The 144179-nt window shown below is 33.9% G+C and overlaps 3 protein-coding genes, 1 long non-coding RNA gene and 2 other non-coding genes across 6 annotated transcripts; 4 read left to right on the top strand and 2 right to left on the bottom strand.

The window, feature by feature from the left end:
* The first annotated feature begins 49744 nt into the window (after window positions 1–49744).
* Window positions 49745–50784, top strand: LOC114925099 (uncharacterized). The gene is made up of 3 exons (XR_003813281.2): window positions 49745–49823; window positions 50007–50113; window positions 50693–50784. It is a non-coding gene; the product is annotated as an uncharacterized lncRNA (long non-coding RNA).
* Window positions 50785–52439: 1655 nt separating this feature from the next.
* LOC112740374 (phosphomevalonate kinase, peroxisomal-like) lies at window positions 52440–53059 on the top strand. Its single transcript, XM_025789114.3, has 2 exons — window positions 52440–52641; window positions 52759–53059. Exons 1-2 carry the CDS (start codon window positions 52495–52497, stop codon window positions 52996–52998), a joined length of 387 nt encoding a protein of 128 aa, XP_025644899.1. The 5' UTR covers window positions 52440–52494; the 3' UTR covers window positions 52999–53059.
* A 10203-nt stretch (window positions 53060–63262) lies between these two features.
* LOC112742549 (uncharacterized) lies at window positions 63263–64776 on the top strand. Its single transcript, XM_025791788.1, has 2 exons — window positions 63263–63867; window positions 63951–64776. The coding sequence occupies exons 1-2, from the start codon at window positions 63263–63265 to the stop codon at window positions 64774–64776; spliced, it is 1431 nt and encodes a 476-aa protein (XP_025647573.1).
* A 12113-nt stretch (window positions 64777–76889) lies between these two features.
* On the bottom strand, window positions 76890–83823 carry LOC112742011 (homeobox-leucine zipper protein HOX3). The gene is made up of 4 exons (XM_025791222.3): window positions 83415–83823; window positions 82469–82644; window positions 81912–81991; window positions 76890–77439 (listed from the first exon to the last, which is right to left on the bottom strand). Exons 1-4 carry the CDS (start codon window positions 83506–83508, stop codon window positions 77175–77177), a joined length of 615 nt encoding a protein of 204 aa, XP_025647007.1. The 5' UTR covers window positions 83509–83823; the 3' UTR covers window positions 76890–77174.
* Window positions 83824–95500: 11677 nt separating this feature from the next.
* LOC112746353 (small nucleolar RNA R71) lies at window positions 95501–95609 on the top strand. The gene has a single exon (XR_003174242.1). It is a non-coding gene; the product is annotated as a small nucleolar RNA R71 (small nucleolar RNA).
* Window positions 95610–104368: 8759 nt separating this feature from the next.
* On the bottom strand, window positions 104369–104476 carry LOC112745806 (small nucleolar RNA R71). The gene has a single exon (XR_003173717.1). It is a non-coding gene; the product is annotated as a small nucleolar RNA R71 (small nucleolar RNA).
* Between the last annotated feature and the right edge of the window lie 39703 nt (window positions 104477–144179).

The following is a 144179-nucleotide window of genomic DNA, read 5'->3' as shown; positions in this document are numbered from 1 at the left end:
GGGTGAGATTAAGAGTGCTCGAGCTGTTAGAAGACTTTGTTTAATTTTTTAGTTACTTTCACCTTGTGAATTTAATATGTTTTCTTTTTTATTAAGCCGACACTATTTCTCTGAGATCAATTGGAGTTCGCTTCTTCCATATTCTGTGCATCCATGTTCTAGGTAGGTTTTCTATTTCTAAATATTATCTTGGACTTACTTTTCCTAGGATAATGTTTTAGACAAAAGTGGGATTAGGTTGCATAGAGGCGCCTTCTCAAAATCCTTGTTTGCTAAAAAATTGTGGAGTTATAAGGGGTTGCGCACTAGAACGGTTAGGATTTGATGTGTTATTGAATTCGTGTTTGTTCTAATTTATGCCTGCATCTATTTTCTCTATGAAAACTCTTAAATTTATTTGGTGGATATCTCTAAATTAAGAAAAATTTATGCTGCAATTTTGTTTAAATTGTTTAAAATATGTTTGGTTTGTGAAAAAATAATAATCATATTTGGTTGGAGATTTTAATTATAGGAAACACACTACTGAAATTTCTAAAAATTTTAATAAGTTGTGTTGTTGGATGAATTCTATGGTGTTTATTGCAAGATGATTCCAAGTAATTGTCTGTGGATGTATGATAAAGACAATAATGGACAAAGGGTTTAAAACCTGAATTGTTTGAGGTGGTTGATGCATTTGTTCCGTATGTCTTCAACATGGAACCGTTTAGGTCTCAATGGGTATCTAAGTGTCCGTGCTATAAGTATTTGCTGACTAAGTGATTAGGACCTTTGGATATAATACTTCACCTCTACCGTAATGGGTTCAAGGATGGGGATTATATGTGGATGAAACATGGAGAAGCGGATGAGAATGGAATTAACTAGTCTTCCTTGAATTTCAATATAGCTAGTGGTCAATCGACAAGGGTTCGGGTGGTTAGAGAACCAAACATGGAAGAAATGAGTTGGGAGGTTACCCAAGAGAGATACAACGAGATGGTGTTTGATGCAATATGTGTTACTGATACGGAAGATGCTGAACAAAAGCCTAACCCGAAGGCAAAGAGCTTTTATCTTCTGTTAGAATCTATCGTGAAACCCTTGTACGAAGAGTTTGTTCATTCAAAATTGTCTGCATGTGTTAGAATGATGAGTATTAGTCTAAGTCAAATTATACCCAAGAGTCTTTTGATAAGTGGGCTACCCTTTGCAATGACTTAGTACTTGTCGGGACTAGTAGCATCCCCTGGAGCCACTATGAAGTAAAGAAGTTATTTTCAAAATTAGTTCTAAATTCGGTAAAAATTGATCATTGTTTGAATAGTTGTATGCTGTATTACAAGGAGGACGTAGATCTAACTGCTTGTAGATTTTGTGATGCACCGATATTTTAAGTCGAGAGAGAACGAATTGGTAAACGTCGGTTAAAGAGAATTCCAAACAAACGAATGCACTGCTTGCCCTTATTCCCTAGGCTAAATCGGTTGTATGCATCGATGAGTTTGTTCTCTCATATGACCTGTCATAGTAACAACAAGAGAGATGGTGGTTTTATAATGCACCCGTCACATGGAGATGCTTGGAAGCACTTTCATAAGGTCCATCCTACATTTGTGGGCGAGCCCAAAAATATTAGATTAGCTTTGTGCTCTGACGGGTTTGCACCAAATTCTAATTTCGGTAACACGTCCTCTTGTTGACCTGTAGTGGTGACTCCTTATAACATCCCTCTTGAAATGTGCATGAAGGACCCATACATGTTCCTAACTTGTATCATACCCGGTCCAAACAATTCAAAGGCCAAAATAGATGTCTTTTTGCAAACCTTGATGGATGATTTGATAGAGCTGTGGGTTAATAATATAGAAACGTATGATATTTCAATTAAGATAAACTTTCAACTGCATGCTGTGTTGATGTGGACTATTAACGACTTTTCTACGTACAGAATCTTATCAGGTTGGTCTACTTAGGACAGAATGTTGTGTCCCATTTGTATAGAAGATACAAAGGAATTTTAGCTGACTAATGAGGATAAGAATTCATGGTTTGATTGTTATCAAATGTTCCTCAATATTGATCATACTTTTTGGTGCAACAAAGACTCATTTAGAAAGAATAGAACTAAACAAGAAGAGACACCCGTGAGATTGAGTGGTTTGCAAGTTTGGTATCATGTCAGTAGAATCCCAAGGATCGTCGATAACGGGACAAGTGTGAGACCTCTGGGATATGGTAAGGAGTATAATTGGACCAAGTAGAGTATATTTTGGGACTTGCCTTATTGGAAAGATAATTTGGTTTGACATTGTCTTGACGTGATGCACATTGAAAAGAACGTGTTTGACAATATCATGCACACGATAATGAACGATGAGAGGACAAAGGATAATGATAAGGTAAGATCAGACTTGATAGCTATTTGCAGACGACCAACTTTAAATTTAACGAGACTTGATAAAGGCCGGTGGGCTAAACTAAAGGTGGTGTTCACTCTAACGAATGACCAAAGGCAAAATATTTGTAGATGGATTAGAGGAATGAGGTTTTCTGATGGTTAGGCCTCTAACTTAGGTAGGTGTGAAGATCTCTCACAAGGTAGGCTTGCTGAGTTGAAGAGTCATTATTGTCATGTCTTTATGGAGTCATTGCTTCCTGTTGCGTTCTGAGAACTTTCTACCAACATCTGAAAATTCCTTACCGAAATAAGCGAGTTTTTTAGGGATTTATGTACTATGAAACTTAACATAAATGATCTTACAGTCGTGGAGAAGAACATTCTGATCATACTTTGTAAGTTAGAGAGGATATTCCCTTCCATATTTTTTGACGTCATAGAACACTTAGCGATCCACCTACCATACGAAGAAAGAGTATATGGGCTAGTCCAATTTAGGTGGATGTACCCATTTCAGAGGGTGATTGGATCTTTTAAGCGCATTGTCAAGAATAGAGCTCAGATCGAGGGTAGTATCTGTGATGCATTCCTAGCTAAAGAGACATCTGTATTTTGCTCGTAGAACAAGAGTTGGAAGGAATAATGAAAGGGGAGAATCCTTGTCAAGAGGACCAATGTATCCAATATTTGTTCTGAAAAGAGTTGCAATGGGAGCGGATGGTGAATATTGGTTAGAGAAAAAGAAAATCAATACCGCACATCTGCATGTCTTGCTTAACTGTGACCAGGTTTCACCCTACCTGGTGTGAGTTTTTAAGCCTTTGTAACTAGTGTATTTAGTAAGATACTATCTTCATTATCGAAAAAAACTTCATTACATTGAAATTTTTTTATTTATCCTATTGTATCATAAGTTATTCCTAGAAACAAATCTTGATATATCATTGAATAATTTTCCCAATTGGTTCAGAGAATACTTCAGAGTGCATCTAGCTGACACAATAGATTCATAACTAGTTGCACTTAGTTGGAGTCCAATAAATAAAGACACAAGCTATTCGATATATAATGTTAATGGATATCAGTTTCATTCTTTATGATGGTTGGTTGAAAAGAAAATAGATAACATTGGAGTTTGGATTCGGGGAGATTCAGGTGGTGGTCATTCTGATTGGTATGGTGTGTTACACAATATAATTCAATTAGAGTATTTTGGTCACACTACATACAAGGTGTTCATGTTTAAATGTCAAAGGTATGATCCAAGTTCGTGACAAGGAACACGAAAGCACAAGGACTACAATATCACTAAAGTAAATGTGACTATGAAATATAGACACTACGATCTTTTTATTCTACTTTAAAATACACGATATGTATACTATTTGCCTTATCCGGAGTCATACAAGTCTAGTTAGGTGGTTGTGGATAAGACTAAGTCAAGAAGTCACATTGAGTTTAATAGGACAGAGGGTCAGGAACATTTTCAAATTTATGACCTAACTCCTTCGAAAATGGTGGCTGATACTGGTGATCTGATCACCCTTTGGTTGGCTATTACGGATGATGACATCATTAACCTTAGGGTAGATGACGATACACTAACACTAGATGATGACGATCTTTAAGAAGAAGACGGAGTTTATGGAGATGAAGAAGAAGAATACGAGTTCGATGATTAGGAAATTACCTCAGTAGAGGAGAATGATGAACCAGAGGAAGAAGATGATGAATCTAAATAAGATTAATGTCAATATAGTTCTATATTATGTATTTCGTTATCAAACTTTTGTTTCATGTTTACATTCTGTATATTTGATATTTTACATCATATATAAATCACTATTTTCAGATAAAATACTAATTTATTCGATGTTAATTGAGAGTTGACTATCAATTGTTAACTATTGGGATACGGCAGCGACCATTCATATTTTTTTTTGAAAAAATATAAATTATTTTTTATCGGATTTACCGTTGGATTTTTCCAACGATATAGTGGCGCGAAGGCTCAACTTATGGCACCAACAATATCGTCGGATTTTTTTCGCCGGTAATGTTCATTAGATTTTTTGCCCATAAATTTGCTGCAAGTTACCCGCAGACATCAAAATCTGACAGTAAATATTTACCGGCGAGATTTATACCGTCAGATTTAATTAGACTAAAAATACATTGGTAAAAATAGTACTGGCAGATTTTTTTCGTTTTTTCGTCGGTAAATCTAATGGTACTCAATGTTTTTCATACAGTAAAAATTTTTTATAGAACTTATAAGAATGTATGGGATAAAAGAGAAATTTTTGGGTTAATATGGGCTTGAAAGAAGATGAACTTGTTTGTGAGTTGTCAAGTGGATCGATTAATTCTATCACTATCCACCTGGATTTAGGCCATGTACATAAGAAAATCATGTACACAATTTGGTAGAGGTAGAAATAAGAAAGCAAGGGTTGATGTTTGTGAAACTGATGATGAGGTAGAAATTGAGAGTGTTACTAATACACAACTATGGAGGGTGAGCAGATGACGCTCGGCTGTGGAGGGTAATGGAGGAAAAGCGGCGTTAATTCATCCTGCAAGTACAGAAACGAAGAAGTCTGACACGCCTTTTGTTGCAGAGGGGTCGTCAGGGAGGCAATTTTAGATGTAGAGATAGTTCGCAAGACTCTCGAGGAGTATGATCATGTAGACCCAGTGACCTTATCTAATAATGATGATGTAAACAACGAGGATGAGGTCAAGAAACTTGTGGAGGAGGGGGATGATATAGCTGAAGTTGTGCGAGATAAGAAAAAAGAGATGACAGAAAATAGAATGCTTTGGGATATTGTTGTTGAGTTTGGGGCAGTGGTTTATAATGATGAAGAAGATATTATGGATACTTTACAATAGTAAAATGAGGCTCAAGTATTGAGAAAAAGACAAGTGAAAGAAAAAGAGAAAGCACGTAGGAATAAACCGAGAGAAACAAAATAAGGGTACAATAAAATGGGAGCGATGAGCCGCTGATTATTGGCACTTGAAATGTAAAGAGATCAAGAAGAGTGGGGGCAAAATGCATGAACGAGCACTTTAAAGTGGAGAAAAGAAGGAAACTGTTACAAAGTTTGATGTGAAAGGGTTACGGGGATATGATAGTGTTTGTTAAGAGTTTGGTGGATGCGTAAGAGCATTGGGAGAAATGATTCTTATATGGGAAGAGTCTATGTATTTAAGAAGATTATTGATACAAAAGAATGTAATGATCGTGTCTGCATGATATCTAGAAAAAGTGAATTCTAAGGAGAGACAGTTGAGTTGTGCTTGATAGTATAGATAATGTTTATGTATTGTCTAATAAGGAGATTAATTGTGGAATACTAATTTGTTGATTGTGAAAGATAATGACAAACTCAGACAACAGGAGTAAAACTATTTAAGATAGAGTATGTATGAGTACACTGTGAGTTCGTGTTTTAGTTTTTAGTTTTATTATGTCATTATTTTGTGATTTGTTTTATTTGTTTTGTATTTTTCTTTTTTAATTTGTATTTTTATTTTTTGTTGTTTGTAACATGTTTTATATTATTGTGTTGAGTTCTCTCTTAAAAAAACAAAAGTATTTGTTAGTCCAAAATAATTCAAAGTTGATAAAGAGCATATTAACGTATTTTTTTGGGTCTCTATTGAAAAGATTTTTGAGGTCATTGAGAGAAGGTCATCGATGAACAAGGCAAGTTGATCGACGATGCATATTGAATTTATGGTGTCGTGATCGAAATAATGAAAAAGATCAGTATTTGAAGCAGTTGAAGGCGGTTACTTTATTATTAATATAGTGAAAATAGTTACGCTTATATTTTCCTACATTAGAAGCACGTGATGGAATTGGACTGGGTGAAAAAGGCTTATGTTATAAATAAACGAAGTCTGAAAGCATTAGGGGTTGGAATTTGTCTTTAGAAAAAAAACTCTCGCAATTTCACATCTCAAAGACTTTCTGATCTTGCTCAAAGTTTATATTTTTCGGTAGGGTTCCTTCCACTGCTTTACATTCCTTTTATTTTTTTCCTTGCAAATTTACTTTCTTTGCAAAGTTTTTCCTTTTTTAATTTCTTTTATGTTTACGTATTGTATTTGAATTCAAAACTCTCTGATCATGTCAAAAGTATTTTATTGATTTAAGTCATTTTTATTTCGTTATCTTTTGTTTCTTTTGAATTCCCTTTCATTTTAATCTTTTCAATTTTTTCTTTTCCATTTTAAGGTCTTTCTTTTTATTATTTCAAATTAGAATCTTTAGTGCACAATTCGAAACTGATACTCATAAAGAACAGTAGGTTTTGTTCTCAGACTACTAGATATCGAACCAACCCAGATTTGCTAAAAATCTACATAACAAAATGGCACGCCTAGTGGGACAATTTTAAAAATTAGGTGTGTCAATTATTGATATTATTGATATTGATGTTGAACCTTGGAAGCTATATTTCGATCGGTCGAAACATGAGGACGGAGTTGGTACTAGTTCTCCTTGGAGGTTAAGTCATTTCCTGCATACAAACCTTTCGATAAAAGGGATGCACTTTTTCTTTATATATATATGATAAAAGAAAGCACAAATACCTTGGTAGCTTCAGAATCCGCTAAGTTGTAAGAACTAGAAGAGATATCTTCAAGGTCAGCCTCGAAACCTTCATTGTTCGACGAAGAAGTTATAGTACTTGGATTTTCTAAAAAGGATTCAACAGACTTGCTAGTGTGTCGTTGTTTAGCCTAAAAAAACTTCAGACAACCTCAAAATATAAGTATAGAAATTAATAGAAATATTATTTGCTTCGATACCTCTGCCAAATTCGATGCGGTAGAAGAAGCTTTCGAGGCTTTCAATTTTTTCCCTGGAGCTTTTGAGGATTCTGCTTTTCTCTTTGAGACAGCAATAGTGGCAGGCTTTTCACCCATGCTTGGGAAAACCCTCAACATACCTTCGAGAATTTCTTCAAGGATGCGATTATATTGAGAATAGTATTTTTGCCACCAAACAAGAAAAGAATTGGTCATATCGACTCGGGACAAATTCGATTGCTTTGTACTCAGATCGACAATCATTGTTGTATTTTAGTTCCCGAGTTATAAGCGACATGGAGTTGTAAATTTTTTGGCCCAGTTGACATGATAATTTCGAACCAAATGGTGTTGGCAAAGCTTGAGAAAATCTCATTTGTTAAGTCACAAAATAGGGAGTGTGTAAAGTGACTCGATATTGGTCTTTCTTGTACATAGGGATGCTAGTAGTGAAAACTTGGATGGTAGTATAATTGCCCCAGTTTCTGTTATTTAAGCGTTGCACCTTCTCATTATTTTCCTTTGAAATTCTTGGAGCTCAAAATCAAGTAGGACCAAATTTTCGGTCGACAAAAGGTGCAAAGTTAAGCTCCACCCTTTGAAAGATTTTTGCATGATAGAATTTGGTGAAGACTACCCAAAAAGGATCTCTGATTTTGGAACCAGAAAAAGTTAGTTTCAAAGATGCAAGACGGATGCCTTCGATGCTGAAATCAAAACACTATCAATTTCCATGACCTTTTCAAAAACTGCATTCAGTCATAATTGAAGAAGCCAGAGCGGTCCGCCTGCACTGAGAGAAGATCGATTCTCAAGGCTTGTTACCAGTTGGCCAAGCTCATCATACAAGTTACCAAGAAGAAGTTTGGAGAGACATAAAGGTGATGTGCTTTCATGGATTAGGGCAACAAGAGGTTGATAAAGCCTTTGTATGGTGACACTTCAAGAACAAAAAACTACAGCATTTAACCAAAAATATAAAAAGGCTACATGCTCATCATCAGAAACAGGATCTTTTCATTGATCCATGTTTTTTTATGAAGTCCCATAGGAAGAACTCTCCCAATTGATTTTATATTTCTTTTCTGGTTCCATGTTTGGAGAAATATCGATTCGAAAAGGATTTAACCCAGTAATACCTGCTACATCGAAAAAAGTAGGGCCAACCATCCCACATGGCAAATGGAAGTTATTAGTCGACCGACTCCAGAAGTAGCTACCGATCACCTAATGGTGAGTAGTAAGTTAGTATTGGGATAATCGAAGCAGATCATATATGCCACGCCAGGCCCAAAAGTCTTTCTTCTCTGATTTAATCCTTTTGAACCAAGCTATATAGTTCACACTCTTCGAAGAAGTCTTAAGGTTGTTTAGAAATAGTTTTGTATGGTCATCGAAGGGAGCCATGTATATGTCCTTTTTTATTAACAGTTCTTGACTGGAGAGAGAAGGGAAAAGAGGAAGGACTTGGTCAATTTCAAAGGGAGAACGTTAGGGGCCTAGAAAATAATACATTTGATCATCAACAGCAAAAGAAAATAAAGGATTTTTTGTGTGTTTTCAGCGTCAACAGAGTCTTCAATAATAATATCATGGTCCTGAGCTATAATCTAGAGGTTTATACATGGGGTTTCCTTCATAACTTCTTTTCCTTTTGTGGAATTAAAAGGGTTACTGCTAGTGTCCATAGTAATGGGATGGATGAAATAAGATCACTTTGTAATAAACAGATATATTTAATTGATGGTTCAAAAGTATGTGCCGAGTATACAAAAAATACCTTGAAGAATGGAGTTTGCTGAAGCTGAGTTTCACGAATAGTGAAAATTTGAAAACCTTGAAGAAAGAGAGAGTTGATGAAGCTGAATTCCACAAACAATGAGAATTTTGAAAAGGAAAAGGTTATTGCTTACAAATGAAGAACAAGGTAATTAAAATGATACTACACTAGGAAAGGAAAGGTGTGTAATGAAGATATTTCTGAAAGATTCAAAAGTTTAGTGAAGTGAAGTATTTATAAAAGAAAATGAAAGGATTTAATAAAGGAGAAGTTAAACGTCTAAAGTTAATGGGAAAATATGCATGATACGACGCGCATTTAATGGGTGTGATGAGTGGAGTAGTTTTCCAGGTTTGATGTCAGTTATATATTTTAAACGTTTGATTTTAAAATTTGTTTTCTTTATAATAAGTTCTATTTAAAAAAAAAGGAAGAAAGAGAATTGATTGAATCGACGGTCTTTTGTCTTGAAAATTAGAAGTTGTCAATTCAAGGGGGCAATTTGTTGGTCCAAAATAATTCAAAGTTGATAAAGAACATATCGAAGTGTTTTCGTTGGGTCTCTGTCGAAAAGATTCTCGAGGTCATTGAGAGAAGGTCATCGAAGAACAAAGCAAGTTGATCGAAGATGCACATTGAATATATGGTGTCCTGATCGAAGTAAGAAAAAGGCAAGTATTTAAAGCAATTGAAGGCGATTACTTTTTTATTATATAGTTGAAATAGTTACGCATATGTTTTCCTGCATAAGAAGCATGTGATGGAATTGGACTGGGTGAAGAAGGCTTATAAATAAACAAAGTCTGAAAGGATTAGGGGTTGAAATTTGTCTTCAGAAAAATTACTCTCGCAATTTCACATCCCAGATACTTTCTGATTTTGCTCAGGATTTACAGTTTTCTATAGAATTCCTTCCACTGCTTTACATTCTTTTTATTTTTTTCCTTGAAAATTTACTTTCTTTGCAAAGCTTTTCCTTTCTTTACTTTCTTTTACATTTACGCATTGTATTTGTTTAAAGCCCTTTGATCATGTCAGAGGCATTTTATTGATTTAAGTCAGTCTTATTTCGTTATCTTTGGTTTCTTTTGAGTTCCTTTTTATTTCAGTCTTTTCAATTTTTTTCTTTTCCATTTCAAGTTCTTTCTTTTTATCAGTTCAAATTAGAATTTTTGGTGCACAAGTCGAAACTGGTACTCATAAAGAGGAGTACGTTTTGCTCCTAAAATCTAGATATCGAACCAACCCAGATTTGTCGAAAATCTGTATAACAAATTGGCATGCCCAGTGGAATAGTTTTGAAAATTAAGTATATTAAAAGGTTTGGTAATGATTTAGTTTATGCAATTTGGGAGGGAAAAAGTCGTATGTATGGCAGATAAAATTTCTAATGCTAATGTTGGATCATCTACGAATGACCATATTCCTGTTGTAGTCGCTCAAGCTTCTGCAGAATTGGCGTCACATTGATAAATCTATATTTGATTATGAATTTTGGCTTGAAATGAGTGGATTTCATCATATAATCTCACATGTATTCATTGAAATAGCATGTATTTGTGATTTCCTTCCATTCGATGCCTTGATATATTTGTTAAGTGATTTCAGGTCTTAGAAATCAAGGTTAGACTGGAGGAGATGGAAAAAGGAGCAAGCAAGAGTAGGAAATCATGAAGAAAGGAAGATATTGGATTTCTGCATCTGTGCGTACGCATCATTGCAGCGTGCGTACGCACCCTTCATTTTCTCCTCGCCCGCGTATGCGGACCACACTGCCACGTACGCAAGAATGCTGTCATGTACCTCATTAGTGAAAACATGCTGGGGGCGATTTCTGAGCTATTTTTGGCTAGTTTGAAGCCCAATTCGAAGATTAGAGGCTAGGGTTGAAGCAAGCTTGAGAACATACATTCCATTAGCTTAGTTTTAAGATAGTTTTGAGTTTTAGAGAGAGAAACTCCTCCTTCTCTCTAGGTTTTAGTATTTTTTGTTCATTTTTCCTTCAATCCATGAACTAGACTCTTGTCAATTTCAGTTTTTATTACTTTAATTATTGTTTCTCTTATCTAATTTTACTTAGCACTCTTACAATTTTAGTTATTTTGGGTTATGATTTTGGATCTTGTTGGATTTTAATTTTATTAATGCATTGAAGTTTTTCATGTTCCAATTGTGTTATTTGAGTTGTTATTGTTGATTATTGCTAGTGGGTACCTTTAATTTGGATGATTTTCTCAATTTTATGATGTTTTTTACCATGGCTCACTAATTGTTTGAAGAAATGTTACTTATGACTATGGAGTAGATTTTCTTTCTTGGCCTTGGGGTGGAATAATTAGAGACTCTTGAATTACAAGAATTTAGTGTTAATTGGTAATTGAAGATTGCTTGTTAGGTTGAATTCCACTAAATCTAGTCTTTCACTAGGATTTGACTAGGACTTGTGGATTAGAGTTAATGTTGCTCACTTGATTTTTCTTCAATTGTTAGAGGATAAGTGGGAGCAATAAGCATTTACCATCATATTTGAGGAATGCCATGAGGATATAAATTCTAAATTCCACCCCTAGCCAAGGTTTCTTATATTGATTGATTGACTTTTCTCTTGTTGACTTTGATTCCTTAGTTTTCTTAGCTTAGTTACTTGCATTTAGTTATATGTTATTGTTATTGCTATCTTTCTATTGCACGCTTGATAGTTAATTAACTGTTGATTGCTAGTCTTAGTTGCTTCAATTTACTTGTTAGTTGCTCATTACTTTAAATTCTAGTCAATTTACTTTCCCATATTCAACTCAAAACCCCCCAAAAAAATTCCTAACCAATGATGTACATCATGATGCAATTCTTAAGGAAGACAACCTGGGATTCTACTCCCGGTATTTGATTTGATAGTTGTAACATTATTCTAAACTTTGACCTAGGATATTTTGTCGATTGGGACTATACTTTGCGACATTAAATTGAAAAATCTTATGATAATTTCTTAACCGATATTTATGTCGCGTCACACATACAAAAAGTAGCATTCAAAACCTAGGAGTTTGGTCTGGAGAAAATGTGGCGGTTATTAATCCATCTTTGGAAAATAATGGGTGCAATCAACACCCACAAACTTTTCAAACACAAACACAACTGCCTGTAATTGCTGGGTGGCCTCATTTTGATCTTTCTTATGGTTACACTCCACCCATGAGTAGTTATGTGCCTCCAATTAGATTTGGAAATGCACAGGGAGTGGTTAATAGTCAACCATCAATACACTATCCTGAATTCTCATGTGATTATCAAGTAGGGTCGACATCGAATAGTCTTGGTTCGATGACAGTAATTCGACAATATGTCAATGAGAGTCATCATGTTTTTGTCAACTTGTCGACTCAACAGATGACTATTATCTTGAACCCAATGATGGCTGATCATGAAATAAAATTCTAGCATTTGGCTAGACAAGTAGAACGAATTGCTCGAATAGTTGATTATGATGAAGGTGATCCTTGAAATGGAAAAGTAGATCCAGAATATTTGGGGAATAATCTTAGGAATAGATATGATAATATGGATCTTGGTCGAGATGTGAATCATGTAGTTTGACGTGGTCAAAATGCGGATGAAGTGTTAATTAGGATGCATATTAATCAACGAGATGAACGTTATCAGGTGACAATAATAGTTGAAGATATTCTTAATAAGGTCAGAATCAATGTGGGATTTATGAATCAATCCTATTTTGTTTCTACTTTTCTTGCTGTAGTGTAGATGGCAGAAGTACTTAGGGGTGTTAAGAATCCTAAGATAATAACAAAGTTTGCAAGAAAAGTGGGTGAATCGACTACTGAGCATGTTGCTCAATATATGATCAAATTAGGCAACTTGGCAAATGATGAGAATTTAAAAATAAAATTCTTTCCTTCTTCATTAACAAAGAATACTTTTACTTGGTTTTCAAATTTGAGACCTAATTTGATTGTAACTTGGGCACAGTTAGAAAGTACTTTTCATTCTCAATTTTATAGAGGCGAGTTGAATGTAATAATCACAGATTTAGTTGGTTTAAAACGTGTTGATAGAGAGTCAATTGATGATTTTACAATTCAATTTAAGAATGTCCGAAATCGTTGCTATGTTTCACTTCCTGAAAGTGAATTGGTGAAGATAGCCATCATGGGATTAGGATTTTATATGTATCAAAACTTGCTCAATGTACATGTACCCAATTTAGCTCATTTGGCTGAAAGGGTTCATCAAGTAGAAATTCTTTAGAACGAAAAAGAAAAACGTAGAAATGAGAAAAATTATAATAGTAAATTTCTTGCTCAGAAAGAAAAGGTGTCATATGTGGAAATGGGTTCTTCGAGTGAAGAGTCTGATGTTGAATTTTCTGAAGTTGATTTGGCTGAATTAAAGAAAGATCCACCTTATGTTTGTTCTTTGCTTAAGAAAATTGCAAATGTTGAAAAATCTATAGATTTGAATTATAAGAGTGGAAAAAAGTATAGTTTTGATATTTCGAAATCGGAATAAATATTTGAGGTGTTACTTAAAGATAAACAATTGGTTTTTCCAAAAGGCAAGACATTGCTTTCGATAAAAGATTTGAAAAGAAAGCCTTATTGTAAATTTCATCAAACAACTAGTCATTCAACTAATAATTGTGTCTGTTGCAGGGACCTGACTCAAGAAACAATTATGGAAGGAAGATTGAAGTTTGATGATGGTAAAAAAGATATGAAGGTTGACACTAATCCCATCGGTGCTGGAGCAAACTTTGCTGAGACTCACTTCATGGGGGTTAATATGGGTGGCTTTACCTCCTATGAGTTCAATTATGCTTTAGGAAATTTTGAAACCAATGTGCGTGTAGTATATCCTGGTGTCAGTGAAGGATTGCTAGAATTCTAGATGCAGCAGAAATTAAAAGATCAAGATGTTTCTCTATATCCTCGATGTAATGTTATTTTCGATGCTGAAGCTGCAATAAATTTTTAGAAGGAAAGAATAATGAAAGAATTGGCTCATAAGTAAGAACAAGTTTGTCAAGGCATCCTTCTCAAAGACAAAAAGGTCAAAGTTCTCAAAATCCTCAAGGGAACTTTCCTCCTTCCCTGAGTCACTCACAAGTCTTGGAAGTTCAATAGATTAAAAATTGTCTAGAATTTTGCAGTCGAGATGTGCAAATATAGGCATCAACCTCAAAGAAGCCATCAAGGCTTTAATCGAGGCTGTTACCTTTATTATCCAGGAAAGGCCAGAGGAAATCGAAGTGGAAGATTTGCACGTCAAATGGTGTCAGGAAGACCATCGACTTCAACAGACAAAGGGACAATGATAAACTGCCATTTTACGATTTATTTTGTATTGAATTGAGCGAATTTTATCCATTATTCTCACACTTATGCATATAATTTGCATGTTTTACATTTTCCTTCCTAATATTGTGCTATGATTGAAAACATGCTTCTTTGGCCTTAAATTTGCTAATTTTTAATTCTCTCTTATTACCATTCGATGCCGTGATACATGTGTTAAGTGTTTTTAGGTTTTATAGGGCAGGAATGGCTTAGAGGATGGAAAGGAAGCATGCAAAAGTGGAAGGAACACAAGAAATTAGAGTTTTGAGAAGCTGGCAGCGACGCATACGCGTGGATGATGCGCACGTGTGACTGGAGCAGAAAATACACGACGTGCACGCGTGGCTGATGCCTACGCATGGTCAGGTGAAAATTCCATCGACGCGTACGCGTGACGAACGTCACGTGCTGCAATTTACAGAAAACGCTGGAGGCGATTTCTGGGCTGCTTTGGACCCAGTTTCAGGCCCAAAAATACTGATTAGAGACTGCAGAGTGGAGCTGGAAGGGGGAATCAATCATTCACACATTCATTCATACAATTTTAGATTTACATGTAGTTTTCTAGAGAGAGAGGCTCTCTCCTCCCTCTCTCTCCTCTCTCTAGGTTTTAGGATTTTTTAAGGTTTAGCTTTTCTCGATTTCAGATTTCTATCTTGCTTTTATTTAGTTTTCTTCTACTTTCATTTGTTTTAGTACTTTGGTTTGTCTACTTCTATCATTGATTCCCTTATGTTGCCAATTTAGTTTATGAAATCTTATGTTTCCTTTAATCCATATTAATGCAATTTATGTTTCTATATTTATGATTGCTTTCTTCAATTTGTGTTATTGATGCTTGCAATTGGTTGTTTAAATTTAATATTCCGTGTTACTTTTCTATACTTTTATGTTATGTATTCCAAGTGTTTGATAAAATGTTTAGTTGGATTTTAAATTAGATTTTTATATTCTTAGCTTGGATTGATCAATTAGAGACTCTTGAGTTATCAAAATTCCTTTGTTGATTGGTGATTGAGACTTGCTAGTTGGCTTAGACTTCACTAAATCTAGTCTTTGATTAGGACTTGTGAACTTAACTTGATTTTGCTCACTTGACTTTTCTTCATTGTTAGAGGTTGACTAAGTGAAAGCAAAAGGCAATTACCATCACAATTGATGATGATAATGAGGATATGAATTCTAATTCTCAATCCTTGCTAGGATTTTTCTTAGTTGTTATTTTATTTTCTTGTTATTTACATTACTTGTTCCTTATTTCAAAACCCAAAAATATACTTTCCCATAACCAATAATAACTATACTTCCCTGCAATTTCTTGAGAGACGACCCGAGGTTTAAATACTTCGGTTAATTTTATTAGGTTTGCTTAAGTGACAAACAATTTAAATATTGATTGAGGTTTAATTGTTGGTTTAGACTATACTTGCAACGCGATATTTTTGTGAAAATATTTACCGACATTTTTCTTCCGTTAGGCAACTCCCTCTATTCCTACCAGTATAGTTTTTCGTCTGATGGGGAAACTTATCCTAAAAGAATTCTTTCTCTAGCTAAAATAGAGAAGGGCAAGTCTGTTGTGTTCATCTCGGATGAAGTTAAGGGAAAAGATGCTGAGCTTGATGCAGAATATTTTGACACAGGAGATGAAGATATGGTGGGCACTATCTCTATCATACCAACAGAGTATTTGGGAGAATATGAAAGAGATTTGTGAAGATTATGATGTGGAAGATGTAACACCCTACCACATAGAGCTTTACGCTTAAGTCGTAAAATAGAGATGGTGTGGTATTACGACCTTTAAAATAAAATGTATATAGGTATAATAATTGAAAGAAAGTGATATATAAGGAGCCTTGAAGGAATAGTTAAAGAGAATTCATACAAATTAAAAGCGTAACGCTAAAAAATAACGTTACTTGCATATGAAGAAAGTATAGGAACACAAACAAAATATATAAACAAGGAGAGTAGAGAGTCAAGGTATAAAATATTCAAGCCTGTCGAGCTCAGCCTGCGAAGATAAGGCTGGCTAGAGGATATTCACATACGTATATATAAAACCCATAACCCAAAATACACAAAAGAAATCCTAGTTCTCCGTAAACCTGTATGAGGTGCGAACACAGTCTTTTTAAACCTATATATTCACACACACACAGTCTTTTTAATTTTTTTTTCCATTTCATGTTTTTTCTTTTTATAAGTTTAAATTAGAATTTTTGGTGCACAATTTGAAACTGATACTTATAAAGAGGAGTAGGTTTCTCTCTCAAACCACTAGAAATTTATTAAAAATCTGCATAACAATATTTAAAAGAAAATTTTAAATATTAACCAAGTTAGAGACTTCATTTTCTGTCTATAGAAAAAAAAAGGACTATACTACTAATTAATAAAGTTTCAAACACAAGCACATTTTAGTTACATTAATTATTTTCACTACTTATATATAAAGCACAACTTCAGTTAAGTCATGTTCAACTATTTGAGTCTTCACTACTTAATTATGGACTGAAGGGATTTTCGGTACATAAAGTCATAGTTATAGTTTCGTGAAAGAAAAGCTTATATTTGAGTCTTCACCATATCTAATCATTTTTTTTTTCTGGTCTAAATTGAATACTTTGACCTGCTTATGATGAAACCATTCTTGTTGATTTTACTATTTATAGTATTGATTATAAATTAACCACTAGCGTGAGCATGGGTGCTTTCTTTATATGATGAGTATAATTAGGATGATGATCATAGATTGGTCGAAATTAAAGTTGAAACAAAACGGGATTATGTAGTCACTGTTTACATCAACCCTGTTCATAAATTCTATTTTGGTCTCAATTATTATGTCCAATCAATAGGATAAAAGTATGATGACTTTAATTAAATAATAAATAAATAATCTAGTTTATCATTCGGTTGAACTAATTGTGTATCAGACTTTTTTTAGTTCAAGTATATTATTTTCTTGTTCATTTAAAAAATCTTTGACAAAAACATATTTGACTGACCACCATTTCAAATATGCATTGTATAGTTGCTGAACCCTAATCTGCCAACTTTTATTCAATTTTTTTAGTTAATATCTGTTAATTTTTTTAAAATTATTTTTATTTAAAATTTAAATTCTAAATTCTAAATTTTTAAAAAATAGAATTAAAAATTAAGTTTACAAATAAAAAAATTATTGACCAATTAAAAATTAATTTCCTAGACTTGTTCTATTAAAAATTCACCATTTGATATGATCTCAACTAATGTCCTTACTATCTAAGATAAGATTTAAATTTTGCTAATATAATAATAATAATATTATATGAAGTTCAAAAGGCTAAAGTGCATGGAGATTGTGTTTGTAATTATATATTTTTTGATGATTAATGATGTTCAACGAAGATTATTGCTGACTAAACATGCATGTTGGCGCAAAGAATGCAAATGATTATTTGCATAATAATCAAAGAAAGAAAAGCAATAAGGGCAGATAGCGGAGTTAAATTCTTGAATGCAACACATTGGTCATATTCATGCACCTAAATTATCAGTGTGATTGGTCCCATACACATGATTTCAAAAGGCATTATCTTATCGCACAAAAGAAAGAACCTTTTTGACATTGAAACTTACCCACTCTATATATATGCATGGAATTTCATTTTTCATCATACTAACATATACACAATTCAATTTATCGCTTTAAAGAAAGTATTTTACATGCATGCTTTTAGAGGAACATTAATTAGGGTTTAGGGTCTCTATTTAATTTGTGAAAACATTTAAGGTTTTTTCTGTTTTTTAAAAGAAAAATAAATAAGATAATGAGAACAGGAAAACATCTTTTATAATTTTTTCTTCAACTTACAAAAGAACACTAAAAAAGAAAAATTACATAAGTGCAAAAATTAAGAAAAAAATTACAATAAGAATAAATCAAAATTAGAACATAATAATATATTAGTATATATGCTCAATCGGCAAACGCCGCTGAGACATGTAATCAAAGCTTTTTTTAGGTCACTGCACACGTGCGGGTATCCATTTCACCAACTTATATATATATATATATGTATATATACTTGCATGACTTGAGGAATATATTTATTATTTAATTAAATTTAATATGTACGTCTAAATACACGGCATATGCCTTGAAAGCTACTTATACAACCCATAATGCCTTCTATATATATATATATATATTACAAACTACTATTTACAAAACTTTTATTAGAAATGATGGATTGACCAATATGCGGCTTGCCAAAGGTCTTATCTTACAGTTGGTCTAGTTTGGTCTGATATGTTATAAAATAGATTCAGCTCTATATTATTTTAAAAATTTAAATTAGTTAATAGATCATATTTAAATTTATAAATTAATATAATTGATTTGTTAGTCTCTATTTAAATTTGTTAAAATATAAATATATAAATATTTTTTATGATTAAAAATTTATTAGATTTATTATTATACTTTATTATAAATATTTTTTCTATTTAAAATACTTTTAAAATTTAGATATTAATATAAATATTAAATTTAATATATTACATAAGTAATATTTAAACTTTTAATTTAAAAAAAAGGATGTTATGCTTTTTAATCGACTTCAAATCAAAGCAGACTCCATCGTGATCAAGGTGTTGGATAAGTATTATGGCTACACGGCTCTCATGCATAAGCTCCGGATAGTATGGCGCATCAAAGGAGGGTTTGATTTGTTGGATGTGGGATTTGGATATTTTTTGGTTAAATTTAATATTGCTGGGGATCGTGAGAAAGTCATTCTTGGTGGCCCGTGGTTGATAGACGGTCACTATGTTGCAGTAAAGCCATGGGATGTGGATTTTAGGCCATGCGAAAAATCCTTTGGATCAACGCTGGTATGGATTCGAGTCTCGGGACTTCCAATTTGGTGCTACCAGGAACAAGCAATGCTGCGAATTGCTTCTGCAATTGGGATTCCGGTGAAAGTAGATTTGGCTACTAAGCTCGCAGAAAGAGGAAAATATGCCCGAGCTTGTGTTCAAATTAATCTTGAGTTGCCTGTAATCAAACATATTATAGTGGAGGGTGTGACTTATGAAGTGGAGTACGAGAGTTTACAGTTGATTTGTGCTACTTGTGCACGGTATGGGCATGATAAATCGTTGTGCATGGAGAAGGAGTCCTTGGAAGGAAACATAAATTCCTTTGGTGATGGAAAAAATAATGAAGCCCCAACACTAGTGCCACACAACAATCATGAGATTCAAAAAGAAGCTGAATCAGAAGCTCGTGATTTTGGTGAGAAATTAGGAGTTGTTAAAGGGAAGGATGTGGTTACGGAATCATTGGCTCCTCACGTGCCTGATGGTCTTGTTAATGAGGCATGCATGGATGATAGAGAGGGCTGGCAACAAGTGCTGCGTAAGAAAAAATTTACAATGGGCCAGTCATCAGGTTTGAAGGACCAAGATGGAAAGCAGCACAAGTTTGGTTCGAGAAGGGTTCCAAGGCCCAATTTGCATGGTGATGGAGGCAAATCAACTGGCATTAGGATGGGGAAGCAAGAAAAACATGAAATTGCGCCATCTCCATCGCGCAGAACTCCTGCACGTCGTGGAATTTCTCTACGGAAGCGTCCTCGGCCTTCCTCCTTGCAGAACTCGCCAGTTGATAAAAATGGTGGCACAACGGAGGAAACCTTAGTAGATGGAAGCATGGCAAGTGCAGTGTCAGGGGGTCCAAAAGTGGCAATTATTGAGGATCAGAGTGTGCCAGTACCGCAGGACAAACCACCTATTGAGGTTGGTGATTCTGTTTAGAGTTTATGTTCTTATTTATTCTGTCCCTATTATTTATGGATAGTTTAAATATGATTGTTTGGAATATTAGGGGTGCTTCTAATAAGTTAGCCCGGGTGCATTGTAAGGAACTTGTTAGGAAATTTAGACCTGTTTTCTTTATTGTGGTTGAAACTCACTCCCCTTTTCAGCATTTAAAATTATTTTGGGAAAGGTTGGGGTATCACTCTGTTGGTATAGTAGAGGCACAGGGGCATAAGGGAGGTATTTGGTTTCTATCCTCTATGAAGGGTGTTTGTTGTAAGTTCATTGATGCTTTTGATCAGGGTGTTACTGTTGAGGTTCACTTTGATAATTTAATTTGGAGGTGTAGTGGTATTTATGGCAGTCCTCAATTTAATAAAAGGGTTCTCCTTTGGGATTATCTTGTTGCACAATCCATGGTTTTTCAAGGACCTTGGATTGTTCTTGGTGATTTTAATGAAGTCAAATTTTCTCATGAATCTAAGGGCTGTCAATTTTCTCATCAAAGAGCAGACATGTTTGCTACTTCATTAGGGGATAGTGGTTTGTTTGATCTGAAGACTATCGGGAGGCAGTTTTCTTGGTACAGGAGGGTGAAAAATTATGTTGACGTGGCAAAAAAGCTTGATCGAGTCTGTATAAATAGTAGTTGGTTATCTATCTTTCCAGAGGCTTATGCAGAAGTTTTAAATAGGCTTCAGTCTGATCATTGCCCTATTCTGGTGCGTTGTAAAGGTCGTCCTCAGCCTAAAGGGAATCGACCTTTCCGATTTGTTGCTGCTTGGGCTACTCATCCTGGGTATAAAGATATTGTGAACCAGTCATGGTGGTCTGGTAATAGAGGAATTCATGGCAAGCTTTCAAAAGTACAGAAGAATTCACTAGAGTTTAACTCGAAGGTATTTGGTAACATTTTTGTTAAGAAATGTGAATTAGAGCAGCAGATTAATTATTTACAAAAGCGTTTGGAAGTGGTGGATAGTATTTATTTGCGTCAGAAAGAGCAACAGTTGCTTGATGATTATAATAATACTCTAGTGCAAGAAGAGCTCCTATGGTTCCAAAAGTCCAGAGAGCAGTGGGTAAGGTTCGGGGATAGGAATACAAGATTCTTTCATATTCAAACTCTTGCGCGAAGGAAGCATAATAAGATTCATGGCCTTTTTCTCAAGGATGGAGTGTGGGAAACTGATCCAGAAGTTCTGAGTCAAGAAGCAGAGTCTTTCTATAAAAGCTTATTCTGTCATTTGGATGATGTTGATTTGGGTTGCCTTGGTGATGTGCCTCTTCCTTCTCTGAATGAGGAAGCTTGCAATAATCTTACGGCACCAGTTACTATGGAGGAAGTCAAAACAGCTGTTTTTCACATGAACTCTTTTAAAGCTCCAGGTCCGGATGGGTTTCAAGCTTTCTTCTTCAAAGAATATTGGGAGATCATTGGTCTTGATGTTTGGAAGATGGTTAAGCAGGCATTCTCCGGTGTTACTCTTGATCCGAGAATGTTGGAGACTTTACTGGTTCTCATTCCAAAGGTTGAATCACCGGTATCTATGAAAGATTTCAGGCCGATTAGTCTCTGCAATGTAGTTTACAAGATCATCACGAAGGTCCTTGTTAATAGGCTTCGTCCTCATCTTGCGGAGATTGTTGGCCCGCTTCAAGGAGGATTTATTCCGGGACGAGGAACTCCTGACAACATCATTATTGCTCAAGAAGTCCTCCACTTTATGAAGAAGACTAAATCAAAGAAAGGCACACTGGCCTTTAAGATTGATCTGGAGAAAGCTTATGACAGAGTTGACTGGAGGTTTTTAGCTCATACCCTTAAGAGCTTTGGTTTTCCTATTCCTACACTTAATTTGATTATGAATTGTGTCACTGCTTCTTCCTTATCTATTCTTTGGAATGGGAGTCGTCTGAATGGCTTTACTCCTAGCCGAGGTCTTAGACAAGGAGACCCTATGTCACCCTATCTTTTTGTGTTGTGTATGGAGCGACTGGCATGCTTTATTAGTCATCAGGTTGATTTGGGCTTGTGGGAGCCGGTTGCTATTTCTAGAGGGGGACCAAGAATATCCCATTTAATGTTTGCGGATGACTTGCTTCTATTCTGTAAAGCTACAAAGAGACAAGTGCAAAATGTGATGTTGGTTTTAGAGACTTTTTGCAAAGCATCTGGGATGAAGATTAATGTGGAGAAGTCTAAAGCGCTTTGCTCCAAGAATGTCTCTGCAACAAGAAAAGAGGTTTTCACTGGGGTATCCTCTATCAGATTTGTCCAGGATTTGGGCAAGTATCTTGGAGTTACCCTTAGCCATTCTAGAGTGACTCGTTCAGCTTTCAATGGTGTCCTGGATAAGATTCGGAGTAGGCTAGCAAGCTGGAAAGGGAGTTTACTCAATCGGGCTGGTAGACTCTGCTTGGTTAATTCTGTTGCCGCTGCTATTCCCACGTACCAGATGCAGGTCTCTATTTTTCCCAAAGGAATCATTAGTAAATTGGAGTCTATGATGAGGAATTTTCTTTGGAAAGGACAAGTTGATGGAAGAGGATTGAATCTTGTTAGTTGGAAGGTACTGGTTACTCCAAAAAAATATGGAGGTTTGGGGATTAGAGATCCTTATTGTGTAAATATTGCTCTTCTTGGGAAGCTAGTTTGGACTTTTTTCCAGCAGCCAAACAAGCTATGGGTCCAATTATTGGATGCCAAATACCGATCATCTCTATATGACTGTTTTAGTTATCCTAAGAACAAGGCTCTCCCATTTGGAGGTGTCTTTGCAAGGCTTGGAAAGTGTTGAAGGATGGGTTTGCTTGGTGTATTGGAGATTTGAACCAGAATTTTTGGTTTTCTAGCTGGAGGAGAGAAGGACGGTTATCTAATGAGATGGATTATGTCCACATTTCTGATTCGAATCTCCGGATACAGGATATTTGGTCGGTTGGTAGGTGGCATTTGGATACTCTTTATTCTCCTTTATCTCAAAATCTGAAAGATAATATTCTCTCTTACAATCCAGATGAACAAGCAGGTCCGGAAGTGGGTTGGTATTGGAGTGGGTCTGCTGCCAAAGTCTATGACTCACGCAATGGTTACTTGTGGTTGTGTAAGCAGCTGTTTGGTTGGGAGGAGAGGGAGAATTGGCTTTGGCTTTGGCGTCAGCTTGTTCCGGAAAAGCATAAGTTTTTGGCTTGGTTGTGTCTTAAGGAGGCTCTTCCTACTGCAAGTTTTCGCTTTAGAAGAGGGATGTCGTCATCGGATAGGTGTCCAAGATGTCTTTCTAGCCAGGAATCGGTTATACATTGTATTCGGGATTGTCCAAAAGCTCAGCTTGTCTGGCAAAGGTTGGATATTCCTTGTCATCCTTTGGATTTGAAGAACTGGTTCTTGTATCATAGCAGAGAGCACCCGTTCAAGTTCTTTTCGGGACTTTGGTGGATATGGCGAGCAAGGAATAACGACATCTTTAATCCTCATGAAACTTGGCCTCCGGAAAAAGTCATTTGTCTGACATTAACTTCAGAAAAGGAGCTTAGAAATATTTTTGAATTACAACGTATGTCCCTTCCCTCTACTCTAAATGGTTTTTGGAATCCCCCATCCATTGGTACTTTTAAGATTAATTGTGATGCTAGTTATTTTGGTTCGGGTGATAGTGTTGGTTTTGCTTGTGTTATTAGAGATTGTAATGGGAGTTGGAAAAGGGGGTGTTTGGGAATGATTGAGAGTAATAGTATTCTTCAAGGAGAATTGTTTGCTATTTGGAGAGGATATCTCTTAGCTTGGGATGTGGGTCAACGAGATGTTATTTGTGAGACGGATTGTGTGGAAGCATTTAATCTTGTTACTCAAGATGGTTTTGGGTTTATTGATCCACTGGTGCTCAAAATAAGAGATATCATGCATTGGAATTGGCGTGTTGACTTTCGTTTGATTATGAGAGATGCAAACACGGTGGCAGATACTATGGCAAAGATGGCGATGAAGTTACAACTTTCGCATGTGGAGCTTCTTTCACCTTGGGAGGAGTTTAAGAGTAGTCTTAAACGGGACTGTCCCTCTATTTAAGCAGTTTCTTGTTTTGTTTCTTTTGTTTTTCTTTGTTTAATTTATTTCAGTCACCAAAAAAAAAAAAAATCAAAGCAGACTAATAATAGACTAAACTTAATATTTGAAAAATATGTCATGTTTTTTAACAGGCATGAGAGCAATCTTTTCGACAACCTTGAGTAGGTTGGGTGGCGATAGATACCAAGTGGTTCTTTTAGGGGCTAGGAATTCTGATTAGGGTGCCAAGTTCTTTGACTTGAGTAAAACTTGTTTTGCTTATTTTTCACCCTATTCATAATTATTTCTTTGTATAATTCTTTTATCCTAATCACACACACAGATTAACATTTTAAATAATGCTACACATACATTTAAATCTTTTTATTAACTAAATTTAATTAAATTGATCTAATATAATAAAAATCAGTTATAAGTAGTATTATTTCAAATCTTATTATTTAAAATTTGATTAGACTTGATTCATAAAAAAAAATTTAAATATGTAGCATTACTCGTATATTTAAATCCGCATCATAAATCATAAATACTTTCTTAATATGTGCAAAATAAAATTACTAGTATTTAATCGCATCTTTATTGAAGTCTAATATTTTAGAATTTGGGTAAAAAAATATTTATAAATGTGCGATAAATGAAATCTAAATTCAATAAACCTCGTATAAAATTATAAATAGACACAAACCAACCCGACAGGCTTCACAAACCTTGAATCGAGGCTACTAGGTCTAACTTATTAAAGTAAATATATATTTTCAAATACATTTGTGCCTGGTCTTATTTCTAAGATTGCTAACAAACTGTTTGACCAAATTTCACCCTTAATTTACCTACTGTCTTAACAGTTGATGAATTCTATCGCTACCGAAAAAACAAAAATCATTGGCATTTCCTACTCAACACAATCCAATCTTCTATACCCTTCTACAAAGCATTATGCATGTCTATAATTTTTTTAAAAGAAAAATGTTTAATTAAAATTGTGATGAAGCTATCACCCCATCCAGGCCCCCATTAAAGTTGAGATGATATGATGTGGGATTTGATTTGATTTTATTAAATTATATAAGTTAAAAAAGGAGCTGATCATATTCTTAGATTGACATTTAATGCGTCCAACATATCATAGAAGTTATTTATCTAAAAACTACTTATTTTAAGAATTATTTAAACTATTATTTAAATAAATGGTTATATAACTTTCATTTTCTTATTAATATTTGCTTTTTAAACCTTAGTTTATAGAAGTAAAACTTACACATATAACTTAGAAATACACATTATGCCTTGTCTTGAAAAATTTAAAGGTGCCCAGTTATTTTCAAATCTCTCGTCCATTGAATGTAACAAACTCAAAACAGTAAATTTGATTTAAACATTTGAACAGTAATTAGAATGCATGGCACGAAAATGGAGCAATCATTAGTCATAGTCCATAAATAGGCTTATATAGGAAACGGAAAGGTTTGAACAGAAAATTCAAGAACAAGGTACAAAACAAAACAAAAGGATAAGTCTAGTTAGATACGAAGTTAGAGAAACCTCATCAATCAATAATACATGTAACTTTATTTTTTTTAAAATGAAAAAAAAAATAGGGTTACTAATATGTGTTTGTCTCCAGATATAAATCTGAAATAAATGTAAAAAATGGAAAAGGGTCGGAGATGAAATGTGGCTATCACAGATTTAGTCACCTGATTAAAAGAAATTCTTGTACACTTTTATAATATATTTAACGTGTATCTAAACTTAAATGTATCTATATATATATAATAACTTTTTAATGTATTATAAGAGTTAAAAATTATAGTAAGTTATATTATTTAAGGTACAGAGTACATTTATAAACCTACTTAAATAGGTCGAGTGATTAATTTACCCGTCCGCTTAAATAAATATAAAAAATTTAAATCTTATTTTGTGTATACAATAATCTGTTAGTCAATAATAAATTTTTAAAATTTAAATCTATAATAAATTGATTTTGGCTAGTTGAATTGAGAATACTATTAAAAATATATAAAAAATAATACATTTATAATTATATCTCTATTCTCTAGAGATAGATTTACAAAAATATGATACGAAATACAATCCATAATTTCTCTTAGCAAATTTCTAACTACTTTGAGAAGAATGAATAAGTGAATGAGATTTTAATTACTATTCAAATTTTACGAAATTACATCATGTTTGGAGCCGTATCCAAATTTTTTAACCTAAAAACTATAGTAAGAATAAATAATACATTAATATTGTGATTTTTTTAATCCATTATTTAAATATTCTCAAATATTTTCAATTAATAGGACAGTTATATTCGAGGGTCAAAGAAAGCGTTGAGAGACATGTGAATGTGAGTGCAAAAAGAAAAGGGTTAAAGGTCTTTCATTCACAATACAATATACAATGCATGGTCCCCTACTATTAGGTTGAGTGGTTCAAAGTGGCACTCCTTTTTTTTTTTTTTCTTTTTTGAAGTAAGCAAGTACTGCATAGTAAGTAGAGTTAGGGCATGTGTGTAAATCAGCATGCGAGAACTATGTTAACCCCACCAATAATCACCTCGCAGCTACTTCACTCCAACATTGCCCCTTTACCTTCCACCCTTTTACAATGCAAATCCTAACTCTTTTTTTCATGATTGAAATTATAATGTTAATATATATATTGGTCTAGATTTTTGGATACTATTAATCTATTTTAGACTTCTGTTAAAAATTTAATTATTTATGTGTCATCTTTTTATTAATTTAAATTTTTAAAAGAAATGATATTATTATGATATAGTATTAAAACTTTTACGATCAAAAGATCTAAATTTTGAATCTTGTTATTTTTTTAAAAAAATAAAATAAAATAAAACAAATAAAAAGAGAAAATAGAACTTGTACAAAAAATTCTTATGTGAACCTTCTTTATACTCACATTTCGACAAGTTTTAAAAAAAAATGTGTTGAAAGACGAATTTTCTTTTAATGTACAAAACAATTTCATAAGTTTTATTGTTACATCTTAGATGACACTTTATAATAACCATAAAAAAATCTTTTTAGATAACAAATAATCTATGCAATATTTGAACATACTTATATATTTAATAAGATGTGAGGACTCATAAATAAGTGAATATATCTTAAATTCAATATATTAGATTTATTTTAATTATAAGGAGTAGTCGCATCATTCTCTCCTTTTTCCCAATAAACTCTAATACCTTCTTCTTGGTTGATATATCTTTTTGAGAAGGATAGGGCAGGGTGCAAAATTTCAGAGACCCACTTTATGATTAAGTACTAGTAATAATAAGTAAAGGGCTACTTTGCAAAAAGACTAATAATTATTTAAGAAACTAGGACCATATCTCATGGGAAGTGATTGTGGTATGAAAGGGTGGGACATTAATGTTGGGAAAGTCAGTCTTATCCAACGATGAATGTGGTAGGGTAAGGCAATGTTACTAGTTTTTTTGTGACTTTGGATCATTGTATATATATGCATCTTATTAGAACAATTTCCAATAATCCTTTCTCTAAAGATAATCCAACTCACAACATTCTGGTCTCTATTGCCAAATTCAATAAACAAAATATACACTCAATAATTGGAAAGCATGCATATGCAACATTAAGGTAATGTATAAGTTCGGTATGAAAAAGTGTTTTTGGATTATTGTTGAGTTTGCTCATAATTAATGTTGTTGTGTTAATAATTCAAATCTTCAAGTTCCTTAGGCATTTAGATGATATTATCAATATTACTAATCAAGTGGTAATTTTTCTTTCATGAAACTTTAATTAGTAGATTTGACCTCGAATAAAAGTACTATTACTATTTTGAATAAATTTTTTTTCAGAAAATTTTGGCTTAGTATTGCTAATTAATTGAAATTTTCATGCTTTGGGACCAGAAATTAGAAATCCCATGTTCTTTGTGGAATGTGCTGTGGACCGACGTGCCCATTAAGGAATGCTTCCATCGTTTATTGGGCTTATGCAAAAATTTTTTGGATCAAGAACAACAATATTGGTTGGTCCAGTTTTACTTGAGGTTACTGCCACAAAAGAATACAAATCATTACTCCTATGACAAAAAAAACAAATATTAATAAAAATATGAACCGATATGAACTAACAAAAAAGAAAACACTAACCACCGAAAATTTGTAAAGATTAAAATACGATATAAGATTACAAATACAATGAGTAGAAGTTTTAAATTTTTTATCTTAATAAATATATAATAAGTACAATAAAAAATTGAACTCTGTATATTTTTTATAAAAAAATTTTAATTTGATAATCTTAATATGTGTTAATAAAATGTTTTAGAATATATGTTAGTTAAATCTACTTTTTAATAATATAAAAAACAGTTTTTTTTTTAAATATTTAGAAAACTTTAATCAATACCCATAAAGTAGTAAGATTGTACTCATCACATTTATATTTAATAAAATTATACATTCTATCACAACTAATATAACTTTTATATTAAGAGGAGTATAATTCACTTATTAAGTGACTGTTGTTGTGCAATAACTTTTCTCGTAGAGTTATGTGGTGAAGTCAAGTGCAACTTTATTATTATAGATTTCTCAATTTTTCTTGATATTAAAAAAGTTTATTGCATGAATGTTTGTTATCGATTTTTCATGGCTGAGTTCAACGTTTGAGACTTTGAGTTCTTATGAAGTGATTGTGGTTTTTTCTTTTCTTCTTTAATTTAAAGATATGTGTATATATATTTTTTTATTTGGAGACAAGTAGACAACCTCTTCAAGGCCAACTGGGCATTAAATATGGGGTCCGTATCAAGTAATTAAGATTTGAATTATAGTTCGCCACACGTGCTGGACTAATTCTATGTAGGCTTCTCTATTTATTAAAGTTCTTAATAATATCAGCGGGTTTAAATTGATGGTTGATAACCAAGTTAAGTTGGCCTTCAACCAAGTGTTGAAGATTTGAATTTTATTTTGTGTATATATAGTAATAATTTATTGATTAATAATAAATTTATAAATGAAATTTAGGTCTAAGATAAATTTATTAAATATATTTAATTTTATCATTAAAAGGTGTTATATATTATTTTTTTATTATAATTAAAATTAATTTTTTTTAAAATTAAAGAATTTTATTATTTTTTTATTAATTTTACAATCAAAATATGCCACATGTCACTCCCTCATTATAATTAAAATTAAATTTTTTTCTTTAAAATTAAAGACTTCTTCCATCATCCATACTAATTTTACAACAAAAATGTGCCACATATCACTCCCTCGTTACAATTAAAATCAAATCTTTTCTTCCAAAATTAAGGGTCTGCCGTAGCCAATGAGTTGTTACATACACAAGGCGGGATTCGAAACTCTAATACTTATTTAGGTAGACGAATGAGATGACCACTCAATCAATCCAAATCAGTTAAGACAAATACTAATTATTTTCAATATTTTTAACATTAAAAATAATTAAACTTTAATTTTAATTATAACTTTATAAAATATTTATAGTAATAATTATTATATATATTTTTTGTTTAATCTCTTTTAATAAAAAAATTTATATATTTTTATTAATTATCCCGTACAGTGTACGAGAACATACACTAGTTACAATTAAAATCAAATCGTTTCTTCCAAAATTAAAGAGTTCTTCCATCATCCATATTAATTTTACAACCAAAATGTGCCACATGTCACTCCCTCATTACAATTAAAATCAAATCTTTATCTCCAAAATTAAAGAGTTTTTCTCTCATCCCTACTAATTTTATAACAAAAATATGTCACATGTCATTCTCTCATTAAAATTGAAATCAAATCTTTCCCTCTAAAATTAAAGAATTCTCCCCTCCTCCCTCTTTTTTTATCTATCCCTCTCAAGCCGAATAGCGGCGCTTTGTTTAGGGATTTGCGGCGGTTTTAAACCGCCGCGAAAAAAAATTCCAGCGGTTCTACAAACGTCGCCTATTAGGGAGTGGTGATTTGATTTTGCGGTGGGCACAACCGCCGCAAATTAGATAACTGATTTTGCGGCAGTTGCAAAACCGCCACTATTTGGTCAGTGGATTTAAAAAAAATTGCGCCAGTTTTAAAATCGCTGCAAATCTATGTAGGGTTTTTAAAAAAAAAAAAAAGCGATGGTTTTAGACCACCGCAATTTCATACATGGGCTTATAAAAAAACTGACTACTTACAATAATTTAGACCATTTTTCTTTACTATAACCTATTCTCTTTACAATTTTTTTTTATTAAAGAATCAAATGTTTTATTTGTTATTTTAATATAAGAGACACTAAATAAACAATATTAAACTCGGAGCTAAATCTAAAATGTTAACTAAAAAATCACTTATTTGTCAAATTTAGCGCCAACTTAAGCCCCTACATGGTAGCGGCAAATCAGAAGATGTCTTTCACATATGTCGGTGGACTTCTAACAAAATGTGAAAAGGCCAAACAAGAACACATTTAAATTTACTTCATAATATATATGTATATATAAAACAAAGAAATTGGTAATTATGAAATATTGAATCTAATGGAACTTTGAATTATATAAAATAGGGTAAAGTATACTTTTTGTCCCTGAAGTTTGCTAAAAATTTCAAAAATATCCCTAAGTTTTGATTTGTTTCAATTTTGTCCATCAAGTTTTCGATTAGCATCAATTTTACCCTAATTACTAATTTTTTGATAATTAATATTTTTCTTTCCAAATATACCCCCTTCCTTATACTATCATCATCATCACAATCCTCTGTCTCTCCTTTCTCTCTTTTCATCCTCACCGTCAACTCCACCACCATCATCATTATTGAGCAACCACCGTCAACCTCCTCCTTCATCGTCGCCGGCCAAACCCCTCATTCTCCTTTTTTCTCTTTTCTTCTCCGACTCTCCATCTCCATCACCACCATCTCCGTTGAGCCCCATTCTCAATGACCACCACCCTTTTTCTTCTTTTTTCCGGAAACCAGCACCGTTGAAATCATCACTCTTCCTCCTTCTCTGTTAGCAAACCCAGCTTAGGAAAAAAAAACCGCAGCACAAGATCAAAGAACCACAACCACTAATAATAATGAGAAAGTTTGAGTGCCAATACTGTTTGAAGGAATTTGCAAATTTACAAGCACTTGGTGGGCACCAAAATGCTCACAAAGAAAAGAGGATGAAGACGAAAAAGTTGCAGCTTCAAGTAAGAAAAGCCACCATAAACTACTATCTTCAACAGCCCAATTTCCCAAACAACAATCATCATGAATTTTCTTACCATAATCATAATCATAATAACAGTAACACACCTTGGTTCTATAATCCTTCTTCTTACAACTACTATTATGACTTCACAATTTGTGAAAAATCCCAAATTAGCTTCAACATCAGTAATAATAATAATAATAATAATAATAATGGGACTTACAACATTTTCAAGCCTGCAATTTTCTTGATTCTTCAAATCATCAAATACAAAGTCATAGAAGTAATAACAAAGCTTTGGATCTTCAATTAGGCTTCAATTTGCAGTCAAATACAAAAGGGGCCTAATTTATTAGTATAATTATTGATTAGGGTATACAGGATATATACATGCAATGAAAAGATAGGAAACTGGGTTTGCTAATAGAGAAGGAGGAAGAGCGATGGTTTCGACGGTGTTGGGTTTCCGCGAAGAAGAAGAAAAATGGTGATGGTCATCGAGAATGGATCTCAACAGAGATGGTGGTGATGGAGATGGAGGGTCGGAGAAGAAAGGAGAAAGAAGGAGAATGAGGGGTTTGGCCGGCGACGATGAAGGAGGAGATTGACAGTGTTGCTCAATAATGATGATGGTGGTGAAGACGACGGTGAGATGAAAAGAGAGAAAGAAGGAGAGACAGAGGATTGTGATGATGCTGATAGTATAAGGAAGGGGGTATATTTGGAAAGAAAAATATTAATTATCAAAAAATTAGTAATTAGGGTAAAATTGATGCAAATCGAAAACTTGATGGACAAAATTGAAACAAATCAAAACTTAGGGATATTTTTGAAACTTTTAGCAAACTTTAAGGACAAAAAGTATACTTTACCCTATAAAATAATACCATTAGGCCAGCAAATGGAACATCCCTTGCAAGAGTAAAGAAATATCTGCAAAAAAAAAAAGATTCATGCACCAAGTTATGAGACAAATAAACAAATTCAACAATTATCTTAATATCAGAAAAGATACGTCATCAATAAATTTTGACCCTGCTAACTAAATTCTTGCAAATATCAAAGTTCAACCTAATTGTTAATTGAATATTATGTAAGTAGCTCAAGACTTCAAGGCTTCCCCCCAATAGGATTCCATATGAATTGAAGGCTAGTTGACCCTGTTTCACTAAACTACTTTGTGTCGGTGATTGATATTTGTTTAAAAATATAAGTAAAAGCTAGCTATTCAATTATATACATAGTAATGTCCAATTAATATAAAATTTGGGGTTAATGATCATTATAGTATATATATCACACGGTAAATTATTATGGATCTAGAAGGAAACTAGATTTCATATAAAGTAGAAATAGTTTGAGTTTCCGTTATGACACATTCATATCATATATACTCAATTTACATCTCCAATTGCTCTTTATCCACTCAGTGTCAACTGACACCTATTGACATTTGCAAAATAATAAAACTGAATCATGAAAAGAATTGCCTGATTGTTGCCTAGAATACAATACTGCATCCAAAAATCTATCAAATCTGAAACAGGACCTCGAGTGTCATTATGCAAGTTATATAAGAGAAATTGAGTGTTTCTAGAGTATACCCTGCATATAAACACTTTAAGCCTTGTGTTCTCCATATTGAGCAGCCCGCATGGAACATCCCTATATAATAACCATACAGTTTTTTGCTTGAATTCATTGCAATGCCATCATTCATGGCGATAGAACTCCAAGATGAATATGTTTCATGCACTTGCATGCATTGCGTCATCACTTCGCATGGAACATATACAACAGAACCAAGAGTATCTCCTACAAATATACATTAAAATAAGGCAGAACATTATTCTTTGCAAAACCAAATGATCACAATTTCACGGAATTCATGCTTAAAACACATTTGAATGTAGAAGGAAGGAGTGAATATAGGGAATGTATGACAACAAGCTTTGATACCTAAAAGGAGTATAAGACAACAGACTGTAACCTGCTGGAGAAATATTAAACTTCTATACAAAATTAAATGGGCGCTGAAATAGAAACAGAAGGGGGTGACTTTGGCATATTCAGTCACGTTGTATTTTCTCCTAAACATAACACTTAGTGAGTCAATATGAATAACTTCAGAAGGTACAAAAGTTTTAGATGCTCCAAATTAGCTTACCAACAGCTCCAGCAAACAATAAGGTCTTCCAAAAATGGAGCCATAAAGAAAATGTATACCTCATGCAACTGCTTCTTCTTTTCTTCTCAGTTCCTATATTTTTGATACATCAAATAAAATAAGATGCACGTTAATTCCTATATTATCAGGTTATGATTATCAATCATGGAAACTCCAAACTAAGTAAAACCATCAAACATCCATGTATATACATGTTCCCTCCTTCTCAATTCAGCCTCCTTGGATTGGAGTTTCTTCTCCTTCTTTTTCATATCCTAAATTTGAAATAGATTCAGAAAAAATAATCAATCCTAGAAATAATACACAAAATACACATATAAATGAAGCAGGAAGTCAATACTTATAAATCGACGATGGACGCATCGAAAACGGAAAGCGTGATGCAGCTGGTACTGAGGACAGAAAGGAACGGCAGCAAGGATTTGTGCGCGGAGGTGTGTTTCATGCCTCTGCCCCTTTTGTGTTCGCACGAGGAAGATAACAAACTACGAATCTGATTCTTGTTAGGTTTGAAGGTTGAAACACAATAAAAAATTTCAATAATGACATAGCAAAATCACACAAGTATTGAGATAGAAAGACTCAATCACAGAATAATCTAAGTTCATCCCATGACAGGAATGAAATTGCCACACAATGCTAAATGAAACTTCCAAATTATAAAAACAAAATCCAAATTCTATTGGAACTGGTCTCAATAAAATAATGGTTAATTAAATTGAATGCAAAATCTTCGACCTAAAATGAAAGTGAATTGAATTAAAAAATAGGAAATGTGGTGATAAACTTCGGAAGGGACAACTATAGCATCAAGAAGGGGAGAATAAGAATACATCAAAGACCTCAAGGCAGAGAGTGTATCTTTTATTTTCTTCTATTTTGTTTAATTTTCTAAATCACAGTTTAGCTTAGCCTCCAAAATAAGTTCAGCTCACAAAAGGAAAAGGAAGAACTTGTGATGCGTGGTGGAGCGACGAAGGTGACAGCGACAGAGGTCGAAGGAGATAGTGGCAGATTCAAACCACACACAACGTATGAGGAGATGTCGCTCAGATATGGCTGAAGAGACGAAACAGAGGAGCATGTTGTCACAGATTGCAAAAGCAGCATTGATGAAAATTGGGAAAGGAGGGTTCGGGTTAGTAGGGTTTGGGGGCTTTTTTTCGAAGTGGAAAAATAGGAAAAAAGTGTGTGTAACAAGGTCGACGGCAACAAAGGTTCATAAGACAGTAGAGGAAAATATGGCCAAGAACAATGCAAGAGAACTCAGGAAGGAAAAACAAAGATGGTGATGGGAGCTTCTGAAAGTGGAAAAACAGAATAAAGATTGAGAGAGAAGAAACTGGTCGAACCCTGAGGAGAAAGTTAAAGGCAGGCAGATTTAGCATCGATTATTATTCCAACCGCCGACAAATCAGGGCATATAGCTGCTCTTTTTAACTCTGTCACCAAACTGCGATCAAACAACCACAAAACTGGCAGATAGCAGCGCTTTCGCTAACCGCCTTGAATTGCCCGTCGCTATCTGTCCCGTCTCTTGTAGTGTCATTTCTTCAAGCACTCTATCTCTTTTATATATCATTATCAATAAATAATTATAAATTTGACAATCAAAATGTGCAATATGATATTCTTTAATTATATTAAAATTAAAATTAAAATATAGCTATATTATATATTATTCACTAATTTAATAACAAATGTGTCACATGACACTCTTATTAAATTTGAGAGAAAATATTTTTCTCTAAAATTAATACAATTTCTTCCTAAATTCTCTCATATACCTCTCTCCTTTTTTTCTATTTCTCTCTACCCTTCTCACTCTATATATAATTCTGATATATTTATATATTATTATCTAATTTAATAACCAAATGTGTCACATGACATTTTCTTATTCAAATTGAGAAAAATTATTTTCTTCCAAAATTAATAAACTCTGTTCTTAAATTCTCTCATCTATCTCTCTCCCTTTTTCTATTTCTCTCTACTCTTCTCACTCTATATATAATTTGTAATTTATATTTTATATTAGTAATTTGACAAATCAAAATGTGCCATCAGATATTTTTTATTATAATTAAAATAAAATTTTTTCTTTCAAAATTAACAAACTCCCTCTCCCAATCTTTATCTTTATCTTTCTCTCTCTTTTCTCTCATTCTCTATTTTTTCTATCTTTTTGTTCTACAAAAAATAAAATTAACAAAATAATATAATTTAAATAAAAAATATTATTATTATTATATACTTATTTTTTTAATTTTTTTATTTAATTTTAAATTTTCACTATTTATCTTTCTAATCTATATTTTTATTTTTTTTCTTTTAAATATTTATTAAATATAATTTAGAGAGAATACTAATGTTATGATTAAAAGTTAAAATCAAGATTCAATTGTTTAGAAAAAATTAATTTTAAGTTAATTTTATAAGTACCAATATAATTTTTTTCATGCTAATATCTAATTATATTTTTATATATATAGAAAAAAATATTATTTTTAAATAGCAAGCATAAAAATTAATTATTTCTATTTGTACAATAGACTTAACACTTAATCAAAAGTATACGAGTTAAATCGTTTTAAATTTTAGATAACGAATATTAAAATTAATTATTAGTAATAAATTAAACTCTTTCACATAAAAATAATAACTAAAAATATTATTATTTGATTTTTTATTTATATCCCGGTTTTCTTAGTCGACGAAAACTTTTATCCCCTACAATCTTTTTGTAAAAGTAGTTTGATTTTATAAATTTTTTGTGTTATAATCTATAATGTCAGGACAAAACCGACTTAAAAAATTTAATTTGTGTTTTTAGAAAAAAAAATTATATCCCAACCAATCAAATCTAATTAGCCTAAATTTTCACTTTTTATTTGCAAACACGCGAAGCAATCCAATTCGATCAAAATCGTATTGCTTTGGTTCAGATTAAGGAATTACTCATTTGGTTATGTTGATAAAAAGATTTTGTTACCTACTATTGTATTGCCGTTCAAGTTATTAACATTTCATATATAATTAAAAAAATAGAAAAGCTCTGCATACAAGTCATTAGGGCTTGTATGCTTTACAAGTTAATTAACGAATAAATCCCAAAAACGCGATGCAAGGTCTACATTCTTCTTTTTCTTCCTCTTCATCTTCTTCTTCTTCTTTTCTTTCGTTTCTTGCCTTCTCTTTCTCCTCCTTCTTCTTCTTGCTGCACGTTCTTCTTCCTCTTCCTCTTCTTCTTCTTCTTCTTCTTTTCTTTCGTTTCTTGCTTTCTCTTTCTCGTTCTTCTTCTTCTTGCACGTTCTTCTTCCTCTTCCTCTTCTTCTTCTTTTCTTTCGTTTCTTGCCTTCTCTTTCTCCTTCTTCTTCTTCTTGCTGCACGTTCTTCTTCCTCTTTCTGTTCTTCTTCTTCATTTACGTGCTTTTCTCTCTGTTTTCTTTCTTCGTTATTCTCGATTTCCATTGTTTTTTGACATCAAGCTCTGAAATCGTTTTTGAAGAAGAAGAAGCAGCAAAAGACGAGGAGGAGAAAGAGAAAGAGTTCTGAAATATGCATAAGGTGTACTTCAACGAATTTTGGGTGTATTTCTTAAATCCTTTGGGTGTATTTTTGTAATCCTTTGGGTGTATTTCTATAATCGTTTGGGTGAATTCCTGTAACCGTTTGGGTGTATTTCTATAATCCTTTGGGTATATTTCTGTAATCATTGGGGTGTATTTCTGTAACCGTTTGGGTGTATTTCTGAAGTTCCATTATCTTCAAATTTGGCAAGAAAATTGTTTTCATGGAGGAAGAAGAAGAAGAGTCGTTTATAATGCATGGTGAGTAGCGCGCTTTGGAAACAGGAAGTTGTTGAATAACGTGCGTTTTATTTAATCTTGAATGTGGAAGTGTGTAATGCGTTAATTAAGTATAATGCGTATGTTTTATTGGACTTGTAAGACTTGTAAGTCAAAAAGACTTGTATGTGTAGCAGGCCTCTTAAAAAAAATGCACTATAATCATTTAGGATCTTGCTGCAATGTTGCCAGCATAGAAGTATCCTTATTTAACTAGATCCAATATTTCTTGTTTGTCGAAGGTCTAAAAGATAACCCTAATTAAATAATTCGAATATAATTTCGCAATGACAAGCTTTCACTCACTTAGTTATGTTTGGATTCAAAGTATTGAAAGGAATGAAATTTAAAGTCTGTTTCTTTGGACTCCATTCCACTATTTTAAATCCACAATCTACATCCCAATTCACTAAAAACTAATACTTATTAACAATCTAGCTAACATAAATGCACTTATTTCAATGGATTCTCTTAAGATTTCATCATGTTTCTTTTCCCTTTTCCTTCGGATGTTTACTTATTTAGAACATGTTTAAGGTCTCAAAAAAAGGACATGTTAAAGGTCTAAAAATGTGAACGTTAATGGAACGTACAAACTAAAGCCCTACCATGGGTACTGGGTAGGAACTATAGGAACCTTCATCGAACTTAAGAAGAGGGCGTCCCTTATTATTATTATTATTATTATTATTATTATTATTATTGTTGTTGTTGTTGTTGTTGTTGTTGTTGTTGTTGTTGTTGTTGTTGATGATGATGATGATGATGATGATGATGATGATGATGATTATGGGTTCTATTCTATCTCTCATTCCTCGTCCCTTAAAAAAAAGTGGCCAGTTTCATTTTGCTCTAGCCTCTAAGCATTTTAATTTGAAGCATTTTCCATTCTCTCTAAATATTCCTCCAAAAGAAGGAACAATTTCCAAAATACAGCTAAGTTCTTGTTCCACCAATCTCATGACCTATTTGGATCTTGCTAGCTCTATAGCTAATAGTTCAATCTATCAAGTTAGGATCAAAATTGGAGACATATTCAATGGGTCTCCCTAGACATGTTTGGTATATGTTTGGGACACGAATTTAGGTTTGAAAAGAAAAAAAGAAAGACCCTTTGGACACAAAATTATGACAATGCTTCATTTAGTGATTGATCAATGGCCATTCGTTTTGGAATAAAGCTCCAATGAAGATTTGTGAGGCCATGTGGCATTGCTTAATTGCCTTTAAGTCACTTTATTCTACTTGTTCGGTAGGGAGGGAGTTTACATTAACTGCCCCATTAGAGTTTCTTGCTTGTTTTGTTCCCCCTTCTTTTCTTTTCTTCATAATCATTCGTCTTCCAACCAAATCATCATTATTGAGGGCAAAAAAATCTAATTCAATAGCTTTCAAGTAGTTTTTCATAGTCTTTGAGCATCAGATTAAATTAATCTGTTCAACCAAGTTAACCAAAAATTAATCACTACATCCATCTGATTTAGATAAAAATTGGTTAGTAACAAATCCATTAAAGAATCGATTAATTGGTTGAATTATTATATTTTTTTTAACAATTAACCAGTTTAAAATAAAAAAAATCACTTTTTCTCAAAAATATATATTATGTTCATAAATATATTATTTTATTATATTCGGTTCAACCCTAATTAATCTTAATTGAATTTTGAAACTCTAACTCTATCGGTTTAATAACAGTTTTGTTTTTAAGAAACTTGATTTTTTTTTTTCCCTCCTATCGAACCATTAGTATTCGAGTCTTTTTGTCGAAAATTTAACTAATAATTTGAATAGATACATTGATGCCCTATAAAAAGGTGATGATAAGGGTCTCCTAATGAGAATTTAATTTATTCTAAGTATCTAAATTCAATTTTTTTTAAGAGCCAACGTAGAATATCTAAGAATTTTCTTTAAATTTTCTTATTGCGAGAGCTACTAATTAGATCAAAAGTTATAATCGCCATTAGCATGATGCCCAATTTGACTTCGATTACAATAGGGACACACACGTATGATATAATTTGCTAGATTTTGTGCAGCTTTGAAATTTTCTGGTGGTTTTGAAAGATTTGAAATCTATTATTACTACAATTATTCAATCCAATAAAAAAAAATTAGAGGTTAAGTTATACCAAAAAAACAAAAAGGAAAAACAAACAAGAAAGGCTCCACCATGGACGATAATATATAGCAGAGACAGAGAGTTTGGCTACACAACATGAAAGTTCTAGCATAATTCGTTTGTCACTTATATATTATTGTAGAACCACACACCTTAGCCATGTGCTATACTTTCAATAACACAAGCATTTTCAACGGAATAATACTTTGTTTTGGTTTTATATTGCATGTATATATTTGTAAAAGGCATAGTCTTTTATGCAAATGGCAATTTTATAATTGTTTGATTCTGTTTACTTTTTTGGTAAATTCGGACTAATAATTTTTCTTTTTCATTATTTATTTATTTTCTTAAAAAGGCACTGTCTAGTACCTACACAAATCACAAATAATTGAGTAAACATATCAAGAATTATAGTCATAATAATTTGTCAATATCATAGAATAAGGATGATTATATAAGTCAAGGAGTTAAGTAGCATCCTATTATTATGACAAAACTATGATATTAAAACTGACACATCTCAAAATTTTCATCATAGATTTGACCATATAATTAAGAAAAGGATAACAATATCTTGTCAATATTAATAAAATAAAAAAAAACTAATGATATATGTATTATCCAATAGTAAAAAGACATGGCCCAACCAGGTTCTCACATGTGTTGAGTAGGATTTTGTCTGGGAGAGGATCATGGTGTGTCCCCCATGGGCCTTTGAGAGTTTGGGTTATTTGAGAATCTCTTGTATTTGTGGCACTGAATAAATTTTGGTAAAGGGTAGCCAACTAAATAAGTTCCTGTGGGGTATATATGTAAATATGCCATGATACTTGGTTCTACTAATGGGTAGGATATTGACCAATCTTGCCACCCACAGAGCCTGAATTTGTTTTGGGCTTGGGCCTATTGCAACTTAACATGTCTTCTACTGTTATTTTTTAATGTGTGACTTTTTCTTCTAATGTCTTTCTGTCATATTTTGCTTCGATGGAAAGGCAAGACTAATTAATAGGGCCTTAGTCAAGTGATCAAACATACAGTCAAACAATCACAAAAACAACAATTATGACAAGTACAATTAGCAATTAACACAATACCAATTAGGTAAACTAAGTAATTATGCAAATCCAAAATATTTTAAACAAATGTAATACGATGCATGTCTGTTCTACTGACCATAAACTCATGTGTCGGTTATAATGCCAGACTCGACACAAATTCAATTGCCAACTTCCAAACTAGTCTCTCTATTGCGTATTTCATGAGAAATAAATTTCGAGGGAGAGTGCTCTACCACCTTTCTCAAACCGTGCCAAAAACAACGAAGAGTGTCGTCTCACTAAACAGAGCATGTCGTCTCACCTTACAACCCGAGAGAGACGTGGGAGAAAAATCTCGTAGGAGAGTGCCCTATCATGCATCTTCCCCGCTTCCAACAAATACAATAAAAAAAGAATGTGAAAAAAATATTCTGAGGGAAAGTACCCTACCACCTTCCCCACATATGCACCACAAACGCATCCCAGGAGAAATAATTCTGAGGGAGAGTGCCCTACCACCTTTCCCACATCTGCACCGCAAATGCATCCTAAGGAGAAATAATTTTGAAGGAAAGTGTCCTACCACCTCCTATAGGTATACTCAAAGAGTAAAATTTCGTCGGATTAGTGGCCTACCACCTTCTCCTAGAGACAGTGCCATATCAACACACAAGAGGGACAAAATCCACATCGTCCTTGCCAATTCGGTGATATATCACAATCATAATCATAATCACAATCAAGTATAATCAAAATTATAATCAAATCCATAATTCTATATAATCACACCAACTACAAGATTAATTATTTTCATCGTAGCAAGAGAGAGAATCCTTCATCCTCAACTTGTTTATTCACTCCGGGATATGGTGTCTACCATACTCTTGAGATATAGTACCCACCACGCTCTTGATATATAGTACATGGCACACTTTTCAATCATAATCATTATTAATCGTAAACACGCAAGTGGGATGAGACCTCTGTCCTTGTCAATTCACAATCACATTTCATTATGTTCACATTTATCATAATAATGATTATTCTCAAGCTGTGAGTGGTGTAAAACCACCATTCTCATCGTAGGCGGGACAAACCAGCATTCCCACAACATCAAAATATTTTATTTTACAAAATTCTTATTAAAAAATTACTCAATTCAATATATTACATTCACCCATAAATTTCTCTTCACCAAAAGACTCAAAAATCACTTATTTTTTCCAATCAAAATCTTAATTGAAAATATAATCATTTTGTTCAGTTACTTTAAAATCGCTAAAATGCCCTAAAAATATCATCTGTTCTATGGCTATTCAAAATCAAATAAATCTCATTTTTGTTTAAACAAGTTCTCAAAACACTTTCAACTTCATTCTTGAATTTAAAAATTCTTCCTCCCGAAATATTCAAAATCATTCTTTAATTAATCACTTTAAGGGTTAACTAAACCCAACTTTTAAATTTCTCAAGTTCAACTTTAAAGTACTCCTAAGGTTTTCAAAACCGATTTTAATTCCATTTTTAAGTTTAAAACATTCCCAAAAGATTTGAAAATCATTTCGTTTCGCCAAATCAAATTCAAAATTTCAAATACTTTAACTTCTCTAAAACTTCTGAAAACAGAATTCTTCAATCAAATTAACCAAATAAAATTTCAAAACAAAGTCTCTAGTTCTTATGAAAGTAGCACCGATTTTCATTATTTTTATTATTCAATTTCACTGAAATACTTTTAAAAATTTTGGCAGTATCTTCTCTAAAACTAAGATTTTTGCCACCCTTCGAGGATTCCATCCAAACCATCTCTCAACCCTTTTTTTCACATATTATTCAACATACTCAAGAATTTCAACAACCAAATTATTTTTCAATAATCAAAAAATCATTTGCAGTTCATAACTACAGACGGTTCAACTTCGAAAATTCATAACTAATTTTTCAATTAAAATGAACCTTTCAAAATTAAGTTGTAACAATTATACTTATTCTAGTTTACTCAATATTTAACTCCATACAGTTTCGTTTAATATCGAGTTACTGATTCGCTTACAAAATTACTACCTTACTTCAAAAGTCAGGTTTTCAAGGAAACAATTTGGCATTCTAATTTCAATGTTTCCAACAAGTTTCAATACCAGTCCCGCCAATCACAAATCAGTTTAACCGCTGTTACAACGTCTCAGTAATCAATCTTACATTAACCAAATCAACATAATCCTTCAGAATTTCAGCCAAACCATCACAACAATCATTAAATCAACCATAATCCACAATTCACACATAATTAACATACAACACAAAATTATCAAATCCATAAGACTCGCACAATCACAGAAAAATACATTTTTCATATTTATATCGATTTATACAATTCCTCGAAATAAAAATGGATTTTTAGAAAAGCCCTACCTCAATCGCAACTCAACTACGCGACAAACTCCTTTTAGTTAACAGCAGCAGCAGCCACAACGTTTACAAAAGTTTTGCCATAACGCTTGGACAGCAACAAACGTAGCATACACTCACAGTAACTCAACCCTGAGACATTAACGTCGCAAAATTCTCAATATCTGAATTAAAGCATATAAAATTTTCACTATTTTTCAATTACTAAAATTATAAATTATAAATAAAAAAATATCCAATTGCTATGAAAAATTAAAAATTATTAGTTCTAATTAATTTTAAACTCAACATCATAATTTTGCTTTAATTATATTTTTGTATGATAATTTTTTAAAAATAAAATCATAAATAAATATCACAAATCTCAATTAACTCATAATTTAATTTCTAAAAAAAATTGAGATCTTACATCTACTCCTCTTTTGTCTATCAAACAACATCAATGCCTTATTATTGTTGGAGTAATCCACAAATATATTCATTAGTTCTCTTGAACTTAAATTCTTAAGCATGACAATATTCCTGCTCAAAAAAACTACGGACTCAAGAAGCATTAGTTATGGCTTCTCAAATTTCAATTCGATCTATTATAAGTTATAACAAACAAACTTTGCATCAATATTTTCTTCTTTTTTTTTTTTTTCTTAACTAGTAATTTCACTACAAGAGAGTACGGAATATTGCAGCAATTTTTTTATTATTAACAAAATTGTCACAAAATCAAATACCATTTATGTTATTTTCTTTTGACAGCTTAAAATTTTGAGAATAATTTCATGATATATAAAATAAAAAAAATTAATTAACATATACTTTTAAGACACATGATAAAATTATCAATTAAAAAATCTTTGTAAAAAAAATATAAAATTAAATTTTTGATGTATTTATTGTATACTTATTTAGTAAATTATTTAAATTTTTTTATTATTAGTAATTTTAACTTGTGTCCTTATAACATATGTTAGTTAAATTCTAAAAAAATTCATGTGCGCTATAAAATCTAAAATATATGAGCATAATTGCTTCAAGTTGTATATATAGTTCTTTCTAGTTTCTACCTACCAAAGTAAAAAAGCAACTACCGGGCTGGCTCAATGCATGGGCTATGATAGTTGGGCTCAAGCTATAGTTTGGTATTTTCTGAAAAACGTTTTGGGCTTTCTACCAAAATTGAACTTTAGGCTCAGACCATCAGACCAAAACAATTACCTGGGTTATTCTATAATCTTTTTGGGGGAGGGGGTTGTTTTTAATTGTCCAGGAGGAGCACACATCTTTACATAGTCAACCAAAAAATTAAACACAAGGACGGAAAAAATCATACACGCAGCTGTTGAAACTTGAAAATAGATTAACATCGCAACTCACACACCTCATATCGCAACAAATAAATGACAAGATTGCATTTGGTTTTGAACACAATAAAATAAGATATTAAAAATAGGACAATTTACGTAAATAAATTATTTGGAAGTTAATTTTACATAAATACAACTTTTGAAATAAAAGACGCAAATGTAATTTTTCATATTTTTATAGAAATTGCTACTGACAGTAGCGATTTACAGAACAACGTAAATCGTTATTGATAGCCGCAGTTTACGTGGATTAAGGTGTTACACAAAAATCGTTATAGGCAGCAGCAGTTTCTGTTGATCGTGTATGTATATAAATCGCTACTAGCAGTAGCGGTTTATGTGTTTGGGGGCGTGGGCGTAAACCACTAAAAGCAGTAGTGGTTTACGTTGAGTGGCATTATATAAACCATGGAAGGTAGCCGCAAATTCCTCATTTGGAGTGGATTTTGAGTTTGGCTAGAGAGAGAAAATTCTAAAGAGAGGGAAGGCACCTTGAGAGCGGATTCGGGGTATCTCAGCACCGATGTTTAGCTGGATATCATGGCAAACGAACAGAACTTGTACCGACTGAACGGTGTTGTCCATATTGTTGGTGCCATTGTCGACGAGGTCAGCTTTATTTTATTTTTCTTAGCATTAGCATTTGTTAATTAGAATATGGTATGTAAGGTAGATGAATTAAAATTTATAGTTTAACCCTTATAGTTGATTATTGAACTTTGCATGTTAGGATGTAGAATGTAGTGGGGTACATACAAATTGGTTAAGGAAAACGAAAATAGTTTGAAAATCGATTTTTGTATGGTTAAACCAATCCACAACTTTTAAAAGATTTGATTTCAAACGACTTAATTTTACAAGGATTTTATTTTGAAAGTCTATTTTCAATAATCGATTTTGTGAAAGGTTTCTTTTAAGAAACCAGTTCTTTGGACTAGAAAATTGATTTTTGTTGAAAAACATGTTTAATTTTCATAATCGATTAAAAACCGTTAATTTAATTGTATAACCAGTTTTTTAATTAATAAAAAAATGAGTATTTAACAATTTGATATGATAATCGAATAATAGTTTAATTGTTTAATTATTTAATTGTCTCATTCTTTGGTGATGGTATAATTTATTTATTTTGTGTAATTAGATAGGAGGATTCTTTGTAGATAGTAAAATTTAACTGCTTCGTGTATATCTTTCATGTTGGGTGCAGCCAAGTAGGTGTATCTACAGTGTGAGGCGGCAACAAAATATGCCTATACATGACATGATCATCCCTTATTTAGAGAGGGTTGGATTGTACCACTTGACCAGGCTAAACAGCTGCTGGTTCTGGTTAGACGAGCCTTTGGTCAGTGCGTTCATTGAGAGGTGGCGCCCTGAGACGCACACCTTTCATATGCCTTTAGGAGAGTGCACAGTGACGTTGCAAGATGTGGCGTTTTAGCTTGGGTTGTCATGTGACCATATTGTTTACCACCATCCTTGTGCTGTGTCCACCTCTCATACTCCATCCTGTTTGTCCAATCACACATAGCAGGATTCTCTGTCCTCATTATATCAAACCAATAGTCAAACTCGGCTTCTATCTTTGCATAAGCAGCATTTACCAGCAATCTCCTTGCATCCTACCCCCTTGAAGCAGAGAGTGAAATTTGCAGCAACATACCGAATACAAAATTCTTGATAAGCATGGGGAGGTCGCCAACCACTATCTGGTGCCTCTAGTGCAGCCTTGATGCCATTGTGCTTGTCAGATATCACCAGAATACCTGGTTGTGGAGTAATATGTCTTCTCAAGTTGGACAGAAAGTATGTCCAAGACTTTGCATTTTCCCCTTCCACAAGTGCAAACGCAATGGGCAATATGTTCGAGTTTCCGTCTTGAGTAATAGCCAACAACAAAGACCCTCCATACTTGCCATACAAGTGCATACCGTCGATGCCGATTAGCGGCTTACAGTGTCAGAAATCCTCAATACATGGAGGAAATGTCCAGAACATACGATGAAAGTAGACTGTTGATTCATCAACCTGATCACACCCACTCTAACCGGGGAAGTCTTCAACAGAGCAACTGTACCCTCCATGATGGATGTGACCCCAAGGATCCAACGGGGCAGCTCACTATAAGACTCCTCCCAGTCGCCATAGATCTGTACTACTGCCTTCTGTTTCACCAACCATACCTTCCTATAGTTAGGCCTGAAACCATAGGTTGCCTCCGTTGTCTCCTGCAACACCTTAATCGTAACCGAGGCATCAACTCTGACCAACAGAAAGATCCTCGCACATATGACATGATAATCAAGTTGTCTGTGGTCGCTCGATATCGATGTGGCCAAACACGTGTGCGGTCCGTTGTACCTCCTAACTTTCCAGGTGCTCTTCCTTTGCCGCAGCGTGATACGAATCATCCACGTGCACCCTTTTCCAAACACCTTGCATCTTCTGTGGTATTTGAGATGGTCTGACTCCATCACTCTATACTCAACTCTACACCGGATACTGTAATCTTTTACACTCAACACAGCTTCCTCCTTATTCTAGAAAGATTGGCCGATGTGAAATTCCGTCAAAGCATTCGCATCATGCAAACCCTGGCCTGCGAAGATTGCCTCTACATTCTGCTGTTGGCCGATGGCTTCCAAGTTCAAGGTTGACAAGTGTGGAGGATACTGTTGTGTGCCAGAACCCAAAGCTCCATGGGGTGTATGTGTATTGCTCGGAATATCATCATCACTGTCCCCACCAATGTCGACCGTCTCATCATCCGAATCATTATCCCGCATCGCATTCTCAACTCGATCTGGTCCGGCCTCAACTACAAAATCTGGAACACCAGGAGGCACACCATCAGTACCAGCCGCAACACGTGGAGGATCACGAATCGGACCCGATGCTACTACCACAGGCATCGATGTCGAGGCACCACCCGTCGTCATCGACTGAGGATTTGGTGCCAATGCCCTGGAGCTATCGACACCATCTTCCAACTTCGCAAGCAGCTCGGGTATTCTAACCTCCAGAAAACTCCGGCGGGAGTGAAACAAGACCTGCATGTCTTCATCGGATCCTATCACAAAGGTCGCATACCTCACACCAGCTAACAGAATGGCAATGTGAATCTTGTAGAATAATTTTTTATCCACTTTGTCCCACACACACCGAGTTTCTGTAATATGTTGTGTTTTATCTCTGCCAATGTACTCGACAATTGAATAAAAAAACTCAGCGGTTCCCTATCCGTAAATTTCACACCATGCCTTTTGCTTTTTTGAATTTTTCCAGAGCAATGCACTAGAGTCACAAAACTCTCCTGATTATCCATTTGTAAGAAATGACACTCTTCTTCCACCTCAATGCCTTTGAGGGGTATTTATAGCCAACCCCGCACAAACACTCAACGTAAACCGCTACTGTCTCTAGCGATTTACGCACACACCTCCAAACACATAAACCGCTACTGCCAGTAGCGGTTTATGCACATACACGATCAACAGAAACCATCGCTGTCTATAGCAATTTCTGTGTAACACCCTAACCCACGTAAACTGCGGCTATCAGTAGCAGTTTACGTTCTTCTGTAAACTACTACTGCTTGTAGCAGTTTCTATAGAGATATAAAAAATTGTATTTGCATCTTCTTATTTCTAAAAGTTGTATTTGAATAAAATTGACTTTCAAATAATTTATTTACGTAAATTGCCCTTAAAAATATATATGAAACAAAAGATAACAATATAAAATTAATATTTTTTATTTTATTTGATAATAAACTAAATAAAAATAAAACAAATTATAAAAACTTTAATAATGAATAATGTAATTATGAAAAATTAATAGAATTAATAAAAAAATAAAATGTATTTTTTATTAGTATTTTTGTATTCTTCCTATCAAAAAATATAAAAATACTAATTTTATATCATAAAATTTTAATAACCAAATTATTAAGTGTACTCCATTACAAAAATTTTTAACGACGTAAAAACACTACTAGAAAATTAGTTATTACAGACGGATATTTCTAACGGATTTTATCCCACGGAAATACAGAGGGAATTTCAGAGGGATTTTTTGTTGAAAAATAAAAAAAATTGATTAGCATGAATTCCGTCGAAAAAATTAATTTTTTTTCATAAAAAATGGTTACAGACAGAAAATCTGTCTGTAATTAAATAAACAAAACGCTATATTTTATTAAATTATTTCAGACGGAAAATCCATCTGTAATTTAAAATTTTCCGTCGGAAAATATTAAAATAAGAGTTGTGAGTGAAAAGCTCCTCGTTTCAATCACGGTACCTCTCCAAATCTCTACACTCATCCCTTCCAAATCCTCTATCAGCGGCGCATCTCAGCTTTCTAATTTCATGCAATTAATTCCTCTTTTTCCAATGGATCTTCTTCGTCACGCTCTCTTCCGTTCCTCCTCCTCCTCCGCCGCCGCTCTGCTGCCATTGTTCGGTTGTTCCTCTGAGTTTTTGGCGTCTTCCGCCACTGCCGCGACCGCTCACGTCGGACGATCTCTCTATCATCCCTTGCGTCGCACGAGCCCCCTCCCTGTGATTCTGTTGTTTAGGGTTCAATTTTTCTGTGCCAATTTTAGATTTATCAATTTTCTTCGCAGTTTCTATCTTCTTGTTGTTGTTGATGCTGATTGAGCTTCTTGTTCCTGTTACAGTTTCTATCACATGCTGGTATCTCGAAACAGATGGTAATTTTGCCCTTTCCATTCTCTTTCTTCTGTTTAAATGTTTCTAATTTCCAGCTTAGGGATTCGATCACCTGTTCTGAGCTTGTTCCACGATTCTACTCTATTTGTGATTTTTTTTGTGTGGATAAATACATTGCTTTCAATCCTTCATCTTAGTTAATTATTTTGGAACCCTAGAATTGCACATTCTTAATTAATCAGTGTTCTAGCAATACAGTGAAATTCTTTGAACTCTTATAGATATAGAATGGAATTGAACTTCTAGATTATGGCTTCTCTTAATCACTTATTGCAGCAGATAAATTTATCTATACAGAAATTACAGTATTAGGATTATTTATTACAGTATTATTCTCTCTTCTGTGATTTGGAAGTTGTAGAAGTAGTTAGGTGATATGTTAAGATAGAATATTGAAAGGTTCCTTTTTTTTCTCCTTCTATTTTATGACCTTCTTTTCAGCTTAAATATTAATGAAAAATAAAATTAGCTTTGTCTATGACCTACTTGGCTGAGGAGTGAGGAGCAGATATTCCGATATGATATCAAGTTTGGTGGAAAAGCCCAAACAGCTTTTCATGAAAGATATCGGTTAGTGCACTAATTGATTCTATGGATTTGTTAAATAGGAATTGGTTACTGACCTGGTTATTTTGGTGGCAGGATGCTGCCCAAGTATAATGTCACTGCCACGTTAAGGTTGGTTTCAAATTAATTTCTGTTTAAAAAATGATAAATCTAAAGCATCAAGCAGAAATTGGAAGCTAAGAATTACTAGTAGAGAGTACACTCGAAGAGACATAATGTGAATTTATGGGCTTATTATTATTTAGAGCATAATGTGACATTAGTTTATTTGAAATTGCATGATGCATGGTTTAGAGTTTCTTCATGTGAAACCTGGAAAAGGAGCAGCATTTGTGAGAACCAAGCTCAAGAACTATGTTACAGGGAATACAGTTGAGAAGACTTTTAGAGCTGGAAGCTTGGTAATCTATTCTAAACTGCAGTTTTAGGGCTCATGCTTGGAGTTGTTATGTTCATAATTGTCACTTGAATAGGAAAAGGAAATGTTCTGGAGTTTTAGTAGCTATTATCCTCTATTAATAATATTACATAACACAACTCTCCTCTATTATCTGAGTTCTGGAGAAGCTATGCAAAGCACATCAGTGAAAAAATTGCTAATCCGAGTTTTAGTAGCAAAAAATTTCAATTTTGTTTTCATTTGCATGCTCAACGTGTACTTTATGGCAGCTTTTTATATGGTAAGCCTCTTTTCTTTAGGGTAGCAATTATATAACCACTCAGGCTTAAGTACCGGAGTTTGCTATCAATCATTAAGATCAGGTTATAGCTCTACGGATTGTGACACAAAATATCTGAATTCATATCCTACTTGTCTTGCCCCTGTGAAATTATAAATGAATTCAATTTTTCAACATTTGGTATTTGCGTTTTTTATTTAGATTATCAGTTTATCTATAGTTCTTTTTTTACTTTCTCCAATTTGTTGCCCATTGCTTGCACCAAGTTATAATTCCGTTGCTCCTCTGGTTCCTTCTCAGCTAGTGATTCTAAAAAGATAAAGGGGTAGTAGAAAATGTAGCGTGAGAATTTGGATGCAGAAGATGAGAGGAGCAAAAAGAGCATATAGAAGAAAATGTGGCCAGCCAGGTAAGTTTGCTTATAACTGTGTAGATACTAGCCATGAACGCCACAGAGAGAGTTACAAGTGCAGTGCCAAGAAGCGGCATTGCCAGCTTCATAGCAAGATTCAACAATTGAATCACCCCCAACCTTTCCCAGATGAGTACCATAGTGGCACTGATGGAGATAAACAATTATATAAGTCTTCTTTTTAATCAAATCTACCGTGTCTATCTATTCTTCGATACTCATCAAGCCTCTTTCTCAAGAGTATTAGTATTAACCAAACATATATAGAAAGGATAATTTTAGCTATAAGATAATTAAAGGTTTATCTATCTTTTAAATGCTTAATGTTACAAAATTAAAGGTGATGAATCGGGGCATCAGTGCTCTTAAAACTTTACCGATGTAGCAAGTTACCTGGGTTTTATTGCTTTTAGTTTTATATTGCATCATGCAAAGTTATGACAGGCTTAAGTACCATAGTTTGCTATCAATCATTAAGATCAGGTTATAGCTCTGCGGATTGTGACACAAAATATCTGAATTCATATCCTACTTGTCTTGCCCCTTTGAAAATCTTAATAGTTTATGGTGATAGTTCAGTTTGTCACAATCTTGAAAACCATCAAGGATATCATATAATTGAAATAAATACGAAGTCTGTGATCTCTATTTTAAAAATGGACAAATGATTGAAGACATCTTAAAAGCTAACAACAAAACATGTGATGGCATTGATTTGTTTTTTCCGCACCTGGTGTAGCCATTAGAAGTGCATTATGAACTTTGTTGTGTCTATGTGTTTGTTGCTTCCAATTTCTGTTTGTTGCTTCCAATTTCTATTTGATCCTTAAAAGCTAACAACAAAACAAGTTATTGATGAAACACTTAGACTTGAGGGAATTGCAATTTGGATGATGAGAAAAGCAAAAGAAGACATTCAAATCCAAATAAAATTTTAATTCCTATGTTTATGTATGGTGTATTTTTCAGGTGATTGATGCATTAGTTAGCCTCTTCTGTCGTTCTATTATATCTGCAGAGACACTGTGGGATGGTGGTTGGCTTCTATGCCAGTTGCTTCCTTAGAGTGAGTCAGAGTTCAACAGCAACCACCTTAAGATTGTGTTTTGCTCTTAAATACATCAGTGTTTTGCTAATTACACAGGAGTGTGGCTAATAATGTATTGATTCCTTATAATAAGCCTTTGTCCAAGTTCAGACATGCAAGGATTTCTTCATTTTGCAATATATTTGTTCCAAAAGTTTCAGAGTAATTTCCTTATAATCATTGTATTGTATGATCTTCTCTGGAAAAGATACATGGGGAAGAATCAAGGGTATGAGTTCTCTGTATTGTGCAATTTTTTTTTTTTGTTAGATCTCAATAGAATCAAGAGTATGAGTTCCTGTAAATAATGGTAGAAATGTTTGGCTAATATAATGGATGTCCTCTATCTGTTTGTATTTTTGCCTGCATAACTAGGTGGGATTCTTCTTCTTCTTCTTCTTCTTCTTCAGCCAAGCTAATTCTTCTTCTTCAGCCAAATCTGTTGCTTCTTCTTCGTTTTCTGCATAAATAGACAAAAATGAATGATGAATTATTGGTTTTTAGTTTCAAGTGGTGTGACTGAATTTTTAATGCACATATGTGATATCATGTTCTTGAGACTACACTTCAGGCTCTCATGTTCTTGCTTTTCTTCTTGTGTTGATGTTGAAAATGCAATTCTCACAGTGGATAGAGCAAGCTTCTGAACCCAACAAGGAAGCAGTTATTAAAGCATTGCTAGGTGCAAAAGAAGCTATGCTTGGGATTAGATATCATATGCGCCTAATGGGTGAGGCTGCAGGTGTTCCTGTAAGTTCCTTTCATTGATTTGGCACTTATTATTAGGCTTCTTCTGTTTGAATGATGTTGATTATAAATTATATCTGCTGGTAGAATATCACTACTCTTTCCTTACAATTCATTCAGATTGAACCAAAATCACAAACAAAACTTTTAGATGCTACACTAAACTTGGAAGGAGTGTTGTTGGCTGGAGTTCCAGGAGTAGGAGGATTTGATGCTGTCTTTGCTGTTACTTTGGGAGATTCAAGCAGCAATGTGACAAAAACATGGAGCTCACTCAATGTTCTTGCCCTTCTGGTTAAAGAAGATCCTTGTGGCGTTTCTTTAGAAAGTGCTGACCCTAGAACAAATGAAATCACTTAAGCTGTATCTTCAATTCATATTGAATAATTTATTGTAAATATTGTTTATTTTTAATACGATGAATTTGTTTATTTTTTGAAATATTGTAAATATTCGAATATAAATTAGATAAAAATTTGTATTAAATTTATATTTATTTTGTATGAAAACAAATTTATTTTGTAATTAGAAAAAGTAAAAAAAAATTCTATTTTACCTTATAGACGGATTTACAGGCGGATTTTGTGTCTGTAATTATGATTTTCCAAAGTTTAAATTACAGACGGAAAATCCGTCGGAAAATCCGCCTGTAATTACAGATGGAAAATCTGTCTGAAAATCCGCCTGTAATTACAGACGGAAAATCCGTCTGAAAATCCGTCTGTAATTACAGACGGAAAATCCGTCTGTAAGTTTGTTGCCTTCAGGAAATGGAGGGAGAATTTACAAAGGGAAATCCGCCGGTAACTAGTAAAAATCCGTCGGTAATTTTTCGACGGAAAAAAAATTCGTCGGTAAATAATTTCCGACGGGGCTTTTATAGAGGGACAAAATCCGTCGGTAATTTCGTCGGTAACCAAAAATCCGTCTGTAATAAAGAGTAAATCTGTCTGTAAATCTGTCTGTATTTATCTATTTTCTAGTTGTGAAAAATTTAGTTTTCAAGCATTTTAATACTGAAGTTTAATTTACAACTTAGAAACCCGGCTAATTTTTTTTCTATACCATAAAGATGTTGTGTTTTTGTTAAAAATAAAGTTATTTAATGTAATTACAAAAAGATAAATTTTGCATGTAGGGCAGACTCAGCATACCCACTCAAGACGCAATGGACGTGTGATAAACCCCATTTTTAGGGTTTATCATGTGCTTAATCTAGTGGATTTTATCTATTATTCTCACACTTATTCATACAATTCGCATGTTTTACGTCTTCCTTCCTGATTTTGTGCTATGATTGAAAACATGCTTCTTTGGCCTTATATTTGCTAATATTAATTCTCTCTTATTACCATTAGATGTCATGATATATGCGTTAAGTGATTTCAGGGATTACAGGGCAGGAATGGCTTAGAGGATGGAAAGGAAGCATGCAAAAATGGAAGGAATACAAGAAGTTGAAGAAATTGCTAAGCTGTCCAGCCTGACCTCTTCGCACTCAAACTGTCATAACTTGAGGTACAGAGGTCCAAATGAGGCGGTTTCAGTTGCGTTGGAAAGCTAACATCTGGAACTTCGAAATGATATATAATTTGCCATAGTTTCTCTGAAGAAAAGTGACTCGCACGCTTGGTTTCACGCGCACGCATGGATCTGCACAAATCAGCGACCTGTACGTGGCAGAATTCACCCCCAGCAATTTCTGGACTGTTTTTGACCTAGTTTTTGGCCTAAAAAACTCAAATTAGAGGTTATAAAGTGGGAAAATCCATTCATTCATAGATACAACATTCATAATTTACAATTTTAGGTTTAGATGTAGTTTCTCTCCCTCTCCCCAACTGACGCTTTTCTCTCCAAGGAATGTGCGTAGGAACTTGTTTGTCGCCCCATATAGAAGTTCATCCTTTTTCTTCTCGGTGGCCAGCCTAAAAGAAGAGAAAAATAAGAAAAGTAACCCAGAAACAAAGATAGAAAACAAATAAAATATGGTTGGGTAATGCCAAATAATGAGGGTCTCAATAACATGGTAGCTACAACATGCAAGTGAGAAAACAATAGAAGCAAATGGCATATCAATTTTGCAAAAATTTGCAACAAAAGGGGAAGAGATAGTAGGTAATAAAAGACAGTATAAACTCATGTCAATGCAAAAGTAATACAAGTATCATAAAAGATGAGCATTGACTTACATAATATTACCCAACAGTAGAAAACAAGTCACTAAGCACCAAAATAATATCAAAAAAGATGTAACAGTTGAATAAGAAAATTTAACACCAACGGAAAAATAATAGACTTAGAAAAGAAAATAAAAATATGCGCAAAATTAAAATGCAGTGAATGAAAGTATGTAAATGCAATAGAAAAAAATAGAATGAAAGAGAATAATGATGAGAAGGTAAATAAACAAATAAAAAGAAAGTAAGAAAGGAAGAAGAAAGAAAGAGAAAAGAGAGAGAAAAGGAGAAGAATGGAATCTGCGAAGCGATGTGTAAGCGTCGCCCACGCGTACGCGTGGGTGTGCAAAAGAAGAGGCGACGCGTAAGCGTCGTCCACGCTTACGCGTGGGTGAGCAAGAATCCTGGTGACACGTAAGTGTGGTCACGCGTACGCGTGACCACTGGTTGTGCTAAATGCACAATACCAGCACCAAGGCAGCACAACTCTCGGCCAAATCACCCATTGACGCCGATCTGGCGATCCACGCGTACGCGTCGCTGACGCTTACGCGTGGGGTGACTAAAATACGGGTGACGCGCACGCGTCATCCACGCGTACGCGTGGGTTGGCTCGTGTGCAAGGCACCCTTCCTGCACAGCTCCCGCGTGTCTTTCTGTAAGGGTTAGCGTCGCATGTGACGCGTGCGCGTGAATCACGCGCACGCGTGGGACGCACTTTTCTCCCTCTCTCTTTTTTTTATGCAGTATGCAGAATGCAGAATGTAAATGCTGATGCAGGCACTAAGAATGAACACTAAGAAAAATAAAATATAATAGAATTAAGAATAAAACAAAATAAAATAAAACTAAGACTGAAAAAGAACGATCATACCATGGTGGGTTGTCTCCCACCTAGCACTTTTAGTTAAAGTCTTAAGTTGGACATTCGATGAGCTCCCTGTTATGGTGGCTTGTGCTTGAACTCATCCAGGAATTCCCACCAATGTTTGCAATTCCAATATCCTTCGGGATCCCACACTAGTTGCATAAATCCTTCAAGCAAGTTAAAGCAAGTGACAAGGCCCCAAGAGTATTGATTGCCAGAATGAATTCCGGGGTCCTAAACCTTGCTTTTGCACCCGTCTTCTTGTTGATCATCATTTTTCCACTTGGGTGGTGAACAGTCAGAATTCTCACGGAGACATCCAAACAATCTCCTAGACCCATTCATTTGAGAATTATACCAACCCTTATACTTCAATTTGGAGCATGTAACCATATTGAACCTTGCATGACAACTCTTACCACTAACCATCTCCCTCTTGCTCTTATAGCCACAAAGAGCTCTAAGTTGCCCATCCGTCTCAAGCAAAGCATATTTAAGTGGTCTAATTAAGCTTAGAGATGAAAGATTCACCCACTTGAATGAAGGAATAGACGGTGATGGCTTTGGAGGAGAGGTCTCCAACAACTTTGGCACGGTGATTTCCAGCTCCATTCCCTTGAGCTCTTCCTTGACAACTTCCACCTCCTTGCAAGCTTCTTCAATTTCAACCTCTTCCTCTTGGTAGCTTTCTTCCAATTCGATCTCTTCTTCATTATTTACCAAGGGCATGGGAGGTTGTGCTTCTTCTTCTTTAATCTCCATGTCAAGTCCAATGGGAGATGATTCAAATGTAGATAAGAATTCATCAATGATTAAATCCATCTCTTAATCATCCCCTTCAAAGTATTCAACCATGATATGCCTTGGAGGTTGTACACCCTCCTCAACAACAAATTCAAACTCCTTAGAAGGGGGTTCTATGACTGGGCTTTTCCATGGACGTTCTGCATATCCTAAGTCTTCGACCACTTCTTCCTCTTTAACGATTACAGCTTCCTCCAATTATTCCAATACAAAGTCATGCTGCTCACTATCCACCGGAGTTTCTAGTGTCTCCTTCATGCTACGTTCTTCATTAGATTCTCCACATGAAGCCATGGGGGTTCCTTGAGTGTCCGAACGTCGGGAAGCTAATTGATTTATCGCTTGTTCGAGTTGATGAAGGGTTGCATGAAATTAATCTACTGTTTCTTTGAGGCGAGCCTGTGATTCTTGGGTCGATGGATATAGACATGGTGCATATGGAAGTGGTGGTTCTTGGGGGTAATTGGATTGGAATTGGGGTGGGTAAGGGTTAGGGTCATATGGAGGTGAACGGTTGTAGGTGACTTGTGAGTATGGTGGTTCAAAGCTATGTTGAGGAGGTGGTTCATTGGCATATGATGGAGCTTGCTGGTAACTACAAGGGGGTCCACTATATCTATTATCTTGGTACGTACCTCGGAATGGCTCTTGACCATAGTAATTTGGTGGAGGTTGGTTGTCACGAAAGGGTCCACCATAACTGTTGTCTTGGTATGCATCACAGAATGGTTGTTGGTTATAGCGCATTGGAGGGGGTTGTTGCCAAGAGGGTTGATCAAATCCTTGTGAGTCCTCCCATCTTTGATTATTCCAACCTTGATGCCTATTTTCATTATAGTTTCCATTCCTTACAATAACATTGGAACCAAACTTAAATTTAGAGGGGTGAGAATTCATAGTAGCAATTAAAGACAAAAATTAATAAAAATTAATGAAAATAAACTCCTAAAACTAGAAACTCTAAAAAAAAAAGAAACAAAAAAGCAAATATTTACAATAACCAATAATAAGGCACACGTTTGCAATTTCCTGGCAATGGTGCCAACGTGCTGTCACGTGGTGAGATCTTACCCAATACGTGGGAGGTGTGTTGGCCATGTGGTCATATATTGGCCAACACGTAGTGGACATGTTAAACATGCGTCACATGCTGATTCGCTGTGGTTTCAACATATGACCCGTGTGTTGGGTGCTCTGCCTATATAAGACGAAACTAGTTACCGTTTCATTGCGAAGAGAATATTAGTTTGAGTGTGTTGGTCGTGTGATGGAGGGTACCGCAAATATAGCAGTGTATCACAATAGTGAGATTACATGAAACAATCATGAGGGAGTGAGTTTTGCGTGTGAAAATTCATTTTTGTTTGTGGTTCCATTCACTATGGTGTTTACGGAGCTACAGTACAGTCATTGTCAAGGCATAGAGAGCGATATCTTAAAGAGGGTGAGCAATATTCTGTACTGAAATATCGTTATCGTATTGGCGGTCTAATACAGGTTGATATTAAGCCGATCACTAACAAAGCAAGTATACAACGTATATTCCATATTCACTAGCAGACTCAGGTGCAACAGCCAAATATTGAGTTATATGTTAAGTTTGAAGATATAACTGTGGATGAGATTCAACGTGACTCAGGCATGAAAGATGATAGAGTTAAAGTGTAGCTAATAATGATACATGTCCTATGATCTCTCCGATTTTCAAGACAAGGTAGAGTCCCGTTGTCTGTAAGGTAAGACGTCATCTGCCATCACACTCTATGTCTCAGGTGGATCAAATTTACGAAACATAAGATTCCTATTATGCTGGTACCACCAAAATATATTTATTAATTACACAAACAATAGTTTAAATGGCATTAAATATATTTATTAATATTTATATTATTTATTAATTTTAATAATTACATATTTAAATAAAATAATTAAAATAAAACAATATTCTAAAAATAATAATATTTTATTAAAAATCAGAAAAAATATTTGTTGATATTTTATTATATTATTTATTAATTTCAAAAATTTAATATTAAAATAAAATAATTAAAATAAATAATAATATTTCCAAAAATATTATTATAATAAAAAACGGAAAAAACTATTTTCTAATATTTTATTATATAACTTGTTATTTTCAATAATTGCATTTTAAAATAAAATAAATAAACAAATAAAAATATTCCCAAATATAATAATATTCTATTAACAAATTAGAAAAAATATTTGTTAATATTTTGTTATATTATATATTAATTTCAACAATTTAATATTAAAATAAATAATTAAAATAAAATAATAATATTTCCAAAAATAATAATATTATAATAAAATTATTAAAAAATATTTGTTAATATTTTATTACATAATTTATTAATTTCAAATTACATATTAAAATAAATAATAACATTAAAATAATAATATTATAACAGAAATTCATAAAAAAATTATCTAATAATATTTATATATTTGTTAATTTTAATTATTACAAATCGAAATAAAATAATATAATATCCAAAAAATAATAATAATGTAACAGAAAATAATCCTAAAAAAGTTATTTATTAATATTAATATTTATCTTATTTATTAATTTTAATAAATATAAATTAAAATAACATTGTTAAATAATATGATGCTACCACTAAAAATAATATTAGCTACATAATAAATTTTAAATACACTTAATAAGCAAAAATAATAAACTTATATAATTAAAATGATCCAAATAAATAATATATATATATATATATATTTTTTTTTTTGTTGTCCTATAATCACGTACCATTTTTGATAAATACCAAAGTTGTGAGAACTGGATCGGTCAATAAACCAGTGAGGTGATTAGTTTACTGGTTCAATGGTTCGACCAGAGTTCAACCGGGATTCGACTGATTTAATTAAATATTAAATAAAATTATTAAAATTTAATATATCATTTTAAATATTTGAATTTCAATAAATTTTAACCTAATAAAATTTAGAATTTAAAATTTCAATTTATAACCTAATAATCAAAACTAACAAACAAATCAGTAATAACCACCAACCATTGAATTTGTAAACATAATCATAATTTGGAACAAACAAACAGAATTACAAAAACATATAAAATCAAATAAACAGATTATGAAATCAAACCACAGTAACAAATTAAAAATAGAACAAAAACATAATTTAAAACTTAAAAAACAGAATTACAAAAACCTGATTAATTCATTTAATTAACAAAAAAGGCTAAAAAGTAGAAGACGGCAATCAACAGAAATTAAATGCAGAAGACAGCAATAAAAAATAATAATTAACCCAGAAAAACAAGCAACAGTCAACATAATTAAATAAAAAAAAATAGCAATTAACTCCCAAAAATAAAACTGAAGCAGGGTAGGGATGGAGGCTTACAAACTCAGAAATTCAGTAACTTAAAATAAGCAGAAATTAGCAAACTCAGAATAAAAAATAAAAAAACCAAATAAAAGTACAAAACAAGCAAAATTAAATTGAAGACCGACAGCGAAGGAGGAATCCAAATGACGGCGACGGAAGAGGGGGAGTGAGCTCGGGCACAGAGGGGATCGAAGATAGGCTCACTAGTTGCTGCTGCTGGCGGTCTGGGAGAGAGAGAGATTTGCTAGGATTTCGTGTGGAGATTAGAGAGAGAGAGGGGCTTTATTTTTTTTATTTTATGGAATCCAAATTATAGACATGGTATAACAAGGCACCAGACTTAGCGTATCACTAGCACAGAGTTACATAAACTTTAAATCTCAAAATAAATCATGCATATTCAGTTAAATAAACAAAGAAAAATCAGCTTAGTAAATAACCATTATTGTTAAACAAAGTTCACAGTTCAGTTCAATAATTTCTAGCTCAATCACAGCTCAGAAAATTAACATATCAGTAAATAAAATTTCAGTAAATCAGAGACATGCATCATAGCTTCACAAACATCACAGCATAGAGCTTCATAGAATAAAAAAAATTTAATAAAACCCATTACAGATACAGAGACATGAAACACCGCAACAGTTATTCAGCAAGTTAATCGAACCTTCGTATCTTTAAAAAAAATACCTGGAAGCTCGAAGATTCCGTCAACGTTGATGGAGGGGAGACAGAGCCACCGAGTGACCAAGGCAAGTAGCAGTGTTGGAGCACCTTCGAACCGAGTAAGGAACAGAGCAAGCGACAGCGTGGGTGCGCGAGGGAGGCTTCGCGGTTACCACGGTGGCTGCTTAATGGAAGGGAAGAAGGGCTGCTACGGAGGGGAAGGGAGCAACTTGAGGAACGACGGCGGTGGCACGCGGATATGGCTGGACGTAGTTGACGGACGACGCGCTGGAGGAGATTGGGCGGAGCCCTTCGCGTGAGGGCGGCGCTCTGAACTCTGGAATCTGGATCTCTTCATTTCTCTTGGAGTGGGCTATAATTAGGGCTAAATGGGGGCTGCAACGGCAACATTATTATGTTGCTTCAAAAAATCAGCCAGGTCTTGACCAAATCTCGACCGGTTCACCAGTCTAATTTCGGTTTTTAAAATATCCAATTTTTGCTGTTTTACCGAGTATATTTAAGAATACAATAAACAAGAAAATAAGTCAAAATGAATATGTCGAAAGTAATTTTTGTTTAATTACCTAATGTTTATAAATATTTTACTAAAAATTTTAATGATGGCTTCAATTTATATTTTTTCGACTATTTATGTTCTATATAAGGAGAAACAATAAATTGGTTTTGGACGTTTTATATTGACGAACTCTTTTTTTCTATTTTTATATTTGTTGTATGTGAAATATTTTATTTTAGATGAAATATTCCTAAATTATTGGTTTAGAATATAATTATCTTAAATTATTTTTCATGATAAAACTTTTTGAAAATATTTTGATGAAGAGATAAATTTTTTGGATGTAATTTTTTGTTTACTAATTCTTTTACCTCTTTTTGATACAGAGTATTCTTTTGGCATTTTTTATAAACATAAGGTGCGTAACGAGTTATTAGTTCCTTTTTTTGGTTTGTCATAATAATATTCTCAATATGTCCTGATTATTTATTTTTATGAAATGGTCATTTAGTAATGTCAATATTATTTGACATATTGAATTAATATTTAGATTATTCATTTTGTAATTATAAATATTAATCCTATATTATAAAAAATTTAATACTTAATTAAAATAGTCTGTCTCAACTTTTTATGTCTTTAATGTGTTCCTCGTCTGAGTACTAATTAGTAGTCACTCTATTGATGATTTGTAATTTATCCCAAAAAAAATTTTCTGTGAATTACATCATTTTAAAGAATTTTTTTTATTATACATATTATTAAAGACGTGAATATTATCTAAGTTGCTTCATATTTTTAATCTCTTTTTATGTTCTCTTTAATCGTCAGTAGTCACTACCATATATATCTTAAAAGTAATATAGAAAAAAATTGTCTCATAACTCTTATGTTAATCATCTATACTCCTATAAATGTAACGAACAAATAAATTTTATTTTTTTATTATATGTATTTTCAATTTTAGTATATAATGCATACAAACTACAAAGGCACATAATTTCATTTTTAATAGAAGTTGAAAATTAAAATTAGTTGATATTAGTACTTTTTTTCTTAACAATTTTTTTTAAAGTTTAAAATTAAGGACGGAAACTAGAAAAAAATAACTCTAAAAATACAAAAAATTGAGCAATGTGTTACTATATATGGAAACAATGATTTTTTTATTATACTCATATTTGTACCAAATAACAAGAATGTTAAATCTTATGTCAACTTTTTATTACTTATTTTACTGGTATAGTTTTCGAGTCAAGTTTTCATCCAACAACGAAAATTGTTATGAAGTCTTTTTCAATTTTTTTAAAAGGAGTACATTCATTATATCATAATTTTAATAATTCATGTAAAATTTAAAAAATTAAATAAATATATATATTTACTTTGAGTTCATTTAAGATTGAATTATATGTATTTTTATGGTCAATAAATAAACTTAATTTCTTCTGTAATAAAATTGTTCCTTAACCTTCTAATTTATTAAGTTGTCGCATTTTTTATTTACTTTTTCTAAAAGTTAAAAATTAAAACTAATGCTAAAATTTTTTATTAACATACCCAAAATAAAACATAAAAATAAACCTTGAATAAAAATAAGAGTACACAAATTTTGAATTCCAACTTATAAAAAGGTTATAAGAGGAGTGTTTTACGTAGATAAAATTTTCGTAAGGTACTCCATGAATGAACTTAGATGGATAACTATTATATGTAATAATGAATCTTGATATTTTGTGCCAAAAATTAATTGGCGAAAATTTTATCGTCGTATTATAATTGTACTTATGTAGTGTATTTTTTGTTTTATATTAATTTTATATTCTACCTTTACTACACATTATTAAACCATATATTTGGTGTATAATAGATATGAAAAAAACCTAGATTCTTAAGCCACGAGATAGCATAGAATATAGACGAGGACTTAATAAGTTCCTAGACTTTGCATTTGTGAATGCATCTTCGAATAACATGATAAAGTGTCCATGCCCTCAATGTGGGTTTCAATTTATGCAAATAAGAGAGGATACGTACGACCACCTGTTGATAAAGCCCTTTTCCCCTAGATATACTTTGTGGTTACGTCATGGTGAGAAACCAGCTGAGGAGAGCTCTACTTGAACACCGATAGTTGAGAAACCTACAAGTAAGGTGAATCCATATCTTCAAATGGTGCACGAGGCATTTAACTTCACAATGCCTCCTGGAAGTGAGGAGACCACAACAGGAGATCCTGTAAAAGACGATGATCTGGAGTTTCCGTACTTGTACGATAGTCCAAGTTGCGAGGCACGGGATTTTGCCGATCTTCTTGCGGATGGAGCGGAGGAATTATATGCCGGCTGCTCGAAATACTCAAAGTTGTCTTTCCTAGTGAAGCTTTATCACATTAAGTGTATGTGTGGTGTGAGTGACAAGGCTATGACTTTGATTTTGGACTTATTGCGAGATGCATTTGAGCAAGCCAAACTCCCGTCCACTTTGTATGAAGCCAAGAAAACTATCCGAAAGTTGGGGATTGAATACAAAAAGATAGATGCATGCCCGAATGATTGCATGTTGTATCGGGGTGATGATGAGAACGCGACCAAATGCAAGCAGTGTGGGACTTCACGATGGAAGCAAAAGACGCGAAAGGGTTCCGTTACGAAACTCAAAATACCTGTCAGAAAAAATGGAAAGCCTCTCCCAGCGAAGACTCTCCGTTACTTTCCTCTTATACCACGACTGCAACGATTATTCATGTGTAGCAAAACTTCATCTGACATGTTATGGCATAAAGAGGCAGATAATAATGATGGGTACTTGAGGCATCCAAGGGACGCTGAAGCATGGAAAGACTTTGATGCAAAGTATCCTTTTTTTTTTCTAAAAATCCTCACAGTGTTCGTTTAGCTTTAGCTAGTGACGGATTTAATCCTTTCGGAAATATGACTACGAAGTATTCCATTTGGCATGTGATTCTTATTCCGTACAATCTTCCTCCCTGGCTATGCATGAAACAGGTATCTTTTATACTATCTATGATTATTTCCGGTCCTAAAATGCTGGGTAACGACATTAATGTTTATTTGAAGTCCTTGGTGGATGAGTTGAAGCAACTCTGGGATGGCGTTGAAACTTATGATGCTAATAAGGAGACCACTTTCAAGATGCGTGCGGCGTTAATGTGGACTATTAGTGATTTTTCAGGGTTGGGAAATTTATCTGGGTGGAACACGTACAGTGGGTTAGCATGTCCCACGTGTAACATAGACGCTAAGGCTCAGCGACTAACATTCAATCGAAAATGGTGTTACACGGGCCATCGCCGCTTCTTGAATCAGGGCCATAAATATAGACTAGACCGGAGTAGATTTGACGGACAAGTTGAAAGCAGAGATCCACCGAAGAAGTATTCTGGAACAGATGTCTTAAGGCAGCAGTGTAACATGCAACTATCGTTTGGGAAGAACTCAACTTTGACAGCTAAAAGAAGACGCATTGGTGAAGATGCAGACCAAGATGACTCGTATTGGAAGAAGAGGAGTGTGTTCTTTGAACTCTCGTACTCGAAGGATCACATGTTGCGTCATAACCTTGACGTGATGCATATAGAGAAAAATATTTGTGACAATGTGGTCTTCACTATCTTAAAGGATAGCGTCAAATCAAAAGATAATCTTAAAGCCCGCAAAGATTTACAAAGCATGGGCATAAGGCCTGAATGATGGCTGGACGAAGGTGGTAAATATCCTTCGGCAATCTTCACAATGTGGAATCCACAGAAGGATGTATTCCTGAAGACTCTACAGAACGTGGTCTTTTCAGATGGTTACTCGAGCAATATTGCTCGTTGTGTTGATATCCGGCAGCGCAAGTTGTATGGGTTGAAAAGTCACGACTGCCACATTCTAATGGAACAATTACTTCTAATTTTGGTGAAGAATGCATTGCCGAGTCCAGTATCGACTGTGATTGCGAATCTGTCCTCATTTTTTCGAGAACTCTGTGGAAAAGCTGTAAACCCTATGCAGCTTGGTGCCCTTCAGAATCATGTTGTGCAAACTCTGTGTCAGATGAAAATGATTTTTCGTCCATCCTTCTTCACTGTCATGGTTCACCTTACGGTGCATCTTGTTGATGAACTAAAACTTGGTGGCTCGGTACATTATCGGTGGATGTATCCAATAAAAAGGTTAGCTTGCTACTAAATGCATTTAAGACATCTTTTTTTTCAATTTCATTACGTATATACTAAGCGTTATGTCGTATTTATGTAAAAGGTACTTAGGACGATTGAAGCAATACGTGCATAACAGGGCACAAGCAGAAGGCTCAATTGCGGAGGGCTATTTATCCGATGAGATTTTGACATTCTGCTCCAGATATTTGGATAATGTTGAGACTAGAATCAACCGACCAGTACGAGTTGATATCAACCTATTGATATTACAAACAATATAGGAAGTATTATGTTCCCAGTAATTAGAAAAGCTTCAGGGGCTGTTTCACATTTTGGACTGACCCCAATAGAAAGAGATCAGGCACATCGTCATGTGCTAGTCAATTGCGAGGCGGTCATTCCATTTATTGAGTAAGTATGCACATGTAATCATTAAGCACAATTATAACCCATTTCAAACACTCAGTCGTTGGAATTAATTTCTTGTTATGTCGTAAAGTACATTTTAGGCAGAAACAAAGCGAAAATTACGGCATCAAACAAGGTCAGAATTGAAGATAGACCGTGTTATGCATGCAGAATTTCCTTGATGGTTCAAGCGTGAGGTTTGTAGAAATTTAACCTGAACAACTTATTTGTGCCCTAGAATTATAAATTCTGAATTCCAATGTTTTATACGAACAAACTCTAATTTATGGTGCCAGGTTCTAATGGATAGTACTGTACATTCAAAAGAAATGAAATTGCTGGCATGTCTTCCCATGCTTCAGGCAAGACGTTTTGGGGCGTACAACGTCAATGGGTACAAGTTTAGAACTATCACAAAGGAGGACGGGCTGAAAACCCAAAATAGTAGAGTTTATGTCTCATCCAATACAAGAAGTTATGCCAGCATGCGTGACAATAGAGTGGCTGTTGGTAGTGTTCCATATTATGGAAAAATTGTAGACATAATCGAACTGAACTACAGCTGTCATTTCACAGTAGTTTTGTTCAAATGTATTTGGGCTGATACAACTACGAGCAGAGGCATCAAACAAGGCCATCTGGGCCTTACAAGCATTAATTTCACTCGTCAAATTCACACCGGTGATCGAGAAGAGGATGAACCGTACATATTGGCATCAGAAGCTCATCTCGTGTACTATGTACGTGATGAAGTAGATCAAGAATGGAGTATAGTAGTTCATGTAAAACCACGAGACTTGTATGACATGGGAGGAGAGAATGAATAAGTTGAAACTACTTTTTCTCCATAGCCTGGGTTGAACATGTCAGGAGCAGGTGACATCAGTAATTTACAGTTGACAAGGAATGATGATATAGAAGACCCAATAGAAGATGTTTCTGATAACATCGATGATGTGGCATAGTGAAAATATGAAAAACATGTACATCATTTATAGAGTATATGTATGTCTTTAAAGTTTAACAGTGTTTATCATGTACGTAGTTTGTTGGTTACATTACTATCTGTGTTTTCGTATTTGAATTAAGTTTTCATTTCATGTTGATTTTCATGAATACCACCAGTTCCTCATTTCTTCCAACGATTTTTGCTAGCAAAAGTTAGTTTTTAAGGCTTTGTTATTGTCATCATCATTGTTGTTTTTATCAATCTCCAATAAAGGAAATTATGATATCGAGTAAATTATCTTCGATTACAATATTGTTATCATTGACCAATATTGTTAACATAAAATGGTGTTGTAACAGGAGAAATAAAAACGGAGGATTTCTCATCATGCTCTGCAGGCACAACATTCGCTAACGAAATGGCTAGGGCCTCTCCATTTTCTTCATTGGAACATGCAATTACGATTGTCAGAGACATATAGTCCCGTAAGTTGAATGTTAGGTCTTGGTTGGAGGCTATATCAGGATGATGTTGTTCTAATGAATACTTGAAAATAGCGAACGAAGCTACTGTGCAGGTCTATTCATTAGCCATACCATTAAAAACTTGAGTTAAACATTATTTGAATAATAAGTATTTTAAGTTGATATATGGTTACACCATTTAACCAATGATAGTTGTTACGTTCATGCTAAAATTTGTAGGAACTTCATGAATGGGGATCAAGGTACGAGGAGAAATTTAGCTATGTTTTTGTGACATTTGTAGCTGGTAGGACCTCTGAAGACATTGATAAACCACTATTTTATGGTTTATCTTGTACTCAATTGAGTGGTTTTTATCAACTCTTTACCCACTTATTCATACTATTTGCATGTTTTACATTTTCCTTCCTGGTTTTGTGCTATGATTGAAAACATGCTTCTTTGATCTTATATTTGCTTATTATTAATCCTCTCTTATTACCATTAGATGCCTTGATATGTGTGTTAAGTGTTTTCAGAGATTACAGGGCAGGAATGGCTCAGAGGATGGAAAGGAAGCATGCAAAAGTGGAAGGAATACAAGAAGTTGGAGAAACTGCTAAGCTGTCCAGCCTGACCTTTTCGCACTCAAACGACTATAACTTTAGCTACAGAGGTTCAAACGACGCGGTTTCAGTTGTGTTGGAAAGCTAACGTTCGGGGCTTCGATTTGATATATAATTTGCCATAGCTACCCCGAAGTTAGGCGACGCGAACGCATGAATGACGCGTCCGCGTCGCATCTGCGAACCTCAACCCACGCGGCCGCATGGACGACGCCTCCACGTCACTTGCCCGCGACCTAGACGTAATAAAAATCGCAGGGGGCGATTTCTGGGCTTCTTTTGACCCAGTTTTCAGCCCAGAACACACGGATTAGAGGCTATAAAGTGGAGGAATGCATCCATTCATAGGGGAGCTCGCCAATTTAGTTACTTTCCATGATTTAGATTACTTTTGAGAGAGGTTCTGTCCTCTCTCTTAGGATTAGGATTTAGGACTTCTCTTAGTTTTAGGAGTAACTCTCAATCCCAGGTTCTTTATTTTTATTTATTTTCCCAATTTAGTTTATGAACTGTTCCAGATTACTTGAATTAATGTTATTTGAGGTATTTCAGTTATTATTGCTTTCTTTTATTTACATGATTATTGCTTCCCATCTGAAGGCATTTTTATTCCAGTAGATTTACTTTTTCCCTTTTGGTTTTGGTTAAGAAATCAGTAACTCAGGAGTTATCCAATTCAACAATATAATTGATAATTGTTATCTTGCCAATTGAGTTGAACTTCAATAATCCCAATCTTTTCTTAGGAAACAAATAGGATTCGAAGATCAAACCAATTTGTCCCTTGACTTTCCTTTGCTTTAGTAAAGGTCAACTAAGTGGAATTAAGATTCAACTTTCATTATTATTGATAAGGATAACTAAGTCCGGACTTCCAATTTCTTATACCTTGCCAAGAGATTTTATTATTATTATTTTATTTTACTTGTCATATAACATATTCCCTCCTTACTTCCAAAACCCCCAATTTACAATCTTCATAACCAATAATAAGAACATACTCCCCTGTAATTCCTTGAGAAGACGATCCGAGGTTTGAATACTCGGTTATCAATTTCAAAGGAGTTTGTTACTTGTGACAACCAAAACGTTTGTATGAAAGGACTTTTGAAGGTTTAGAAACTATACTTGCAACAAGGATTTATCCGAAAATTTCTAGACCACGCAAAAGTTCTCTCATCAAAATGGCGCCGTTGCCGGGGAATTGCAAACGTGTGCCTTATTATTGGTTATTGTAAATATTTGCTTTTTGATTTGTTTTTATTTTTATTTTTATTTTTATTTTTTTATTTTTTCGTAAATTAAGAGGTTATTGGTTTTTATTTTAAATTTTTTTTATCTTATCTTATCTTATTTCAAAAATCAAATTTCAAAAATTCAATATTTAAATTTCAATTTTCAAAATTTCAATTTTCAAAATTTCAAAATTCAAAATTTCAAAAATTTAAAATTCAAAATTTCAATTTTCAGATTTCAAAATTTAAAATTCAAATTTCAAAATTTAATTTTCAAATTTGAAAATTTAAATAACCTTTTAATTTAAATTTATTTTTTACTTTTGTTTTTAATTTTTATTTACTATCATGAGTTCTCACCCCCATCGCTACGAGTCTGGTTACAATTATGTTGCAGGAAGAAGAAATTACAATGAGAACATGCATCAAGGTTGGAACAATCAAAGATGGGTGGAGCCACAAGGATTTGATCAACCCTCTTGGCAACAACCACCTCGAATGGATTATCAACAACCACCACCATATGCCTATAAACCCTTTCCTCAACATGACTTTGAACCACCACACTCACAAGCCAACTACAACCATTCCCCTCTATATGACCCTAACCCTCAACCACCATACCAACCACCTTATGAGCCATATGAACCATATATAGAACCACCCCAATTCCAACCCAATTACTCACAAGAACCACCACTTCAATATTCACCATCTCCATATCCATCAATCCAAGAGAACTATGATCCTATTTATGAAAGCCGAGTGCATCAAGAGACAAAGGATCGTTTCAAGGAAACAGTGGATCGATTTCATGCAACCATTCGTCAATTGGAGCAAGCGATAAATCAATTAGTTTCCCGACATTTGGACACTCAAGGAACCCCCATGGCTTCATATGGACAATCTAATGAAGAACGTAGCATGAAGGAGATACTAGAAACTCCAGTGAACAGTACGGAACATGACTTTGTACTGGAACAAGTGGAGGAAGCCGGAATTATTGAAGAAGAAGAAGTGGTTGAAGACTTAGGAGATGCAGAACCTCCATGGGAAAGTCCAGTCATAGAACCCCCTTTCAAGACATTTGAAATTGATGCTGAGGAGGGTGTACAACCTCCAAGGCATATCACACTTGAAGACTTGGAAGAGGTTGATCAAGAGATGGAGATTCAAGAAGAAGAAGCACAACCTCCCATGCCCTTGGAAAGCAATGAAGAGGAGATTGAATTGGAAGAAAGCTACCAAGAGGAAGATGTTGAAATTAAAGAAGTTTGCAAAGAGGTGGTAATTATCAGAGAAGAGCACAAGGGAGTGGAGCTTGCAATTTCATTAAAAACACCTCCCCCTAAGTTGCCATAATCCTTCACAACATTCAAGTGGGTAAAATTCATATCCCTTAGCTTTCTAATTCCACTTGAATATGGGCTACTAGAGACGAATGGTCAACTTAGAACTCTTTGTGGCATTAAGAGTAAGAGGAAGATGGTCAGTGGTAAGAACTGTCCTGCAAAGTTCATTATGGTTGGAAGCTTTAAGTTTAAACGCAAAGGTTGGTATAGAGCTCAATTGAATGGGTCTAGGAAGTTATTTGGACGCTTCAGTGAGAATTCTAAAGCTGAATCACCCGGATGGAATCATGATAATCAACTTGAAGACGGGTGCAAAAGCAAGATTTGGGACCCCGGAATTCATTTTGGCAATCAACACTCTTGGGGCCTTGTAACTTGCTTTAACTTACTTGAAGGCTTTCTGCGCCTAGTTTGGGACCCCGGAGGTTACTGGAATCACAAACATTGGTGGAGATTCCTGGATAAGTTCAAGCACAAGCCACCATAACAGGGAGCTCACCAGATGTCCAACTTAAGGACTTTAACTAAAAGTGCTAGGTGGGAGACAACCTACCATGGTATGATCGTTTCTTTTTCAATTTTATTTCATGTTGTTTGTTTTTATTTTATTTTAATTTTCATTAAACCTGGAAGTTTTCATAGCATTCACATTAAGCATTGCATTCTGCATATTGCATTAAAAAAAAAAGCATGCACGCGACGCGGCAGCGTCGCTAACGCGTCCGCGTCACCAGTGCAATGGGAAGAAAAGAAAACGAACAGAAAGTCACGCGAGAGCGTGGCTGGGGGCGTGCCAATGGCACAAATCGTCTCACGCAACCGCGTCATATGGGAATAATAGCCTCCCACGCGACTGCGTGCCCCACGCGGCCGCGTGACCAAGATTTCGACGTCAAAGTGGTGCACACCCGAAAGTTGTGCGAGAGTGGTGCTGGATTGGTGCTGAACACATAATCCTTCCCACGCGGCCGCGTGACCCACGCGACCGCGTCATATTCCTTCAAAGCCCACTCACGCGATCGCATGCCCTATGCGATCGCGTCACTTAAAATTTGTCACTAATATGATTTTGAACAGAGAGTTGTGCGAGCGCGAGGCTGCCCTCGCGCCAGTAGCATAAACTGTGTCACGCGACCGCGTGACCGACACGACCGCGTCAATCCTTATAAGTGCAAGTCACGCGACCGCGTGCCCCACGCGTCCGCGTCGATTGCGCCGCACAGCTTATCCTAATTTGCCAAATATCTTATCTTTTCTTCCCCAATCCTAATTTCTTCCATCTTTTCTTCTTTCTTCTTTCTTTCTTACTTTATCTTTTTAACTTCTCATCTTTTTTCACTTCTATTCTATTTTACCTAATTTATTTACATACTTTCATTCATTACATTTTAATTTTGTGCATATGTTTCTTTTCTTTTCTAAAGTTATTATTTTACCATTGGTGTCACTTGTTCTTATTCAACTGTTATATCTTTTCTGGTATTATCTTGGTGCTTATGACTTGTTTTATTCTGATTAGGTAACATTATTTAAATTAATGCTAATCTTTTATGCTATTTGTACTTCTCCTGCATTGATATGAACTTATCTTATCTTGCATTACCCACATTCTCCCCTCCTTTGTTGCAAATTCTGCACCATTGGTATGCCATGACTTCTATTGTTTTCTCACGTACATGTTGAAGCTTCCATGTAAATGAGACCCTTATCAAATGGCATTAACCCAACCATACTTCATTTATTTTCTTATCTCTATTATTGGGTTACCTTTCTTCCCTTTTTCTTTCAGGATGGCCACTCGGAAGGGAACCGGAAGACGTTTATAAGGGGAGACAAACAAGTCCATCTGCACAATCTTTAGAGAAAAGCATCAGTTGAAACAACCCGTCCAACTGCACATCTCAGCATGCACCGAGGACGGTGCAATCTTTAAGTGTGGAGAGGTCGATACCGATCTCCATGGGTTAGTACTTTCTTGTCTCAACACCAATGTTTAAATTTTCTTTGTAGTTAGTTGTTGCATTTGCATGTTTGTTTGATTTTTGTGCATATTTTACCACTTGGTTGAAGTAATATTTTTTTTTTCAAGAAACCTTTTAGAGCATTTCACTAATTTGAATAAAATTTAATGTTACACTTGTTTGAAGAAATATTATACTGGAACATGGTTTAGAGCTCGAACACACAAAACTTGTGAGATTTTGAGCCTATTTGAATTGGTTGCATTTTATCAACCAAAATTTTGTTTTAGTGTGTATTTTTCTCTCTAAAATTGTGATCTTTGTCTTGCTTAATTTTATATTTCCATGGTTTGATGTATGCATGCACTTATATGATTGAGGCCTTTGTTTCACTGAGCTTACATACCCATATGGCCTTACATTTCATTATCCTTTGCAAACCAATTTGAGCCTATTTTACCCCTTTTTATTCTTTATTTTAGCTCATCACTAACACTAAAGCGGAAAACAATAATGTCCTTAATTTGAATCCTTGGTTAGCTTAGACTAGTGAGAGTGCTCATGAATTAAGTGTGGGAAAAGTGGGTTTGAAAATGTTTGGTTTAAGAATTGGGTGCTATATATTGAAAATGTGAAAGAAATAGGACATGTTCATGCATTCAATAAATTAATCATATGCATTGAGAAAAACAAAAGAAAAAAATAATATATAAATAATAAAGAAAAAAATGAAAAAAAAAAGAGCAAAATAAGTGAAAGGGGACAAAATGCCCCAAAGTAAGTGGTGAAAGCAATGCATATGAGCTGTACTTGAAATTAGAATGCATGAATATATGGAAAACATGGTTAATGGATGGTTAGATATTGTATTATGATTACATGGATTGTTTAAGTTAGGTGGAAAGTTTAAGTTAATTAAGGATTCATATTTTAGTCCACTTGGCCAAATACAATCCTACCTTGACCCTAACCCCATTACAACCCTTAAAAGACCTCTTGATATGTGTATTTGTGCATTAAATTTATGTTGATTGTGAGATGAAGAGCAAGCCTTAGAAAACAAGGTTAGTAGAGAATTGAGAGAATCGAACCTAAAACACTTGAGTGATTAGAGTGATATACACTACTAGTGAGGGTTCGATGCTCGATTCTTTGTTCCCGGCTTTCACGAGCTATTTTCTTCTACAAGTCTATTTGTACTTCATTTTTATGATTTGACTTAGTAAAATCCAGTTCATATTTATTCTTGGAGATTTATTTACTTTTAACCAAGTAGGTAGAAACATTTTTTTGCTTGTAGTTGCATTCATATAGATAGGTTGCATTTCATACATCCTACCATTCCCCTTCATCTTTATAGCTTCTCTTGAGCTTAGCATGAGGACATACTATTGTTTAAGTGTGGGGAGGTTGATAAACCACTATTTTATGGTTTATCTTGTACTTAATTGAGTGGTTTTTATCAACTCTTTACCCACTTATTCATACTATTTGCATGTTTTACATTTTTCTTCCTGGTTTTGTGCTATGATTGAAAACATGCTTCTTTGATCTTATATTTGCTTATTATTAATCCTCTCTTATTACCATTAGATGCCTTGATATGTGTGTTAAGTGTTTTCAGAGATTACAGGGCAGGAATGGCTCAGAGGATGGAAAGGAAGCATGCAAAAGTGGAAGGAATACAAGAAGTTGGAGAAACTGCTAAGCTGTCTAGCCTGACCTCTTCGCACTCAAACGGCTATAACTTTAGCTACAGAGGTCCAAACGACGCGGTTTCAGTTGTGTTGAAAAGCTAACGTTCGGGGTTTCGATTTGATATATAATTTGCCATAGCTTCCCCGAAGTTAGGCGATGCGAACGCGTGAATGACGCGTCCGCGTCGCATCTGCGAACCTCAACCCGCGCGGCCGCATGGACGACGCCTCCGCGTCACTTGCCCGCGACCTGGACGTAACAGAAATCGCAGGGGGCGATTTCTGGGCTACTTTTGACCCAGTTTTCAGCCCAGAACACACGGATTAGAGGCTATAAAGTGGAAGAATGCATCCATTCATAGGGGAGCTCGCCAATTTAGTTACTTTCCATGATTTAGATTAGTTTTGAGAGAGGTTCTCTCCTCTCTCTTAGGATTAGGATTTAGGACTTCTCTTAGTTTTAGGAGTAACTCTCAATCCCAGGTTCTTTATTTTTATTTATTTTTCCAATTTAGTTTATGAACTGTTCCAGATTACTTGAATTAATGTTATTTGAGGTATTTCAGTTATTATTGCTTTCTTTTATTTACATGATTATTGCTTCCCATTTGAAGGCATTTTTATTCCAGTAGATTTACTTTTTGCCTTTTGGTTTTGGTTAAGAAATCAGTAACTCAGGAGTTATCCAATTCAACAGCATAATTGATAATTGTTATCTTGCCAATTGAGTTGAACTTCAATAATCCCAATCTTTTCTTAGGAAATAAATAGGATTCGAAGATCAAACCAATTTGTCCCTTGACTTTCCTTTGCTTAGTAAAGGTCAACTAAGTGGAATTAAGATTCAACTTTCATTATTATTGATAAGGATAACTAAGTCTGGACTTCCAATTTCTTATACCTTGCCAAGAGATTTTATTATTATTATTATTATTTTATTTTACTTGTCATATAACATATTCCCTCCTTACTTCCAAAACCCCCAATTTACAATCTTCATAACCAATAATAAGAACATACTTCCCTGCAATTCCTTGAGAAGACGACCCGAGGTTTGAATACTCGGTTATCAATTTCAAAGGGGTTTGTTACTTGTGACAACCAAAACGTTTGTATGAAAGGACTTTTGAAGGTTTAGAAACTATACTTGCAACGAGGATTTATCCGCAAATTTCTAGACCACGCAAAAGTTCTCTCATCAGACATGCTTGCTGAAATAAAGGTTAGAAATAAATTTCTAGCATAGAAAGTGAATCACAGAGACACAATATGCTTTACAAAAAAAACCATCAACTATACATTTTATTATGGTGCAGATGCGCTTTAATAACTTGCATGGTGTTGAGTTGGAGATTGCTTCAAAAGAGGAATTGAAGTATATAGAACGTGCTATTAGAGAGCTTCTTTCCAAGAAATCTGTCCAAACTACCGACGAAGGAGATGGTAATAGTTAATTTTGTATTTGTTAATTTTGAAAGTCCTCTTTCCATAATTTCGCAATTTTTTACCTTAATAACTAGGTAATGACCTGGAAGTTATCATTATCTGTTAAGTAGATTTATGTTGTTGGTTGCATGTTCATATATTCAGTGTCAATTGAATATTCAGGCGAAATAGTTGCTGACACTCTAGATGGAGCAGACACTGATTCAGAAGACGATTTAGATGCTATCTCCTCCAGTGGATATGACATCTCCAGGAATGTTGAGTCTTGACAAGGTTACAGAAAAAGACAATGAAACTTTAAACACCCAACATAGAGAAGATGACGTACATGCTGCAAAAAGGGATTTTGATCTGAACAAGTTGCCATGGTTTGGAGATGACTTATCAGATCCTTTATTACGTCACGGTAGTGGATTTTGACAGAGTTTTTCTGGCCAGGTCAATACAAAGTTGATGAGAAATTTTGAGTCAATACTTGTTTGTCTACTTTAGTAATTCTTATTTTTATGCTCTATTGAACTTTGTTTTGAGTTTATGAATTCGGATATTTACTTGATTTTTTTGTTACCATTTATGCTTGAATACAAACTCAAAATGCACTGATAGTACAAGAGAAAACCTGATTCGTAAATTTGTTTTTTTTGTTATTGATTTATAATATTTTTTTAATTAATGAATTATTTTTTATGTAACACAAAATTGAAAATTTATTTAATGCATTAAGTTGCAGTATTTGAAACATGTTTTCAGTAAAAAAAAAAATAGCGAGGACTAGAATAGTTTTAACAAGGCAATGTTTAAACAAAAAAAATTTAAGTTAAAATAATATTACAGCGGTTAGTAATTAACCGCTGCAAAACGAGTATTTAAGTAATCACAACTCGACATTTCGCAGCGGTTATAGAAAAAAACTGCTGCAAAATAAGATCATTTGGTAGCCCCTCCAAATCCGTCACAAGAATTGCTGCAAAACGGGTACATTTTGCAGCGATTACAGAAAAACCGCTGTAAAATGAGATCATTTGGTAGTCCCCTCTAAATCCGCCACAAGAATCGCTGGCAGATTCTATTTAGCAGCAGTTGAAAAAAATCGCCACTAAATATCCGCCGCTATCTGCCGGGTTTCTTGTAGTGTACATATTGTATCAGTATTCTCTACGCATTCACAATGCTATAAGCCTATTAGAATAATGTTACATATTCAAAAATTCTAACCAAATTAAATATTAATATTTAAAATGATACTAGCCATAATTAATTTTTATTATATTAGGCCAATTTAATTAGATTTGATTAACAAAAAGATTTAGATGTGTAGTATTATTTACACTATAATATGCCAAAAGTTAATATTCAGCAAAAACACCGTGACCTTTTCCATATTAAAAATAATTTGCGCCCCCTCCCTCTCCATTATTTAAATTCTAGATCTGTTCATGGCTTGAAGTATAGAAAGTGTTATTTTCAGAGTAAATTCGAAATAGAAGTTAATATTTGAGAGAGAAAGAGAGAGAAAGAGGTTAAAATGGAAATTGGAAGCATAAAATATGCATTGAAGATTACAAAGTGAAAACCGCCGAAGATACGACGTAACGTACTGCTATATAAAAAATAAAAAATATATATAATAATAAAAGCGTCCCTCTAACTAGAAGCTCCATTTCTCCAAAAGCGTTAACCCTAGAAATTAAATAAAAGAAGCAGATACAATAACAGCTATAAACATTGTTTTCTAACCTAATCTAATATCTACTCCATCATATCAATTAATAATTTGTTGGTGGTGTTGTGTGTACGGAATCAAATCATGGAGAAGCCGCTGGAGGTTGATGCGATTTAGGGGAAGATAATAATGTGGCAGTTGAGGTGACACGCTGGCAACGGGGACACATGGTTAGGCTTGAAGCTGGGAGTGGCTGGCTTGTGTGAGGAGAGAGCACGGTTGGTGGGCCCACCTTCATGGCTCTCAGCTCTTCCACTTCCCTCTGTAACCTTCGCTTCTGCTCTGTCAACGATCCAAACCACCTCTTCAGGTACTCGCACTCCATCTCCGTCTGCTTCAGCTTGCTCCTGTACGCTCCACAATTTTTCTGTTAAAATAATTCCAATACAACAATCTATATATACATGTGTTTTAGAGTTATGCTCAGTAATCAACAATTTTGCATCTTATTATATATCTCAATTTATTTTTATGAAGGAAGCATAATAATTATTCATGTTGTCTCCTCCTATAAATTTAAGTTTTTTATATGAATGATTTCATGATAATAAAAGTAAATTTGTTAATTTCATGTTAGCTAATCAAATTTCTAGAAACAAACTAGTACAATAATAGGAAAATGGATGAAGAGGACACTTTAAAAAGAAAAAGAAATTGATAAGGAAAAATAAGAAATTTAGTTGTATAAAAAAAAATATATTGTTAATAAAAATGTTCTGGCAGCTAACATTACACGATTAACATTGCAACATTCGAAATTTTTAAAAATAAAAACTTTCGAAATTTAATTAAAAAAATATTTGAAATCTAAAGTTAACAAAAATTCATTTTCAGTAAATTTTATACTAGATTTGTTTGATAATCTACTACAGTATTAGTTGAAATTGAGTATGATATTATTAGTTCTCTATCATTACTCATTTATATTATTTTTGTGTTTTACTTAGAACTGGCATTCATTTCATGTGTTATTAAATGCAGTAGATTAAGACTAAAACTCATTTTTAAAATATGCTTCTTTATGGAAAATCTTATACGTATGGCTCCTTTGCTTGAAGAGTAGTATTATGGTATTTGGTTAGGACTTAGCAATAACATATAATATTGGTCACACACACACACACTATATCATCAGCATTATTCTTCCATGTAGGTTCGATTTTATGCTTACTTCCAACTGTAAAGAACCACCGTACCGTTGTCCCTTTTGTTTTGGGTCACTAATAACAACCGTTGTCTCTAGCTATCTAATGTTATTTAAAGATTTTTAAAGTGAGAATTCGCTGTAGTTAGTTGCAAAATAAGTGTTTTCTTAATGATTCGTATGATATTTTGTTCACGTTAAAGTTACCAGTATAATATCATCAGAATCAAATTATATATGTCATATATGGTAGTGCAGTTTTCTATAGCGTATATTGTTTAAGACGGTAGTTGATGTAGTGAGATATAATTATTCAATATGTTTTTTTTATTCGTTTGAGTATATTATATATATATTGGAGAGTTCTTTGGTGATTTTAGTTTTGGTGACTAAAGGTGACATGACTTTGATTTATAAGTAAAATATTGAAACATGGCAAGAAAATCAAATCTAACACCAAAATGATTCTTTTCTTTCTCTTATAATTTCTTATAATTATTTTTATCAAAATAATTTTAAAAAATAATACTAAAATAATTTTTTTTAATTATATTTATAATTATTATTTTATTATTTTAATTTTTAAAAAAAATTCTTATAATTATTTTTTTATGATGATTTTTATTAAAATAATTTTTTATAATTATTTTTATCATTTTTTTACCAAAATGATTTTTTTATAATTATTTTTTTATAATTTTAAAAAACTAACACCAAAATAATTCTCTCTCTCTTAATTTGTTATGATTATTTTTATCAAAATAATTTTTTATAATTATTTTTATAAAATAATTTCAAAAAATTAACAACAAAATGATTCTCTTTCTTCTAATTTTTTATAATTATTTTTATCAAAATAATTTCTTATGCTTCTCACTCGTCTAATCTTGACGAAGGTTGTAATTTCACAAATTTATCTAAACATTTCCAATCTTATACTCAAAATGAGAAATTATGGAAATAAATTTGTAAAATCATAACCTTCCTTTAAATTGGACAAGTAGGAAGCATAAAAAATTATTTTGATAAAAATAATTATAAAAAATTATGAGAGAGAGAATTATTTTGGTGTTAGTTTTTTTTAAATTATTTTATAAAAATAATAATAAAAATTATTTTGATAAAAATAATCATGAGAAATTATAAAAGAGAGAAAATATTATTTTGGTGTTAGTTTTTCGAAATTACAAAAAAACAATTATAAAAAAAATTATTTTGGTAAATATAATAATAAAAATAATTATAAGAAATTATTTTTTAAAAATAAAATAATTTTGATTTTATTTTAGAAATTATTAAAAATAATAATAATTATAAAAAATTATAAAAGAAAAAAAGAATAATTTTAGTGTTAGATTTGATTTTCTTGTTATGTGTCAATATTTTACTTGTAAGTCAAATTCATGCCACCTTTAGTCACCAAAACTAAAGCCACCAAAAAACTCCCGTGTGTGTGTGTATATATATATATATATATATTTGTTTATTTTTTAAAATAATTTTATGATATTGTTTAAATTTAAAATAAATAATTTTATAATATAATATTAAAATTTTAATATTAAAAATTTGTGTTTAATTTTTGTTGACGTAAAAAAATTTAAAAATTTTAGTATAAAATAACATAAGTTAAAGTTTGTGTTATGGGACATGTTAAACTTTTATAATATGATATTAAAATTTTGATAAATAAAAGTCTAAGATAACTAAAAACAGAATGCATATAGTATAATCCAATATAGGAGCTAGAAGAGATAAATCTCATTTATGTTTATGTGTTTGTTAAATTTAACAAGGGAATGAAAAGAGAAGTGTAGTTCTCTCCTTCTTGACTTAATTAAATTAACAAAAAGTAGGATTTAATTTTATGGATAATGTTAAAAGAGACAAAAAAAATTATCGAAACTTATTTTATTTAATATTTATTATAATAATTAATAAATATTAAATAAAACAAATTTTAACTTTTTTTTATTAATTCTTTTTTATGATAAAATATTTCTGTAATTTTATATTGTTATGCATATAGTTTTCTAGGCTCTAGCAAAGCTAAGGGGACAAAGATGATTATTATGGACGAAATTTTGTTATTGGGAGAAGAGTGGAAAATCCTGTTTGATTGTGTGGATACGTGTCGGTAAATAATGCATGATACTTATTAATTAATTAATTAATTAATAAAGCTAATAATTCATTGTAAAATCAAATGCATTATTATGCATGGTTGGTCCAAAGGAAGAATAGGAGTGGTCAAAGGCGCACTTATTAGAGTGATGATCAGAGTAGCACACGAGGCTAACAAATAGAACTCCACAAATGCGGTGCCATCATTATCAACTTGTCTACTTTAATTTCGACAACAATGATTGTGTTTTTCTTTTCCACATAGCTGAAATTGTGGTTTTAAACACTTTAAGATCCATATGATTATATAATTGTTCATATATTATATATATTTGCACAGCCAGCCATTCTCATGTCAATATGTCATTCTTATGTCTCCCTTACCTAAGATTATATTACTACTGTTATAGAATTATTATTAACCTACGTACCTGTTATTATTATTTCACATGCCAATTTTTCATTAAATTATAAACCATTTTAACCATACATGCATGTTCTATTTACATATGTATATATATTTCATTTATACTAAAAAAATTTAGCTGACACATACTTAAGTAGTATATGTTAATTTTTTTACTATATACTAATATTTTAAAAATTATTTAGTTTAATAAGTATATAATATGTATATTATTAGATATATAATTATTTATTTATATTTTTTTATTAGTTTAAATTTTTTAAAAGAATAATTTCGTAACATAATATCAGAACTTTAATAACTAAAAAGTCTATAGATCAATTTTTGTTAGACAAAAAAAAATTAGTATAAAGTTAATTAAACGGAAAAAATTTTTATACAAAAATTTAAATAAATTTAAAATAATCTCTTGCTTAAAAAACACGTTATAGATATAATTATTTATATATTTTTTTTGTTAATTTAAACTTTTAGAATATGTGATTTGATGATATATATATTAATAACTTAATTTTTGTATGTTTTTATAAAAAAGTAACTAATTGACATTATATATGTGCACACACATTATTCTCACGAGTTTTTTCTCTTTCTTTTTAATATATATTTTGTGTACAATAATATTTTCACACATGTATTCCTTGTTAACTCAATTGGTAGCATATATATGTGCTCCAGTATCGTAATATCAAAATTAAAACATGAAGGCGTGAAAAGCTAATAGTACATATTTTTGTATTTTAACAAATTAAATAGCTCATATAGCATGCTTCCTTATTATATGAACTATATTATTGTTAATTAATGGGTAAATGACCGATCTCAACTACCTTTGTAAGAGATAGTAGCTAGGAAGAATAAAGGGTATGTAGAATTAGATTCAGATTCATAAGCTCTATACGATAATAACTATCATTATATATATTATTCCGTCAACGTTTTTTATATATCTATCTGTATCCGCAAATTTTGGGCAATGCTAAGTGGAATTATTATATTTTGAAGAATCCAGTCATGCCACCCAAATGCAAAAGAAATTAAAATGGCATGCAAAGCCATTATATATAGGTTTTTTTTAGGTATTTGCCACTATATATAGTTATAAAGGAAAAAATTAAACAAACCTGGCCCTACGGTTTTGAAACCAAACCTCCACTTGCCTTGCTCTTAGGTTCAGTTGCATTGCCAATGACTCTTTCTGCTTCTGTACACACAAAAAGTTAAAACCATATCCAAAACTAAGTATTTTTTTTTTTCAAAAAATGTTATTAAATTTAGAGTTTAGTTTTATTAATATATAAAGAATTTTATACAGTTATTTAATAAATCAATATAATTATATTAAGTATACATAAAAATTAATTATTAAATCAAGTATTTATATAAAATATATACTAAAATATAAAATGCACGTTAAATATAAGTTAAATTATATATGAATTAATATAAAAATATATGATGAGTGATTTGATCATTAATTTTTAGTCTATATAATAAATTATATCTTAAAAAATTAGTTACTTTGATGATATACTAATAGACAATTAAATGTATATTTTATACCGGTGATACATAAAAATTAAGTTCTTAAATTATTCCAAAATTTATGTTACCATAAATTTTATGATAAAAGTAAAAGTAGGTACGAATTAAATAGTAGAATTGAAAGGTTAATAATTACAGGGTTTAAAGTGTGGTTTTGTCTGAAGCTTTCTTCAAGGAGACGAGACTGTTCTTTTGTGAGACGAAGTTTCTTGCGTGGAGGTTCTCCATTGCTGCTTTCTTCTTCATCTTCCATGTTTGATGCTATAATCCATTCTTCTTCTGATGGTAATTGGTTTATGTCCAATTCTTTCACTGCATTAATTAATACCAAAGATATATGTATATATACGCACACTGCGTTAATTAATTATTGTACACACTAGAACATTATACGATTATATGATAATACTAGAAAGATAATATCAAAAGTTGTCTTTTATAATATAATATTTATAATTTTATATATATTATATTCGTAATTATATATTTATTATATTTAAAATTGTATAATTATTATAACGATCAATAATGAATACTAAATAACACAATTTTAAATTGTTTTGACTGATTTTTTATTTATTGTCAATCCAAACACTATTGTTATGTATATGTGCTTCCCAATTTAATTAATTTTACCGACTGAAAAGTAAAAATTGTTATATTATCTTATCATCATAACCATGATCTAAGATATTAATCACGAAAAAGAGTGTAAAATATGTTGTTATCATATGATCCAACCATATTATTATGTACATAAAAGTGAAAAAAAAAAATTAAAGTAGAACTTGGCCACCTGGATGGGGTGTACATACTATGATTTTAACTTTTAAATTGAAAAACAAAACTCATAAAGAAAGCCAAGAAATTTAAATACTCTATTTATTTATGAAAGGGGCCAATAGTTAATTTTATTTTGAACGGGAAACAAATTCTAATTATGTAAATGATAGTATATACATATAAATAAAGGAAGTTAGCATGATATAAGCATCGATCAAGAATGAAGATCACTAGAAAGGAAGGAAGAAGATATATAAAGATTAAAGAAGCAAGGAATGAATATGGTGATGCTTGTTTACCAGATGATGATGGAAGTAGAGGTGGTGAAGAAGCAAAGCCTGGCACAGATATGGTCAATTCTAAGCTGGAGGAACTTCCAGGTAAAACCGCCATAGAAGAAGCTATGCTAGACCGTTATGCACCAAGAAGAAGAAGAAGAAGACGACTAATCAATCAAGAAATCTGATGAAGATAAAAAGGTAAAGTGAAGAGGAAGAAGAAGAGGAGGAGGAGGAGACATAGATGAAAAGGAGAGAGAGAATTATGTGTGTTGAAGGAATATATAGAAAGGTCAAATAAAGGGATATAAATTAGTCGTACATGTTTAAACTAAATTAATTAATGAAATAATTTATTAATGAGCTTATAAGAAGGGGCATCGAAGGAAAGGGAGGTCTGAGTGGAAAGGGTTTGTAGGTGGAGGTTTCTGACTGTGGTCTTCTAAGGCAAAGGGTATTTGTGGCTCTAAGATGCTGCCACGTGTAAGGGATAAATTTAAGAGATGAGATCAAACCACCAACCAAGTCGTGTGACAACTCTAGAACAATAAGTGATGTATGATGATATTATCCTTTCTTATTTAATGCCCTCAACATTTTATTTTATAGACTTGGCAACACTACAGGTTTTTTTTTTTTTTTTTTTTTTTTTTTTTGGGGAAGCCACTGTCTCCTTATTGGAAAAAATTATAGTTTTATCAAAAATAATATCTAAATAAAAAAAATTAACCAACATGTACTTTAAGGATAAAAATTGCTCCCTATTTTGAAAACCCAACAAAAATAACAAGAAAAAAAAAAGCATAGAATAGTATAAATGAAAAAAAATGTGTATTGTATTCTTTTTATTGATCAATAATTACCAACGATGTATATATACCGAAAGAAAAATACATAATTTACTAAATTCATATGGCAACTATGAAATTTAGAAAAAAAAATCTTATCCACTACAATAAATTTGGGTTGAGGCAACCCTTCAAAAACGTTGCCTATAATTAGGAAAAGCAATGTCTTTGATCAAAGGCAACACTTTTTGACAAAACACAACGCTTTTTGGGGGTTGGCTATACGGCCGTTACCTTTGGTCTAAGGCAACACTTTTTTGCATCAAAGGGAACCCTTTTCGTGGTAACCTTTAAAAAACGTTGCCTTTTCTACTAAAAAAAACAACTTCATATAAGGGTTGCCTTAGAGAACCCAAACGCAACGCATTAATAAATACTTTATTGCAACACCTTTTATGAGTTGTATTTTCTAATACATAAAGCAACACTTATTTAAATTTTTTTAAGTTACCTTTTATATACCAAAAGCAACACTTATATAAGTTTTTCAGATTGTTTTTTCATATACCAAAAGCAACACTTATATAAATTTATTTGAAGTTATCTTTTTCTAATACCTAAAACAATACCTTATTGAGTTTTAGATTGTTCTTTTTTATATTTAAAGTTTTTTTTTTTTTTTGCTTTTCTTAAATTTATGACATTTGAAGGATATATAACACACTAATAACATTTAAATATTTAAACTCAATTTAATTGATACAGAAAGAGAATAAGCTAATATAGATTGTATATATAGAAAGATGTTTCAAAGTGTCAATTAAATAACTTTCGGACTTGCTCAATTACCAAGTCAAGTAAATAATAAATATAAATAAATAAAATACATATTTTTCTCAAGATTAATCTTGGACATAGTGAATCTTCCCGTATAATTTGACATCGTCGGCTTTGCACTTTTCCAGTTCCACAGTTAACCCAATTTTCTCCTTCAACTATCTTATTTCCTATTAAAAGTTAACGATACATATAGTCAATATTATATCATCTAATATTTAAAATTTGTATGAAATGATGTTGGACATGTAAAAAAAAAAAGAAATAATTCCATAGATTATTAATAATAAGCATACCTCCTCAGATGTCTCACCACTGCCAGCTTCTGAAAGATCCCAGTCAGCAAGAAAGTTGCGTTTGTGATCTTTGGAATTGGAACTATAGCCCTGTACAAAAGTTAATAACAAGTAACTAGATATATTGAAGAAATTAAAGAGAAGAGAATTTCATCATAACTTGTAAATGAATAAAGGTAAAATAAATAAGGAAATGAGAGGGGTTAATTGTCTATATAGAAGAATATACTAATAGTGGTTTTTGTGGTACTTGTTTCAAACCTTTAATATATCATCTTTCAACTTCTGTTGCTCATTAATCATTGCTGTAAGTTTTCTATTACCTTCTGTTCTGCTATTTTCAGTATGGATGTTTTCTCTTCTTTTATGATTTTTCTTTTTTTTTTTCTCTTCTTTTTCTTTTGCAAATTATCTTTTTGTTTTGGAGGGTAAGGGTAGGGGCACAATTGTATGTCCCATTGCAAAATAAACCATTCATACCTTCAACTGTGTCAGCTCTGCTCCATTTATTTTACAGTTTTTAACTTCTTATCAAGCAGAAGAGACTCCATCATGTTCATTTCCTCCACACTTGTAGCCACTTTCCAGTCTTCAGCCTTAATTGAATTATATCCCAGAACCTGCATGTAGCTAACAAAAGGTTAAATAGATAGATCGATAGACAGTACACCCAAAACAGAAAGGCCACCAAAATTCACATTAACAAAATCAGAGAAAAATAATTTTACTTGCAAAATCTTCACTTTCTTACGCAAGTCATCTACCATTTTTTTATTGGCCTTGCTAGAAGCTCTTTCTTCATTGCTTCAAGAGCAGCCTCCTATATTGAGTGGAGCACAATAAAAGCAAGAGCTTAAGGTCGGGAAAAGGAAATAAAATACAGCACATGGCACATAATATAATTAAAGAGAGTACTTTGAGAACAATTATACAGATTTTATTTTTATTTCTATTTTTTTTTTACCAAAAAAATAGGAGAAAAACAAGCTAAAGAAAGAATAGACAAAAATATATCGCAATGAGGCAAACTTTTCAATCTCTCAACGAGTTTGGGAAGTTAAACATCTATTAGTCCTAATTCATGTGTCATGTAACTAAATTTGGAGTTCTGTATAATTGCTGCTGATATTTCAACTAGTAATGCATCTGATGAGCACTAGGTTACTTAAAATAAAAAAAAAAGTGAAACCAAAATCTTTGGGTATTCACAATCACTTATGAGATAACATGAACAAACCTGTATTTAGAAGACTTCAACTTATTGAAAATAACCTTTTCATTGAGCATTGCAGTAAGTTTCTTGACATCATTATATTCTTCTCTTTCATTTGATAAGGTTGTTTCAATATTATGTAGCTCCATGTTCAGTTCCGAGATTTGCTTCTTCTTAGCATTTAAAGAATTTTCAAGCACACTATTTGAGTCTAAATTGTCACTGGAAGATTGCAAATTGGGTAACCTTACCCAGTGAAAGCAAGAACCGCTGTGTGTTCAACAAAGAGAGTAAAATTTACATTATTCTCTATGAACTAGTTAACTCAATCAAAGTGGTCAACAGAACAAACAAACAAAAAACAATAATCGATTCTCTATGAACTAATTAACTCAGTGAATTACGGAAATTAATCATTCTGTAATTTACATTGAAAATGAAGAAATCAAAGGGAAAATACCAGAATCAGCGTGGAGAACCAGAGATTGTGGAATTAGTAACAACCAGCGTCCAGAAGCGCACCTTAGTGGAGAAGCCATGGAGAACTTGAAATTCAACAGAAAATCAATCAAGCCGGTCCAAACAAATTGAAATTCCAGACCCAAGAAACATAATAGCATGCTTAATTACCTATGAACTAAGATGAATGCTGATAAGAGAATCCTAATTTTAATCTAAATTAACCTAATCAGCAAAAACTAGTTTGACTAAATAAAATTACTAAGTAAAAATTAAAATCTAACTAAAATGTAATAAATTAAATCAGAGAACAGCAAAATAGATTTTTCCAAAAACCTGGAAAGTGAAGAACAGAGTAACAAGAAGGCAAGGGTGAGGAGGTTGCAGCTGAGGGGGTGGTCGCGGTGTTGCGTCAAAGCTCGCCAGCGAAACAGAGGTTGCTATGGTTCTGTATCTCTGGTTCGTGAAGAGGAGGATGCGAGAAAAGAGAAGAAGAGGAAGAAGGAGAAGAGAAGGGAGAAGGGTTTCTCGCCGGTGGTGGTTCGGCGCAGAAAGAGGAGCGCACCGCGCCATCGCTGTGGAGAAACCTGCGTGGAGAAGAGCACCATGCAGTCGCTGTGGAGGAGAGCACCACGCCATCGCCATGGAGGAGAGCACCGTGTGTCGAGCTGCTGTCACCGTTGGCCTCGTCGATTATTGGAGCTGACAGTGGAGAAAGGAGAAAGGGTTCATGCATGGTGGGTTACTGGCTACGTTGTTCGTCCGTGGAAGGCTTAGCTTGGTCATGTTAGGGCACAGGGTATTTTCTCTGTTTAGATGATGAGCTGATGAACAAATTTATTTGTTCCTTTTGTTTTTTAAGTTATTTAATAGGAAAAATAATTGGTGGGAATATGATTACAAATTCTTTATTTAATTTTTAACTATAAATAATTTTAGGCAATTTTTATAAAGGTTATAAATTTAATGTTTTTGACAACTCTTATAAAATGTTATAATTTTATTTAAAAATGTTGTTTTAAAATTTTATATTGCAACATTTTGTAAATGTTGTTTTAGAGATCAAAGGCAACTATTTTTATTAGTGGTAAAAAATTTTGTTATCTTTGTCCTACTCAAAGGTAACTCGTAAAAAATATTGTCTTTGTCTATCTAAGACAACTTTTGTTAAATGTTGCTTCGAATAAGGGTTACCTTAGACTAAAAATGTTGTAGTGATCCTAACAGAAAAGGTGAGTCACACATTTTAGAATAAAAGAAAAAAAGTATGAGCAAAAGAAATAATAGAAAAGTAAAGAATTGTTTATTATGAATGTTAAATTTGAGCCTGAATTTCTTTTGTGTTGTTATGTTGGGCTGATGGAGGTTGGTTTAATATGTCCCGCAAGCTGGAGGATGGTATACGTTAAGAATTTCCAACTTATCAGGCTTAGTTGAAAGTGGCTTGATAAAAATATCTGCAAGTTGACCAGAGGAAGGGACTGGCAGCAACTTCATTATCCTAGCCTGTGCCTTTTGGCGCATCAAATAACAATCAACTTCCAAACGCTTGGTATGCTCATGAAAAATTGGATTGACAGCTATATGAAGAGCACTCTAACAGGATATCTATCACAAGAAAAATAATGGAAACCCAGCAAATTCAATATCCATAAGAGTTCACAGGTGGTATTAGCAAGAGTACAGTACTCAGCTTCTGTTGATGAATGTACAACAGTGACCTGTTTCTTTGTTTTTCAGGAAATAAGGGACTCTCCTAGAAAAAAAAAGCAGTAGCCAGTCAAAGATGGATGTGTATCCGGATATCCGGCCCAATTAGAATCGCTAAAACCAGAAATCTAAAAGGATGAACTCTTGGGAAAGAAAAGCCCTTTTTCTGGGCTGTTCTTGAGATATCAAAGAACACACAAGGCTTCCTTATAGTGGTTCTGAGTTGGAGTGGCAATGAACTGACTCAATTTTTGGGTAGCGTAAGTAATATCTGGCCGAGTGATGGTTAAACAGAAGAGTCGGCCAACCAACCGTCGATAAATAAAAGGATCTTGTAGCAGGGAACTATCATTTTGTAAAAACTTAGCAATACTGTCTATTAGAACCCTAGTAGGCTTGGCTCCTAAAAGACCACAATCAGATAACAAGTCTAAACAGTATTTATGCTGGGATAAGGAAATTCCTGAATTGGAATAAGTAACTTCAATACCCAAAAAATACTTCAAAGTCCCCAAATCCTTAATTTTAAAATGATCAATGAGAATTTTTTTTATTGCTGCCATTTCAGAAACTGAATTACTAGTAAGTACAATATCGTCAACATAAATTAACAAGATACAAAATTTGCTGCCTTTAACTTTAATAAACAAGCTATAATAAAAAAATGGTTTGTTGATATCCACAAGAAATAAGTAGAACAGAGAGCTTCTCATACCACATACGACTTGATTGTCATATACCATACAGAGACTTGAAAAGTTGGCGGCATTGATTGGACCGACCAGAGAGACCAGGAGGAAGTTCCATATATAAACTTCAGACAAATCACTGTGCAAAAAGGTATTGCTCATGTCTAGCTGTTGTATAGGCTATCGTCGAATGGAAGCTAGAGCAAGAACAATTCGGATAGTTGCAGGTTTGACAATAGGGGAGAATGTTTCTAAAAAATTCACACCCTCTGTCTGAGTGAAACCCTTGACAACTAAACGGGCTTTGTAACGTTTGATTGATCGATCTGGCCAGTGTTTAATTTTGCATACTGGTGCACGGAATTGTGATCACACTTTTCACAACTCCGGTACAACTAACCAGCAAGTGCACTGGGTCGTCCAAGTAATAAAACCTTACGCGAGTAAGGGTCGATCCCATAGAGATTGCCGGCTTGAAGCAAGCTATGGTCATCTTGTAAATCTTAGTCAGGCGGATTCAATTGGTTATGAGTTTTGATAATTGAAAGATAAATAAAACGTAAATTAAAATAAAGATACTTATGTAATTCATTGGTGGGAATTTCAGATAAGCGTTTGGAGATGCTTTGTTGCTTTTGAACCTCTGATTTCCTATTGTCTTCATCCAATCATGCGTGCTCCCTTCCATGGCAAGCTGTATGTTGGTGGATCACCGTTGTCAATGGCTACCATCCGTCCTCTCAGTGAAAATGGTCCAAGTACGGTTTCTGTACGGCTAATTAACTGTCGGATCTCTCATCTCGGATGAAAAATACCAGGCATAGCTACCGCACGGCTAATCATTTGTCGGTTCTCACTTGTGTCAGAATAGGATCTCTGTATCCTTTTGCACACTGTCACTGCGCCCAACATTCGTGAGTTTGAAGCTCGTCACAGTCATTCCGTCCCAGATCCTACTCGAAATACCACAGACAAGGTTTAGACTTATCGGATCTCAGGAATGCTGCCAATTGGTTCTAGCCTCTACCACAAAGGTTCTAATCTCACGGATTCGAATGCTCTGTTGTCAGGAGAGGCAAGTCAAATCCGTGGATCATAGACCCAAGAGATTATACTCTGGATGTCGTCTAATGACTACGTTGAACATCATGTAGACCGCTTGTGGTTGTCAGGCACACAGATCTTGGCTAAGCGAGTAACGAAGATAGTGGGTGATTGTTACGGGTCACCCCTTCATTCTGACTTAACTGAATTAAGTACGAGGGTATATCTTGGAGAATAAGTAAGCATGAATTGAAAGAGAAACAATAGTACTTGCATTAATTGATTAATTCATGAAGAACAGCAGAGCTCCGCACCTTAATCTATGAGGTGTAGAAACTCCACCGTTGGAAAATACATAAGAGAAAATAGCCTAGGCATGGCCGTGAGGCCAGCCAAGCATGAAGTTGATAAAATATGAAAAAAGTTCGAATACAATAGGAAAGACTAATATTTATACTAAACTAGTTACTAAGGATTACAGAAATTGAGTAACTAAGTGTAGAGAGTGCAGAAATCCACTTTCGGGGCCCACTTGGTGTGCGCTTGGGCTGAGCTTTGAGCTTTACACGTGCATAGGCCTTTTCTGGAGTTAAATGCCAGCTTGGATGCCTGTTTGGGCGTTTAACTCCAGTTCTGGTGCCAGTTTCGACGTTTTACGCCAGAAAAGGGTCACTGGCTGGCGTTGAACGCCAGTTTGGGCCATCAAATCTCGGGCAAAGTATAAACTATTATATATTGCTAGAAATTCCAAGATGTTAGCTTTCCAGCCCAATTAAGAACGTGCCAATTGGACTTTTGTAGCTCCAGAAAAATGCGTTTGAGTGCAGGGAGGTCAGAATCCAACAGCATCTGCAGTCCTTTCTCAGCCTCTGAATCAGATTTTTGCTCAGGTCCCTCAATTTTAGCCAGAAAATACCTGAAATTACAGAAAAATACACAAACTCATAGTAAAGTCCAGAAATGTAATTTTTGCATAAAAACTAATAAAAATATAATAAAAAGTAACTAAAATATACTAAAAACTATGTAAAAATAATGCCAAAAAGCGTATAAATTATCCACTCATCACAACACCAAACTTAAATTGTTGCTTGTCCCCAAGCAAATAAAAACAAAATAGGATAAAAAGAAGAGAAAATACAATAAATTTCAAAATATCAATGAAGCTTAGTTCCAATTAGATGAGCGGGACTAGTAGCTTTTTGCTTCTGAACAGTTTTGGCATCTCACTTTATCCTTTGAAGTTTAGAATGATTGGCATCCATAGGAAATCAGAATTCAGATAGTGTTACTAATTTTCCTAGTTTAGTATGTTGATTCTTGAACACAACTACTTTATGAGTCTTGGCCGTGATGCTTAGCATTTTGTTTTCCAGTATTACCACCGGATACATAAATGCCACAGACACATAACTGGGTGAACCTTTTCAGATTGTGACTCAGCTTTGCTAGAGTCCCCAGTTAGAGGTGCCCAGAGTTCTTAAGCACACTCTTTTTGCTTTGGATCACGACTTTTACCACTCAGTCTCAAGTTTTTCACTTGGACCTTAATGACACAAGCACATGGTTAGGGACAGCTTGACTTAGTCGCTTAGGCCAGGATTTTATTCCTTTGGGCCCTCCTATCCATTAATGCTCAAAGCCTTGGATCCTTTTTACCCTTGACTTTTAGTTTAAAGGGTTATTGGCTTTTTGCTCTTGCCTTTTGGTTTAAAGAGCTCTTGGCTTTTTCTGCTTGCTTTTTCTTTTTTCTTTCTTTTTCTTTATTTTTTGCCATTTTTTTTTGCAAGCTTTGTGTATTTCACTGCTTTTTCTTGCTTCAAGAATCAATTTTATGATTTTTCAAATCAATAACATTTCTCTTTTTTCATTATTCTTTCAAGAGCCAACAATTTTAACATTCATAAACTTCACTATAAAAAATGTGCACTGTTCAAGCATTCATTCAAAAAACAAAAAGAATTGCCACCACATCAAAATAATTAAACTATTTTCAAGATAGAATTCAAAATTCATGTACTTCTTTTTCTTTTTCAGAAAATATTTTTCATTTAAGAAAGGTGAAAGATTCATGGAACATTCATAGCTTTAAGACATAGACACTAAACACTAATGATCATGTAATGAAGACACAAACATAGTCAAAACATAAAGCATAAAAACCGAAAACAGAAAAGAAAATAAATAAGGAGATTAAAGAACGGGTCCACCTTAGTGATGGTGGCTTCTTCTTCCTCTTGAAGAACCAATAAAGTTCTTGAGCTCCTCTATGTCTCTTCCTTGCCTTTGTTGCTCCTCTCTCATGGACTTTTGGTCCTCTCTGATTTCATGGAGGATGATAGAGTGCTCTTGGTGCTCCACTCTTAGTTGCTCCATGTTGGAACTCAATTCTCCTAAAGAGGTGTTGAGTTGCTCCCAATAGTTGTGTGGAGGGAAATGCATCCCTTGAGGTAGAGATTTCTTGATGAGGGACTTCCTCATGCTCTTGTTGAGGTCCATGAGTGGGCTCTCTTGTTTGCTCTATCCTCTTTCTAGTGATGGGCTTTTGAGATGAATCTCTCCATCTCCCATGACTCAGAATTGGAAGCAACTGCCTTCCCTTTCCTCTTCCTAGAGGTTTCTTCGGCCTTAGGTGCCATTAATGGTTATGTAAAAAACAAAAAGCAGAGCTTTTTTCCACACCAAACTTAAAAAGTTTGCTCGTCCTCGAGCAAAAGAAGAAAGAAGGGATTAGAGGAAGAAGTGATGGAGGAGATGGAGGTGTGTGAATGGTTCGGCCAAGGGGGGTTTTAGGTGGTTATGATGTGTGAAAATGAAGGAGTGATGAAGGGCTTATAGAGGAGTGGAGTGGAGAGAGAATTCTTGTAATAGGGGTTGGGTTTGGGAGGGAGATGGTTTGAATTTGAATGGGTGGGGTTAGGTGGGTTGTATGATGGTTTTGGAGGAGAAATGGAGGTGATTGGTGGAGGTTATTTTGGGGAAGAGTTGGGGTTCACAGATCCTAAGGTGTCAAGAAATTCTGCTCCCTGCACCTTTCTGGCATTTAAATGCCCTCTGTGTGCCATTTCTGGCATTTAACGCCAGTCTGCTACCTTTCCTGGTGTTAAACGCCAGGCTGATGTCCCTTTCTGGCATTTAACGCCCAGAATGCTGTCAGACTGGGCGTTAAACTCCCATTCTGCTATCCTTACTGGCGTTTAAATTCCAGTAAGCATGTCCTCCAGGGTGTGCTATTTTTGATGCTGTTTTTGATTCCGCTTTAATTCTACAGCTATTTTTGTGACTCCACTTGATCATCAACCTAAAGAAAACATAAACTAACAGTAGAAAATGAAATGAAAAAGTAATTAACATAGATAAATAAGATTAGGTTGCCTCCCAATAAGCGCTTCTTTAATGTCAATAGCTTGACAGTAAGCTCCTACAGAGCTTCACAGATACTCAGAGCATGATTGTGGCCTCCCAACACCAAACTTAGAGTTTGAATGTGGGGGCTCTACTTGACTCTGTATAGAGAGAATTGGATGAAGCTTTTCATGCTTCTTCTTCATGTTTACAGAAGAAGATCCTTGAGCCTTAAACACAAGGTAGTCTTAATTCACTTGAAGGACTAACTCTCCTCTGTCCACATCAATCACAGCCCTTGCTGTGGCTAAGAAGGGTCTTCCAAGGATGATGGAGTCATCCTCATCCTTTCCAATGTCTAGGATTATGAAGTCAACAGGGATGTAAAGGCCTTCAACCTTCACTAAGACATCCTCTACAAGTCCATAAGCCTGTTTCATTGATTTGTCTGCCATCTCTAGTGAGATTCTTGCAGTTTATACCTCAAAGATCTCTAGTTTTTCCATTACAGAGAGTGGCATGAGGTTTATACCTGACCCCAGGTTATACAGAGCCTTCTCAAAGGTCATGGTGCCTATGGTACAAGGTATTAAGAACTTTCCAGGATCCAGTTTCTGCTGAGGTAATTTCTGCTGAACCAAGGCATTCAGTTCATTGATGAGCAATGGAGGTTCATCCTCCCAAGTCTCATTACCAAATAACTTGGCATTCAGCTTCATGATTGCTCCTAGATACTGAGCAACTTGCTCTTCAATAATATCTTCATCTTCTTCAGAGGAAGAATACTCATAAGAGCTCATGAATGGTAACAGTAAGTTCAGTAGAATCTCTATGGTCTCTGTATGAGCCTCAGATTCCTTTGGTTCCTCATTAGGGAACTCTTTAGTGGTTAGTGGACGTCCATTGAGGTCTTCCTCACTAGAAATCACTACTTCTTCCTCCTCTATAGGTTCGACCACTTTGGATATTTTGATGGCCTTGCACTCTCTCTTTGGATTCTCTTCTGTATTTCTTGGGAGAGTACTATGAGGGATTTCAGTAACTCTTTTACTCAGCTGACCCACTTGTGCCTCCAAATTTCTGATGGAGGACCTTGTTTCAGTCATAAAATTGAGAGTGGTCTTAGATAGATCAGATACTATGGTTGCTAAGTCAGAGATGCTCTGCTTAGAATTCTCTGTCTATTGCTGAGAAGATGATGGAAAAGGCTTGCTATTGCCAAACCTAGTTCTCCCACCATTATTATTATTGAAGCCTTGTTGAGGCTTCTGTTGATCCTTCCATGAGAAATTTGGATGATTTCTCCATGAAGGATTATAGGTGTTTTCATAGAATTCTCCCATGTAATTCACCTCTTCCATTGCAGGATTCTCAGGGACATAAGCTTCTCCTTCAGAGGAGGCTTCTTTAGTACTGTCGGATGCAGCTTGTATTCCAGTCAGATTCTGAGAAATCATATTGACTTGCTGAGTCAATATTTTATTCTGAGCCGATATGGCATTCAGAGTATCAATCTTAAGAACTTCTTTCTTCTGAGTCATCCCATTATTCACAGGATTTCTTTCAGAAGTATACATGAACTGGTTATTTGCAACGATTTCAATGAGTTCTTGGGCTTCTGCGGGTGTTTTCTTCAGATAAAGAGATCCACCAGCAGAGTGGTCCAATGATATCTTGGACAATTTAGACAGACCATCATAGAATATACCTAAGATGCTCCATTCTGAAAGCATGTCAGAAGGACACCTTCTGATCAATTGTTTGTATCTTTCCCAAGCTTCATAGAGGGATTCATCTTCCTTCTGTCTGAAGATTTGGACTTCCACTCTAACCTTGCTCATCTTTTGAGGTGGAAAGAATTTGGCCAAGAAAGCATTGACCTACTTTTCCCAAGAGTTCAAGCTTTCTCTAGGTTGTGAGTCCAACCATATCCGAGCTCTGTCTCTTATAGAAAAGGAGAAAAGCATAAGTCTGTAGACCTCGGGATCAACCCCATTGGTCTTAATAGTGTCACAGATTTGCAAGAATTCAGCTAAGAACTGATGAGGATCTTCCAATAGAAGTCCATGAAACTTACAATTCTGTTGCATTAGAGAAACTAAAGTTGTTTGCCCCAATTGCAGGAATTGAGATGCTTCTTCCATAGAAGTTGGAAGTTGGTGCAGTAAAGTCACCAAGCATCTTCCTTGCATCTCCACAATTGTTCTCAGGTTCGGCTGCCATGTTTGCCTCTTTTTTGAAATTTGCTGTAAGGTCCTCTCCGGAGTGTTGTGCTTTATCTTCTCTTAGCTTTCTCTTCAGAGTCCTTTTAGGTTCAGGATCAGCTTCAACAAGAATGTCTTTATCCCTGTTCCTGCTCATATGAAAAAGAAGAGAACAAAAAGAGAAGAGGAATCCTCTATATCACAGTATAGAGATTCCTTTATGTGTCAGAAGAAAAGAAGACTAGAAGAATGAGGTAGAGAGAGAATAAGAAGAATTCGAACACAGAGAGAGGGAGAGGGTTCAAATTATTAGATGAGTAGAAGAGAAATGTTAGTAAATAAATAAAATAAATATAAAGAGATGAGAGAGAGAGTATTCAAATTTTAAGAAGAGGGAAAAGAAAAATAGGTGAAGAAGTGGAAAAGAGAGGGAGAAGGGGTTGAACACGTTGATGAAGAAGGAATTGAAGTAGGGGTTTCTGGAAAAATGGTATTAGGGTGAAGATGATGGGAAGTAGCATATTGGGTGGTGGGATCAATAGGAATGGATTGGTGTGTGTGTTGTGCAGGAGGTAAGGAGGAGTGAGAATTTGGGCCAAGAATAGGTGTAATGGGTTGAAGAGGTTTTGGGCTTTTGGTGACTAAAGATAAAGTTAATTCATGAAAAAGAACATTTCTAGATACCAAAATCTTTTTATCATGTAAAGAATAGACAATATATCCTTTTAAACCATTTGGGTAACCAAGAAAAATTGCTTTGTATGCCCGCGGATCAAATTTTGAACAAATGTTAGTAAGAGTAGAAACAAAACATAAGTATCCAAAAATTTTTAAATCATTGTAATTAGGTGATTTATTATATAAAACTTCAAAAGAGGTTTTAAATTTTAAAATAGATGATGGAATCTGATTTATTAAATAAACCGCTGATTGATAGCATAAAATCAAAAATTAAGAGGTAAATTGGATTGAAATATGAAAGCTCTTGCAACATTTAAAATATGTTGATATTTTTTTCCACTCTACCATTATGTTGAGGTATTTCAACACAACTTCGTCGATGAATGATCCCTTTGGATGAGTAAAATTCAGTAAATAAAAATTTAGGACCATTATCACAACGAACAATTTTAACTTTTGAATTAAATTGAGTTTTTACTAAACCAATAAAATTTGTAATGTGTTGTAAAACCTCACTTTTAGACTTTAATAAAACAACCCAAGTGAATCAGCTAAAATCATCTACAATAGTTAAAAAATATTTATGATAATGAATAGAAACAGTTCTAAATAGTCCCAAAATATCAAAGTGTAATAATTCAAAATTAGCGTTTGCATGACTCAAAGTTGTGAAAAAGAAAGTTTTCTTTGCTTAGAAAAATGGCATACATCGTAAATTTCATTTTGATGAGATGAAATAAAAGGATATTACCTATATAAAAAATTGAGTCTTTGTCCAAAAAAATATCCTAAATGGAGATGCCATAACTTAGAAGATGTTGAGTGTTGATGGTGTGTGAAATTTATTGAATGTAACGGTATTGTAGTGTTATTGGTGGTGTCAAAGGCTTTTTCAAAGATGTACAATCCTTCTCTTAATTTACCCAAATCAATCATCCTCAATGTGTTCAATTCCTGTAGAAGACATGAATATTGAGAAAAAGTAAGATCATAATGAAGCATAGAGGTAATTTTTAAAACGAAAATTAGATTGAAGTAAAACATTGGCAAATACAAGACATCATTAAAAAATAAGATGTTGGAAATATAACAACACCTTTATATTGTGCAATGACTTGTGAACTATTTGGCATATGAACAATAATAGGTCTAATTTTTGTGTAAGAAACAAAATTTGAAAAATTCGAAGTTGTATAATCTGTAGTACCAGAATCAATTATCCAAGTACCAGAAAAATTAGAGGATGATGTAATATTATTTAAAATAAAAAAGGTATATGAAGAACAAAGTAAATAAATGCCCAAACATGGGTAGGAAGCAGCCCGGTTTGAGAGGAAGTAGAGCCCTTCTCATCCTTGTTTTCTGAAGCATAGGCCTAAGCGTGTTTCAAAAATGCCAAGAGAGTATTGTATTGGGAGGGGGTCAAGCCCATTACTGACTGCTCCTGGGTTGTCTTCAACGCATCCCTCCCCCCTCTGAATTAGGGCATTTGGTGGCTGTGACAGAGAGGGTTGGAAGGAGGCGATGGTGCTGTGCACAGAAGAGGGTGCCCTTTCGCTGGAGATGCACGACTGTCCTGGGAATCGCAAATGACCTAGGGGGTAACCGTGCTTTCCATAGCAAACATCCACAGTGTGCCCCCCTTTTCCACAGAATGTGCAAAGCTTGGAAGGAGGAGCATCACGTCGGGCATTAGCGGAACCAGAGCCTCGTCCGCAGCTATAGGAGACGTGTGAGGTATCCAATGCGGCGGCAAAAATCCGCTGCTCATCTAGGATACTAGACCCGATTTGGATCTGCCACTCATGTTAAATTACCATCGCGAAGACTCTGGTCACAGGAGGCAGAAGGTCCATGAGAAGTAACTGTGAACGAACGACCGCGTACCATTTATTTAGGCCCTTCAAAAATCTAATGATGAAGTCTTGGTTTCGATAGGTTTTATTTGGACAAGTGAAGATAGGAAGTGGTATGGAATTTTCAAGTTTCTCCCAGAGGGTTTTCAGAAAAGTATAGAAGTCAGTGACAGTAAGTGTACCTTGTTTTAGGCTATAAACTTCTTCTTGTAATTCTGCTACGCGTAAGAAATTTGACTAACAAAATCATTCTTTAAGATCAATACAAACAGAGGCAGCAATATTGAGATATATCATGCTCTGAGTGATGGATGGTGAAAGAGAATGAAAAAGCTAGGAAAGAACGAGGTTGTTGCAACGTTCCTAGGCTGGGATGAGAGGATATTCAGAAAGGGGTGAAGGTATTGTACCAGTGAGAAAATCATGTTTATTTTTAGAAATAACTGCTATGGTGAAATATCTACTCCAAGAATAGTAGTTATTTCTTGTTAGAATAGGAGCAACAAGCACAGACGTAAAATTTTCGCTAGGATGTATATAATAGGGACTGGATTGATCTTAAAAAATATCCACTATGTGTGATGAAGAAGAAGGAGGAGAGGGAGGAGATCACTGATTATTAGAACTAGAGATTTTAACTATATTCTGGGTATCAATAGAGCCGTAACGGCTCTGATACCATAACAAGAACAAGAAAAAGGCAGAGAATAGTATGAATGAATGAAAATGTGTATTGTATTCCCCTTGTTGACCAATGATTACAAAGGATGTATATATATAGAAAGAAAAATGCACAGCTCACCAAATCCATATGACAGCTATCAAATCTAGAAAATGAATCTTATCCTAACAGAAAAGGTGAGTCACACATTTTGGAACAATAGAAGAAAAGTTTGAGCAAAAAGAAATAATAGAAAAGTAAAGAATTGCTTCTTATGAATGTTAAATTTGGGCCTGAATTTTTTTGTGTTGTTGTTATGTTGGGCTGATGGAGGTTGGTTTAATAAAAAATAGGTTTAATTACTCTGTTGGTTCCTATAGGAACGCGAATTTTTTAATTAGGTCTCTATATTTTTTTCCTTTTAATTGAGTCCTTGCACCAATTTTTTTTTAATGGAGTCCCTACACTTTTTTTTCCTTTTATTTGAGTCCCTGCACCAATTTTTTTTAGTTGGGTCCCTATACAATTAAGCCAATTACTACCAAAATGGACCTAATTGAAAAAAAAATTGGTGCAAGGACCCAATTAAAAGGAAAAAAATATAGAGACCTAATTAAAAATTTTGCAAAACTATAGAGACCAACAGAGTAATTAAACCTAAAAAATACTCTAACTTTTAATAACAAAAATGTCTATAAAATATTATAAAATACAACAAAATAATAAAAAAATATTATTTTTTATGAGAAAAATAACTTTTTTATTTAACAAATTACTTTTGCAGTTGTGTTAAAATTTTATAAAAAAATTTATTTTTTAAAAGTATTCTTGGTCATTGACAAAATAAATTGTAAAAAATCATACCAAAATCTAATCTCTAAAACACTTTTTGAAAATGTATATTTCGATGGATATTCATCACAAAAAAAATCGTTGGGTACCATTGGATTTTCCGTCAGATTTAGCGTTGCATGTTACTGTCGGATTTACAATCAGATTTATAAGCGAGAGGTGGAACTATTTACCGTTAAATTTCTATTCTGACGGTAAAGTGACTTGTAATAAATGAAGGAAAAATGGAAAACTTGACGCAGATTCGTTACCATCGGATAGATCCAACGGTAACTCAATTTAGTACGACGCAGTATTTTGGTCACCTGCAAAACATTACCATTGAAGTTATTCGCCAGTAAATCTGATTGTAACGAGCCAAAAAATTTGAGGTGCGAACCCTCTCCCCTTTCATTTCAAATCTCCTTCTCTCGGTTTACCCTCTCTTCTCCCACTCTCTCTCTAACCCTCTTCCTGTCACTCCGTCAGCCCCGCCGCCGTCGGTAGTCCCTCTGCAGCCCACTTTCGCTGCCGCCCCCTCTCCCCTACAACCCACTCTCTCTCTGACCTTCTCCCTAGACATCCTCTCCGGTAGCCCCTCTCCCTCTTGTCGCATGATGAGCAGATAATTTATACACTTTTTGGCAGTGTTTTTACATAGTTTTTAATATGATTTAGTTAGTTTTTAGTATATTTTTATTAGTTTTTAATTAAAATTCACATTTCTGAACTTTACTATGAGTTTGTGTGTTTTCTGTGATTTCAGGTAATTTCTGGCTGAAATTGAGGGACCTAAGCAAAAATCTGATTCAGAGGCTGAAGAAGGACTGCAGATGCTGTTGGATTCTGACCTCCCTGCACTCAAAGTGGATTTTCTGGAGCTACAGAAGTCCAAATGGCGCGCTTTGAATTGCGTTAGAAAGTAGACATCCAGGACTTTCTAGCAATATATAATAGTCCATACTTTTCCTGAGTTTAGACGATGCAAACTTGCGTTCAATGCCAGATTTCTGCCTTATTCTGGAGTTAAACGCCAGAAAGAGGTTGCAAAGCAGAGTTAAATGCCAGAAACAGGTTACAAACTGGTGTTTAACTCCAAGGAAGACCTCTACACGTGAAAGCTTTAATGCTCAGCCCAAGCACACACCAAGTGGGCCCGGAAGTAGATTTCTGCATCATTTACTTATCTCTGTAAACCCTAGTAACTAGTTTAGTATAAATAGGACTTTTTACTATTATATTTACATCTTCGGATCATCTTTTGATCATGTTTTGATGATTGAACCCTCTTTGGGAGGCTGGTCATTCGGCCATGCCTGGACCATTATCCCTTATGTATTTTCAACGGTAGAGTTTCTACATACCATAGATTAAGGTGTGGAGCTCTGTTGTTCCTCATGAATTAATGCAAAGTACTATTATTTTTCTATTCAATTCAAGCCTATTTCTTCTCTAAGATATTCATTCGCACACAAGAACATGATGAATGTGATGATTATGTGACGCTCATCATCATTCTCACTTATCAACGCGTGTCTGACAAACACTTCCGTTCTACATGCAAACAAGCTTGAATGTGTATCTCTTAGCCTTCTGATCGTGAGATCAAAGTCTTCCTGGTATAGGCTAGAACTATTGGTGGCCATTCTTGAGATTCGAAAAGTCTAAACCTTGTCTGTGGTATTCCGAGTAGGATCCGGGAAGGGATGGTTGTGACTGGGCATAGTGACAGACGCAAAAGGATTACTGAATCCTATTCTAGTATGATCGAGAACCGACAGATGATTAGCCGTGCGGTGACAGCGCATCTTGGACCATTTTCACTGAGAGGACGGGAAGTAGCCATTGACAACGGTGATGCCCTACTTAAAGCTTGCCATGGAAAGGATTAGGAATAATTAGATGAAGACAGCAGGAAAGCAGAGGTTCAGGAGGAATAAAAGCATCTCTATACGCTTATCTGAAATTCTCACCAAGGAATTACATAAGTATCTCTATCCTATTTTATATTTTAATTATCAATTCACCATAACCATTTGAATCCGCCTGACTGAGATTTACAAAGTGACCATAGCTTGCTTCAAGCCGACAATCTCCGTGGGATCGACCCTTACTCACGTAAGGTTTATTACTTGGACGACCCAGTGCACTTGCTGGTTAGTTGTGCGAAGTTGTGACAAAGAATTAAGATTATGAACGTGCGTATTAAGTTTTCAGCGCCGTTACCAAGGAATGAACGATCACGATTTCTGCGCACCAAGTTTTTGGCGCCGTTGCCGGGGATTGTTCGAGTTTGAACAACTGACGGTTCATCTTATTGCTCATATTAGGTAATTTTATTTTAATTTTAAGCTTTTTATTTCTTATTTTCGAAAAATACAAAAAAAATTTTTTTTCTTCTTTTTCGTTTTTCCCAAAATAATTTTCGAAAAAAAAAATTTAATAAAACCATAAAAACCAAAAATTTGATGTTTCTTGTTTGAGTCTAGTGTCAAATTTTATGTTTGGTGTTAATTGCATCTTTTCAATTTCATTAAAGTTTTTGAAAACTCATGTATGATGTTCTTCATGATCTTCAAGTTGTTCTTGATGATCTTCTTTGTTTGATCTTTAAATTTTCTTGTTTTGTGTCTTTTCTTGTTTTTCATATGCATTTTTGAATTATTAGTGTCTAAAGTTTAAAAATTTTTAAGTTTGGTGTCTTGCATGTTTTTCTTTTCTTAAAAATTTTCAAAAATAATTCTTGGTGTTCATCTTGATCTTCAAAGTGTTCTTGGTGTTCATCTTGACATTCAAAGTGTTCTTGCATGCATTTTTATTTTGATCTTAAATTTTCATGTTTTGCATCATTTTTATGTTTTTCTCTTTCTTCATTAAAAATTCAAAAATAAAAAAATATCTTTCCCTTATTCTTCTCATAAATTTCGAATATTTGAGTTGACTTTTTCAAAAAAATTTCAAAATTTAGTTGTTTCTTATAAGTCAAATCAAATTTTCAATTTAAAAATTTTGTCTTTTTCAAATCTTTTTTCAAAAGTCAAATCTTTTTCATTTCTTTTATGATTTTCGAAAATTTTAAAATGATTTTCAAAATCTTTTTCTTAATTTCATTTCATAATTTCAAAATCTTTACTAACAATTAATGTGATTGATTCAAAAAATTTTAGTTTGTTACTTGCCTAATAAGAAAGGTTCAATCTTTAAATTTTAAAATCATATCTTTTTGTTTCTTGTTAGTCAAGTAATCAACTTTAATTTCAAAAAAATCAAATCTTTTTAATTTCCAATTCAAATCTTTTTCAAAATGATTTTCAATCATATCTTTTTCAATGTCAATCACATCTTTTTCAAAATCAATTTCAAAATCTTTTCTAACCTCTTATCTTTTCAAAATTGATTTTCAAATATTTTTCAATTAATCTTATCTTTTTGTTTAATTCTTATCTTTTTCAAAACTACCTAACTAATTCTCTCTCTCTAATTTTTGAAAATCACCTTCCTCTTTTTCAAAATTCCTTTTTAATTAACTAATTGTTTTAAATTTTAATTTAATTTAACTTCAATTTTCTTTTTAAATTTTTTGAATTCTAACCAAAATTCAAAATAAAAACAAAAATATTTTTCTTTTCTTTTCAATTATTTTCAAAAATTCTTCTCTCTCACCTCCTCCTAATTATTTATTTATCTACTAACACTTCTCTTCTTCTTAAAAATTCGAACCCTCTCCCTCTTTCTGTGTTCAGATTTCTTTTATTCTTCTACTCACATAAAGGAATCTCTATACTGTGACATAGAGGATTCCTCTTCTTTTCTGTTTTCTTCTTTTTCATATGAGCAGGAACAAGGATAAGAACATTCTTGTTGAAGCCGATCCTGAACCTGAAAGGACTCTGAAGAGGAAACTAAGGGAAGCTAAAGCACAAGTCTCTGGAGAAAATCTGACAGAAATTTTCGAAAAAGATGGAGACATGGCCGAAAATAATAACAATGCAAGGAACATGCTTGGTGACTTTACTGCACCAAATTTCAATTTACATGGAAGAAGCATCTCAATCCCTGCCATTGGAGCAAACAATTTTGAGCTAAAGCCTCAATTAGTTTCTCTGATGCAACAGAATTGCAAGTTTCATGGACTTCCATCAGAAGATCCTTTTCAGTTCTTAACTAAATTCTTGCAAATCTGTGAGACTGTTAAGACCAATGGGATTGATTCTGAGGTCTACAGGCTTATGCTTTTCCCGTTTGCTGTAAGGGACAGAGCTAGAATATGGTTGGACTCTCAACCTAAAGATAGCCTGAACTCTTGGGATAAGCTGGTCACGACTTTCTTAGCCAAGTTCTTTCCTCCTCAAAAGCTTAGCAAGCTTAGAGTGGATGTTCAAACCTTCAAACAGAAAGAAGGTGAATCCCTCTATGAAGCTTGGGAGAGATACAAGCAACTGACCAAAAAGTATCCTTCTGACATGCTTTCAGAATGGACCATCCTGGATATATTCTATGATGGTCTGTCTGAATTATCAAAAATGTCATTGGACCATTCTGCAGGTGGATCCATTCACCTAAAGAAAACACCTGCAGAAGCTCAGGAACTCATTGACATGGTTGCAAATAACCAGTTCATGTACACTTCTGAAAGGAATCCTGTGAGTAATGGGATGCCTCAGAGGAAGGAAGTTCTTGAGATTGATACTCTGAATGCCATATTGGCTCAGAATAAAATATTGACTCAGCAAGTCAATATGATTTCTCAGAGTCTGAATGGATTGCAAGCTGCATCCAACAGTACTCAAGAGGCATCTTCTGAAGAAGAAGCTTATGATCCTGAGAACCCTGCAATAGCAGAGGTGAATTACATGGGGGAACTCTATGGAAATACCTATAATCCCTCATGGAGAAATCATCCAAATTTCTCATGGAAGGATCAACAAAAGTCTCAACAAGGCTTTAATAATGGTGGAAGAAACAGGTTTAGCAATAGCAAGCCTTTTCCATCATCCACTCAGCAACAGACAGAGAATTCTGAGTAGAATCTATCTAGCTTAGCAAATATAGTCTCTGATCTATCTAAGGCCACTTTAAGTTTCATGAATGAAACAAGGTCCTCCATTAAAAATTTGGAGGCACAAGTGGGCCAGCTGAGTAAAAGGGTCACTAAAACTCCTCCTAGTATTCTCCCAAGCAATACAGAAGAGAATCCAAAAAGAGAGTGCTAGGCCATTACCTTACTTGGTGTGGCCGAACCCAAAGAGGTGGAGGAGGACGTGAATCCTAGTGAGGAAGACCTCCTGGGAGGCTCAGTGACCAATAAGGAGTTTCCCTTTGAGGAACCAAAGGAATCTGAGGCTCATCTAGAGACCATAGAGATTCCATTGAACCTCTTTCTACCCTTCATGAGCTCTGATGAGTATTCATCCTCTGAAGAGGATGAAGACATTACTGAAGAGCAAGTTGCTAAGTACCTTGGTGCAATCATAAAGCTGAATGCCAAATTATTTGGTAATGAGACTTGGGAAGATGAACCTCTCTTGCTCACCAATGAACTGAATGCATTGGATAGGCATAAATTATCTCAAAAGAAATAGGATCCTGGTAAATTTCTAATTCTCTGTAACATAGGCACCATGACCTTTGAGAAGGCTCTGTATGACCTGGGGTCAGAAATAAACTTAATGCCACTCTCTGTAATGGAGAAACTTGGGATCTTTGAGGTGCAAGTTGCCAGAATCTCATTAGAGATGGCAGAAAACTCAAGAAAACATGCTTATGGACTAGTAGAGGACGTGCTAGTAAAGGTTGAAGGCCTTTACATCCCGGCTGATTTCATAATCCTAGACACTCGGAAGGATGAGGATGAATCCATCATCCTTGGAAGACCCTTCCTAGCCACAGCAAGAGCTGTGATTGATGTGGATAGAGGAGAATTGGTCCTTCAACTAAATGAGGACAACCTTGTATTTAAAACTCAAGGATCTCCTTCTGTAACCATGGAGAGTAAGCATGAAAAGCTTCTCTCACTGCAGAGTCAACCAAAGCCCCCACATTCAAACTTTAAATTTGGTGTTGGGAGGCCACAACCAAACTCTAAGTTTGGTGTTGAACCCCCACATTCAAACTCTAAGTTTGGTGTTGGAAGGTCCCAACAATGCTCTGAACATTTGTGAGGCTCCATGAGAGCTCACTGTCAAGCTATTGACATTAAAGAAGCGCTTGTTGGGAGGCAACCCAATATTATTTAATTATATCTATTTATTTTCTATTGTTATTTAATATTTTTTATAGGTTGATGATCATGTGGAGTCACAAAAACTACTGAAAAATCAAAAACAGAATGAAAAACAGCTTTAAAAACAGCTCACCCTGGAGGAAGAACTTACTGGAATTTAAACGCTAGTAAGAAGCATCAAACTGGCGTTTAACGCTAGAAATAAGCATCAAGCTGGCGTTAAACGCCAGAAACAAGCACCAGACTGGCGTTTAACGCCAGAACATAGCATGGAAGTGGCGTTAAACGCCAGAAACAGGCTACATTTGGGCGTTTAACGCCAAAAAAAGCAGCAAGTTGGCGTTTAACGCCAGACATGCATGCTAAGGGTATTTTACACGCCTAATTGGAGCAGGGATGTTAAGTCCTTGACCCCACAGGATCTGTGGACCCCACAGGATCCCCACATTTTCTTCTCTCCTCTTCACACCTTTTCATAACTCTCTTCCACAAATACCCCTCACCAATCACCTCAATCACTCTTTCCTATCACTTCTTCGCCACTCACATCCATCCTCTCTTCCCCAAAAACCCCACCTACCTCCAAAATTCGAACTTTTTTCCCTCCCAAACCCAACCCTAATGGCCTAACCCTAAACCTCTCCCCACTCCTATATAAACCCCTCATCCCCTCTTCATTTTCACACAACACAATCCTCTCTTCTTCCCCTTGGCCGAATACACACCTCTCTCCCTCTCCTCCATTTTTCTTCTTCTTCTCATTCTTTCTTTCTTCTTTTGCTCAAGGACGAGCAAAAATTTTAAGTTTGGTGTGGTAAAAGCATTGCTTTTTGTTTTTCCATAACCATTAATGGCACCTAAGGCCAGAGAAACCTCAAGAAAGAGGAAAGAGAAGGCAATTGCTTCCACCTCTGAGTCATGGGAGATGGAGAGATTCATCTCAAAGGTCCATCAAGACCACTTCTATGAAGTTGTGGCCAAGAAGAAAGTGATCCCTGAGATTCCTTTCAAGCTCAAAAAGAATGAGTATCCGGAGATCCGACATGAGATCCGAAGAAGAGGTTGGGAAGTTCTCACCAACCCCATTCAACAAGTCGGGATCTTAATGGTTCAAGAGTTCTATGCAAACGCATGGATCACTAGGAACCATGATCAAAGTGTGAACCCGAATCCAAAGCATTGGCTTACCATGGTTCGGGGGAAATACTTAGATTTCAGTCCGGAAAATGTAAGGCTGGCATTCAACTTGCCAATGATGCAAGAAAATGCACGCCCCTACACTAGAAGGGTCAACTTTGATCAAAGGTTGGACCAAGTCCTCATGGACATATGTGTGGAAGGAGCTCAATAGAAAGTTGACTCAAGAGGCAAACCGGTTCAATTGAGAAGACTGGACCTTAAGCCTATAGTTAGAGGATGGTTGGAGTTTATTCAACGCTCAATTATTCCTACTAGCAACTGGTCTGAAGTTACTGTAGACCAGGCCATCATGATCTATAGTATCATGATTGGGGAGGAAGTGGAAGTTCATGAGATTATACCTCAAGAACTCTACAAGGTGGCTGACAAGTCCTCCACTTTGGCAAGGTTAGCCTTTCCTCACCTCATTTGCCACCTCTGCAATTCGGCTGGAATTGACATAGAGGTAGACATCCTCATTGATGAGGACAAGCCCATCACTAAGAAGAGGATGGAGCAAACAAGAGATCATGGACCTCAACAAGAGTATGAGGAAATTTCTCACCATAAAATCCCTGAGATGCCTCAAGGGATGCACTTCCCTCCACAAAACTATTGGGAGCAAATCAACACTTCCCTAGGAGAATTAAGCTCCAACATGGGACAACTAAGGATGGAGCACCAAGAGCACTCCATCATCCTCCATGAGATTAGAGAAGATCAGAGAGCTATGAGGGAGGAGCAACAAAGACAAGGAAGAGATATGGAGGAGCTCAAGAGCACCATTGGTTCTTCAAGAAGAGGAAGACGTCACCCTCACTAAGGTGGACCCATTCCTTAATCTCCTTGTTCTTATTTTCTTATTTTTCATTTACTATGCTTTATGTTTATGTTTGTGTCTTATTACATGATCATTAGTATTTAAGTGTCTATGCCTTAAAGTTATGAATGTCCTATGAATCCATCACCTCTCTTAAATGAAAAATGTTTTAATTACAAAAGAACAAGAAGTACATGATTTTGAATTCATCCTTGAAACTAGTTTAATTATTTTGATGTGGTGACAATACTTTTTGTTTTCTGAATGAATGCTTGAACAGTGCATATGTCTTTTGATATTGTGGTTTATGAATGTTAAATATGTTGGCTCTTGAAAGAATGATGAAAAGGAGAAATGTTATTGATAATCTGAAAAATAAAAAAAATTGATTCTTGAAGCAAGAAAAAGCAGTGAATACAAAAGCTTGCGAAAAAAAAGAGAGAGAAAAGAAAAATGGCGAAAAAAAAGAGAAGGAAAAAGAAAAAGCAAGCAGAAAAAGCCAAAAGCTCTTTAAACCAAAAGGCAAGAGCAAAAAGCCAATAGCCCTTAAAACCAAAAGGCAAGGGTAATAAAAAGGATCCAAGGCTTTGAGCATCAGTGGATAGGAGGGCCTAAAGGAATAAAATCTTGGCCTAAGCGGCTAAACTAAGCTGTCCTTAACCATGTGCTTGTGGCGTGAAGGTGTCAAGTAAAAACTTGAGACTGAGCGGTTAAAGTCAAGGTCCAAAGCAAAAAAAGAGTGTGCTTAAGAACCCTGGACACCTCTAATTGGGGACTTTAGCAAGGCTGAGTCACAATCTGAAAAGGTTCACCCAGTTATGTGTCTGTGGCATGTATGTATCCGGTGGTAATACTGGAAAACAGAGTGCTTAGGGCCACGGCCAAGACTCATAAAGTATATGTGTTCACGAATCAACATACTGAACTAGGAGAATCAATAACACTATCTAAAATCTAAGTTCCTATAGATGCCAATCATTCTGAACTTCAATGGATAAAGTGAGATGCCAAAACTATTCAAGAGGCAAAAAGCTACTAGTCCCGCTCATCTAATTGGAGCTAAGTTTCATTGATATTTGGAATTTATAGTATATTCTCTTCTTTTTATCCTATTTGATTTTTAGTTGCTTGGGGACAAGCAACAATTTAAGTTTGGTGTTGTGATGAGTGGATAATTTATACGCTTTTTGGCAGTGTTTTTACATAGTTTTTAGTATGATTTAGTTAGTTTTTAGTATATTTTTATTAGTTTTTAATTAAAATTCACATTTCTGGACTTTACTATGAGTTTGTGTGTTTTTCTGTGATTTCAGGTAATTTCTGGCTGAAATTGAGGGACCTGAGCAAAAATCTGATTAAGAGGCTGAAGAAGGACTGCAGATGTTGTTGGATTCTGACCTCCCTGAACTCAAAGTAGATTTTTTGGAGCTACAAGAGTCCACATGGCGCGCTCTCAATTGCGTTGGAAAGTAGACATCCAGGGCTTTCCAGCAATATATAATAGTCCATACTTTGCCCGAGTTTAGATGACGCAAACTGGCGTTCAACGCCAGCTTTCTGCCCTATTCTGGAGTTAAACGCCAGAAACAGGTTGCAAAGCAGAGTTAAACGCCAGAAACAGGTTACAAACTGGTGTTTAACTCCAAGGAAGACCTTTACACGTGAAAGCTTCAATGCTCAGCCCAAGCACACACCAAGTGGGCCCGGAAGTGGATTTCTGCATCATTTACTTATCTCTGTAAACCCTAGTAACTAGTTTAGTATAAATAGGACTTTTAACTATTGTATTTACATCTTCGGATCATCTTTTGATCATGTTTTGATGATTGAACCCTCTTTGGGAGGCTGGCCATTCGGCTATGCCTGGACCATTATCCCTTATGTATTTTCAACGGTAGAGTTTCTACACACCATAGATTAAGGTGTGGAGCTCTACTGTTCCTCATGAATTAATGCAAAGTACTATTGTTTTTCTATTCAATTCAAGCCTATTTCTTCTCTAAGATATTCATTCGCACACAAAAACATGATGAATGTGATGATTATGTGACGCTCATCATCATTCTCACTTATGAACGCGTGTCTGACAAACACTTCCGTTTTACATGCAAACAAGCTTGAATGTGTTTCTCTTAGCCTTCTGATCGTGAGATCAGAGTCTTCGTGGTATAGGCTAGAACTATTGGCAGCCATTCTTGAGATCTGGAAAGTCTAAACCTTGTCTGTGGTATTCCGAGTAGGATCCGGGAAGGGATGGTTGTGACGAGCTTCAAACTCGCGAGTGCTGGGCGTAGTGACAGACGCAAAAGGATTACTGAATCCTATTCCAGTATGATCGAGAACCGACAGATGATTAGCCGTGCGGTGACAGCGCATATTGGACCATTTTCACTGAGAGGACGGGAAGTAGCCATTGACAATGGTGATGCCCTACATAAAGCTTGCCATGGAAAGGAGTAGGAATGACTGGATGAAGACAGCAGGAAAGCAGAGGTTCAGGAGGAACAAAAGCATCTCTATACGCTTATCTGAAATTCTCACCAAGGAATTACATAAGTATCTCTATCCTATTTTATATTTTAATTATATTTTAATTATCAATTCACCATAACCATTTGAATCCGCCTGACTGAGATTTACAAAGTGACCATAGCTTGCTTCAAGTCGACAATCTCTGTGGAATCGACCCTTACTCACGTAAGGTTTATTACTTGGACGACCCAGTGCACTTGCTGGTTAGTTGTGCGAAGTTGTGACAAAGAATTAAGATTATGAACGTGCGTATTAAGTTTTCAGCGCCGTTACCAAGGAATGAACGATCACGATTTCTGCGCACCATCGCACCTCCATCTCTGCTAGCCACCACCAACAACATCGACCCTCCAACATTCTTCCATCGATGCTGTCGCTGCTGCTACCATCGTTACTACCATCACTGCTACTACCATCGTTACTACCATCGCTGCTGCCGCCGTTACTGTCGTGGCCGCCATTACTGCCGTGGCTGCTACCCCCTTCTCTGTTCTCTTTTCTACTCCTGCATTTCAGGTTCTTCTTCATTTTAATATTAATTTCGATCTTTGTTTTAGTTATCATTAGTATTATTATAGGTTTTAGTTGTTAATTAGTATTATGCTCAAGTTAGATTTAATTTTTAGTTTTAGAGAAGTTAGGTTGTTAAGATAGGTTAGATTTAAAGTATATTAGTAGGTTTTAAGTTTTTGAAAAGTGTTTGAAATTGTAAATGAATTGATCAATTAAAATTGTTTGTTTGGATATTCTGTTGAAAATGTTGTGAATTACTATAGCTAGTATATTGTTAATGTTGACTTCTTGTCAATTAAAGTTGAAAGAATGCTTAGTTGTACTATTTGATATGTCTGATGCTTTTGAATGCCAAGTGTTCGATAATATACCTGTTGTAATAATTGGGTTTTTGGTGTGTATGTAGTGATATAATGCCACATTGGTTTGTTTGTGAACTTACTTTCAATCACTACATATCACACTTTAAAACTTTACTTTTGCAAAAATTCACCATAAATTGTTGTTGTCTTTTGTATGTGTATTAATGTTTTTAGATTTGGTGAATTTAATTGAGTTTTGATTGATGTTGTGAACTGAAGTTGGTTGAATTTATGGGAACCAGAAAGGTGACATATGTCCAATTTTAGGGGAGGTTATGTTAAATTTTTTTTTGAAAAAATATAAATCTTGAAGGATTTGTGTTGTATATGCTAGTTAGTGTTAATTGACATCTCTTTGCAGACATGACGACACGTAGTAGAGGTGTCACGAGTCGATCTCGTGATCGTGGTAGAGGAAGAGTTTCCAATGTACCCCAGGGACTTCTCAGTCATCGCCCTCTATCCCGACTACTCCGTCAATCCCTGTGACGTCACAGACTGGTCTACCGGACCAGCAGTTCATCATGGTCTCAAACCCAACTACGTGGATCCTTCTACTATGCCCCTTCCAACTCCAGCGACAGAGACCACGTTGCCAGAATCCTCTAATGTGTAGTCTAAGTCGTTGGAGCATGAGGCGACATTGGCAAAAATCTTCAAGTATACCCATATGTTGAAAGCCAACAAGGATAGATTTATTGATGAGCAGTCTGCGGCTCATTATGTGAGTTTTCAATTAATTCTAAGTTTGAAATATATTTGGTTTAAAGTCAATTAACTATCTTGCAGAGATTGGAAGCCACGACCCAACAATCTCAGCCTAGCAGGGACGTCCCCAACTCCAATGCCTCAATCATTGATCTGATAGAATTTGGCGCGACTCTCGCTCTGAGCCCTACAAGAATCGCGTCTACAGGTTGGGGTTGTTCTTCTCTAGCAGCCCCTGCACCTCCACATTGGTAGCTTCATCTACCTTTGCTTCTGTCACCAGCCCTGCCGATCCCGAGAAAGTCGTCGATTTGAGGGAGCAAGTGTAGAAGTTCACGTAGAAGCTTCACCGACAAGCTCAGCAGTCTGAGGAGAGGTACAACGAGCTTCTTACACGCGTGGGAGACACCGTTTCCCTCAGGCTAGAGCTAAGGAAGGATATGGAATGGTTAAAGTATTTGCGAGACCAGATGGCGGTGTACAATGAGCAAATGTGCGCTGAATGTAGCGGCGTTGCTGATGGGGCATCGACATCACCACCTAGTCTGCCACCTCAGCAGGGGGAAGACAACAACGACGATGATTACCGGAATCCGTAGGGTTTAAGGATTTTATTTGTTTTGTCTATTTTATTATATTTTACTTCTTTGACTTTTTATTATATTCAGACACTTGATATTTAATAAAATCATTAGTTGATTTCTGGTATTTAGAATTTGTGCACTAATTCTGTAAAAAAAAAATTGAATTTGACTACTAATTGTGTAAAAAAAAATTGCATTCAGTCGGATTTACCGGCGAAAAAATCCGACAATAAATGAGCGCCACAAAACATAATATGGCGCCATAATTATTGTCGGAAAAATTCGTCGATAAACAACTGCTTATTGTCATCGTATTGATTGCAAATTCTGACACAAAATTTGTTGTAAATAGCGTTGGACAAATTAATTTGCCGGTAAAAAAATTTTCAAAGTTGTTTATGCCATTAGATGTATTTTATTGATAAATTTGACGGTGCTAAATATTTTTCTTGTAGTAATTTTTGTAATATTTAAAAATATCGCTAACAAAAGTAGAAATATTTTTATCGGTATTTTCAAAGATTAGGGATGATTTTAATAGTTTATCTATTTAATAAATATAAAATAAATGTATTGAAAATGTGAATTTTCATTTTTTTTTATATAAAAGAATTTATTAGTAATCATAATATGTATATTTAGAATATATGTTAGTTAAATCTATAAAAAAATATTGTCATTCAAAAGATTGACAAAGTTTGTCTTAATAAATTTATCAAAATTTTGCAATTTAAAAAAAAAAAATTCTAATTTTAATTAAATTTATCAATTTTTTAAAACTTTTAAGAGGTCACAAGTTTTTTGCCCTTAAAGATTGGTATTTAAAATGTTAAAACGGTAGTTAATGCTTTTTTCTTTATTTCTTTCATGTAAGGTTATAAGGTCAAGTCAATGAAATGGGAACGGATAATAACAATTTTTTTTTTTTTTGTAATGGCAATATTATTGGTCGATTATATTCTAATAATTGAATTGGCTTTTATGAAAATAAATATGGGGATGACTTGGGTGAGAGATGTCTGGAAAGTTTTTTTTTTTTAATGAAACAAAGAATATTGGGTGTTTGAAAATTCAAAACCGTATGTAGTTGATCTATTTACAAACTATAAAATAGTCTCAAGTCATTCAGTATATAGGTCTTGGTAGTTATATTATTTTATGCTTACACAAGTAATTAAACTTAGATAACTCGTTATTTCGCAAACATATATTAAGATATTAATTAAAAGGCCATCATATCTATAGGTCTTGCGTGTATATTTATCAATTGTCAATTCTTATTTGCATCATAAATACCTAAAACAAACAACTATATAAATACATTATAACAAAACCAGAAAAATACGGCAATTTTTATGGATTTTTTTGTAGTTTTGAACCGCCGCAAAAAAGTTCAGCGTACTTCATAAACTGCCATCTTTTAAAACGCAGAAAAAAGATTTGTAATGATTCAATAACCACTAGTATAACTACTGCTAAGCAGAAAAATTAATTTATAGCGGTTTAAAACCACCTTAATTTTATTCAATAATTTTAAAAAAAATTGTGCAATTCAAAACTATAATAAAATACTCTATAACTCTATTACGTTATTTGCAAAAATATGTTTATATTAAGAAAATAAGCACCAAGGTCTATAATATAATAATCCTAACCAGTGTCAAAATATAAAATATGAAAACTATTTAAGGGTTTTAATTTGTAACCTAAAAATACTTATTACGATTTTACAAAATGAAATATTTAATTAATTTTAGGAAATTGCTAATATACTCAATAATATATTAATAACATAAAAAAGTTAATCAGAAATCTTCATTAATATTCTTAGAAAAAAAAAGTCATTAGCTAATATTCACGAAAGACTACATCATATCTAAAACAAACAAATGACAGACGGTCTCTAATTATTCGCTTTTTAAGACATAATGATTCTTTTTAACCAAAAAAAAAAAAAAACTTCTTAGAACCACATTGTTTTAGATAAAAATTAATATATAAAAATTTTAAAAATATTATTCTACACTAAAATCAGCTACTAATATATATGTGTATAGATATATGTATGGTTTAATTTATTTTTAGTATGTATTGTATTTCAACATATATTTTATATTAGTGACTACTTTTAGTGTATACAGAACATAGTCAATAAAAATTGTGATCCCAATCGATATATCTCTAAATTAAATATGAATGATTAAAAACGATTTCTCATTTATTATTTAATCTCTGAAAAATATAGACAAAGACCACGTTGAATATTTATCAAAAATAAAAGAAGATGAATAAAGATCTCAGTAAAGAAGAGAAGCTACAAGCTAGTCGTCCTTTAGTGTCGGTTCAGAGGTGAGCAAATTGGGAAAATGATTCGAATGCCGTGTGGTTGTATAAGCCTAATAGCCTATAGCAACTTTGAGCCTTAAATAATTACTTCGGTTTCCTCATCTCTCAACACAAACCAATTCAACCAGCCCAATATAATTGATTTCATTGCCCCCATAACATAAACCTTATTAGACAGACAAAGCTATGATGTTTTCGCTTTCAATTCTTTCGGTCATTACACACCCACACCAACACCAACTATATTAAATTATTAATTAATCCCATTGACTTTGTATTTTTGGAGTAATAATATATAATTAATAAATATTATTATATTTTGTTAGTATTTAACCAATAATAATTTATATTTATATTTATAAAAATTTTACATATAAAAATATATAATTTATATTTATATTTATCAGAGTTTACACATATAAATTAATATAATTTATATTTATATTTTTCAAAATTTATATATATAAATTAATAAAATTTATTTATTAAAAATAATTTAATATTTATAATGATTAAATAATGACAAAAATATTAAACATTATTGATTTTAATTTTTTTTTATTTTTACTGGTGCTTTGAGGTTGAATAGGCACATAATTATTGATGACTACTCGAAAAATAGTAATAAATTTTCTCCTAATAATTCATGATTGAACCCAATATATATGTATATATATATATATATATATATATATAAAATAGGGTGACGAAGCTGAAATTAACATTCCATAAATTTTCTTTGAATGAGTCGTACCATATTATGTGATGTATAGTAAATTTTTATCATGGATCATATGGGTGAACAAAATAGGATTAAATGGGTTCAATCCATGTACAAATCTAATTGGTCATCTTTTGTGGGCTATAGACCCTAATTTAAATTTCACTTTCTTCATTAATAATAATACCAACTGTGATCCCATCAAAAAATAATACCAACTGTGATTCGGTAGATTATCCACTAAGAGTTTTATATAGTCATTAGAACTATAGTTATGCAATAATGGATGTTCATGTTAATGTTGGAATAAATTAATTTCAATAACTCAAATCATTCATATTGAATCGCCAAAAATATATCATAATGCGGAAGCGTATTTTTACTAATAAAAATTAAAAATTAGACAGAAGGATTGTCTCAGTCTTGTGGTTCTTTTGATTTTTTTCAATCAAAGTCTTCTGTATCTCTAGGCGGCTGAATTGCGACTCTTCTGATAGGAAAAGTGTAAGAATCGGAGTTTTTCACGTAAAACCGTTTTAATAAAATAATTTTAGTTATTTTGTGTATCTTAGGTTTTGATTTTGGTACATATATGTGATGTTAGATTGAGTTTTGGTGTTTGTTGGAGTTGGTTGTGGCTTTGGATTGAGCTTGGTAGCTTCGTTTTGGAAATCAACCAAGGTATGGTTTCAGTTTCCTTTATGTAATATATAATATTTCTGGAAACTTAGACTAGTTAACCTTAAGATAGGATTGAATTGAATGTATATGTTGATTGAAAGTGAATTGTGATTTAGTGATTGATATAATAGTGTATGGAGTGGATATGGTCGAGGAATGATATTATGTGTTGATGGTTGTTGGTGTTGAGAATTTGATGATGAATGTTGTGAACTATTGTTGTTGATGAGGGTTGTTGATATGGTTGATGAGTAGTGATGAATATTGAGATTGTTGATAAATGATATGAATTATGAATTTGGGTGAGTAATGTTATTGATATTGAGAATGATTGGGGTTGAATGAGGCTAATTCATGATGATTGTTTGTGATATGATGATGATAGATGATAGTGTGGATTGAAAATGATTTTTAGTATGATATGTTGATATTTGAGGTTGATGATATTGTAATGTGTTGGTGGAGGGTTGATTATAATGTTATATATTTGATATTTGAGGTTGAGAATAATGAAGTGTGAAGGAAAATTTGGTAAAAATGGTGGAATGTGATACAAGGGATTAGTTATGATTGATTTTGGAGTTTGTTGTGGCTTTGGTTTGATTTTGGTTGAGGATTGTGGAAAGTTAAGGATTTGTGAATTTTGATAAAAATAGATTTTTGGTGAATTTTGATGGATCATAACTTGGGCCTCAGTTTTCAAAATTTATTGAAATTTATTTATAATTAAAGTCCATTGAAAAATCTTCAAATTGATATAAAGTTTGTAAAATTTTGATTTTTGTAGAGGAAGTTATGATCATTCAAAGTTTGGTGTCAAAATCTGAAATTCTGCAAAGTTGCAGAATTTTGAGATTTCTGGTATGTGCGCACGCACAGCCTTGTGCGCACGCACAACCCTGCAAAATTTTAAACTTGTGCGCACACACAGACCTGTGCGTACGCACAGGCAGGAAAAGGCTTTCTGTTTACAGCGCTAGCACAACTTGTGCACGCACATACCCAATGAGGATTTACAACATGTGCTCACGCACAGCCCTGTGCGCACGCACAAGTTGGGAAGGTCAGTCTGTTGGGGAGCTAGCACACCTTATGTGAGTGAACAGAATTGTGAAAATTTGTACCTGTGCGTATGCGTACACACACTTTTTAAAAATCCCTTTGGGCGTGCGCATGCACGCCCCTATGCGTACACACACGCCCTGTTTCTCAAACTTAAACTTTGTTTTCAACTATTTCACCTTCCCAACCAGCTTGTAAGCTTCTGTGACACCATTTTAAGACTCTTGGGCTTATCTTCGAGTATTGAAACATGGGAAATGTCCTAGGAGGTTTGATTTGGTATTATTTTGAAAAGTTAGAGAACGGAGACTTAGGTTTCTGGTGTACTGATTTGGTGGAGTGCGAAAGAAGAATGGTATATGAATTGAGAAACTGACGAACTAGTGAGTTTGGAATGGAAAGTTATGAATTGATGATGGTTGTGATGAGTTGAAAACTTGGAAATGAATGATTATGGTAGATGGAATGAGTATGAGTGGAAGTGTGTTTAGAGGAGTGGCCTCTAAGATTGAATACGTGATTATGATATGCATTGTTATCTGTCGTGGGGGTTGTGGCTGTCTCCCGCCTACGTTCGGATGTGAGGCTTGAAGCTGGGCTTCTCACTCATATTTGTTTCTCAAGAGGAAGGTAGTAGGGCATTCTTCCTCGGAATGTTTTCCCTCTGAAAGGAGAAGGTGGTAGGGCACTTATCCCTCAGAATTTTCCTTCTGAGCATGGATTTCTCTCTGGTTGCAAGGTGGTAGGGCACTAACCCACGAAATGATGCGGCATCCAGAGGAAGGTGGTAGGGCACTCTCCCTCGGAACGTTTCCCTCTGAAAGGAGAAGGTGGTAGGGCACTTATCCCTCGGAATTGTTTCTCCTGAGTATGCGCAACAGAGAGACTAATCTGGGAGTTGCCGTCCGGATTTTCTGTCGGGTTTGGCACAATAACCGACATGTGATATCACAGCCAATAGGGCAGACATTCATCATGTGCATCTTCTATATGCTTGCTTTCTTTGATTACTTAGAGTTTGCCTAATTGTATAATATTTTCTATTTGCTTCTTGAATTACTTATGATATATATTAATACTATCTGTGTTTTCCTTGCTTGCATTACTTGTGTTTGTTTAGTGCTGAGGAGGTTAGGTAGGCGGTGGCGATGAGATCGCATGGAGGATAGGTTGGTGAAGGCTGTGGGACAGCGGTGACTAGTTTTAGTTAGAACTCCCCTAAGTTTAGATAATCCGGTTTATGGTTTAAGTTTACTTATTTATTTATTTCATTTAAACTTGAATATTCCGTATGCGATGTGAAGTTCTAGGATTGCCTTCGGCGTCTCGGAGCCTTACATCTTACATTATTAGGTACTGTTACCATACTGAGAACCTCCGGTTCTCATTCCATACTTTGTTGTTGCTTTTCAGACGCATGTTACAAATCCACCTCTGTGGGATTGCGGATATGGTGACAGAGCGGAGTATGGTTCCTCCTTGGTTTATTTCTATTCTACTATGTATAGCTACTCTCACATCTCTTTGTATATTTATTTTTATGGCTTTAGAGGCTTACTTGAGAGATAAGTTGTATAAGCTGTTTTAAATTCCAAAACTCTGTATTTCTCTAGTCTTAACTAGTCAGCTTAAACTCCGCAAGCTGCGGCTAGTTTTCTATGATTATTATACTCTTATATCTGTATGTGTTCTATTCTTTTGCATCTATACCATGTATCTTATGTGTTAGTTTCATGTGAATGTTTCGCGCTTTTGTAATTCTATTTTTGAGCTTAATCCTTCATCGGGCTTCTAGAATATATTATTTCTTTCTATATAAATATGTATAAGCCTTAGAATTGTCATAACCTTTGATTAACCTTTGCTTTATGGCTAGAGGTAAGGCTTAGGGTAATTAGGGAGTTACAGAAAGAGCGACAAATGCGGCTTTGGTATGTTAGGGACCGAAACCCTGAAGGCACTATTTATATTTGAGCATGGCACCCATTAAACTTTAAAGCCCAAATAAAATAGTATCTAAAGTCAAAAAGATAATATATCTAAAATTCAAAAGATAATTATCTAAAGAACAAAATATAATATCTGGTTTTATTCTCATTTAATTCCAAATCAAAAGTAATTATGACTTATTCAATTTATCATTTATAACAACAAATGAGATCACCATTATATAAGTAATTTAATTTGAAATAGTATAATTTATTATTATAATTAATATATGTATTTCCCACTAACAAATTAGGAAATTAAAATAATTTTCTAACAATCTCCCACTTGGGCTATACATATATTCTTTCTTGACATAATCACATCTTATAAACTTTATGCGCGCATCTGAATGCTATTTTTCTTATTACTTTAAGAATCTGGTCCGTTTCATACATTAGATATGGAACTACCGCAACTTTTATCACATTAATATCGTGACTGAACCACGACAATCACCATCCTAATATACTTAACGACATAAATCAAATTTGGATAAGCAATATGGAAATTACATGCCAAGTGATCTCATGCATGTCTATATCCAGCTGGTCTAACTTTAAAACTTTATTGAGATTAAACATAAAATAAATATTGCAAAATGAACATTTCACATAACATGAAATAAACCATCAACTTAATTCTGCAGAAAAATAATTCAATATCTGTCATAGGACATATAGTATAAAATAAACTCCCATTAAACCAAGGCATCATAAATATTGACACCCATCCGAGCAGTGTGCTCGTGAAAGACTTTAGGGATCAATTTCTTGGTTAATTGGTCTACTAGCATATACTCTGTTCCTATATGTTCTATGAAAATCTGTTTTTCTTAACCTTTCTCCTTGACAACTAAGAACTTGATGTCTATATACTTCTATTTTGTCAAGCTCTTATTGTTGTTGGAGTATATTATTGTTGACTTATTATCACAAAATATCTTTAATGGCCTTTCAATGTCATCTACTATATGAAACTCAGTGACAAAGTTTCGCAACCATATGCCATAAAATCAGAATCAAAGTACCTAATGATCTCCAAATTTTCTGATCTCTGATAAATAAGCATGTAATCATTTGTTCTCTTTAAATAACGCATTACACATTTAAGTATTTAACAACTATCCAATGATCCATGCCCAAATTGCTCAAGTATCTACCCAACACTCCCACTATAAATGACATATCGGGACATGTGCAGACTTGAGCATACATTAAGCTCCCTAGTGCTGATGCATAAGGTTTATCATGCATTGCTTTTCTCTTGATGCACTACTATTTCGTGGTACATTTTGTACTTAACTGAGTGGATTTTATCCACTAAACTCACACTTATTCATATAATTCGTATGTTTTACATTTCCCTTCCTAATTCTGTGCTTTGATTGAAAACATGCTTCTTTGGTCTTAAATTTACTAATTTTAATCCTCTCTTATTACCATTCGATGCCTTGATATGTGTGTTAAGTGATTTCAGAGTTTATAGGGCAGGAATGACTTAGAGGATGGAAAGAAAGCATGCAAAAGTGGAAGGAATACAAGAAACTGAAGGAATTGCTAAGCTGTCCAACCTGACCTCCTAGTACTAAATCGACCATAACATGAGCTACAGAGGTCCAAATGAGACGGCTCTAGTTGCGTTGGAAAGATAACATCCGGGGCTTTGAAATGATATATAATTTGCCATAATTTCCATGCTGTTAGACGATGCGCACGCGTGGATCACGCGTACACGTGCCTTGGAGAAAATTCAATCCACGCGTACGCGTGGACGACGCGTACGCGTGACAGTGCCACATGCTGGACGTATCAGAAATCGCTGGGGGCGATTTTTGGGTTATTTTTGACCCAGGTTTTGGCCTAGAAAATATAGATTAGAGGTTACAGAGTGGGGGAATCAAGGCATTCATTCATCAGTTCACAATTTTAGGTTTTAGATGTAGTTTTCTAAAGAGAGAGAGACTCTCTCCTCTCTCTAGGTTTTAGGATTTAGGATTTCTCTTAGGTTAGGTTTACTTCTTCTCCATTCCAGGTTCAATGTTTCTTTAATTTAGTTTCTCTTCTATTTTTATTTATTCTATTACTTTAATTTGTTTATTTTCCCAATTTGGTTTATGAACTCCATGTTAGAATTGATTTCTTTATTTAATACAATTTGAGGTATTTCAGATTTATAGTTGCTTTCTTCAATTTATGTGATTGATGCTTTCAAAATTTATATTTCTCTCCTTTTGGCTTTGGTTGAGTAATTGGTGACACTTGAGTTATCAAACTCCTTTGCTAATTGATAATTAGAATTTGCTGGTTGATTTGGATCCCTCTAAAGCTAGTTTTTCCTTAGGAGTTGACTAGGACTTGAGGAATCAAATTGATTAGTCCACTTGAATTTTCTTTATTTAGTAAGGGTTAACTAAGTGGGAGTACTGAACAATTCTCATCACAATTGAAAAGGATAACTAGGATAGGATTTCCAGTTCTCATACCTTGCTAAGAGCTTTATTAGTCATTACTTTAATTCTTGCAATTTACTTTTCTTGTTCATTATTCAAAAACCCAAAAAGATAATTTTTCCATAACCAATAATAAACATACCTCCCTGCAATTCTTTGAGAGACGACCCGAGGTTTAAATACTTTGGTTATAAATTTTATTGGGTTTGCTATAGTGACAAACAAGTTTTTGTACGAAAGGATTCTTTGTTGGTTTATAAACTATACTTACAACGAGACTTTATTTGTGAATTTCTTTACCGACAGAAAATCCGTTCGTCACCTCTCAAGATCATTTTTAGGGCATTACTTGAGACTGAACTTGTCTCCTTTAGTTACGGGTGTGTCCATTGGTCTACATCTTTCCATGCCATATCTATTTAAAATCTTTTCGATATAGTTGTTTTGTGATAATCCAAGAATACCTTGAGAGCGATCTCTTAGTATCTCGATTCCTAATACAAAAAAGGTATCACCAAGATTTTTTATTTCGAATTTGTTTGATAGAAATTTTTTAGTTTCATGCAACAAGCCTATATCGTTACTGGCAAGTAGAACGTCATCAACATATAAGACCAAAAAAGTATTTACTCCCACTGAATTTGCAGTATACACATTCATCTATAATATTTACCTCAAAACCATATGAAGTAATGACTTGATTAAACTTGTGATACCATTGACGGAAAGCTTGTTTGAGATCATATACGAATTTACTCCTTTTTTCTGTTGGATCTCCTTATTGACACTTCTTGAGGTTGTTGAGCTTGTTGTTTGGGTTGGGATTGAGGAGGATTCTCATTATTTTTCTGTACTATAGAAGTATCTTGAGCAATAATAATATTCTCATTGTTCCCTTATACTATAACTGAATCTACAATAGAATTCTCATTGTGCTCTTGTACTATAATTGTATCTTGAACAATAATAGGCACAAAGACCTAATCATTGTCAGTTACAGAATGCCCATCAAAAGCAACATTCCTAATATTTCCTTCCTCCAAACTCAACATCCTCAAGAAATCTCGCATTTTCCGTTTCAAAAATAGACCTTGATGCAGGATTGTAAAACTTGTACTCCCGTGAACGCTTAGCATAACCAACAAGGTAGCAACTAATTATTTTTGAGTCCAATTTTCTTTCATGCGGCCTATAAGGTCGCGCCTCAGCTGGACATCCCCGAATATACAAATGCTTTATACTGGACCTTTTTTCAGTCCAAATTTCATAAGGGATTTTGTCAACTGCTTTGTTTGGCACCCTATTAAGGATGTACACTGCGGTCTTTAAGACTTCTCCCCAGAGTGATTCAGGCAAAGAAGAATGACTAATCATACTTCTCACCATGTCCTTAAGAGTTCGGTTCCTTTGCTTTGCAACACCATTCATGCTAGATTTGCTTGGCATGGTGTATTGCGCAACAATACCACACCCTTCTAGGAAAAGAGCAAAAGGTCCGAGACGTTGCTCACCTGAACCGTCATATCTTCTGTAGTATTCACCACCACGATCAGACTTGACAGATTTAATTTTTTTCCCAAGTTGAAGTTCAACTTCAGCTTTGAAAGACTTGAAAACATCCAAGGCTTGTGACTTTTCATGAATTAAATATAGATACTCGTAATGAGAGTAATCATCTATGAACATAATAAAATACCGCTGTCCATTCCATGAGACAATAGGGAATGTGCCACATATATCGGTATGTATCAGTTCTAAGACATCTTTAACTCTCTCGGCACCTAATTTTCTTTCATTTGTCCTTTTCCCCTTTATGCACTCAATACAAACTTCAAAGTCCGCCAAATTTAGGGGTCCAAGAATTCCGTCCGACACGAGCCTCTAAATTCTCTGTTTAGAGATGTGATCTAAGCGTTTGTGCCATAATGATACCAAATTCTCATTTAGTTTTTGTTTTGTACCTGTTTACAGTATTTTATTATTATAGGAATTCAAATCAAACCTATATAGATTATCCACCAAACAACAAGAGTAAATATTATTCAAATTATAAAAAAGATTGACTTTATTGTTTCCAAATGAACAAAAATAAATTGATTTGTCCAAACGAAAAATAGAAACTAAATTTCGTCTAAATGACGGTGCATAAAATGTCTCTGATAAATCCAAGTAAAATCCACTCGTGAAACATAATCTAAAGGTTCCTATAGCTTCGACTGCAACGATGTTGCCGTCTGCCACATAGATGTATCTTTCAGCATCAGTTGGCGGTCGACTCCACAAGCAACCCTGCATAGTAACACTTACATGAGTAGTAGTAGCAGAATCTACCCACCAAGTATAAACAGGTGCATAACTTAAACTAGTCTGAGAACAAACGAAAGTAAGAATTATATCCTTCTTTACACACCATGTGGCATATTTGATACAATACTTCTTCATGTGTCCCACCTTCTTACAGAAGAAACAAGTTGAAACTTGATCCTGTTTCTTAGCCTTTTTCTGCTGAGAAGGCACATCCGCAGTGGTATCACGCTTTCTTTTATACTGAGAAGAGGAAGCCATGTGAGCACTTTCAATCTTATCTTGCTGCAGCCTCTCTTCTTCTTGCACACAGTGAGATATAAGCTCATTCAAGGACCAAGTGTCCTTCAGAGTGTTATAACTCACTTTGAATTGCCCAAAGTGTGCAGGAAGGGAGATCAAAATGAAATGCACGAGTAAGTCTTCAAACAACTCCAACTTTAGTGCTTTCGATTTTGAAGCAAGATGAGACATTTTCATAATATACTCCCTTATGTTCCCTTTACATTTATACCTCATGGAGACAAGTTTGCTCAAAAGGCTACTTGCCTCCTCCTTTTCATTCTTAGTAAAGAATTTTTCGACATCTTTCAGGAACTGTTTAGCGTCTTTATCCTTAGTAATTGAGCCCCGAGACGTCTCAGGAATTGAGGACTTCATGATCATAATGCTCATTCGATTGGATCTCTCCCACTTCTCTATTTTAACCTCATTGAGATTTTTTGGAGTGGAAGTGAGTTTCTCCTCTCGAAGAGCCATATCCAGATCCATACAACCAAGGACAATCTCTTTAAAGTTTGAACCATTTAGCATAGGAATACTGCTAATTTGTGCAAAAATATTGGTAGCTAAAGCCATAGTTTCTGGATTAGAACAAAAAAAACATGCAGTAAACATTAGTTAAATAATGAGAAAAAATCCATATTGAGATATCTAGAACATTAATTTTCAATCTTTGGATAGAAAAATTAACTGTAAGTGATACTCTCATTGCAGTAATCAAATATTGTCAAAATTCCTGTTACACATGAAGCCTTTCTTTGGACTGACTTAATGCGCACATGGAAACTTAAACTTCGCAACCTATTTATTACTGCATATATTTTCTATTAATTGGCCAAACAATAACCTTCCTTTAGGCCGATTATTGACCGCATAATTAATAGAAAATAAATAAAAGTGTGCAATGCTTATTATTTGGCCAAACAATAAACTTCCTTTGGGTCAATTATTGTTCATATAAATAATAAGCATTACTTTATTTTTAATTAGTTACTCAAACATGTATTTACCATCAATATGTGTATGTAATTCGGCCAAATATAGACCTTTCTTTGGGCTAACCAATATTCGCATAAATTACATATCACCGTATTCCTAATGTTTTTGAATAAATCAATTTTCACAAAAGAAACTACTTTAACAGCATAATGTTCAATCAATTTATTTTAAAACTAAATTTTTATAAAATTAGTGGATATAATAATCCTTATATTCTAAAAAATAGTCCATTAATTTTATACCAAATTAATGGCATACACAATTAAATACCAATTGTATACGGTTATATATATATATAATCAGCGCGACCCAAAACGGCATAGAGAGAACGACCCAAAACGGCATAGAGAGAATATGTTTTATATATATAATGCGTATATATACGTATTGATGCAGACACATAACAGGAACAATTTCATCAAGCGTGCAACAATTTTATATATAATCTAAACACGCATATATATATATATATATATATATATATATATATATATATATATATATATATATATATATTGATCCAATAATATAAAAATTAAATTTTTTTATGATTGAATTAGGGATGGTTCTGATATTATTTGTTGAAATAAATTAATTTCAATAATCCAGATTATCTATATTGAATTGCCAAAAATATATCATAATGCGGAATCGTATCTTTACTAATAGAAATTAGAAATTAGACAGAAGGATTGTCTCAGTCTTGTAGTTTTTTCGATCTTCCTCAGCCAAAGCCTTATATATCCTTAGGCGGCTGAATTGCGACTCTTCTAATGGGGAAAGAACGACAAAGACGGTTTTGGTATGTTGGGAACGAAACCCTGAAGGCACTATTTATATTTGAGCATTACATCCATTAAACCCTAGAACCCAAATAAAATAGTATCTAAAGTCCAAAAGATAATATATCTAAAATATAAAAGATAATTATCTAAAGAACAAAAGATAATATCTGATTTTATTTTCATTTAATTCCAAATCAAAAGTAATTATGACTTATTCAATTTAACATTTATAACAACAAATGAGATCACTATTATATAAGTTATTTAATTTAAAATAGCATAATTTGTAATTATAATTAATATATATATTATCCAAAAACAAATTAAGAAATTAAAATAATTTCCTAACGGTTAGAACTCCGTTCATACTTTCTCAGTTTCAAGTTAACTATTTTTAGTATTTTTTTTTCTTTTTATTAATTTTCTATTTTTATAATTTTCTTTCTATTTCATTAATTTTTTATTTTTATAATTTTCTCTTTCTGTTTAATAATAGAAGCTATAATAATAGATAAAAATTAATTAATGCATGGACTTCTTAGAATGAAAAAAAAATGACATTTAATTTATAACAGAAAAATAAAAATAGATATATAAGATAATTTAAAATAGAGAGAGTACAAAATGATTGCTCCATATATTTATATATGGGTTTGGCTATTAAGGTTATCAACCACTTTTTTTTAATAAAAGATATGCAAAGTTTTAATTTTTAATGTATTTATTATTATATATTTATTTAAAAAATTTGCAAACTTTCACTTAATAACTTCAAGGATGCATATGTTATATGTTTGGGAAATTTTATGGTGGCTAAGAATGGCCAAGAGTTGACTAACCTATAGAAACAAGACAGGTGGTGATATAATGGGTTGAAGGCGAATCTACAACACTCCAGCTCTCAGTAAGTCTATCGTACTCCATATGCTCTAACGCTACCAAGTGTCAAACTTGTGATATTTGAAAATTTTTTCAAAATGCTTCAAAGAGGGTTCAAACCCAGTCCCCAAAAATACAAGGAAGATGATCATACCACTAGGTTAGAATGCTTCTTAGTGTTATATATAAAAATTATAATATGTATAACAATATTTTATTTTACTTATATTCAATTTATTTTAATTTTAAAGTCACTCATTTTAAAATTAATTATATTTTATTTTAACTATAAATTTTATTAAATATATACAAATTAAAAAGATAAACAAAAAAATTTATTAATCACAATTTATTTTTTCTTTATATGATTATATAATATCTATTAATATTATTTTTTCAATAAATACTTGTAGTATATAATAATAGGTAAAGACTCACATGCAGTTGTCTTCATATGAAGTTAATAGTTGAAAAATTTTAGATGATATTTAGTCAAACTTGTCAAATCATCTAACGGTTCTTAAATATCAACTTCACATGAAAACAACTGTATGTGAGTTTTTACCTATAATAATATAATAATACAATAACTATAAACTAATTAATAAAGTATTAAAATTTAAAAATGATAATTATTTTTATAAAAACAAAATAAAAGTACTTATAATAAAAAATTAAATTTTATATAATTATTTTGTTTTTATAAAAATAATTATCATTTTCAAATTTTAATACTTTATTAATTAGTTTATATTTATTGTATTATTATAGATGAAAACTCACATACAGTTATTTTTATGTGAAATTGATATTTAAGAATCGTTACATGATTTGACAAGTTTGACTAAATATCATCTAAAATTTTTCAACTATTAACTTTATATGAAGACAACTGCATGTGACTCTTTATCTATTATTATATACTACAAGTATATATTGAAAAAATAATATTAATAGATATCATATAATCATAAAAAAAATAAATTATGATTAATAATTTTTTTGTTTATCTTTTTAATTTATATATATTTAATAAAATTTATAGTTAAATAAAATATAATTAATTTTAAAATAAGTGACTTTAAAATTAAAATAAATTGAATATAAGTAAAATAAAACATTGTTATATATATATATAAAATTTATATATATAATAATAAAAGTATTCTACTTTAGTGGTATGATCATCTTCCTTGTATCCTTGAGGTTAAGGGTTTGAACCTCCTTTAAAGTATTTTGAAAAATTTTTTAAATATCACAATAGCTTGACACTTGGCAGTGCTGGAACATATGAAGCACAGTAAACTTACAGAAAGTTGAAACGTTGTAGATTCACCTTCAACCTATTGTATCACCATCTATCTTCTTTCTATATAGAACTTCCCATTTTATATATATATGAAAACAAAGTGACTACTGGCTAATAAAAATATATTAATCAATGCTATCTACTTTTACTTAATATACTAAAATTGGGTTTTCCCCCAACTAATACAGGTGACGTGTCAATCCCTCGTGAGTCCATTTTCCTTCCAAAATGCATAAAATTTTTCATCTATTCTAAATTATTTTATAAAAAATATCTTTATTATAATTATATTATAATTAATATTTAATGAGTAATATATAATTATACCAATTTAGAAACATATCTTCATTATTATTATATCAAATCAATATTTAATGCACTATTAAACTACTTTTTAATTATCAATTAAAAATACTTTTAATCATTTTAATAATAATAATAATAATAATAATAATAATAATGGCACCGATCGTGGTAATCATGATAAGAATATTTGATTCTAATCATAAAATGATCAAAGCTTATAATATTAATAACGCACATTAATTTTAAATATTTTTAGTTATTTTAATTATATTAATTATAAAAATATTGATATAATTTTAATTTTTATTCATTATTCAATAATAATAATAATAATAATAATAATAATAATAATAATAATAATAATAAATTATAATAATAAAATTAAAATTATCACGTAGGTAAAGTAACATCTTAAAATTATAATAATTTATCACCGGTAATCGTAAAAATTATAATAGGGTTACGTAAAATTATTTTTAGCATTAGCATATAATAATTCTACAAGTTATTTTTTTATTATTTTAACCCGTTATAATTCTATCTTCTTATGATATTTATTTCAAATATTTTTAGTTATTATATCCGTCCATGATAATATATCTCTATTCCTTTTCTATTTCAATCTGTGTATATTAAGTATAATATTCTTATTTATTGTCCGAAATTTCTCTAATTATGATAGAAGATAATAAAAATTATGATATGATAAAATTATATAATTTTAACAAAATTAATATATGATGCAAAATTACTGTATATAATAAAAAATTATCTTAATAATAAATAATTTACATATTTATTTTTGTTTTACTAAATTTTATATATAGTATTTTTCTGTGGTACATAAATCTAAATTTGAGAGTCATCAACTGATAATTTTATATTTTTTTACTACTTCATAGAATAAAAATGTATTCTTCGTTTTTTATTGAAGTTGATCCTTCTAAGATATAATTTCTAATTTTTTATAATGTTTTTCATATACTCATTTTATTATATTATTCTTTTGATAATTTATTAATTGTTGTTGCTCTAAGTTATTCGTATCCTCTAATGTTCCAGTTCGATTGTCTTTTGCCACAATCATTTACAATGCATCACATCCATGAAATACCTCATCGAGTTGTCTTCACTGATTCGGGTTCCAACTACATGGACGTAGCGTTCAAAGAAGGGGCAATAATCTCTACTTTACCGAAGGATGGTTGGATCTACTCACCTATTATGACCAACCTAATGGAATGTGGTTAAAGTTAGCTTTCTTGGGAGGAGCTCGATTTTTTATTGAGGAATTGTTTCCACGGAACTTTATAGGACAAGTTCAAGTTCCATCCCCTCCATGCTTTTTACGTCTGCCCGAGAATCTTCGAAGTGAAGCACATAATGAGATTGAATTTCCTCAATTTAAGTTTAATTTTGCTAAATTCGTAACAAACTCGGATATGCAATTTCAACGATTGGTAATATATTTAAATTTTCTTATTTTAAGCCTTTTGTTATTAGAATAATTTTATAACATATTGTGATTTTTTTTTTCAGAAATTACAGGCTTTCTTTTGCATGCATGCAATGCCATTGAGGGGAATAAGGGTTAGTTTGGTTTCTCGGTGTGACAATTCTATACCTTGCCACATTGCATGGATAGCGGATGAAATTTTTCATCTATTCTACATCTACTTAATATACTAAAACTGAGTTTTTCCCCAACTAATAAAGGTGATGTGTCAATTTCTCGTGACTCCGTTTTCCCTCCAAAATGAATGCACTTTCTCTATTCTAGATTATTTTATAAAAAAATATTTTTATTATAATTATATTATAATTAATATTTAATGAATAATACATATAATTATACTAATTTAGAAATATATCTTCATTATAATTATATCAAATCAATATTTAATGTATTATTAAACTACTTATCAATTATCAATTAAAAATACTTTTAATAATAATAATAATAATAATAATAATAATAATAATAATAATAATAATAATAATAATAATATGATAATGGCACAGATCGTGGTAATCATGATAAAAATATTTGATTCTAATCATAAAATGATCAAATCTTATGATATTAATTACGCATGTTGATTTTAAATATTTTTAGTCATTTTAATTATATTAATTTTAAAACTATTGATATAATTCTAATTCTTATTTATTATCTAATAATAATAATAATAATAATAATAATAATAATAATAATAATAATAATTTACTTAATATACTAAAACTGGATTTTCCCCCAACTAATAGAAGTGAGGTGTTGATTTCTCATGAATCTATTTTTTCGCCAAAATGAATGCACTATTTTCTCTTCTAAGTTTATTTTATAAAAATATCTTTATTATAATTATACTATAATTAGCGTTTAATTAATAATACATAATTATACTAATTTAGAAAAATATATTCACTATATATAGTTATATAAAATTAATATTTAATACATTATTAATCTACTTATCAATTATCAATCGAAAATATTTTTAATCATTTTAATTATATAATAATGGCACCGGTTATTAATAACCAATTTATATTTCTCTAAATAAATTTATTTTAAAAAAATATCTTTATTATAATTATATTACAATGTTACAATTAATATTTTATGAATAATGTGTAAATATACTAATTTAAGAAAATATCTTTATTATCTATTCTATTCTATTCTATTCTATTATATAAAAATTGAATTTTTACACTTAATGATGGAACTGATGTGGCACGCTCTTGAGATGTTTCCTGATCTATTTCATTTAATTTGTTAAAGCAAATCAATTATATATAATTAATTATATCAATTAATTAATTTGATTAAACATTCAAATCTCACCATTTATTATAATTTATATGAATTGATTAATTATAATTAATTATATCAATTAATTAATTTGGTTAATTATATTAATTATTTGATTTGATTGGAGTAAATATCAAATTATTTAATAAATAATAAATATGATAACGAAATATATGAACTAATTTAATTAATTTATTTTTCTCAATACCATCTATTTATACAAGATCAAATATTTTTTACTCATTCACTATCTTTTCTCTCTCCCTCTCTCTCATGTTTAGTGTACAATTTTTGTAATTTATTTAGTTTTTGTTTCTTTTATCTTTATTTATCTCCCTCTCTCCCTTCTCCCTCCCTCCCTCCCTCCCTCTCTCTCTCATGTTTAAGGTACATTTTTTGTAATTTATTTAATTTTTTATTTTTATTTATAAATTTCATTTTTTATGTTTTTTTAAATTTTTATTTAATTTAATTGCTTATTATTAGGCGCATACTTTTTTTTAGCTTCTGATTAACAAAAAAGACGTGTCATCTTTAGGTTGTTTTTAAATAATCTTACTATAATTTTATTTTGTAATATTCTATTTCGTCATGTGTACTTCAATTCATATATATATATTCTTTTAATTTATTGAACTAAATTAGGGCAAAAAATACAATTAAGCCAAGGAGGAAGCAAATTACATGAATCAGCCAAACTGAAAATCGCTTCACGAATCAGCCAAAGCACATTACTATGTAATTCGAACTAGCTGGATTCGAACTACATTAACACATAATTCGAACCAGTCTAACTCGAATTATGAAGGAACACGTGATTTACCTAATTCGAATCTACATGGTTCGAACTACCAAGGAGCATAATTCGAACTAGCTTGGTTCGAATTACACATTGAACGCTTCCCAAAGTAATTTGAACTTAGTTGGTTCGAATTACTCAAAATTTCCCTCAAATAGTAATTCGAACGGGGTTGGTTCGAATTACATAGATTTCGGCTATATAAGGAGTTCAAATTAGTCTCATTCGAATCACTTTTCCATTCTCATACCCACCAAACTCCAGAGAAAACGATCCAGATTCGAGCCGACAAAGACTCAAATAGAATACTCAGCCGATGGGGGACGATCCGGAAAGGCTATATCGGTTGGACGGAGTTGCTCATATAGCCGGGGTCATCAATGACGAGGTTAGTAGATAGAAAACTTTGTGCTAGCGGTTTATTTGAGTTAGTGATTTTGCATGCGATTTTAGTGGCGGTTTATGTTAGCGGTTTATCCTAGTGGAATTGCAAGTGGTTTATTTTAGAGGTTTTGCATGCGGTTTAGTTGGTGGTTTATGTTAGTGGTTTTTATTAGTGGTTTTTGTTAGTGGTTTTGTATGCGGTTTTGTTGATGGTTTATGTTGGCGGTTTATTTTGGTGGTATTGGAAGTGGTTTATTATGTGATTTTGTGTGCGGTTTATGATAGTGGTTTTGCATGTGGTTTTCGTAAGTGGATTTGTATGCGGTTTATGTTAGCGGTTTAGGCATGTGGTTTTGTTGGCGTTTTAGGTTAGGAGTTTTTAGTAGTGGTTTTTGTTAGTACTTTTGTATGCGGTTTTGTTGTTGATTTATTTTGGCAGTTTATTTTGGTGGTATTGAAAGTGGTTTACTATGTGATTTTGTAAGCGGTTTATGATAGTGCTTTTGCATGTGTTTTTCATAAGTGGATTTGTATGTGGTTTATGTTAGCGGTTTAAGCATGTGGTTTTGATACTGGTTTGTTATATTGGTTTTGCATGTAGATTCTGTTAGTGGTTTCCATAAGTGATTTCCGGTGTTAGTTATTTTTATCATTGGTTTTCTAAGTGGTTCTAATAATGCCGTCCATGTAATGCGCAGCCACAGCGATGCATCAGGAGCATGCGGGCGGCATGGAGGCATGTTGTAGTTGGTGGTGTTAGTCCCCATGTTGGCGGGCATGGAGGCGAGTGGTATGGGTCAGGTATGGGTGACGGGGCTGACCATGGTGATGGTGGACTTGGTTTAGGGCCGCTTGGAGATTACTTCGTTGGTGTCCCAACCGATGACCAGACACTTCAAGAGAGTACGCCATGGGTTAGCCCGGGGACGATGTTTTCAGACTTCATGGCAGGTGATGGGCTTGATGCAGACTTCGGCGGGTCACACTTTCTAGACGAGATTACTGCCATCATGCAGGAGGATGATGCGGCCCGTAGGCGTGGTCAGAGCTCCGGCACACATGCACCTTTAGATGTCGATCTGAACGAGTCTCCTACGATGCCTGCTGCTGACCATTTTGTATTGGGTGGTACTCCTCCTTCCGCCTACACTGCTGCATCACATTTAGTTGCCGGGCCGTCTGGGGCACCCGTCCAGCCTAGGCCACCTGCACAGCCTTCCCCGGATGAGGAGGAGGATGAGATCGAGGACGAGGAGCCGCTTATCCGGAGAGGCCACAGGACACGGGTACCCCGTCGTTGCTTCACCTGCTCGCATCTGTTTAGATGATTCATGTATCCTGTATGTTGTTTGTTCATGTTCATTGTTGTATCTTAGCCAAGTTTATTATTGTCGTTGATGTACTTTGACGATCCAACATGTAGTTTGGTTATTTATGTTTCTGTATGTTATTCCAAATCATGATATTGGACTTTGAAAATGGCTGTTTAGTGTTTATTTCAGTTACTAGCGTAGTTTCTGCATCATGTATTAATTTAATTTGTATATTTATTTATTGCCGTGTGCATTCAACAGACATTTCATTCAAAACTCCGGAAATAGAACATATTCATTAATTAAGATCCCATGCACAGTACATCGTATTAACATTAACAAATTCTATCACTTATCAACTACAAGTAAGGAAACCTATAACACTGGAATCTAAACGCCAAAGTGAAATAAACAAAGTACCAAAGCTAACAATACATCTACTCGTCCCCCTGTGTGCTCTGCTCCTCAGACCTGCGGGCAACTCCGACGTGTGTGTCCGGGTTGCCGACATAGGCCATATCTCTTTGGCCGGTTCGGATCTGCCTCGTCCATATTGGTCCATATCCGAGTGGACCTCGGACGACCCTCTCTTGCACGCCTCTTGTTAGGGTCCGAGATCACAGTAGGCCCGTCATATGGTGGCCAGAAACCCTCCGGAATGGGAGGTGTGAATCCCATCCGATACACACTGAACACCGAACTAAGACGATACACCTGGTGGACGTAAGGCTGCCATATGAGCCGTGAGTAGGCACAACATGCCAGTGCGTGCGGATACGGGAAATGAAGTGCTTGGAAGTATCCGCAGTCACATGTTTGAGATGCAAGTGAGACTCTGTAGCTACCCAGTGAGAACGAACCAGTCGGAGTCGTCTCTGCGACGGTGAACTCCAAGTTATCCCTGTCGTACAAAGTCACCGTGAAGCACCTCGCCGTCTTCAGGTTGGCCTCGATACACTTCACCAAATGCTGACTGAATTGTTGTCCGGTTCCCAGCTGGGCCTTAGCCTCTCTCCCATTGCGAACAAATAGTTCGGCCAACCTTCCGTACGTTGCCTTCACTAGCGAGCACACAGGGAGGTTTCTAACTCCCTTGAGGATTGAATTCACACACTTAGAGATATTCGTCGTCATGTGCCCGAATCTCTGCCCCTCATCACAATGCTGTATTCACAAGGAATACTCAATCCGGTTTGCCCAGTCATACATCGCCGGGTCTTCAGACCGCAGAATATCAAACCACTAATCGAACTCTACCTCAATTTTAGCGTAAGCCGCGTTGACAAGTAGCCTCCTTGCGTCTTTGCCCTTGAAGGTTAGGGCAAAATTTGTCGCTACATGTCGAATGCAGAATGCCCGGTATGCAGATGGAGGTAACCAGCCTCCGTCGGGAGCCTCAAGCGCGGCCTTGATGCCGTTATGCCTGTCCGATATAACCAGCAGACCCGGCTGCGGTGTCACATGCTGATGCAGATGGGAGAGAAAGAAGGACCAGGACTCAGCATTCTCACCCTCGACTAATGCGAATGCAACAGGGAGTATGTTGGAGTTCTCGTCCTGTGCAATCGCGACAAGCAACGTTCCCCCATACTTGCCATACAGATGGGTGCCGTCAATACTAACCAGCGGCTTGCAATGACGGAATGCCTCGATACACGGTGGAAACAACCAGAATAGTCTGTGAAAATAAGCTTGAGACTCATCCTGTTGTCCACCAACTCATCCCAGTCACCATAGATGAGGGCAACAGCCTTCTGCTTCGCCAACCAGACCCACCTGTACGTCGGCCTAAACCCAAAGTGTGCAGCCGTGGCATTTAGGAGCACCTTGATGCTGACGGATGCATCAGCCCTAACTATTGGCATAATGAATGCCGATATCACATGATAATCCAAACTCTTGTGGTCGCTGGAGATGGAGGTGGCAAGACACGTATGCGGACCATTGTACCGTTTGACCTCCTAAAGGCCCTTGCGCTGTCGGAGACTCAGCCGAATCAACCATGTGCACCCATTCCCGAACTCAGAACACTTGCCCATATACCGGCGATAGTCAGACTCCACTACCTTGTACTGTACCCCTCGGCAGATGCTATAAGTCTTCACACTTAACAGGGCCTCATCTTTATCCTGAAATTGCTGACCAACCTGGAACTCTGTCAGACCTGCAGACCCTTCCGCATCTCTAGCGCCAAATCCAGCAGGCTGCCCAGGAAACCCCTCCTGCCTCATGGCATCCAAGTCCAAAGAGGAAAAATGTGGAGGGTACTGACAAACCCCAATTTGACGGTTTATCTTGTATTGAATTTAGGGGATTTTATCACCTTTTACCCACATTTATTCAATGAAATAGCATGGTTTTGTATATTCTCCTTTAATTGTGCTTAAGAGTGAAAACATGCTTTTTAGGTCTTAAAATAGCTAAATTTAATTCTCCTTGATTCCATTAGATGCCTTGATATGTTTGCTAAGTGATTTCAGATTTAGAAGGCAAAGATTGGATCAAGGGAATGAAGAAAGAAGCATGAAAAGGTGGAGAACTCATGAAGAAATGAAAGAACCGGAAAGCTATCAAGCCGACCTCTTTGCACTTAAACGACCATAACTTGAGCTACAGAGGTCCAATTGCTGCGGTTCCAGTTGGGTTGGAAAGCTAACATCCGGAGCTTCGAAATGATATAAGATTTGCCATAGTTGCATTGCGCATATGGGCGCACACGCGCACGGTACGCGGACGCGCCGTTGGTGGCACATGACTCACTTAAAGCAAAACGTGGCCAACGAATTCTAAAGCCTTGTGGGCCCAATCCAACTCATTTCTGATGCTATTTAACCCAAGGAGTGAAGAGAGAAACATATGTTAGTTACCAATTAGTTTAGTTTTATCTTTGTAATTGGTTTCTAGAGAGAGAAGCTCTCTCTTCTCTCTAGGATTAGGATTAGGTTTAGGTTAATCTCTCTTCTTAGATCTAGGTTTAAACTCATGCTTTGATTCACTTTTCATTTACCAATTCTTAATCTCCTCCTCTTTCTCTTTCTAGATGTGTGCTTTAATAATTGTAATTCTTCATTTTGTTTTGGATATATTGTTGTTCCTTGGTTTTCTTTTAATAATGCAATTTGAGGTAATTCATGATAATTGTGATTTCCCTGATTGTTGTTGTTAATTCCTTTCAATAATTGTTGTTAGATTTCATTCTTGTTGTTGATTTACTATGTTTTTCTTTTGTGCCTTCCAAGTGTTTGATGAAATGCTTGGTTGGATTTTAGTATAGGTTTTGTATCTCTTGGCTTTGGTAGAGTAATTAGTGACACTTGAGTTATCTAACTCCCTTGTTGAATGATAATTGGATAGATTGCTAATTGATTTGAAAACCTCTAAAGCTAGTCATTCCTTTAGGAGTTGATTAGGACTTGAGAAATCAAATCGATTCATCCACTTGACTTTCCTTCAATTAGTGAGGGTTAACTAAGTGGTAGCAATGAACAATTCTCATCACAATTGAGAAGGATAACTAGGATAGGACTTCTAGTTCTCACACCTTGCCAAGAGCCTTTTATAGTTGTTAGTTTATTTTCATTGCCATTTACTTTTCATGCTCCTTATCCAAAACCCCAAAATAACTCATAACCAATAACAAGAACACTACCCTGCAAGTCCTTTGAGAGACGACCCGAGGTTTAAATACTTCGGTTTATAGATTTTAGGGGTTTGTACTCGTGACAAACAAATTTTTGCATGAAAGGATTATTGTTGGTTTAGAGACTATACTTCAACGAGATTTCATTTGATAATTTCTATACCGGCAAAAATCCAATCGTCAAAATGGCGCCGTTGCCGGGGATTTGAGTTGCCATTGTAGGTAGATTTTCATTTCATATTGATTTGTTTGTAAAGATTGGTTGTTAGTATGTTGTATTCATTAGTAGTAGATGAATAAATCCTAAAATCAAATTGCATTTTTGTGAATTGTTTGATATTTGATTGAATAAAGAAGAGTTTTGGACATTATAGGGAGCTCTTGGGCATTTTTTCTGCTTTTTGGGCAAAAAAAAAAAAAAAAAGGGCATCGACGCGTAAGCGCGCTGTGCGCGCGCGCGCGGATTGCACTTCTGCAACTTCTAGTACAAAAACCAGAGAGTTGTGCGCGCGTTGTGCCAGCATTGTGCTTGGAGCACAAGCTCATCCACGCGTAAGCGCGCTGTGCGCGCGCGCGCGGATCGTCCCTGTTGCATCCACGCGTAAGCGCGCTGTGCGCGCGCGCGCGGATCGTCCCTGCTGCATCCACGCGTAAGCGCGCTGTGCGCGCGCGCGGATTTGCACCCTGCTTTTCTCCTCCCTCCTTTCTCCTTCTTTCCTCTTCTCTTCTTCTTTCTTTCTCATTTTTTCTTCTTCTTCCTCTCTTGAAAGATTTTTTTTTCTTTTCTCTTTTAATGTAAAAAAAAAAATTAATAATAATAAAAAATATATAATAATAAATAAATAAATAAATAAATAAAATACTAAAAAAAAATAAAAAAAAAATTAAAAAATAGAAGAAAAAATTTTTTTTTTCTCTTCTTCTATTTCCTTTTGTCTATTACATTTGCACACTTTTATTCTTTGCATTTTAATTCTATTTGTTCTCATTTTCTTTTCTAAATTTCTCATTTTAATAATGGTGTTGAATTCTCTCACTCGATTGTTGAGAATTTCTTGCATTTGTTTTGGTGCTTCATGACTTGTTACATTAATTGTAATATTTGTCAACACACAAGATTAGTGCTTTAGTCCTTCCTAATTCATTACCCTTTGTTTTTTTTCTTGTACCGCTTCATCATTGAGTTAGGATAGAATCAAATGCTTTCATGCGTATCACTAATCTTGTTTGTGTCAATTCTTATTTGATCTTGATGCTCAATATACTCTCCATGCTTTAACTTTACTCTTGCATCAAGTATCAGTTGATATGCCTTTTGTTTATATTGATTTCTCACTCACATGTTGTAGCTACCATGTAGTAGAGAATCATACTCTTATTTGGCATTAGCCCCCGCCTATGTTCTATTTACTTTGATATCTTTGTTATAGGCTTAATTTTCTTTCTTTTTCTCTCCTTTTAGGCTGGCCACCAAGAAAGGAGGAAACAGAAAAGCTTTTAAATGGGGCAACAAACAAGTCATCCGCACAACCTTTCGAAGAAGCTCATCAATTGTAGCAACCCATCCACCTTGCTCTTCTTTGCATGCACCGAGGACGGTGCAATCTTCAAGTGTGGGGAGGTCATTCGACCGATCTCCATGGGTAACAATTTCCTTTTCAACACCAATTTTTTTATTTTTCTTTGTTAGAGTAGCTATTGCATTGCATGATAGGTTGCATGTTAGTTAGAATTTGTACATATTCTTACCACTTCTTTCATATTAGGACTACTTGGTTATGGTGATGATTTCTTTTCCAAGAAAATTGTTTTTAGGGCACCCTACCAATTTGAAATTTTTTGTTGAACTTGCTTGAAAGAAATTATTTTGGAACATGGTTTTGAGCTAAGAACACAAGCTTGTGAGATTTGAGCCTAATGGTGTGGTTACATCTTATAACCACTTATTTTCCTTCTTGCGTGTAATTGTTCTCTTTCTATGATTGTAATCTTTGATTTGTTTGAATCTATATGTCCCATTATTCCTTGTATTCATGCATTTATATGATTGAGGCCATCATTTCATTAGCTCACTTATCCAAATAGCCTTACCTTTTACTCTCCTTTGTTAGCCGATTTTGAGCCTACGCTTAACCCACTTGTTCTTATTTTAGCACATTACAAGCCTTAAAGCGGAAAACAATGAATGTCCTTTATTTGGATCTTTGATTGGCTTAGGCTAGTGAGTGTGAGTGTCATCCAAGAGTGGGAAAACTTTGGGACATTGGTTGGGATAAAAGGGTGTTTGTGTTTTGTATTTTTATATTGGGGAATTGGTACATACTCATGTATTGATTAAATGTATAGACCTTATGCATTGATGTTCCTGTGTATAGTTTGAAAGAAAAAAGAAAAATGAAAAGAAAAAGAAATAAAAGTGAAAAAGAAAAAAAAAGAAAAGAAAAGAAAAAAATGTATATAGAAAAAGAAAGAAAAAAAAAGAAGAGCAATAAAAGGGACAAAATGCCCCAAAATGAAGCTCAATAAGAATCAATGCATAAGTGTTGTGAAATGAAAAGAAAATGCATGAGTATGTGACAAAGTGAGGAATGGGTAGTTAGATTAGTACTTAATTGTATAGGTCATTATATAGGTTAGGTGGGAAAGTTTAAGTTAATCAAAGATTCAAATCCTTAAGTCCACTAGCCATATATGATCCTACCTTGACCCTAGCCCCATTACAACCTAAAGAAAAGACCTCATGATACATGTATGCATGCATTGAATAATTGTTGATTGTTAGAAGAAAAACAAATCTTGGAAAGCATGATTAGGGGAGAATTGAGAGAATCAACCCCAAACACCGAGCGACTAGAGTGCAAACACTTCCGGTGAGGGTTCGATGCTCAATTCCTTGATTCCCGGCTTTCGCGAGCGTTCTTCTTGCAAGTCTATTTGAACTTCAATTTTTATATTTGAATTGGTAGGATTCATGAATCGTTATATGATCTTGACCCTACTTGTGCATGAATGACTTGGAGGATTGATTTATTTTTAACCAAGTAGGTACAACCATTTTGCATCTAGTTGCATTCATGTAGATAGGATGCATATAGATAGGTTACATTGAATAAATGTTGATGCCCTTTGCTTTCTCTTGGCTTAAGCATGAGGACATGCTTGGTTTAAGTGTGGGGAGGTTGACAAACCCCAATTTGACGGTTTATCTTGTATTGAATTTAGGGGATTTTATCACCTTTTACCCATATTTATTCAATGAAATAGCATGGTTTTGTATATTCTCCTTTAATTGTGCTTAAGAGTGAAAACATGCTTTTTAGGTCTTAAAATAGCTAAATTTAATTCTCCTTGATTCCATTAGATGCCTTGATATGTTTGCTAAGTGATTTCAGATTTAGAAGGCAAAGATTGGATCAAGGGAATGAAGAAAGAAGCATGAAAAGGTGGAGAACTCATGAAGAAATGAAAGAACCGGAAAGCTGTCAAGCCGATCTCTTTGCACTTAAACGACCATAACTTGAGCTACAGAGGTCCAATTGCTGCGGTTTCAGTTGGGTTGGAAAGCTAACATCCGGGGCTTCGAAATGATATAAGATTTGCCATAGTTGCATTGCGCATATGGGCGCGCACGCGCACGGTACGCGGACGCGCCGTTGGTGGCACATGACTCACTTAAAGCAAAACGTGGCCAACGAATTCTAAAGCCTTGTGGGCCCAATCCAACTCATTTCTGATGCTATTTAACCCAAGGAGTGAAGAGAGAAACATATGTTAGTTACCAATTAGTTTAGTTTTATCTTTGTAATTGGTTTCTAGAGAGAGAAGCTCTCTCTTCTCTCTAGGATTAGGATTAGGTTTAGGTTAATCTCTCTTCTTAGATCTAGGTTTAAACTCATGCTTTGATTCACTTTTCATTTACCAATTCTTAATCTCCTCCTCTTCCTCTTTCTAGATGTGTGCTTTAATAATTGTAATTCTTCATTTTGTTTTGGATATATTGTTGTTCCTTGGTTTTCTTTTAAAAATGCAATTTGAGGTAATTCATGATAATTGTGATTTCCCTGATTGTTGTTGTTAATTCCTTTCAATAATTGTTGTTAGATTTCATTCTTGTTGTTGATTTACTATGTTTTTCTTTTGTGCCTTCTAAGTGTTTGATGAAATGCTTGGTTGGATTTTAGTATAGGTTTTGTATCTCTTGGCTTTGGTAGAGTAATTAGTGACACTTGAGTTATCTAACTCCCTTGTTGAATGATAATTGGATAGATTGCTAATTGATTTGAAAACCTCTAAAGCTAGTCATTCCTTTAGGAGTTGATTAGGACTTGAGAAATCAAATCGATTCATCCACTTGACTTTCCTTCAATTAGTGAGGGTTAACTAAGTGGTAGCAATGAACAATTCTCATCACAATTGAGAAGGATAACTAGGATAGGACTTCTAGTTCTCACACCTTGCCAAGAGCCTTTTATAGTTGTTAGTTTATTTTCATTGCCATTTACTTTTCATGCTCCTTATCCAAAACCCCAAAATAACTCATAACCAATAACAAGAATACTACCCTGCAAGTCCTTTGAGAGACGACCCGAGGTTTAAATACTTCGGTTTATAGATTTTAGGGGTTTGTACTCGTGACAAACAAATTTTTGCATGAAAGGATTATTGTTGGTTTAGAGACTATACTTCAACGAGATTTCATTTGATAATTTCTATACCGGCAAAAATCCAATCGTCAGGTACTGCTGTGTGCCAGAGCTAGAACCACCTCCCGCCCGAGCAGGCTCGCTCGCACCAATATCATCGCCACTGTCATCAGCAATCATATCCGGCTCGACATCATTGTCCTCTGGATCATCCAACACTCCATCTCCAACCCCAGGCGGTGCAGCACACTGTAAAGAGGTCGGCAGAAAATCCCCTGTTCCGACGTCGTCGTCCACACTGCTGTTGAGATCAACAGTGAACGAAGGGGAGGCGACAGGCTGGACGGGTGGCTGGTACGTAGGGACGGAGGAAGAAGCAACGGCAGGTCTGGAGCTAGAACTGGCTACTGTGGCTAAAGTGGTGGTATTCCGGTTCGAACACCCTGAGCTGGATACCACATCAACCAACTTTGCCAACAGTTCTGGTGTCTTCACTTCTGGAAACTGCCGGCGACAATGAAACATGACCTGCAAGTCCTCATCATTTCCAATCGTGAAACAATCATACTTCACGGTTTCCTAGAGCACCGTGATTGGAATACGATAGAAAAATTTCTTAACCCGTTTCACACTTTTCAGACCAAGTTTCAGCAGTACAGAGCTAACAAGGTCATCATAGCTCGTCGTAGGCCTTACGATAATACAGAGAGGATCCTTATCAGTGAACTTCACACCGGAACGAGTTTTCCTCTTAATCGATCCTCCGTGGTGAACCAACACTACAAAACTCTCCTCACTAGCCATCTTACCCCCTCTAATGAGAGCAACTCACGTTTACACCATATATATACAGGTCTGGTCCTCACTAATTTGAACCAGCCTAGTTCGAAATACAATTTGTCTAATTCGAACTAACTCAGTTCGAATTATATTGCATTGCGTGCATGAAGGTAATTCGAGTCTGCTTGGTTCGAATTACTTGGGGATGCTTGCACCTACGTAATTCGAACTCACCTAGTTCGAATTATGTATCCTTGTAGTTCGAACTTACCTAGTTCGAATTAGTGTGAATCTCGTTCTTGTACAATTCGAGTTGAGTAGGTTCGAATTATGTAGAACTGTAATTCGAACTAGGTTGGTTCGAATTACATAGAGATGTCCTTTGGTTGATTGATGAAGCAATTTTCAACTTGGCTGATTCACGTAAATTATTTCCTCCTTTGGCTTATTTATGTTTTTTGCCCACTAAATCAGTTATACTAATTATTTATATTAACTAATTAAATACTTTTTAATGGGTTATTATAACTGTGCCTTTAGACCATAGGTATGACGTAATTAAGCTTGTGATGTAATTAAGCTTATTCATTTTTTCTCCAAAATGAAAGTACTATTCTCTCTTCTAAATTTACTTTACAAAAATACCTTTATTATAATTATAATAATTTAATTAGAAAAATAAAATAAAGTCCAGTAATTTATCTTCTGACTGTACACGTGTATAGAATAACTTTTAAGAATGAGTCACGTAGTAAATACGGTCGA

This window comes from Arachis hypogaea, chromosome 14 (assembly GCF_003086295.3).
Source record: "Arachis hypogaea cultivar Tifrunner chromosome 14, arahy.Tifrunner.gnm2.J5K5, whole genome shotgun sequence".
NCBI lineage: Eukaryota > Viridiplantae > Streptophyta > Magnoliopsida > Fabales > Fabaceae > Arachis > Arachis hypogaea.
The sequence above is the reverse complement of the archived record's forward strand: the minus strand, read 5'-3'. Positions and strand labels throughout refer to the sequence as shown.

What these genes read in the sequence shown, in the direction of transcription:
- LOC112740374 (XM_025789114.3), top strand. Translation starts at nt 52,495, where the DNA reads ATGTTGAAAATGCAATTCTCACAGTGGATAGAGCAAGCTTCTGAACCC. An exon ending in GTGAGGCTGCAGGTGTTCCT is followed by an intron (nt 52,642 to 52,758) that starts GTAAGTTCCTTT and finishes CAATTCATTCAG; the next exon opens with ATTGAACCAAAATCACAAAC.
- LOC112742549 (XM_025791788.1), top strand. Translation starts at nt 63,263, where the DNA reads ATGCCTCCTGGAAGTGAGGAGACCACAACAGGAGATCCTGTAAAAGAC. An exon ending in GAGGCAGATAATAATGATGG is followed by an intron (nt 63,868 to 63,950) that starts GTACTTGAGGCA and finishes AAATCCTCACAG; the next exon opens with TGTTCGTTTAGCTTTAGCTA.
- LOC112742011 (XM_025791222.3), bottom strand. Translation starts at nt 83,508, where the DNA reads ATGGCGGTTTTACCTGGAAGTTCCTCCAGCTTAGAATTGACCATATCT. An exon ending in AAAACCACACTTTAAACCCT is followed by an intron (nt 81,992 to 82,468) that starts GTAATTATTAAC and finishes TTGTGTGTACAG; the next exon opens with AAGCAGAAAGAGTCATTGGC. An exon ending in TTTCAAAACCGTAGGGCCAG is followed by an intron (nt 77,440 to 81,911) that starts GTTTGTTTAATT and finishes TGGAGCGTACAG; the next exon opens with GAGCAAGCTGAAGCAGACGG.